This window comes from Hordeum vulgare, chromosome 2H (assembly GCF_904849725.1).
Source record: "Hordeum vulgare subsp. vulgare chromosome 2H, MorexV3_pseudomolecules_assembly, whole genome shotgun sequence".
Taxonomy (NCBI): domain Eukaryota; kingdom Viridiplantae; phylum Streptophyta; class Magnoliopsida; order Poales; family Poaceae; genus Hordeum; species Hordeum vulgare.
The window spans coordinates 545,680,435-545,824,613 of NC_058519.1; the positions used below are offsets into that span (position 1 = coordinate 545,680,435).

Consider the following 144,179-nt stretch of genomic DNA (forward strand, 5'->3'; position numbering starts at 1 on the left):
TCTCTTATTCCTAGGTTGTGGTTTATCAAGATCGACAAAAGGGTCAATCTCCACATCATTGTCATTACTAGGTTGAGCATCGACATGAACATCATCATTAATATTATCACTAGGTTCATGTTCATTACCACATTATGTCTCAGCATTAGAAATAGAGATATCATTTGGGTTTTTATGTGACTCTACAACAGGTTCACTAGCAGCATGCAAAGCCCTATCGTCATTCTTTTACTTTTTATTAGAAGGACAGGTACGTCAATATTAACTCTCTGAGAATCTTGCTCAACTCTCTTAGGATGGCCCTCGGGATACAAAGGTTCGTCAGTCCTTCTACCACCTCTAGTCACAACTCTAACAACATTATCATTGTTCTTACTAATCATATCATTGAGCAAATCATTTTGTGCCTTAAGTACCTGTTCTACTTGAGTAGTTACCATGAAAGCATGTTTACTAATAAGCCTAAGGCCATTAACATTTCTACTCATATAATCACCCAAGCGATCAAGCATGTAAGCATTATGCTTCAATTGTCTACGAACATAAGCATTGAAATTTTCTTGTTTAACAAAAAGTTATCAAATTCATCCAAGCATTCCCTAGCAGACTTATTATAAGGAATATCACCTTCATCAAATCTATGAAGAGAATTTACCTCTACTACCTTTGTCGGGTTATCAAGACCATGTATTTCTTCAATAGGTGGTAGATTCTTGACATCTTTAGATTTAATACCTTTTTCTTTCATAGATTTCTTTGCCTCTTGCATATCTTCAGGACTGAGGAATAGAATACCTCTTTTCTTCGGAGTTGGTTTTGGAGGTGGTTCAGGAATAGTCCAATCATTATAATTGCTCAATATATTATTCAATAGTAGTTCAGCTTGTTCAAGAGTTCGTTCCCTGAAAACACAACCAGCACAACTATCTAGGTGGTCCCTAGAAGCATCGGTTAGTCCATTATAAACGATATCAAGTATTTCATTTTTCTTGAGAGGTTGATCAGGCAAGGCATTAAGTAACTGGAGAAGCCTCCCCCAAGCTTGTGGGAAACTCTCTTCTTCAATTTGCACAAAGTTAAATATTTCCTGCAAGGCGGCTTGTTTCTTATGGGCAGGGAAATATTTTTCAGACAAGTAGTAAATCATATCCTGGGGACTACGCACACAACTGGGAGCAAGAGAATTAAACCATATCTTAGCATCACCCTTTAATGAGAATGGAAAAAGCTTGAGAATATAGTAATAAGAATTTTTTTTCCTCATGAGTAAATAGGGTGGCTATATCATTCAATTTAGTAAGGTGTGCCACAACAGTTTCAGATTCATAACCATGAAAAGGATCAGATTCTACCAAAATAATAATCTCAGGTTCGACAAAGAATTCATAATCCTTATCAGTAACACATATAGGTGAAGTAGCAAACTACGGTCATATTGCATTCTAATATTCAAAGATTTTTTTCCTTCCACTTGCATAGCAATTTCTAAAGATCATCTCTATCCTTACAAGCAATAAAGCCCTTAGCTACTTCTCCTTCCATAGCATAACCCTCGGGTATATTAGGCAATTTGTATCTAGGAGAGCTAGGTCTACTAGGTGCATCATGATGTTCAGTTTCAATAATTTCATCAGATTCAGAAATATTATCAGTTTCAGCATTCACTCTAGCAATTTGTTCATCAAGAAATTCACCAAGTGGCACAATAGTATCAATCAAAGTATCATCATAAGCATCATGCATAGCAGAAGTAGCATCATCAATTACTTGCGACATATTAGATTCAGTAGCAGGTGGTGGTGTCACAAATTTACTCACAATAGACAGCGAATCAAGTGCAGAGCTAGATGACAGTTCCTTACTTTCCCTCGTAGTTGAGGGGTAGATCTCGGTTTTAGCGTCTTTCAGATTCTTCATAGTGATCAACAGATATAAATTCCAAGTGACTCAGAGAAAAAACTATGCTCCTCGGCAATGCCGCCAGAAAAAGGTCTGGATAACCCACAAGTATAGGAGATCGCAACAGTTTTCGAGGGTAGAGTATTCAACCCAAATTTATTGATTCGACACAAGGGGAGCCAAAGAATATTCTCGAGTATTAGCAGCTGAGTTGTCAATTCAACCACAGTTGAAAGACTTAATATGTGCAGCAAAATAGTATGGAAGTAACGGTAACGGTGACAAACGTAACAGTAGCAATTTTGTAGTGATCGTAACAATAGCAATGGAAAATTAAGTTAGCAAAGATCAATATGTGGAAAGCTCGTAGGCAATGGATCAGTGATGGATAATTATGATGGATGGCATCTATCATGCAACATTCGTAACATAGAGTGATACAAAACTAGCTCCAACTCATCAATGTAATGTAGGCATGTATTCCATATATAGTCATGTGTGCTTATGGAAAAGAACTTGCATGACATCTTTTGTCCTACCCTCCCGTGGCAGCGGGGTCCTAATGGAAACTAAGGGATATTACCGGACCAAAGCATTACGACTTAGTGAATACATGAACTCCTCAAACTACGGTAATCACCGGAAAGAATCCCAGTTATTGTCACCCTAGGGGTGCAGATCATAACTCGTAATAGGTGTCTATAACTTGCAAGATAGATCAAGAACACACATATATTCATGAAACCATAATAGGTTCAGATCTGAAATCATGGCACTCGGGCCCTAGTGACAAGCATTAAGAATAGCAGAGTCATAGCAACATCAATCTCAGAACATAATGGATACTAGGGATCAAACCCTAACAAAACTAACTCGATTACATGATAGATCTCATCCAACCCATCACCATCCAGCAAGCCTACGATGGAATTACTCACGAACGATGGAGACCATCATGAAATTGGTGATGAAGGATGTTTGGTGATGACGACGGAGTCGATTTCCCCTCTCCGGAGCCCAAATCAGACTCCAGATCTGCTCTTTCGAGGAAGAACAGGAGGTGGCGGCAGCTCCGTATCATAAAACGCGATGAACTCTTCTCTCCGATTTTTTCCTCCTCAGATAGGAATATATAGGAGTGGAAACGAGGTCGCTGGAGCCACAGGGGGCCCACAAGCCAGGGGCGCACCCTAGGGGGAGTCGTGCCATGTAGGCTTATGGCCTCGTGGTGGCCCCTCTCCGATTGATTCTTTCGCAAATTTTTTTTATTAATTCCAGACACGTTCTCCGTAAATTTTCAGGTCAATCCGAGAACTTTTATTTCTGCACAAAAATAACACCAGGGCAATTGTGCTGAACACAGCGTCAGTCCGAGTTAGTTCCATTCATATCATGCAAATTAGAGTCCAAAAGAGTTTGGAAAAGTAGATACGTTGAAGATGTATCAGTGACCAACTCGTTAACACTGAAGTCATAAACTCGGTGATACCGACTTGCACAAAAGGCACCAACTTTTGAATCTTGGTGAGACCGATATACACAACTCGGTGGAACCGAAAAGGTGGCCAATGGTCAGATGTCCCAACTCGGTGACACCGATACCAAAACTTGAAAATTCTGATTTTGTGTACAAAGTCAATAGAAAGTTGGTCACCTGAACTCGGTAGCACCGATGCGGAATCGGTTGTACCGAAATGGTAGGTTTCGCTAGGGTTCTACATGGGTTGAAAATTGGCAGGGTCGAATCTGAAAACTTGGTGGCACCAATTTTGGGTATGTGGCTCTGGACAGAAGTGTTATGTGGGAAAATGACTCGGTAATTTTGGTGGCTATCTCTTAGCACTTGAGCAACCAGTTCATTTTAATACCTCACCCCCTTTTAATAGTATTGGCTTTCCAATGAACTCAATACATAGAATCCATCTTTGTAGTTAGTTTTGTCATTTTAACAAGTTTGTGTGTATGCTATTTTGTGGAGATGCCCTTTTGTATTTTTGTGTAATTTAATCTATGCATCAAAATTAAACAAACTTAATATTAAAAATGTTTAGAATTTTGTGTAGATTCACAATATCCAACTTTCATGCATGTGTAAAATATTTAAACTTGTTGTTTGTTTAAATTTGCATAATTGTCATGTTAAAATGATTTATTTCATAACTAAATAACCATAGCTCTGGTTTAAATAAACCTTATATGTAAAATATTGTGCTTGATGTGTGCTCTACATGATTGTGGCATCTGCATGCATAATTAGTTGCATCTAAATGCTCGAATATCTATTGCAAGTGCATCATGAATACGTCTAAACTGTTATTTTGTTCAATAATGTGTGGATGTTTGCATCTAGTTTGTAGGTATTTTGCATATGGTTTCTTCATGAGAATTGTTATAGGATATGTCTACTTTGATGCCATGCCTCTGGTTGCCATGTAGATTAACATTAACATGCTCATTTGTTGCTCCCAAGGTGATATCACATTGAAAACTGCAATCTATTTCGTAAAGTTCCATTTTGCGAAGCTCGAACTAAGCAGACCATGTCTCTTTTGATTATGCGGAATGGAGTGATTCGTGGTAGGCTATGAATAGTTGTTGTTAGTAGGTTTCGCATGCCATGTATGTCGTGCTTAGTTGTAGTTTTCATCATGTGAACATGCTAATGTGATGCTGCTATTTGGTAGGGTCAAATATTATAAGTCTGAAAATATGATTATTTTAGAATGCCATGTTGTGTTGATGCTAGCTATGATTGTGTCATATTTAGAACTTGTTAGCGTGGAATAAAATGAAGTGCATCATGCCTGATACCATGCGGTAAATTTTCATGCCATTATATGCCATGTAGCATGTGTTTTTCTTGCTGCCAATATGCCTTCATGATAAAAACTGCACTGTTAAAACTAATAATTTCACTAAGTCTAAAACCGTGTTCAAATTGCCATTTTGTGAGCTCTTTTCCTAGTGATCCATGCTTCTATTCAATTTGTTGTTAGGAGATGGTTGTTGTGCATCTTGTCCACTATTGCCTCATGTCTTGTTTGAGCATTTTAGATTCCTCTAGCTTCTTGTTTTTGTGTGTATCAAATGCCATGTTGCTGTTTTTGGGCAGATTATATCTATTTCTTGTATTGGTTGTATTGGTTGTATTTGTTGAACCATTGCTCTGATTTGAATATGCCATATATGAAACTTGCTTAAAATCCCATGTAGTTTCATAATATCTTGTTGCATCCATGATTTAACATGCTTGTGGTTGTCATTTGGATACATTTTGCATTCATGTCATATTATCTTGTGATGACCATATCTTTTAGGCCGTAACTCCGTTCTAGATGATCTATATATGTAAATCGTCTAGAATGACGTGTAGAATCAACTGGTCCACTTTATTTTGCTTTGTAACAAATATAAAATATGTTTAGTTCAGATCTGGACCAATTTCTAAATTCACATATGGGGTCGTTTTGGAAATGTTATATGTTGTTTCCGACCTTGTTTAAAATGCCTAGATAGTGTAGTTTATTTATGCTTCACCCCTTGCCATGTTTAACAACATTTAAAATTGTCGTGTACCTAAACGGGAATGAACTAAATAATTTTGTCAACAGAAGATCAACTGGGACGACACCGCCCGGGACAAGGCCCTCGCGAGGGGCCAAGCCTCGCGAGGAAGGGCGACATCAAGGCCCACAGGAGGCCTCCTCATGACCCCTCCGGAGCGGCGGATATTTTGAGGCAAGGCCGGGCCTCAGGAGTCAAGGGTGACGCCAAGGAAGGACGGGCGAGCAACAGATGGCAGGACGGAACAGTTTCCCCTTTAGTGCAAAGGAGGTAGGAACATACAGGGGTTGGAAAGGTGTCTTCCAAAGGTTTCCCTTCTAGCGCAGTGAAGTCGCGGCCGCCCACCAGTAGGGCAAATGTCACCTCCAGGCCCGTCCCTGCAGCGTTGGTAGTTACTTTGCAGGTGAAGACCACTTTTGGGCAGGGGAGCATGTTCCCCTGTCCCCCTTCAAAATTGGCTGTTGTGGGATCCCTTCCCATGGAAGCTATGAGGGAAGAGGATCCGGGCCTCCGCTATAAATAGAAAGAGGAGAACACTTGGGAGGGGGTTCATTCCATCAGTAGGACCATACACCTAGCAACATGGCCCCTGGAGGCTCGATAACACTGTACAAGTTCATCCACCACCTCCGCGAGAGGCAATCCACCAAAGGCAGGAGTCAGATTTTACGCTTCGCAGCGGCCCAAACCTGGGTAAACTGTTGTGTTCTGCGTCACCCTCGCCATCGTGTGAGTCCTTCGTCGTTTCCATCGAGCAGTGGGCTAGGTGATACCAAGCAGGGAAAGATCTTCGTGCGTGCCCTAGGGTTCAAATCCTTAGGGTTTTGTCGAGCCCGAAATCCGACATTTGGCGCGCCAGGTAGGGGCGTGTCGAGGTCTCTCCCAAGATTCGGCTCACTAAAACTAAGCACGCCCATGGCGGGGAAACGACGAGTACGCGCGGAGAGGCGGGCAGCCCGCATGGCGCAGACGACGCGGGCAGGCCACGATGCCTAGCTGCGTCCCGCCACCTCGACGGCTGACATCCATGTTGGACAAGTTTCTGGCGGGCGTCGGGGGTCGCCATCTTCGCCAACCATGCAGCATCCCGGCGCCGCGCTGGCCCTTCCGCGTGTCCCGCTGGCCCCTTCCCTCGTCCGAGCTTGTCAGCACCCGACGCACAGGCATGTCGCGCTGCTGGTGGCATACGAGCTCAGGCGCCAGCGCACCGGACATCACCGCCGTGTCGGAGGTCGCACGTGCCACCTCAGGCTCCCCGCCACCGGCGAAGCCCATCCTTGTTTCCGCGTGAGCCGTGTCCGTCAGGCCGCTCCACCAGGACTTGCAACGGAAGAACTGTGCGAGCGCGCCCCAAACTTCCACTTGGGTTCACCCCCACTGGAGATCCGATGGGAGCAGATGGGCGTGCAAGACTCGACCCCGGTGGGAGGGTGCCACCCAGCATTCCTCAGCATACGTCAAGAAGCGGGAAAGGAGTACCAGAGGCTCGACTACACCAACCCCTGGGGGATCACACTGCCCGGTGACAACCATATCGGCGTACCTACGGGCCATGGAGAAAACCCCGCGGACCGTCACCACTACAAGAGACACGAGCACGACCCCATGGACAGCACCCGCGCGAACAGGTATGAACAACGCCATGGGGGTGATTCGAGGGGGTGGCTTCGCGAGGATGCCCAGTGCGGGTGTACTCGCGGGGCACACCTGCTGGTCAGGATCTGCCTAAGGCAGACGTCTGGGTCTGGGGACCGGCGACCTCTCACCTTAGACAGGGTGGACACACCCTCATGTCCAGGTCGAGGGGCCCCGGCCTGGGGACTGAGGCTGGAACATACGCCCATGTTCCCGGGCCAGACGATCCCAACCTGGGGGCCGGAGTGGTATACCCACCCCCGCCCCCAGGGCGCACGATGCCCACTTGGGGACGGAGGGTGCAACACACGCCCATGTCACCAGTGCAAGCCTCGTTCGGTCACCAGCACGTGTTCGGGTACCCGTCGCTGCCCTTAGGCTGGGCTAGCCCGGCCTGGGGGCGCGGCCGAGGGTACGAGTGAGGGTACCCCGGGGGCTCCAACGAGGCACGCTGGGGCATCTCTCCGGGGATTCCGCACCCACCACCTGGGCAAGCCTTCCGGTCGGTAGGCGCGGGGGGCTCCCCCTCGCTCGAGGGCTCACTCAGGGCGGGCCAAGCCACGCCGCTAGAAGCCTGGGTATTACAAGTAGGGCACACGCCCAAGGGGCACGGAGCCCTCGAAGCATCACCAGGACCCGCATCAACCCGCGACGCCCCGACGCTACCTCTGCATCGTCCTTCAATCCTTCCGAAACCTACTTCATCCCGTGACACTCTCACGTAATAACAATCCGAGGATGTATACGCCCAGAGCCCCCCGAGGACGCGGAAGGGGTTCACATCACGCCTAGTGGAGAAGACGGAGGAATCAACACAGTCCCCCAATGACTTCCGGATTCAGGCGCCTAATGCCTCTGGGGTAGGGATACTCGCAAGGCCAAAGAGTCCTCGCGACCTCCCATATACACCTCCACCGTGACACTCACGTAATAACGAGTCGAGGTTGTATACGCACAGGGACCCCCGAGGACGCGGAAGGGGTCCACCCCACGCCTAGTGGAAGCCCTATGCTCAACGCTGGGGGAGACGGAGGCGGTGAATAGCTAGGATGACGAACGCGGCTTTTTTCTCGTTTCTTTATTGTGTTTTAAGTTGAGGCCCACCAGGGCCTTTCCCTTTCTGCTGTATCCTGGGTTGTTGAGGGCTCGCTGGTTTCTCTACTTGATATTTTGAAAAGAAAAGAAGGGTGGGGATTTCGCTTCTATGTTCTCTCGCTTCGCCGAACTCGTGTCCTCTTTCCCCCTTTTGCTCCGATTGGTGTTTTGCGGGAACCTTGGGTGGTCTCTGGTCCTCCCGAGGCAACCACAAAAAGGGTCGGAGTGCAAAATCGCTCGAGCGCGAGAAAGGGGAGATTCCTGGGCTCCACCTCACGAGCCTTACCGGTCATAATGCCACTCGCCACTGTTGGCGACGTCCGGTAGGTCCGGTCGGCGCCAGGAGTGGCGGGGCCCCGTCCTGTGAAGCGCTAGCTCCACGGCAGCAGGTAAATGTGCGGGACTGGGACCTGACGACGTAGAGCGGCTTGGGTGTCAAAGGGGGCTTCTGAGAAACATGCCTCAGGGGCCTCACTGGTCACAATGCCACTCGGCCCTCCAGGGCGCCGGAGCTTTGTCCCGTGAGGAGCAACCTTGGTAACGGGTTGCACCGCACGGTGACACGAAAATGTGCGGAACCAGGACCTGCAGACACAGAGTGCCGAAAGGGTCCTCAAACCGCCCCAAAAGCAGGTAGGAGGTGCCATGAACGAGCCCACACTAGCAAGACAAATCATTAGCATGGCGACATCACAGGTTGGCAACGCTCGCGACCAGTATGGGAGCGTCGCGCACATTTCCCTATCAAGGAACACGATTAAAGGTACCCACCAGACACGACCTAGCTCCTGTTAAACTTAACACATGAACCTATCAGGAGGGCGAGGCCGTGGATCATAAGGACGCGTCGTCATCGGAGCCTGTGCCACGGCCCCCTGGAGCAAGCCTTGTCACCAGGTCTTCCACGTGAACCTCGACCCATTCGACCAGGACAGCGCAGGTCGTCTCCGGCACCGGATCCAGCACCGGAGCAAAGTCAAAGTAGGGGTCGAGGCGAAGGAGGTGGTTGAAGATGTTTGAGGCGGCCTAACCCAACAGGTCGCGACTCTTCTCCTCCGCAAGCGCAAGGGCCTTCTCGGCGCCCGCCTTGAGATGCTCCACGATGTGGTAGAAAAAGCCCAAGTACCCGGAGTCGTCGGGGATCAGGGGACCAGAGACGCCTTCTCAACATATGTCACCTAGAGCACGGGAAGCCCCCCGCTCGAGGGGCCGGAACATCCTGGAGCGCTCGAGTTGAAGGTTGTGGGCGCAGGCTGCCTCTTCAGAAGCCTCTCCAACCAAGGAAGTCGCGCCTTTCACTTGTTTGCAGATATTAGACAGCTTGCCCTCGGCAGCGGCCTGTGCGTCCAGCACGGCCTATCGACTTTCCACTTCCTGATCCAGCCTCCTCTAGAGGGCACTGACCTCATTTTGCAGGCAACCATGGCACTTGAGGAAGCGGGACTCCTGGAGCCTCAACTTTGCACGGTAATCGAGAAGAAGGGAACGTCGAGCCTCCGCCACCCCCTTGCCTATCTCCTCCTGAAGCTTCACTTCATGAGAGGCAAGGGATTCCTCAGCAAGCGACAACTGGCGCTCCCGCGTCTCCAGACGCTCCTGCTCCAGGCTCTGCTCCACCTCTACAAGCACCAGTGAATCGGCGGATGCTCGAGGACCAGTGAGGAAGGACTCCGCTAGCGGGCCCCCAGGGAAGCCCTCAGCGAAGCTTTCTCTTCAAGACGGGCCATGAGGGTGCAAATCTCCTTGTGGAGATCTTCATAGGCCCTGTGCCGACAATCAGCCTCATGAGCTTCAGCGAGGGCGCACTCGCGGGATTGTACCACCACAGCAAGGGATGCCTCTGCCTCTGCCTCTGCGCAAGTGCACTCCCGGTGCAGACGACCGAGGTTCACGGCGACCTCAAGCTGGCGCCACCCCGATGCAAGGTACCGGCGCTCATCTTCCCGGCGGGCTTCATGATTAGCAAGCCCCGTCCCCAGACGTTGGAGGGCGTCCGCAGCGGTGCGAAACAAGCCCCATGGTGTGGCGGGCGAACCCGCGACGGGATCTAAAGGCTGGCAGGAGTCATCGCCTCTCGTACAGCGAACGGGAGAAGCGCGCAAGGGATCACCCGGCCCAAGTCCATGCCCGAGGGCTGGGGGCTCCCGTGCGGCCGTTTCGTCAACATTGGGTGCCCCATGAGGCCCCTCATCACCATGCTGAAGGGGTCCAAGGAGAAGGCACGGCATGGCCCAGGAGGGGCCACAGGCGAAGGGAAAGGCACCCCCCCCCCCCGAAGTACTGGAGGCCTCCACCGAAGAAGACCGCGGGGGGTTCACCTGCTTGAGGCTCAGGAGACCGGGGCCTGCGGAGTGCAAGACGAGAGGCTGTGGGACGCCCGGCGACCTCCGGAGCAAGCGGCGCTGATCCGCTTCCATGGTCGTCAAAAGGGAACCTGAAGAACAAGGATTTAGAAGACAGACGCATAAAAGAGGACGAGGGGGAACACGAGCGCTTACTCGTCTATGACCATCCACTTCTTCCTCACCGGAGCCCCTCAAGACGGGGGCGGACGCCCTCGGACAACCTCCTCTTCCGGTCGGCAGGGGCACCCTGGCGGGGGGACTCGACGGCCCTTGAGTGAGGCTCAGAAGTGGGGGCAGCGTTTTCCATCATTGACCGATCGCCACCACCAACCCTGGCTTGACGCGGAACCAGAGCCGGACAGATGGGCGGCGGCGCACCGCCCGCCATTGTCACGGAGGTGACCGCACAACCAGGGTCTTCGCCGGGATGAACCCCGGGAAGCGCGGCCTTCGAGAAACGCCTTCCCCCCTCAAGAAGGAACCCCCACATATCAAAAGCGGCATCTCCGCGACGAGAGCTCCCGGGGCCTTGAAGATGTACAGCGGCGGGCCGTTCGGGGGGAGCTCATCAGGGTAGATGCCGGTCAGCCATCGGAGCACCTCACGCAGGACATCAAGGGAGAAGGGGACGACTTGGGTCCTCATCGGGTCGCTGGGCCCTATGTAGGCCCACATGGGGTGGGAGTGGTGCTGAAGGGGAGCAATCTTCCGACAGATGAACTCACGCACCACCATTGCCATCAACACCCCCGCGCGCCTCAAATTTCCAGTCGGATCCAGACCGGCGTGAGACGGGGGGTCGCTGAGCTCTTCGCGCTCCCACTCCCGGTTCGGTATTGTGGGGGTTGACGGAGGTTGGAACAGAGCTCCGGCCTCGTCAGCCTCAACATGCACCCATTGCCGCCGGAACCCTTTCGCTTCGGGGAGGAGCTCGGCATATAGGGCCACGGGGGCTGTCGCATCGACAACTCTCAAGGACGCGCACCCAGAGCACTGCAGCTCGGAGATATCTCCAGGGAGAAGAACTGGCAAAGCAATGTCATGGAAGGAGTTACGCCGATAAAGGCCTCGCACAGGAACACGAAGGCAGAGAGGAGGACCAAAGAACGGGGGTCAAGATGGAGCGCATGGATCTGGTAATGCAAAAGCACTGCGTTGAGGAAGCCCGAAAATGGTGGTAGTACCCCAGAGAGGAGGGCGTGGAAATGGAGAGCAACCGCAGGGGACACCCTCTCCCCCCGAGGCCATGAGCCCGGCCAGATCTGGGTGGCCCCCCACTCATTGGAGCCGGCGGCAACTACCAGCCGAACCTTCTTCAACCCTTCGAGGTTCACCACCGTCGACCGTTCCAGCACGGGCCAGGGCGCGGCCGAGACGGTTGGGCCCCGCGAGCCTCCACATTTCCCCACTTTCTGAGGCATGATGGAGAGAGCCAGGCAAAGACGACGTGACGCGCGTGGGTTAGAGGGAAGACCGGTTGTCGGATCGACAGAAGGAAGGGCTGGCGGCGGAATGGATAGGGGGCGGAGACGGTTGGCAGACGCAGGACGCGCGAATGTTGCGCGAAGAGGACAGAATTGCTGTTTCAAAGGCCCGGCAAACAGGCGTTTGGGGCCCGTGACGTTTCTGGCCGCCCTCAAGGCTTCGCTGAGAAGCCAACCTAGGCGCGCCTTGGACTCGGGGGCTAGTGTCGGTGTTCTAGGAATGGGGGTACCCAGACCTGCCTGCATGTGGCCCCGGGCTGACCCACTTCATCAACAGAAGATCGACTGGGACGACACCGCCCGAGACAAGGCCCTCGCGAGGGGCCAAGCCTCGTGAGGAAGAGCGACATCAAGGCCCACAGGAGGCCTCCTCATGACCCCTCCGCAGCGGCGGATATTCCGAGGCAAGGCCGGGCCTCAGGAGTCAAGGGCAACGCCAAGGAAGGACGGGCGAGCAATAGATGGGAGGACGGAACAGTTTCCCCTTTAGTGCAAAGGAGGTACGAATGTACATGGGTTAGAAAGGCATCTTCCAAAGGATTCCCTTCTAGCGCAGCAAAGTCACGGCCGCCCGCCAGTAGGGCAAACGTCGCTCCCGGGCCCGTCCCTGCAGCGCGGGCAGTTACTTTGCAAGCGAAGACCACTTTTGGGCAGGCGAGCATGTTCCCCTATCCCCCTTCAAAATTGGCCACTGTGGGATCCCTTCCCCGGAAGCTAAGAGAGACGAGGACCCGGGCCTCCGCTATAAATAGAAAGAGGAGAACACTTGGGAGGGGGTTCATTCCATCGGTAGGACGATACACCTAGCCACTTGGCCTCCGGAGGCTCAAGAGCACTGTACTAGTTCATCCACCACCTCCGCGAGACGCAATCCACCAAAGGCAGGAGTAGGGTTTTACGCTTCACAGCGTCCCGAACCTAGGTAAACTGTTGTGTTCTGTGTCACCCTCGCCATCGTGTGAGTCATTCGTCGTTTCCATCGAGCACTGGGTTAGGTGATACCGAGCAGGGAGAGATCTTCGTGCGCGCCCCAGGGTTCGAATACTTAGGGTTTTGCGGAGCCCGAAATAGGACAAATTCAAATATGGAGTTTCGTCAATATGCAACTCATTACATATTGAGCTTCACTGAATGTGCAGAAGTTGATTGTTGTGCTTGGTCGTGTCTTGCATAATTAAATGGGCATGCATCATATGTGTTTGTGCATCATGTTATGCATATGTTGTGGTGTTTATTGTGTGTTGATTGTTCTTTCTGGATAGTTTCTTCTTGATAGAGTTTCGAACTGCTTCGTGGTGTGAGGATTCGTTCGACTACGTTGGTTCGTCTACTTCATGGATTCGTTCTTCTTCCAAGAGGGGTCTCAGGCAAGATGATCATTTCCCTAGATACCACTAATATCATTGTTATGCTAGTTGTATTGTTTCTAACGCTATGTCTCGCTGCCTATCACATGTTAATGTCAGCCTCCCAACATTGTCATAAAAGGACTCTAACCGCCTCCACATCCAAGCAAACCTTTGTTTGTCTATGTTACCGCTTGCTCAGCCTTCTTAAGCGTTGCTAGTTGCAGGTGCAGATGCTTCCATGTGACAACATGGATATTCTTTTGAATATCGCTATATTATTGCTATTTAATTTAATGCACCTATATACTTGGTAAGAGGTGGAAGGCTTGGCCTTCTAGCTCGGGGTTTTGTTCCACCTTTGTCACCCTAGTTACTTGTGTACCGGTATTATGTTCCATACTGAGTGCTCCCAACATGTTTGGGGATGTTACGGGGACCCCCTTGATTTTCGTTTTGGGATAAAACTCTTCCGGCAAGGCCCAACATTTGTACTATTTCCTTAACAACAACTAATAAAATTTGCATAGGGCACTGCTTGTTGGAATTATGCCCTAGAGGCAATGATAAATAAGTTATTATTATAATTCTTGTATCAAGATAATCGTTTATTATCCATGCTATGATTGTGTTGAATGAAGACTTAGATACATGTGTGGATACATAGACAAAACACTGTCCCTAGCAAGCCTCTAGTTGGCTAGCCAGTTGATCAAGGATAGTCAAGGTCTTCTCACTATGTACAAGGTGTTGTTGCTTGATAACTGGATCACATCATTAGGAGAACCATGTGATAGACTAGACCCAAACTAATGAACGTAGCATGTTGATCGTGTCATTTTGTTGCTACTGTTTTCTGCGTGTCAAGTATTTATTCCTATGACCATGAGATCATATAACTCACTGGCACCGGAGGAATGCCTTGTGTGTATCAAACGTCACAACGTGACTGGGTAACTGTAAAGATGCTCTACAGGTATCTCCGAAGGTGTCCGTCGAGTTAGTATGGATCAAGACTGGGATTTGTCACTCCGTGTGACGGAGAGGTATCTCGGGGCCCACTCGGTAATACAACATCACACACAAGCCTTGCAAGCAATGTGACTTAGTGTAAGTCATGGTATCTTGTATTACGGAACGAGTAAAGGGACTTGTCCGTAAACGAGATTGAAATAGGTATGCGGATACTGACGATCGAATCTCGGGCAAGTAACATACCGAAGGACAAAGGGAATGACATACGGGATTATATGAATCCTTGGCACTGAGGTTCAATCGATAAGATCTTCGTAGAATATGTAGGATCCAATATGGGCATCCAGGTCCCGCTATTGGATATTGACCGAGGAGTCCCTCGGTTCATGTCTACATAGTTCTCGAACCCGCAGGGTTTGCACACTTAAGGTTCGGCGTTGTTTTATGCGTATTTGAGTTATATGGTTGGTTACTGAATGTTGTTCGGTGTCCCGGATGAGATCATGGACATCACGAGGGTTTCTGGAATGGTCCAGAAACGAAGATTGATATATAGGATGACCTCATTTGATTACCGAAAAGTTTTCGGCATTACCGGGAATGTACCGGGAGTGACGAATGGGTTCCGGATGTTCACCGGGGGGGCCAGCCACCCGGGGGAAGCCCATAGGCCTTAGGGGTGCCGCACCAGCCCTTAGTGGGCTGGTGGGACAGCCCAAGAGGCCCTATGCGCAGGAATCAAAGGAAACAGAAAAAAAGGGGAAGTGGGAAAGTGGAGAAGGACTCCACCTTCCAATCCTAGTTGGACTAGGATTTGAAGGGGAGGACTTCCCCCCTTGCTTCGGCCGACCCCTTGGGGCTCTCTTGAGCCTCAAGGCAGGTCTTTCCCCCTCCCTCCTATATATACTGAGGTATTAGGGCTGATTTGAGACAACTTTGCCACGGCAGCCCGACCACATACCTCCACGGTTTTTCCTCTAGATCGTATTTCTGCGGAGCTCGGGCGGAGCCCTGCTGAGATAGATCACCACCAACCTCTGGAGCGCCGTCACACTGTCGGAGAACTCATCTACCTCTCCATCTCTCTTGCTGGATCAAGAAGGCCGAGATCATCGTCGAGCTGTACGTGTGTTGAACGCAGAGGTGTCGTTCGTTCGGCACTAGATCGGAGCAGATCGTGGGACGGATCGCGGACGGATCATGGGACAGTTCGCGGGGTGGATCGAGGGACGTGAGGATTTTCCACTACATCAACCGCGGTTCTTAACGCTTCCTGTTGTGTGATCTACAAGGGTACGTAGATTAGAAATCCCCTCTCGTAGATGGACATCACCATGATAGGTCTTCGTGCATGTAGGAAAATTTTTGTTTCCCATGCGACGTTCCCCATCAGTGGCATCATGAGCTAGGTTCATGCATAGATGTCATCTCGAGTAGAACACCAAAGTTTTTGTGGGCGGTGATGTGTGAGTTGCTGCCCTCCTTAGTCTTTTCTTGATTCCGCGGTATTGTTGGATCGAAGCGGCTCGGACCGACATTACTCATACGCTTACGAGAGATTGGTTTCATCGCTACGAGCAACCCCGTTGCTCAAAGATGACTGGCGAGTGTTGGTTTCTCCAACTTTAGTTGAATCGGATTTGACCGAGGAGGTCCTTGGAGAGAGGTTAAATAGCAATCCATACATCCCCGTTGTGGTGTTTGCGTAAGTAAGATGCGGTCCTACTAGATACCCATGGCAACCACGTAAAACATGCAACAATGATTAGAGGACGTCTAACTTGTTTTTGCAAGGTATGCTTGTGATGTGATATGGCCAACGATGTGATGTGATATATTCGATGTATAAGATGATCATGTTGTAATAGTTAATATGGACTTGCACGTCGATGGCACGGCAACCGGCAGGAGCCATAGGGTTGTCTTTAAACTAATGTTTGTGCTTGCAGATGCGTTTACTATATTGCTAGGACGTAGCTTTAGTAGTAATAGCATGAGTAGCACGACAACCCCAATGGCGACACGTTGATGGAGATCATGGTGTGGCGCCGGTGACAAGAAGATAATACCGGTGCTTTGGTGATGGAGATCAAGGAGCACTTGATGATGGCCATATCATGTCACTTATGAATTGCATGTGATGTTAATCCTTTTATGCACCTTATTTTGCTTAGAACGACGGTAGCATTATGAGGTGATCTCTCACTAAAATTTCAAGACGAAACTGTGTTCTCCCCAACTATGCACCGTTGCTACAGTTCGTCGTTTCGAGACACCACGTGATGATCGGGTGTGATAGACTCAACGTTCACATACAGCGGGTGCAAAACAGTTGCACACGCATAACACTCGGGTTAAGCTTTACGAGCCTAGCATGTGCAGACATGGCCTCGGAACACATGAGACCGAAAGGTCGATCATGAATCATATAGTTGATATGATTAGCATAGGGATGCTTACCACTGAAACTATCCTCAACTCACGTGATGATCGGACTTGAGCTAGTGGAATTGGATCATGAATCACTCAAATGACTACAGAGATGTACTTTTTGAGTGGGAGTTTAGCAAGTAATTTGATTAGTTAAACTCTAATTATCTTGAACATAGTCTAAATCCACTTTGAAAATATTTGTGTTGTAGATCAATGGCTTACGCGACAGTCACCCTGAATTTTAATACGTTCCTAGAGAAAGCTAAGTTGAAAGATGATGGAAGCAACTTTGTAGACTGGGCTCGTAATCTTAAGTTGCTCCTGCAAGCTGGGAAGAAGGATTATGTCCTTAATGATGCGCTAGGAGATGAACCACCCGTCGCGGCTGACCAAGATGCTAAGAACGCTTGGTTAGTACGCAAGGAGGACTACTCAGTAGTTCAATGTGAAGTCTTGTATGGATTAGACCTGGGACTTCAACGTCTCTTTGAGCATCATGGAGCATATGAGATGTTCCAGGAGTTGAAGTTTATCTTTCATAAGAACGCACAGATCGAGAGGTATGAGACCTCCGATAAATTCTATGCTTGCAAGATGGAGGAGAATTCGTCTCTCAGTGAACATGTGCTCAAAATGTCTGGGTACTCAAACCGTCTAGCTGAGCTGGGGATTGAACTCCCGCAAGAGGCTATCACTGACAGAATTCTTCAATCACTGCCACCAAGCTATAAGGGCTTTGTGTTGAACTATAACATGCAAGGGATGAACAAGTCACCCGGCGAGTTATTCGCGATGCTGAAAGTCACAGAGTCGGAACTCCGTAAAGAGCATCAAGTGTTGATGGTGCATAAGACCACTAGTATCAAGAGAAACGGCAAAGGAAAGAAGGGTAATTCAAAGAAGAGCGGCAAGCCTGTTCCCAATCCGACAAAGAAACCCAAAGCTGGACCTAAGCCTGAAACAGAGTGCTATTATTGCAAGAGTATGGGTCACTAGAAGCGCAACTGCCCCAAGTATCTGGCTGATAAGAAGGCGGCCAAGGAAAAATCAGGTATATTCTATATATATGTTATTGATGTGTACTTAACCAGCTCTCATAGTAGTGCCTGGTATTCGATACCGGTTATGTTGCTCACATTTGCAACTCGAAACAGGAACTGCGGAATAAGCGAAGGCTGGCGCAGGATGAAGTGACGATGCGCGTGGGAAATGGTTCCAAGGTTGATGGAATCGCCGTCGGCACAGTTTCACTTCACTTACCATCAGGATTAGTTATGAACTTAAATAAATGTTATTTAGTGCCTGTGTTAAGCATGAACATTATATCTGGATCTTGTTTATTGCGAGACGGTTACTCGTTTAAGTCAGAGAATAATGGTTGTTCTATTTCTATGAGTAATATCTTTTATGGTCATGCACCCAATGTGAGAGGATTGTTCATATTGAATCTTGATAGTGATAATACACGTATAAATAACATTGAGACCAAAAGAGTTAGAGTTAACAATGATAGCGCCATGTTTTTATGGCACTGCCGCTTAGGTCATATTGTGTAAAGCGCATGAAGAAACTCCATACTGATGGACTTTTGGAGTCACTTGAATTTGATTCACTTGACACGTGCGGACCATGCCTCATGGGCAAGATGACTAAAACTCCATTCTCCGGAACAATGGAGCGTGCAAGTGACTTGTTGGAAATCATACATACTGATGTATGTGGTCCGATGAGTGTGGAGGCACGCGGCGGATATCATTATTTTCTCATCTTCACTGACGATTTGAGTAGATATGGTTATGTCTACTTGATGAAGCACAAGTCTGAAACATTTGAAAAGTTCAAGAAATTTCAGAGTGAAGTTGAAAATCATCGTAACAAGAAGATCAGGTTCCTACGGTCTCATCATGGGGGTGAATATCTAGGTTTCGAGTTTGGTGCTCACTTAAGACAATGTGGAATTGTTTCACAGTTGACACCGCCTAGAACACCACAGCGTAATGGTGTGTCTAAACGTCATAATCGTGCTTTATTAGAGATGGTGCGATCTATGATGTCTCTCACCGATTTGCCGTTATCGTTTTGGGGTTATGCATTAGAAACAGCTGCATTCACTTTAAATAGGGCACCATCAAAATCCGTTGAGACGACACCATATCAGCTGTGGTATGGTAAAAGACCAAAATTGTTGTTTCTTAAAGTTTGGGGATGTGATGCTTATGTAAAAAAGCTTCAGCCTGAAAAGCTAGAACCCAAAGCGGAAAAGTGTGTCTTCATAGGTTACCCAAAAGAGACAGTTGGGTATACCTTCTATCTCAAATCCGAGGGCAAAGTGTTTGTTGCTAAGAACGGAGCTTTTCTCGAGAAGGAGTTTCTCTCAAGAGAATTGAGTGGGAGGAAGATAGAACTTGATGAGGTTGTTGAACCTCTCATCCCTCTGGATGGTGGCGCGGGGCAAGGGGAAACCCCTGTCGTTGCAACGCCGGTTGTGGAGGAAGTTAATGATGATGATCATGAAACTCTGGATCAAGTTTCTGTCGGACCTCGCAGGTCGACGAGACCGTGTACTACTCCAGAGTGGTACGGTAATCCCGTCTTATAAATTATGTTGTTGGACAACAATGAGCCTGCGAATTATGAAGAAGCAATGTTGGGCCCAGATTCCAACAAATGGCTGGAGGCCATGAAGTCTGAGACAGGATCTATGTATGAAAACAAAGTGTGGACTTTGGAAGTACTACCTGAAGGCCGCAGGCTATTCAGAACAAATGGATCTTTAAGAAGAAGAAGGACGCTGACGGTAATGTGACCGTTTATAAAGCTCGACTTGTGGCAAAGGGTTTTTCACAAGTTCAAGGAATTGACTACGATGAGACATTCTCACCCGTAGCGATGCTTAAGTCCGTCCGAATCATGTTAGCAATAGCTGCATTTTTCAATTATGAAATCTGGCAGATGGATGTCAAAACGGCGTTCCTTAACGGTTTCCTTAAGGAAGAGTTGTATATGATGCAACCCGAAGGTTTTGGCGATCCTAAAAATGCTAACAAAGTGTGCAAGCTCCAGCGATCCATTTATGGACTGGTGCAAGCATCTCGGAGTTGGAATAAACGCTTTGATGAGGTGATCAAAGCATTTGGGTTTATACAAGTGGTTGGAGAATCTTGTATTTACAAGAAAGTGAGTGGGAGCTCTGTGGCGTTTCTAATATTATATGTGGATGACATATTGCTGATTGGAAACAACATGGAGCTTTTGGAGAGCATAAAAGGTTACTTGAATAAAAGTTTCTCTATGAAGGACCTAGGAGAAGTTGCTTACATTCTAGGCATTAAGATCTATAGGGATAGATCGAAACGCCTGATAGGACTTTCACAAAGCACATACCTTGATAAAGTTTTGAAGAAGTTCAAAATGGATCAGTCCAAGAAAGGGTTCTTGCCAGTATTACAAGGTATAAAATTGAGTAAGACTCAGTACCCAGCAACTGAGGAAGATAGAAAGACAATGAGTTTCGTCCCCTATGCTTCAGCCATAGGTTCTATCATGTATGCAATGTTGTGCACTAGACCGGACGTTAGCCTGGCCATAAGTATGGTAGGCAGGTTCCAGAGTAATCCAGGAGTGGATCACTGGACGGTGTTCAAGAATATCCTGAAGTACCTGAAAAGGACTAAGGAGATGTTTCTCGTATATGGAGGTGACAAAGATCTTGCCGTAAAAGGTTACGTCGATGCAAGCTTTGACACAGATCCGGATGACTCTAAGTCGCAGACCGAATACGTATTTATTCTTAATGGGGGTGCGGTAAGCTGGTGCAGTTCCAAGCAAAGCGTTGTAGCTGATTCTACATGTGAAGCGGAGTACATGGCTGCCTCGGAGGCAGCTAAGGAGGGTGTCTGGATGAAGCAGTGCATGAAGGATCTTGGAGTGGTGCCGAGCGCACTGAATCCAATAACCCTATTTTGTGACAACACGGGTGCCATTGCCTTAGCAAAGGAACCACTGTTTCACAAAAAGACCAGACACATCAAACAACGCTTCAACCTCATCCGCGACTACGTCGAGGAGGAGGACGTGAATATCTGCAAAGTGCACACGGATCTGAATGTGGTAGACCCACTGACTAAACCTCTTCCACGGGCAAAGCATGATCAACACCAGGACTGTATGGGTGTTAGATTTATTACAATGTAATTCGCATGACGATGTGAGGACTAGATTATTGACTCTACTACAAGTGGGAGACTGTTGGAATTATGCCCTAGAGGCAATGATAAATAAGTTATTATTATAATTCCTACATCAAGATAATCGTTTATTATCCATGCTATGATTGTGTTGAATGAAGACTTACATACATGTGTGGATACATAGACAAAACACTGTCCCTAGCAAGCCTCTAGTTGGCTAGCCAGTTGATCAAGGATAGTCAAGGTCTTCTCACTATGTACTAGGTGTTGTTGCTTGATAACTGGATCACATCATTGGGAGAATCATGTGATGGACTAGACCCAAACTAATGAACATAGCATGTTGATCGTGTCATTTTGTTGCTACTGTTTTCTGCGTGTCAAGTATTTATTCCTATGACCATGAGATCATATAACTTACTGGCGTCGTAGGAATTCCTTCTGTGTATCAAACGTCACAATGTGACTGGGTGATTATAAAGATGCTCTACAGGTATCTTCGAAGGTGTCCGTTGAGTTAGTATGGATCAAGACTGGGATTTGTCACTCCGTGTGACGGAGAGGTATCTCGAGGCCCACTCGGTAATACAACATCACACACAAGCCTTGCAAGCAATGTGACTTAGTGTAAGTCACGGGATCTTGTATTACGGAACAAGTAAAGAGACTTTTCGGTAAACGAGATTAAAATAGGTATGCGGATACTGACGATCGAATCTCAGGCAAGTAACATACCGAAGGACAAAGGGAATGACATACGGGATTATATGAATCATTGGCACTGAGGTTCAATCGATAAGATCTTCGTAGAATATGTAGGATCCAATATGGGCATCCAAGTCCCGCTATTGGATATTGACCGAGGAGTCCATCGGGTCATGTCTACATAGTTCTCGAACCCGCAGAGTCTGCACACTTAAGGTTCGGTGTTGTTTTATGCGTATTTGAGTTATATGGTTGGTTACTGAATGTTGTTCGGAGTCCCGGATGAGATCACGGATGTCACGAGGGTTTCCAGAATGGTTCGGAAACGAAGATTGATGTATAGGATGACCTCATTTGATTACCGGAAAGTTTTCGGCATTACCGGGAATGTACCGGGAGTGACGAATGGGTTCCGGATGTTCACCGGGGGGGCCAACCCACCCGGGGGAAGCCCATTGGCCTTAGGGGTGCCGCGCCAGCCCTTTGTGGGCTGGTGGGACAGCCCAAGAGGCCCTATGCGCAGGAATCAAAGGAAACAGAAAAAAAGGGGAAGTGGGAAAGTGGAGAAGGACTCCACCTTCCAATCCTAGTTGGACTAGGATTGGAAGGGGAGGACTTCCCCCCTTGCTTCGGCCGACCCCTTGGGGCTCTCTTGAGCCCCAAGGAAGGTCCCTCCCCCTCCCTCCTATATATACTGAGGTATTAGGTCTGATTTGAGACAACTTTGCCACGGCAGCCCGACCACATACCTCCACGGTTTTTCCTCTAGATCGTATTTCTGCAGAGCTCGGGCGGAGCCCCGCTGAGATAGATCACCACCAACCTCCGAAGCACCGTCACGCTGTCGGAGAACTCATCTACCTATCCGTCTCTCTTGCTGGATCAAGAAGGCCGAGATCATCATCAAGCTGTACGTGTGCTGAACGCGGAGGTGCCGTCCGTTCGGCACTAGATCGGAGCGGATCGTGGGACGGATCGCGGGACGGTTCGTGGGACGGATCGCGGGACGGTTCGTGGGACGGTTCACGGGGCGTATCGAGGGACATGAGGACGTTCCACTACATCAACCGCGTTTCTTAACGCTTCCTGCTGTGCGATCTACAAGGGTACGTAGATCGGAAATCCCCTCTCGTAGATGGACGTCACCATGATAGGTCTTCGTGCGCGTAGGAAAATTTTTGTTTCCCATGCGACGTTCCCCATCACTGCTCACCCCGTGGATAATTAATTAACTCCCCGAGCCAGTGCTCCTCATGAGTATTGGTCCAACCCAGAGCACTGTGCGGGGCCAACCCAGGTCAACTTTGGTGATTTCTATTAGGCCTCCGTGCGCGTAGCTTATCTAACATGTCCTGAGAACAAGATACATGGCTCTTATCAGGACCGTCGCCACATCAAGCGGTCTTGCTGGATTTGTTTTACCCTTCTCGAACATCTAGTGTGCAGAATTCCGAGGATACTTTGGGCTATCTCAAGGTTGAGGTTTTCCACCAGGAATCCGAGGAGATCACAGGTTTTCCATGGTTGAGATTTCCTACGAAGCTTGTGGTAGTTTGTGATGGACTAGTTCGAGAACCCCTACAGGATTAAATCTTTCTGAGAGTCGTGCCCGTGGTTATTTGGCAACTTGAGAACTTTGTTTAACACCTGGTCATAGCAAACTTCAAGTGAACTCAATTAAAATATGCCAATTGTGTGCGTAACCATGACTGTCTCTACTCATGAGTTCTCAATCCAAGAGAGGACACGGTTGGGTTATGTTTGACTCGTAAGTAGGTGTTCAGGATCATTTCTTGATCATTATTAGTTCACGTCCGTTTATGTGTAGACCATCCCCTCTCTTTCTTATACTCTAAGTTAGCCACGCAAATAAATGCTTAGTGTTGTTGCAGCCTCACCACTTAACCATACCTCACCCATTAAGGTTTGCTAGTCTTGATATCTTTGGAAATGAGATTCATGAGTCCCTGTGACTCACAGATTACTACAACAACAGTTATAGGTACAGGTAAAGTGATACTTTGATGTGAGCGTGATGATTGTTCTATTTGGAGTTTCTTCTTCTTCATCATCATCGATCATAGGATGGGTTCTAGGCCGGTAGCCTGGGATATTAAGGATGGACGTCGTTTTATCGTTTGATGTCGTCCGTAGTCGGGCCCTTCTTTTCTACATGGTGATTGAATGTATCGTTATATTGAAATGTCATGTTGTAACTTGTGGCAAGTGTAAGCCAGTTCCATATAGTCATCTCTTCTATACATGTACTTGTAACGATATCCATTCTTGCAAAACGACGAGATGCACTTCTATCCGTGTTGAGGCCCTCAAGCCAAAATAAGGATAGGTCGCATCTTGGGCGTTAGAAAACTCAAGCAATATGAATAAACCACATCATTTTATCATTACTTGCATCAACACAAAGACGCATCGTATCCCCTTCTATCTCTGGGATATAGAAATTTGCCATGTTGAACATTCCACAATGCACCTCTCTCACCAAAGAAATATCAATCTAGTTGGCCAAACTATTTCAATAGATCAGATAGAATTACAAAGCTATCATAATCATGCACATAAGAATCATATAAGTATTCGGAGGTGACTCAAATATTTATCATGAATAATTTGAACATAAACCCACAATTCATCGGTTACCAACAAACGCACCTCACAAAAGGATTACATCATATGGATCAAAGCAAAGATGCGATAATCATTGTATTGAAGATCAAAGAGAGAGGGAGAGAGAGATTGCCATCTAGGTACTTAATATGGATCCGTAGGTCTGTGGTGAACTACTCACACATCATTGTGAGCAAAGTTGTCAGAATCGCGACTCAAGTCTTAGAATCTTACAACTTTACGGTCCAAACTAACCCCTCCGATTCTACAATTTTGCTCATAAAATCTAAGTTTCTACGATCCTGGTAGTTATGATTCTACGATTCACGATGCTACTAACGGAGCTCCGATCCGATTCAGAATCACGATTCTGACAACCTTGATCATGAGGGCAACAAGGTTGATGAAGAGGCCCTCTGTGATCGATCCCCGGAAAGGTGCCAAAATCAATCTCCAGATGGCCTCGTGTCGGAACAGAGACTTGCGGCGGCATAAAAAGTCTTTCAGAACTCCCTTTGGTGTTTTTAGGGTAGATGAGAATTTATAAGCCAAAGAACCGAGTCGGGACGGCCACGAGGAAGGCACAAGCCATCAGGGAGCCCCCCCCCCCCAGGCTGCACCCTGTTGCCTTGTGGGCCCCTTTTGAGACCTCCAACCATCTTTCAATGCTCGTTGGTATTCTTTTGGTGTAGAAAAATCACCAAAAAGTTTCAGAGCAATTGGACTTCATTTGGTATGGAAAACCTCAAAAGTGGAAAACAAGCAGAAAAAAAACTAGCACTGGGCACTGGCTCAATAGGTTAGTGCTCAAAAATAATATAAAATGGTAAATAAATACCCCAAAAGTATTCTATAATGATAATATATCAACATGGAACAATAGAAAATTATAGATACGTTGGAGACGTATCAGGCTCCAAGCCACTCCATGTCCTTGAGCGCTTCTTGTACCTTTAGGGGTTCAATGCAAGAAACAAATGCATGATGTGTACTAACGTTTGTTAATTGTCTACAAGTGGTTATCCCTCTCTGCATGCTACCGTAGACATTCTCCAACACATGTTGTCTCTTTTGAAGCTTGGCAGCATTCTTGGTAGCATATCTTTCTCGAATCTCCTCCATGGAAAGTTGACAGGAACACTTTTGTGACCTTGATCTCCATCATGAGCTTGCTCTTGATCTTGAGCTTTCTCTTCATATTGAGATTGCTCTTAATCTTTAGCTTGGTCTTATTCTTGAGCTTGGTCTTGATCTGGAGCTTGCTCGGAGGTGTGAGCTTGATCAAGGACATCACTTGGTGAACCACCATCATGAGGTTGATCTTATCCTTGATCTTGATCACAGGGTTGAGGGCCTTCACTTTGTTCTTCGGAAGCATGTGCATCTTGCGTCGGTGATGGTTCCACTAGAGTGGAACATTGTCCTTCTCCTCCGTCCACAAGGGGTTCCTCAACGGGTAGGAAGTGTCCCACAACCATTCTTCTTATGGCTTGGGGAGGAATTTCATCACCTACATCACAAAGACCACTTTGCTCCACTTGGGAGCCATTATTTTCATCTAACTCCACATTACACGTCTCCTCGGTGAGTTCATTGGACTTGTTGAGGACATGGTAAGCACGAGAGTTTGTAGCATAACCAACAAATATGCCATCTTGAGCTTTAGGTTTAAATCTAGACAAACAAGCACCTTTCTTGAGAATGAAACACTTACAAACAAACACCCAGAAGTACTTGAGGTTGGGCTTGTTACCAATAAGAATTTAATAAGGAGTCTTGTTCAAGCCTTTGCAGAGGTAGAGCCGATTAGATGCATGATATGTGGTGTTGATGGCTTCGGCCCAAAAGTTATACAGAGATTTAAACTCTGCCATCATGGTCATTGTCGCGTCCATCAACGTCCGGTTATTCCTTTCCACTACACCATTTTGTTGAGGGGTATATGGTGTGGAATATTGGTGCTTGATCCCCTCATCACTAAGAAACTCATTCAAGGTGCAGTTCTTGAATTCAATGCCATTGTCACTTCTAGTCATCAATATATTTGCCTCATGTTGACGTTGAGCTTCATTGGCAAAGTCGATGATGGTTTATTGGGTCTCACTCTTCCTCTTGAAGAAGTATACCCAAGTATACCTTGAGTAATCATCCACTATCACCAAGCAATACTTTCTTCCCCCAATAGGCCAAGACTATTGGAAGATGGAGGACCAGAAAGATCCATGTGAAGGAGCTCCAAGGTCCTTTTTTAGTAGATGGTAGTCGTGAGTCGGTGAGCTGTCTCGTGTAGCTTTCCTTCAATACAAGCACTTCAAGCATGTTCTTTGGTCCAAGAACGTGATCCCCTTTGAGGAGACTTTGCAAAGATCTCATATTGACATGGGCTAGCCGGCGATGCCAAAGCCATCCTGCATCAACTTTAGCCATTAAGCAAGTCATGGTCTTAGTGAATCGCTCCAAGAAGTTGACCACATAAATACCGTTCTCGACATGCCCAACAAAAGCTACTTTAATAGTCTTGGTCCACAAAAGGGCCACGGAGTCAACACCAAAGAATGTCATAAAACCCATGAGTGCAAGATGATGAAGGGAAGTAAATTGTATGCAAGGGTCTCAACAAGCATGACATTCTCAATGGAAAGTTCCGGAGAGATTACCACCTTTCCAAGACCAAATACCTTTGAAATTGCATCATCACCAAAGGAAACTTGGGTGGACACGAATGGGTCGGGATGAACGTCCACCAACAAGTCCTTGCTTCCGGTCATATGATTTGTCGCTCCACTATCAAGCAACCATGACACTCCACCGGAAGGAAACTCCTACATAAGATCAATGCTTGGTTTTATGTACCCATTCTTTAATGGGTCCTTTCAAGTTAGTAACAAGGATCCGAGGGACCCAAATAGACCATTCAATGTACTCATAAGAATACCAACTAATTTAGCAAAGACATTTCCATCACTAGCATGACATAAAACATAGGAGGGGTTAAAGTCGTCGGGAATGTTGGAAGGGAGAGTTTTGCCCTTCTTGCCATTACCACCCTTAGCTTTGTTCTTCTTATTCTCATGAGTACCCTCCCTAGATTTAACAAAGGTTTCCTTGAGCGGGAGAGGTTTCTTGGTCTTGATCTTCTTGTTCCTCTTGGACTTGGGTGTAAGCCCAACTCCTTCCTTTGCAACCACTTCGTTTTGATTGCTCAAAATGTCATTAAGATTATTTTTGCCTTGTATGCATGTCATAAGGCCTTTCTCAAGTTGCTCTTTTAACTTGGCATTCTCCTCCATGAGATGCACATGCTCCCAACACGGGTTAGTAGCATGGGCATTATCAATTAATACAAAAGGAGAACATGTGGCTATTTCCTTGGTAAGTTTTACTTGGAGTTTAACATGAGACTCTTTTAGAGAAGCATGAACACTCTTCAAAGCCTTGTGAGCCTTGTCAAGTGTGGCAAACTCTTCCTTGAGTCTTAAAATATCAACCCCAAGAGCAACCTTTTTCGGATTGGGGCACACGAGTAAGAACACGAGCATGATCGTGATCTTTTTGTAATTTAGCAAGGTCATTGTTATGTGACTCCTCAAGAGCCAAATTAAGACCTTGCTCTTCCTCAAGAGCAATGGAAAGATCTGCTATCTCATCAGCATAGTCACGACTATGTCCTTGTAATGTAGAGATAGTTTCTTCATGAGATTTAGTGAGGTCACTAGCCCCTGCTAGTTGTTCCAAGAGAGCAACAAAATGCTTCTTGGTGTTACCCTTGACTTTTCTCATGAATCTATCAAAGAAATTTTCCTCAACATTTACCTCCACTTTTTCATCTCCACTATACTTAGGAGAAGGGGTAGTGCAAATGGTAGTTTTGATGTTGGGGTTACCTTGTTAGATGCCTTGGCCATAAGGCACTTGGCAATGCGGTTCTCGTTGGGGCGTCGAAGAGGGACACCTTGCTTGGATAAGAGTGTGCAAAGTCCACCATGTATATTCCCATTACTTCACCACTTGCATCATTGCCATCATCCTCATCGGGGAGGTACTCTTCTTGAGCCACCAACACCTTGTGGGGCATCTTCTTGGAGAAGTTGCTCCTCTTAGGGAAGGGCTTGGCCTTGTCTTTGCAAATAAGCTTGCCACCATTGTCTTCCCTCTTCTCATAAGGACGGTCTTCCACAAAGTGACTCACATTGCCACAATTGTAGCAAGTCCTCACGCATTTCTTGCCCTTGGACCCACTTGAATTGTTCTTGGAGAAGTTGGGAATTGAGTTTGTCTTGTAGCCCCAAAATTGCCTTGACGCAAGAGCCATGTGCTCGTGGTAAGCATATTTGGTGTCTACAGGACAACTTTCATCTTCTTCTTCTTCATCATCTTCCTCCAAAACAGCCTTGGCCTTCAAAGCAAGGTTGGTGGAGTCTTTTATTGAGTGTTGGACACAAGCTAGAGCAATGTCGATGGTCTTGTTCAATATGTTCATGGATATGAACTCATCCAACACATCGCCTGAGGACAATGAGTGAAAGTCGGGCCTTTGCCGGATTATGGGGGACATGGCTTTGTTGAAAGGTATGATAGCCTTAAAAAACTTCCTCTTGATCCAATTGCCATCCACATCCTTGCTTCCATGATCTTGAAGAGAAATGGCAAGGGTTTTCACTCTCTGGTAGAGCTCATGAGGGTCCTCATCATCAAGCATCACAAATTCATCGACCACATCAAGAATCACTTCATAGTTAAACCGTTGAATACTTGAAATTCCCGTGTACATGGAAATAATGTGTTTCCAACATTCTTTGGAACGAGTGAAGGGACGCAAGTGAGCAAGATCTTCAATGGGAATAGTTTCTTGAAGGATGAACAAGGCAGAGTGATTGAGCTGATTGTCGACCTCTTCTCTTGGAGTGAGGTTGCTTGGATCATATGGGTAGTACCCTTGCTCAATTATTCACCAATTTTTTGTTGATCCATGATTCAAATGAGCCTTGATGCTAAAAAAAACACTTAGCAAAATCATACTTAACAAGTTTAGGAGGAGGACCGAGGTTAATAATATGTGGTGGGTGAACCGGTCCTCCATAGACCGCGTGAGGAGGAATCGAGGCATAGGTATCCGTCCCACTTGTTCCTTGAGGCAACTCATTCTTATCACTACTAGCCTTCTCCTTCTCGGAGTTGGCATCCGACTCCGAAGATGTGGGATTAACCACACGCAATAGATCAATGGGAAGTCCGAGGCCTTCAAGGAAATCTTTAAGCATAGATTTGTCCTCGATAGCCACTGAGGATCTAAGAGCAGAAATAGCCTCATTTAGATCCTCTCGAATGACTGAGTTCACAACCTCGGCCTCGGGAAACTCCACAACACGATCCCCTTCGTCAACCATACTCTTTGGATGATGAAACCCTTAACAAAGAGACGTAGCTCTGATACCAATTGAAAGGGTCGATATGTTTGACTGGAGGGGGTGGGTGAATAGGCAACTACCAATTTTGAGATTTTCTTTAACAAATTAAGTTTAGAAACAAATAGGTTGTCTAGATATGCAACTAAGTGAGCAACCTATATGATGCTAGCAACAACAACAACAACAACAACAACAACAACAACAACAACAACAACAAACAAGTAACAAATACAAGTAAAGGTAATAAGTAACCACAAGTGGAACCAATGAAGACGAAGATGTGTTTCTGAAGTTCCTTCACTTTGAGGGGAAGTACGTCTCCGTTAGAGCGGTGTGGAGGCACAATGCTCCCCAATATGCCACTAAGGCCACCGTATTCTCCTCACGCCCTCACACAATGTGAGATGTCGTGATTCCACTAGTGGTGTCCTTGAAGGCGGCGACCGAACCTTTACAAACAAGGTTGAGGCAATCTCCACAACTAAATTAGAGGCTCCCAGCGAAACCATGAAGCTTCACCATAGTGGACTATGGCTTAAAGGTGACCTCTTCCATATAGGGTGCTCAAACACCCGAGAGTAACAAGATCCACAAGGGATTAATGGGGGAACAACTTTTTCTTGGTGGAAGTGTAGATCGAGGCCTTCTCCTCCAAACCCTAGAGCATCAACAAGAATTGATGGGTAGGAAGAGAGATCAGTCAAGAATGAGCTTAGGAGCAACAATGGAGCTTTTTGTCGAAGAAAGGTAAGGTCTCTTGCAGGGAGAAGACCTATATATAGAGGGAATAGTTTGACCATTTTTTTCCCTCAAGTCGCACATAAGTGGTAGTACCTCTCGGGGCAGCGGTACTTCTGCTTGCACGGAAGTACCGGGCACCATAGGCAAAAGGACACAACCAGGGAGGCGGTAGTTTCGCTAGAGAGGTACTACCGCCCTACTCCTAGAGGTACTTCCTCTCAAATTGGACACTCTGTACCGAGGGCACCACAGAGAAAAACTAAGCCGAAGAGGGCCTGGAAGGGGAGGGCAGCAGTACCGCTAGAGCCGTACTACCGATCCGCCCCAAGCGGTACTTCCGCTCAAAATGGGAAAAGGCACCAAAGATGCTAGAGATGAAATACAAGCGGAAGTGAGGCCGGACCTGGAGGGCGGCAGTACCGCTCGGGCAGTACTACTGCTCTTCAGAGAAGTACTTCCACTTATATAACTTTGAGGGCCTTAGGGGCGCAACAGAAGCTCCATTGTGCCGGGAACTGGATGGGGTGTAAATGTGTACGTGTTTGTTCCTCCCAACCATTCCAAACGCGGATCCCCTTTTGATAGTATGGGTTTACCTATGACTCAAGTCCACCAACACTAAATCGATAGAAAAACACTTTCTTCTCTTTCAACCACTGAGGGGAAAATAATTGTCTCGTGCCACCTCATAATTTCTGAAAGCTTAATTCACACGATTAGTCTGCAAGGGGCATCGTCATCAATCACCAAAACTACTTAGGATAAATTAAGCTCTTACATCTAATAAAGAGAAATAAAACTATATTGTGGGTATAAAGAGGATAGCTTTGCATGATATTGGAGAACTAAAATATGAAAACAGTTGTTGCACTAAATAGAGTTAGAATATATTATAATATTACAAATATCGAGTGTGTAATAATTATGGTATGGTGTGCGGAATCATCCTAGGCAATTGATAACAAGATCGGTAATCATTCTTACAAATTTTATATGAGGGATAGGCATGAGCTAACGTACTTTCCATACTTGGATCATATGAACTTATGATTGGATCTCTAGCAAGCATCCGCAATTGCTAGAAATCATTAAGGTAAACCCAACCATAGCATTAAACATCAAGTCGCCTTTACTCCCACACGTAAACAACCTAAAGGACAACATAAATCTACTCAAACATCATAGGATGGCAACACATCATTGATTAATAATATGTGGCATGAAACACCATGTTCAAGTAGGGCATTACAGCGGGGTGCGGGAGAGTGGGCCACTGAAAAGAGATGAGGAAGGTGACGAAGACGGTGATGGTGATAAAGACGATCACCGCGGCGATAGCTCCCCCGGCGGCACTCTGGCACCGCCGGGAGAGAGGGGGAGAGAGTCTCCTCCCTTAGGCTTCCTCCTCCATGGCCTCTCAACATCTAGGAAGAGATTACCCCTCTATTCCTTGGTCTCCATGGATTCCAGAGGGGCGAGAGCCCCTCCGAGATTGGATCTCTCTCTTTGTTTCTCTCATGTTTTCGCTTCTGTTTTCTAGCCCTTCATGTTTTATTAAATATCTGGAGATCCGTAACTCCGATCAGGCTGAAATTTTGAGGGGGTTTTATCGGGAAAATATGTTTCTTGCGGCGAAAATGGTCCCCAACAGACTTAAGGGGTGGCCACAAGCCATGAGGGCGTGGCCACCCCCCTAGCTGCACCCTGTTGGCTTGTGAGAGCCTCGAGCATCATGCAGTGTTGATTCTTCTTCTCAAAATTCACATATATCCCCCGCAAATATATCTGTAAATGTTTATCGCGTTTGGGGTCCATTTCATATGGATTTTTAGCGAAACAAAAAACACTCAAAAAATAGGAACTGTCACTGCGCATTGGATAAGTAAGTTTGTCCCGAAAATAATATAAAATGTTTCCAAAGGTATATGAAATTTGTAGAATATTGGCATGAATACTTCATAAATTATCGATACAATGAAGAGGTATCAGCATCCCCAAGCTTAATTCCTGCTCGTCCTCAAGTTGGTAAATGATAAAAGAAATAATTTATGAAGTGTGAAAACTAGCATAGTGTATAAGTTTTACCAAAGTTACTTCCAATCACTTTTTCTAGCATCATAAAACAACAACTCTTTTCTCATAGAACTTCTCATGATCAAGTAACAAGCTATTCACATGTTAAAGTATAGACCATAAACTTTCTTGAAAACTAGCAAACTATGTTTTCAGTCATCAAACAATTACAATTCATCTTATTTTCATGAAGGGACTATGTAAGAGCTTTGATTTAGCAAATTCCACATACTCAACTATCATTTAGTCTTCCATGATTGCTGACACTCAAGACATATTTTTAGAACAAGCAGTTTCAATCAAACACATAGGAAGATAGGGCTTAATGTTCCGCCTCCCAACTTATTTATCTCAGGGATAATGTCAACAATAATGAATCATGATCACCTATATCGAACTGGATATATGTGCCTCGATCTTTCCACGCCACATGATGCTTGCCAACTAAAGAATTAATAGATTGGAATAGGGATGAACATTATTGACTCTTGCATAAAATTAAATATAGAAAAGTAAAAGATGGGCCATTCGCAGAGGGAAGCAGAGGTTGTCATGCGCTTTTTATTTATGGATGTGCAATCTCTTAATGAAAATAAATGTCACTTTATATTGCCCCTTGTGATAGCAAACTTTATTATGCAGTTCATTGCTTTTATTTCTTTGCCATCACAAGATCGTACAAAGCTTATTTTCCCTTACAATAAAAGTTCATACATGTTCAGGAGCAATTTTTATTGATTTGTACTCTGACGACAACTTACTTGAAGGATCTTATTCAATCCATAGGTAGGTATGGTGGACTCTCATGGCAAAAAACTGGGTTTAACGGTTATGGATGCACAAGTAGTATCTATACTTAGTGCGAATTTTTGGGCTAGCAAAAGATCATAAGAAAACACCACATGTTAGAGGATCCATGACAATATAACTACTATGTGAATATATGCAAACATAACCATTACGTTGTCTTCCTTGTCCAACGTCAACTACTTGATCAAGTTTGAAAATAATTAACGGGGGTTCACAATCATAGAAGATGTCCAAGATAGTATATTTATATGTGAAATATCTCTTCCTTCAATAATATTTTACGAATTTTTGAAGTGACAAATGTTATGTTTGCTAACCTCCAATAAATTATATTGCTTATACTCTTAGTATGTGAAGTCACTACTCCCCAAGGGACAAGCATATGAAGCTTATATAATTTCACATTTTATGACATTCAATTCATTCAACACTTTATATTAGAATATAAGTGAATCATAAGAGTGATCATCAAACTATTCTCAAAATATATAAGTGAAGTTCATAGAGCATTCTTCAATGAATATAGAGAGATCAATATCCAGGCTCAAAATATATACGTGAAGCACACGAAGCATTCTATAAAGCCATACTCAAAAGATTTAAGTGAACCACGTGAAGCATTCTATAAATCAATCAAGTATTATCTCATATTAGCATGGTGCATAAAATAAAAGGAAATAGTAAACACAAAATATGCTCCAAGAATAGCACATGTGAACGAATGAAAACTTAGGATCAACATCGGCTAACCGAGAATTGTTGACGGAGAGAGGTGGGATGCGTAGCATCTCCAAGGTTAGATACTTGAAACTTCTTGTAATACTTAATTGGGGTGCCTTGATAATACCTAGGCTTGAGATTTTGTATCACGTTCAATCCTCTCATATCCCGGTTTCACCTAAGTCTCAAAAAATTCATCCACACAAAACTTGAAAATAACTCATGAGATAGGTTAGTACACATAAGAGTAAATCTATACTTCATGTACTGCCAAGACAAGTTTCATAATAATTTTAAAACATTAGGTATTGTATACTATCATTTTCAAAATTTATATCTACCAATATAAGCCATGAAAACTCTAGGATAAGTAGATAACAAAACTATGACAACAATCTGTCCAAACAGAATAGTCTGTAGTAATGAATTTAAATAGTGTAATTTGTATCTCCAACAATTCTGAAAATTTAGGAAAAGATACATAGTTTGTATGACAGTACTGTATAATTTGTTTTGAAAGTTTTCACGTTCCAGGAAAATCTCATAATTCAAATACTAGAGCAAAAGTTTCTATTTTTATACAGCACACCTCACACATGCAATCCAAGCATTCTAAAGGCAATTCTTGGAACTTTTTATTGAAAAACAAGATTATAAATAACATAAAGCAAATACTAACAAAATAAAATGACTCTCCAAGCAAAACACATATTATGTGGTGAATAAAAATATAGCTCTAAGTAAGATATACGATAGTGTTCAAGGCGAAAGAGGGGATGTCATCCGTGGCATCCCCAAACTTAGACGCTTGAGTCTTCATTGTATATTTCCTTGGGTATGCCTTGGGCATCCCCAAGCTTAGGGTCTCGACGTTCCTTATTCTCCTCATATCTGTATCTCACCCAAAACTTGAAATTTTTAATCACACAAAACTTAACATAAACCTTGTGAGATTCGTTAGTATAATAGGCAAATCATAAACTTTGGGTACTGTTATAAATTGATTCATATTTAATTATTGCATAAAGTACTGTATTCTAAATTCTACATGGCTTATACCCTGCCACCATACAATCCATAGCATCATCAAAACAAGCGAACTATGCAAGCAAAAAACAGAAGGTGTCTAAAATAGAACAGTCTGTAATGATCAGAAAAAACACCATACTTAGGTAACTCAAAAACTTTTGAAAATTTAGGAATACCTGGGGAATTTCTATATTTATGGTTTGTAAAAAAATCAGATCTAAACGCCATTCCAGTAAAATCACAAAAATTCTGCACTGGACGTCAAAGTTTCTGTTTTTGCACCGCATCAATTCTACTTATCATCCAAATCATCCCAAAGGCTTTACTTGGCACCTTATTGAAATAAAAGACACAAGACATGATTACTACAGTATCTTAATCATGTTAATAGACAAAAACAAAAAGGATAAGTGTTGGGTTGTCTTCCAACAAGCGCTTTTCTTTAAAGCATTTTAGCTAGGCATGATAATTTCAATGAATCTCACATAAGGATAGTTGATGAAACATGCAAAAGAGCATCATGAATATTATGACAATAACATTATTTTTATAGTACAATGATATATACAAGGGGATACTTATTTTTATGAGAAACTTCCATGAAAAAATCTACATTGTTTCCATGAGCATGAACACAAGTGTTCAAAGTCGACCCTCACTTCTCCCATGCATAACTTTCCAATCGCTTCTCTTATGAAAGGCAAGTAATTATTTTTTGTGTGTTTCTAATTTTTCAAGTGTTTTTTGTTTGTTTCACCCACAACTAAATAAATAAAACAAGAAAACAGAAACAAAATAAAAATAAAATCTACTTAGTGACAGAAGCAAACTAGCATACACGAAAATATTAACCCCGTGCTATTGCTCCCCGGCAACGACGCCAGAAAAGAGCTTGTTAATCCCCAAGTGCAAGGAATGATCATAGCACCTTCCAAAGATGGAAGTGGTAAGTATGGAGTGTCAAACCCACAAGGGTCTAAAGGTACGATCAATATTCTCTCAAGTCCTATCTGTCACCGATACGACTCTACATACACCGAACATTTGCTTCTATCTAGTAACAAGAAATAAAACTACATTGTGGGTATAAAGAGAATAGCTTTGCATGATATTGAAGAACTAAAATATGAAAATAGTTTTTGCACTAAATAGAGCTAGAATATATTACAATATATTTCAAATAGTGAGTGTGGAATAATGATGGTATGGTGTGCTGAACAATCCTAGGCAATTGATAAAAAGATCGGTAATCATTCTTGCAAATTTTATATGAGGGATAGGCATGATCTAACATACTTTCCGTACTTGGATCATATGAACTTATAATTGGATCTCTAGAAAGCATCTGCAACTACTAGAAATCATTAAGTAAACCCAACCATAGCATTAAACATCAAGTCCCCTTTACTCTCATACGTAAACAACCTCCTTACTCGGGTGTAAGCTTCTGTCACTCTAGCCACCCACTATAAGTGAACCATGATCATATTGCAACACCCTCCAGCATGAATCATTCATGTGTGTGCCTCATGGAAGGCACCTTAGGACAACACCAAAATAAAACGTACACTCAAACCAATCAAGATCATAAATCAACCTAATTAAAGGACAACATATATCTACTCAAACATCACAGAATGGCAAGACATCATTGATTAATAATATGTGGCATGAAACACCATGTACAAGTAGGGGATTACAGTGGGGTGCGGGAGAGTGGACCACTAAAAAGAGATGAGGAAGGTGATGAAGACAGTGATGTTGATGAAGACGATCACCGCAACGATGGCTCCCCCGTCGACACTCCGGCGGCGCCGAAAGAGAGGGGGAGAGTATCCCCCCTTAGGCTTCCTCATCCATGGCCTTTCAAAATCTAGGGAGAGGTTGTCCCTCTAGTCCTTGGACGCCATGGCTCCCGAAGGGGCAAGAGCCCCTTCAAGATTGGATCTCTCTCTTTATTTCTCTCCTGTTTTCGCTTCTGTTTTCTAGCCCTTCACCGTTTCTTAAATGTCCGGAGATCCGTAACTCTGACCGGGCTGAAATTTTGAGGGGGGTTTTATCAGGAAAATATCTTTCTTATGGAGAAAGAAGGGCCCCAACCGACTTAAGGGGTGGCCACAAGCCATCTGGGCGCAGCCACCCCCTGGTCGCACCACGTTGGCTTGTGAGAGCCTCGGGCATCATGCGGCGTTGATTCTTCTTTCCCAAATTCACATATATTCCAAAAAATCTCCGTAAATTTTTATTGCGTTTGGAGTCTGTTTGATATGGATTTTCTATGAAACAAAACACACACAAAAAACAGGAACTGGCACTCGGCAGTGGATAAGTAAGTTAGTCCCAAAAAATAATATAAAATGTTGCCAAAAGTATATGAAAGTTGTAGAATATTGGCATGAATACTTGATAAATTATTGATACGTTGAAGACGTATCAATTCTCGAAGAAACCTTCCTACCCCTGTTTGGCAATCCTCATATTCTACATATGCTCGCTGCATCTACCGGAATGTCCCGTGTCTGGTATAACAATTTGGGACATCTCAGGGTCATAGTGCTTTATGATCCATTGGTTTAGATATGCATCCACGGTAGTGGCTCTGAGGTCCAAGAAACCAGCGAACTCTTTGCTAATAATATGACACCCATCTAGACATGAATAAGCTATTTGTTTAGTTTGTACAGCCTTGCAGGCGATCCCGTGTTCCTAAAAACCTGAAGAAACAAAACAAAATCACCAAAAAAAACCTATTAAACAATATGATAATTTTGTATACAATTATGTTGGTTGGAAACTCACAAACAATTAATTGGGCAAATGTAACAGAGAAAAGTGGCAAATATTGTATTACCTCATTTCCTACAGTCTTCTATCGCTTTGTTTTTCTGGGACAATCTTCAACATCTTTGTGAGGCTCCGGGGTTTCTTCGTCAATTTCCTGGTCATTATCAACGTCTTCATGTAAGTCCACGTTACTATAAATGTACCCAATCATGGGCAACCCATGACTTGCAGTCAGATTCGAGCCTCTCTGACGATGCTTGTGCCCAATCATGGGCGGATCAATTTTAATACCCTTACTGCTCTCCGCCATTAATTCTTGCATGCACTGGTGCACAATTAACTACTTCACGGGCAAGTGCTTCATCTATATTAGGCAGAAACATTGACAATAATAGGCAACTAAATAAAAACAACTATCACAAAAAACATCACTAAAACCCATCACAAACAACGCGGGAGATGACATCCATGTACTAGGAAAAAACATTAACAAAAACAAGCAACTAAAAACAAAACAAGTTAACAGCTAAAACACAAAACACTAATACACAAGCAAGTTTACATATATGTATTAGACAGAACAATGAAAAATAACACGCAACTACTAAACAACTATTACAACATCACCCAAAAAATGCAACAAAATGCACATGCAGGTTGACATCCTTTGGTTAAGAAAAAAACCATCAAGCAATAGGCAACTAACAAAACAATTGTTAGGCAAATTTCACAGAAAATTGCATACAATAATCAGTGTCATGTACCATGGAAAACAAGGACAACAATGTCACTAAACTATAAACATGGCTCAAATGCCATGTCACATATCTGTTATACATATCTCATAGAACCCCTAAAAAAGCTCTCCGAAACGAGCAATAGCTACTACAAAATCCCCTAATCCAAGCAATAGCTAGTGCCCCTCCACCACCTCGATGGCCGCCCCTACTACTTCGACCACGATGTGAGGAATTTCACCCCGGATCTCACAAAACATCAAACTCCTCCTCAAACTGAAGATGAAACTAGAACCTAAAATCCTAACTCCCCCAATCTCAACCTACATGTGCACCACCGCAACGATAATCTACAAAGCAAATGAAACTACCAGGACCGCATGCAAGCAAGCACACTATGCGACCCCTCCACTGCGCAGATAAAGGAAAATGACAGGGGGTGCTCCAAGCTCATGGAGAAGAAAATTACCGAGGTTCCAGCGTCGATTTTGACCTCCTCCATCAATCACCGCACCACCGCTCCTTCCTACACCTTGCTAGCCGTTGTTCCTCTCCCTCATTGATAGATCTGGTCCCTGCGTGGCCTAGAGCATCACCACTGCACCAAATGCTCCGACTCTCAGTGGAACACGGATCCTACGGCCGGAATCGTCGCGCGCTAGAATAGAGGAAGAAGGGATGGCAAGGAATCGCCGGATTCATCGCCGAAGAAGGGAGAGAGGAGCAGCAGTTCGAATGCGGGGAGCCGTTTCTCTCTCTGAGCGAGTGGTGGGGGAGGGTGGTGAAAGTGAATGGTGAGGACGGGGGACGGGGGACAGGGTTGGACTATTCGACTGGGCCGACCATGCATCACATGCCTTAAATGGGTCGTACTGGCTATCGCCCCGACCGAGCGGCACCTACGCTACCGATCGATCAATCGGACGGCACGTGGGTGTGCGCTCGGGACAACCAACGAGCATGCAAGCACTTTTTAGAATTTGGGTTGAAATTAATCCTAGCGCCCGGCTGTAGCGTCCGCTTTGGAGATGCCTTTAGGACATCTACAGTCGGGTGGCTCAAACCACCCTCATACGTTTCGACGGAAGGCCTGATCAGAAAAACCCAACCAAGACGGACGCCTTAAACTAACCTCAAATCTCTAGTCTGGCCAACACCTCTCATATCTAGTCTAAATATGAGGCGGATATGGAGAGACTCGAATGCGACCAAGCGCGTCCACGTTAGACCCGACCCACGCTGGCCTATCCGATCCCACATATATCCGTCCCCGTCCCTTCCTCGCACCAAACCCTAGCTGCTCCGCTTCACTCCACTCCAGCACCTAAACTCCCGTCTGGCGATCTCCAAACTTCTTTGGCATGTCGGGCAGCGAATCTGAGTCCTACATCTCCAGATTCGTTCTCCGAGCTTATCCCACGCAACCCCAATGAGGAGATTATCATCCGGCTTGCGCTCTATCACTCACGTGAGGAGGAGGCCCGACGGCAGTGCTCGAACTCCTTTCATCGGGAATCCGTTGTGTCCATCCAAATGGTGCATGGATGCCCTGCTAGGTGTGTCGTCGCTACCTCATCGAAGGCGGTGCGGTATGTGTGGCGTCCGAACGCAGTGACAGATGTGGAACCCCTTCATTGAGGCGCCAAGGCAGAGGACCCACCATGGACGTCGTCTGACGAAAACATGGCACAGGATGCATGTCGTGTGCAACAGCGGGCACGGGAGGAGGCGACAGCCCTCGCCGTGGTGGACGTTGGCGAGGCGGAGTTGTATTTTCCGGTGCCCCGTATGGTGCACCAGTCTCTACGCCGCAACCGCGTTGTGGTGGATGTCGCCATCTCATCCCAGGATGGGTCCATCATCGATCTGACGTCCATCGACACCGTTAGGGATTCTGGCTCCGACAAGGAAGAGTGGGGCATGGAAGACCATGTCGCCTCGAGTCTCATGAGCTGGCTCGTGTTTCATGTCCTACTCTACCTCGCAAGAGATCGGAACAACACTCTGGGGAGCGTAGCCGGCCGTCGGACATGAGCGCGGCGAAGTTAGACGAGCTCCGCCTAAAGGATCAATTCAAGTTGCATGTAATAATATGGATTTGAGATTTTTAATTTGAGATATCCAATTGTATAATAGATTATTTGGTACTTGAATGGTTATTAGGCAATACCAATCTTAATGCCCCGTATGAGGTGGTTTAGAGCTCTTCTTAGAAAAAAGAAAGGTGATTTAGTAATATCCATTTTAATAATCAAAGCAAAGCAATAGCCAAGAATGTGACATCACGCGTGATCCCTTTTCCTGGATCATCCGTTGATAGCGAGGAAAAGAATGCCCTCCAATATCACCGTCGCTCACCGCCGGCAAATCAAATCAGAAAATTCACCACGGCCTTTCCCTTCCTCTCCCTCTCGTAGATTCCCATTGTCTGATGAACTCCGGCGACCGTGCCTGTCTGCACAACGCCCTGATTTTTCGTCTTCTCGCTCGTGTAGAAACAAGTTGCGAGTCCAAGTCAAACCAAACACCGCGAACTCGCACTTCGCCTCGTGCTCAGCTACTGCCTACTGCTAGGTGCTAGCCAGTCAGCTCACCAAGAAAATATACGCCGCATCTCGCGCTCGTCGGCCTCTCCCGGCGGCCAACCGCCCGGTCGCCGCAGCTCGCATTCCTGCCGCGCGGTTTCCCGTGGCTTCGCCGCAGATCCCCAAGAGGCCTCGGAAGAAACTGTTCCTCGCGGGCTACTGCTATGATGGATCCCGACGCCAAGGAGGGCGGGCCACTCGAAGAAGCTGGCGGCGCCGGCGCCGAGAGCGGTCCCCGCGACGGCAGCGTCGAATGCGGCGCAGCCTCCCCCTTCCGCTGGCTGCGGCGGCTCTCCCGCGAGCTGCACTGGAGCTTCGTGCTCGCCGTCTTCGCCGTCTACGGGGCCTGCCAGGGCGTGGGCAACGCCGTCGGGGTGGTCGCCGCCTCGTACTACAGCAAGGACGTGCTGCGCCTCCAGCCGTCCGCGGCGCAGTTCTACCAGGGCATCGTCGACTCGCCGTGGGTCGTCAAGCCCGTCTGGGGCCTGCTCACCGACGTCGTGCCCGTCGCCGGGTACCGCCGCCGCCCCTACTTCCTTCTCGCAGGTGAGAAGATTTGGGGATCTCTTCTTGATTCCAGACACACACACACACACACACTGACACACACACTGACACACACACACACACACAGAGACAAATAGGCAAACTCGACATCATTTTCATGGTTGGTATCCCCTGATGCTCTGTGTTCTGACTTCTGAGGTTAATGCAGGCGTAATTGGCGCCACATCCATGCTTATCATTTCCCTGCAAAGCAATCTGGGGCTCATACCGGCGGTCCTGGCCCTCACGGCGCAGAGCGCAGGCGCGGCAATAGCCGACGTGACGCTCGACGCCCTGGTTGCACAGAACAGCATAACACACCCACCGCTTGCCGCCGACATGCAGAGCTTGTGTGGGTTTTGCTCCTCATTTGGGTCACTGATCGGGTACTCCATCAGTGGCCTTCTTGTGCACTCCATGGGTGCCCAGGTTCGTGAGTCTCCTGTTATGTTAAGCTAATATGCTATCAATTCTTGTTCCTCACATGCCTTGGCATGCGAATTCCATGTTCTCGGCGAATGATATGTCTTGTGCTTGCTGTTTGAAGGGGGCTATTGGCTTGTTGAGCATCCCCTCTGCACTGGTGTTCTCAGCTGGGATTCTCCTGAAGGAGAGCAGAGTGACAAACTTCGATTACAAGCAGGTCAGACAGCACACTCGACTTTTTTGTTGGGTCGAATTACTGAATCATGTCTTTGCACACTAATGCCATTTAAGGCCTTTGCTGAATCAGGTTCATAAGAAGTTCTACAAAGCAATTCAGTCAATGGGGACAACACTGAAGTGCCCTGAAGTCTGGCGGCCGTGTTTGTACATATATGTTTCGCTCAATCTAAGCCTAGATATCCAAGGAGGAATGTTCTACTGGTACACAGATCGACTAACTGGACCAGGATTTTCTGAGGTGTGCACATATCATCATCACAGACTAGGAATCTAAAAGAGAAAACTATGGCATTAATGGTTAAATCTCTATAGGCAGGTGGTGTTTCAAACAGATGCCTGGCCACTTTGATGCAACATAATTTATTCATGTAGCTTCCATAAGTAGATGAACATGGTATTTGTGTACTGTCTTAATATAGCTAAACAATGTAAACTCAAATTCGACTAATAAGCTTCTGAAGATGGCCTGCCAATTTGCTCAAATATTCCAGAATAGCAGTCTCAATCAGATCCTAACCCTTTATCGTGTAGCATATGGTAAAAATTTGGATGGATGTGCAATAGGTTCACTGAGATTTATGATACTCATTTGTTGCCAAAGAAACTTACGGAACATTTGCATTGTAACAGGAATTTATCGGTGTCATCTATGCAGTCGGTGCCGTGGGCTCACTACTAGGAGTTGTGCTATACCAAAGTGCTCTAAAGGACTACGATTTCCGCAGCATGCTTTTATGGGGTCAAGTGCTGTCAAGCCTGACAGGAATGCTTGATCTAGCGCTAGTGACCCGAGTAAACACGAAGATGGGCATACCGGACTACGTTTTCGCGGTGATCGACTGCGGCGTTTCTGTGATGGTCGGCAAGCTTCAGTGGATGCCAGTTCTCGTGCTTTGCTCCAAGCTTTGTCCTCCGGGCATCGAAGGAACCTTCTATGCGCTGCTCATGTCTATACAAAATGTGGGGCTGCTTATGTCTGCCTGGTGGGGTGGCCTGCTGCTGCACACGCTGAATGTGACTCGATCGGAGTTCACTAACCTTTGGGCGGTTGTATTGATCAGAAACGTCTCCAGGCTGCTTCCGCTGACGCTACTGTTTCTTGTCCCTCAAAGCGACCAGAACTCGACGCTCCTTCCTGCGGAGATGCTCCATGATGACGATTCCAAAGAAGCTGTTAAGGATGGATCAGGCAGTGTTCAGTTTTCTGTCCTTGTTGCAGATGATTCAAGTTGTCATCCTTCCATTCAGGATGTTCAAGATGAGAGAATCAAAGTGACTGATGATGTAGGAGGGGATGTAGAGTTGATCCCACTAATGAACAAGAACAGAACAGTTGGGTGATCATCTCATTCGTAAGAGGGTTGATTCATGATGCATTTACGCCCCGACCTTCTGATTATATGTTTCGGTAGCTGTTGCTAGGAATGTACACAATTTCTTACCATCTGTTTATCGGTATTTTGCATAGGTAAAAGCAGCTGAGTAGCAAGTGAAGCATACATTTTCTTCTTTCTTTTCTTAATGTAAAACAAGATAGAATAATACAAATATCAGTCCATTCAATCATTGTATTGAGCAGTTTTTTCCCTGTTCGTTGTTTCTTTCCTGCTCTCTTGAGTTGAGTTAAAACAGTGATTTCACTTCCTTCTTTATCAGATAATCGTCCCTTGTTAGGAGTCTTTTCCTGTAACTTTTAACCAAGGTTATGGTTGAGATTGAGATGTTTGCATTTTTAGAAGGCTGTTCTGTGGGTTTGAAGTGCGCTAGTATTTCAGTACACGTGATGCTCTGCATGTTCTACACTCTCCACTCCCCAAGGCCTGTGTATTTACCAACCCTGTATATCACAGGCACTAGAAGAATTTGGTGGTGAAAACCGTCTTATTTCTTTACCTCATTTTTTGGATGGTAGGTTGGCAGTGAAAAAACTAACTACAGATCTACAGCAGCGTATATTATGTGGAAGAATTGACATTGCATAAGAGCCTCTCTTGACACATCAAGTTCCTGCCCCAAGTTCACTGAATAACTAAAATTTGAATGAGGACAAAGTGTTGACAGAGATCGATTTATTATCATACTAATCGCTCATCCGTTCATGGTCAGACACACACAGGCAAAGCCTTCCATTTATACTACGGTGTCGCATCAGAAATGGAAGATGGCAAAGCAAATCGATCATCTTCTCTCTTACAATTAGCACATGAACCCTAGATCTCTCACACCAGCCCGAAACTACAGACAACAGACAGATACCACCTTGTACACTTGCTTTTGTTAATCAGAACCAGCGGCTGGCTACTGCCTTGCCTGGTTCTTGAGGTGCTGGAACATCTTCTGTTTTATCCACTGCCGGTCGTACGGCAGAAAAGCTTGAAGTTGATGATCATACCTGCAGGGGCAGACCACAGTATGGTTAGTTGTTTTGCTTTTGTGATTCAACGCTTCGAAAGTTTATCGTGAAGTTGTACTCACACTAGCGCGCTGATGTCCGCTAGGCCATCGATGAAATTGTACAGGTCGGTGATGTCATAAGTGAAGTTCCTGGCCAGCGGGTTGATATCCATGATTTTCTTTTCATAACGGGCACAGATTCCTGTCATTTAGAAAAAGCGCCCTGTTAGCCATGTTAAGATCTACAATGACGGTAGCTGAAGAAATGAACGCAAATACGCAGGACTTGCTTCAATCAAAGAAAAGCAACTGGTCGTCCATATGAAGATCTACAATGACGGTAGCTAAAGAAATGAACGCAAATAAGTGCAGTTGCAGTGCAGATACAGTTTTGCTGTCCCTACTGGCTACTGCATTCCAGGAATCCACCAGTTTGTGTGGTGCTTAGCTCATGGGTGATCCGGCGAGGATCCTAACTGCAGTTAATGATGATCTTTTTGAAGTAGGTAACATTTCAAAGGGGAGATATTTCCTTAACATATTACTGTTCCAAAGGGATACCCTGAGGCGCTTGGTATCGGTGTGGTTTAATACGGAGGTACTAAATTTATAGGTGTATCTTACCGGACACAAGTGTTTTCCGGCTGGAAACAAAACCGGTGGGTGGAGATGCGTATTTTTTACAGGTATATTTAAAAGAAAAAAGGGTAATCCAAACAAGGCCTGAAGAAAATCGGAGCTAATTGTGGTGTATGGTCCTGCTGATTACTTATGCTGATTAGTTTGTAGAGGGGCTTGAAAATAAATCAGAAGTTCCAATGTGCCCATTGTTATTGGGGGGAGGGGTGGGGATTTCAATCTTATTAGGGGGGCTTATGAAAAAACTCAGACAATATCAATCAGAGATTGATTGATCTTTTAATTATTGTATTGCTAATTTGAATCTGATAGTTATCTAGGGGAGAAGCTAGATTTACATGGACTAACAAGCAATTAGATTATGTTGATGTGTGTTGGATACAGTCCTGATATCTTGTGATTAGGAGCCACGTTTACCCTTTGTAACTTGCAAGCTGTGACCGGAATTGGTTCCCTTTACCTCTATCTTCTGAGTTAGATGGTCACAACGGTGACAAAAGGTTCTTTGAAAAACAATGGCTACTAGAGGAGGGATTTAAAGATCGGGTTATTAGTGCTAAACATATCTATGACTTCTACAAGAGACAGTTTGGGGCTGAACCTAGAGGTGGCATGTCGTTGGCTGCCGGTGCATGGGGAGAAAATATGAGTCTCTGAATCAGAAAATCTAGAACTGTGTAGACCTTTTACTGAAGATGAAGTGGAGTTTGCAATTAAGCTGATGAACATCAATTCTGCACCCAGCCCTGACGGGTTCTCTATCCTGTTTTTTGGAAATATTTAGGGGAACATAACACCTCTGGTGATGCACATTTTTCATGATCTGCATAGGGGGACTCTACAGGTTCACAGGATAAAGTTTGGGGTGCTTACTTTAATTCCTAAAATTCCAAGCAATTTAGGCCTATCACACTTCCGAATGTTATCACTGAGATCTTGACTAGGCTTGTACTATTAGAGTGACACCCATTGCAATAGAATTATTGACCCTTGCCAGACAGCCTTTATAAAGGGGAGAAATAATTTTTATGGAGTGATCATGCTCCATGAAATTATCCATGAAGTCCACATCAAGAAGCTATCAAGGGTGATCTTGAAACTTGACTTCAAGAAGGCCTATGACAGGGTAAGTTGGGAGTTTCTCAGAAGTGCTTGACAGGAAATGCTTTGGACCCAGCGATGCAATTCTTGATGGGCGGTAAAACAGCTATTAACATTAACGAGGAGCAAGGAACCTTTTTTGGTAATGGAATAGAGAGATCCCTTGTCACCTACTCTTTTCAATTGTGTGGTAGATAGTCTCTCCACTATGCTCAATGCTGCTAAGTAAGCTGGCCACATCCATTAGCTTGTTGACCATCTTATACCCGGGAGAGTCTCTCACTTACAGTATGATAATGACAGGTCGTTGCTGTTTCAGAAGACTTATCTTGTTATAATCAACATTAAGTTTCTCCTGTACAGTTTTGAGGGGATGCCGAGGATGAAGATAAATTACCATGATAGTTAAGTTTTTTGTGTTGGGACATGATATCTAGGAACAGCGAAGGGTAGTAAACTTGATTAACTGTGCTATGGGTTCCTCGCCCATGACTTATCTGGGGATTACTATTTCTGACCATAACTATATGTTGCTGATCTGCAAGGGGTGGTTGATAGAATGGCTCATAAGGTAGAGACTTGGCAAAGGAAATTTCTTGCCTCAGGGGGAGATTTGTCTTGATCAACTCTTGCTTATCAGCCTCTCCAATGTTCTTGATGGGCTTATATTTGTCACAGGATGGGGGGCACGGTAAGATGGACGGTCTAGATTTTCCTGGCAGGGGCCTGGGGAGATCTTCAAACACCATACGGTTGATTGGGAGAAAATTGTACTCCCAAAAGAGTCTGTGAGCTTGGGGTTTTGCTTATGTTTTTGCAGTTTTTCCACTTTGGCAAAAATAGCTAAAGAAACTCCTAAATAGGTGCTTTTTGCTTAGGCTTTTGGCTTATACCATCATATAACAATATGGATTCATAAGCCAAAAGGCGAAGCAAAAAGGCCCTATTTAGGAGCTTTTGTGGCTTTTTACCAAAGTGAAAAATCTGCAGAAGCAGAAGCAAAAGCCCAAACAAACAGGGCCTTAACACCAAGATCATGAATGTAGCTTTGAGTTTGAAGTGGTTTGGAAAATTCAGCAAGAGGTGAGTCCTTTATGGATGCCTCTTACCAATGGTAAATATCTGAAGGGGAGGAATATTGTTAGTTGTGGGGCTGCTAGTAATAACTCTTTTCAATTTGGGGAAAGTGTGAGCAAAGTTAAACATCTTCCAAACATGGGAACTACACATCATGTAAGAAATGGGGAGAGAACTTCCTTTTGGAATGATCTGTGGTTAGAAAATGACCCCTACTGCAAACGTTTTCCAGCTCTTTTCAGCAAATGATGTGACCCAGATCTCAGGGTATCTGAAGCTCGAGCCTCAGGGAAATGGTTTGTCCCCTTTAGGACGAACTTGGATGAGGTGAACTCAAATAAGTGGCTTACTTTGTTAGCTGAGATTGCTGGTACTGATTTCAGAGAAGAGGATGAGGTTAGCTGGCGTCTTACACAAAAAGGAGTTTTAGGGGAGTGAAACTTCCTATGAAAAGGGGTACATTAATTTGCACAAATCTGGAACTTATTCAACTAGTTCTATGCACAAAAAGCTTATCCTGCAGGAAAAGAGGTACATTAATTTGAAAAGGAGTTTTGGGGAAATTAAACTTTCTACGAAAATCTGATGTGAAAACTCTGTTGGATAAACTTCCTTCGAGGATCCAATTGCAAAAATTGAGATGCCCAGGAAATGGGATGTGTGGGCTTTGTGGATGTTATGACCGGTACAACGTACCAACGGAGGAGGCCCAATGGGCAGGGTTAATTACGGGCTTAGCCCAAGGTATACCTATCTTAGAGTCCAAGTTATATTAGAGTCCAAGTTAGAGTCCAAGTTATCTAGGATTTAGTGGAGGCTGTCCTCCTATATAAACACATGTACCCCTTCGATATTAAGCAGACAATAAACAGTATATTCTGTTGTCGTCTCCCTCAGGAGACGGGAGCCCCAAACCCTAGCCGCCTCTCTCTCTCTCTCTTTCTCACGCCGCGACGGCGCCCAACCGCCGGCGCCGGCGTCCCCAACCTCGCAGCCCGCACTTCCACCCCTACAACCTACGTCCGAGACCTGGTAGAACCCTAGCCTCTACCAGTGGAGCACCTGCAGACGCGGACCACATGTTTTCCAGTGCATTACTGCTAGGTTTGTGTGGAGTTGTTTGAATGAGATGTTTAACACGTGGTGGCCTGGTAATAGAGGAGAGCTTATTAGCTTCACTGAGGGGAGGGGATAGTTTTAGGATTATCTGGATAGTTCTTTCTGTCCAATTTTGGGCGCTTCGGAAAATAAGAAATAAGATGATCTTTGGGAGGAAGTTTACTATTCATCCTTCTGACTACTTGTTTGCTTCGATAATTCACCTGTAGAAGTGGATGCCATTGTGGAAGGGGACGACACAGGAGGAGATCAAGAAGACAGTGTTGTGTATTCAGGCGCAGATTACCAGGCTGAAGCAGGAATCAGCACCTCACCAGGACCCAAGCGGCGCATGATAGATGTGATCTGAAGTGGTTTTCAAGCCCTGTTCTAATGCTTCTGCTAGTGTTTTTGTCTCCATAAGCTGGTAACCCCAGCCCTTTACCTTTTCTGTTGGATTGTAAGATTTTGAACCTTTGGTCTTCTATAGACCAGGCATCATAATTGAGATGTCTTTTGTCTAAAAAGAAACTGCCATCCAGGTCACTGCATGCACAAATAGCCGAATAGGTACACAACCCCACAATGGCCTGCGTCTATCATGGGCCAGGGCAATAACTACAGTACACATTCTCTTTCCTCCCACGCATGATTTAGTTTCCTTGTATACCAACAACGGTCAAAGCAGTGCTTCTCTTCTTCCTCACAGCGGCATGGCGACCTATGCAGCATCTGAGCAGGGACATGGCGGATGAGGCTTTGGATCATGTGTGCCCTCCTGACAATGGGTACAGTGTGGGACGTTTGCTGCTTCCCAAGACACTGGTGAAAAATGCAGGTGCACAATTTGTACATATATCTAAAAGGACCAGCAAAATCCTGTGATTTGTAGTTATGTCACTCCCAAACCATGTGATAATTTACATACATCGGTGGTCATTTCAACTATTATTGAACATTTTGAACACTGAGATCTTGTTTTATTAAACAGTTAAGCATACTAATGATCTGGCTTGCCTAAACATAAGACAGATATCACTTCAGTTTTAAACATTTGGCACAGGGCACACTGTAAAAAGCCAGCCACGAAAGTTACTCGTACCAAAAAATTAAGACAGTAAACAATATTATAACTTAAATTCCTGAACGTTCAGTCCAAGTTCTACTAGATGATGATGGCTGATGAGTATTTCTATAGAGCTGAAGCAAGGAATAGATGAACTGATGACATATGCAAAACAGTAGCATATCTTCAGAATCCCATGATAAATACATATTCAACAACACGTGCACAATCAGACAGCAAAGTAAAAATTATTCATATAATTGTATTTCAAGCAGCATGCATGAGGGAACACTAACCATCCAGGGCTTGGTTGAGTGAACTGAAGTCCATAAAAGTTCTGGACGCTTTGTTTGGAGATGGCTGCATGAGAACAATGGTGTGCCTTCCAGCCTGCGATAATGTCACAAATAAGATCTTTTATTTTCGATGAAGGGAGATTTTGTTGACTCAAAACGCCTCATCATCCAGGCAATAAAGCAGAAAGAGTTCACAGCTGGACTCTGCGTCGTCAAGTGCACACAGCCCATACATAAGATCTGGGAGGCTAAACTTTGTATAGAAAAATAATGGTAGTCAGTTTTGAAACGGCCTAAGCATAATTGTTGTCCAGGCACTCAGAACAGCTGGGAACGGATGTACACTAACAAGGGTTTATAGACTGAACATCATGGCAGGTGCCACTTCATTATTTATCTTCCGCCAGTTGTCAGATAGAAGTTATTTCCAGATTATCATTGTCGCACTACTTTGAAAGAGCACTGTTAATTGCTTCCAAGTAACATATATGCACCTTTGGGCCTTGCGACCGGCAAAGCCACCCAGAGTCCTCCTAATCAAACTGAACAAAAATTGCCAAGCACCACGGCGAGCACACTGAGGTTCGACAAAGATATGGGAGACCAGAATACTAGATAACCATTCAGCAAGGTACCAAACTCTCCAAAAGAAAAAAATATGAACTGCGACAGAGGGCGCGCTACGACTGACATCTCACATGCAAATCGAAGCTACTCCGAGTTTACAGACCGAACATCATGGCAGGTGCCACTTTATCATTTGTATATCTCCCACCAGTTGTCAGATAGAAGTTATTTCCATATTATCATTGCCCCACTGCTTTGAAAGAAAGAGTGAGCCCTAAAGAATTGCTTACAAGTAACATATATGCGCCTTGGGGCCTTGCGGCCGGCAAAGCCACCCAGAGCCTTCCTAATCGAATTGAACAAAAGTTGCCAAGCACACTCAGATAGTCAGGTTCAACCACAGGACACAGGACACTAGAATACTTAGATAACCATCCAATAAGGTATCATGCACACCAAACAGAGATGAGATGAATCGAAGTTCCTACAAAAGCAAGCAAGCAAGCCACGGTTGACATCTCACATCACATGCAAATCCAAGCTACTCAGAGCGTATATACATACAGAAGACACTTCGGGGTGGAATGGATGCGCGCTAAACAGGGGTCCACAGAACGAACACCAACGCCCATTAATTAGGCCAATACCACATCACCGGTTAGCCTCCACATGTTCGCCAAAGGCAGTTTTTACTTCCAGGATCAATCGGTTTTCACATCTCAATTTGCAGCGACATTGGAAAGAGTAAGCACCGCTGATCGCTTCTAAAAAGGACATAAACGAGCCATTGGACTTTGCCCAAATGCCAAAACCAACACGAGCGCTTCTAGCCAGGGGAATTAATCAACGCCCCCAAAGGCAGGAGGAGGAAATGGAGAAGAAAATTCCCCACAAGAGCTAGCGAGCCGCGACGCGAGGCAGAGGACGCCAACAGAGGAAACCGGAATAATGTAGCAGTCGGTGGGTTAGATCGCCGTACCATACTCTCGGCGCAGAAGCAGAAGCAGATGCAGAAGCAGGGGTCCCCCGCGCAGGCGAGCGTCGGGCCGAAGAACCCTAGAAGAAGAGACCAGCGGCCGCGCCTTTCCTGTGAGAAACGAGAGAGGAGCGGGGTGGAGCCGAGGAGAAATACCGCTCGCCGGTAGAATGGAATACAGTGAAGACGAGACCGAAAGAAAGAAAAAATGTTACCGGAACGGCGGAGGCGGAGGCCGATGGTGTGGAGGCTTGCCAAAAAAAATTGCAGGTCCAGAGAGTGAGAGGTCCTTTGGAACAAAAAATGAAATCCTTTCACAAACGAAAACGTTTCGTCTAAATTGTTGCCACCCGCCGCACACGACCGCTGCGACCCGCTGAATAGTCATGCATCATTTTTTCGTCTAAATTGTTGCCACCAACGTCATATTTGTTATAACTGTTTTTTTTACATTTGTTCAGTAAAAAAGTTGCATATACGTTTGGTTGCAACTCCAGATCGTCGGATTTTTCGTTACAATCGGTGTTTTTTACTTTTGTTATAACCGTGTTAATTTTTGCTACAACCGGCATCATTTTTTGCTGCAAACGTTTACTAAAAAAGTTACATACACGTTCACGTAGATATTTGTTACAACCGGCGTTTGACTTTTGCTACCATGCACCATCAGCTTTGTTTTTTGCTACGATCGCATAGATATTATTATTTTTGCTAAAAAATTTGTTTTTATTGCAACCGTTGAAAAAATTGCTACATCGCGTCGAAATTTTGCTGCATCAGAGAAAAAATGTTGCATGAAGATCTAACGGTGCGGACACACGGCAGTTGGCGGATCAGACGCGCCGGCGCAGAGCACTGACCTTTCAAAAACATAGGGGAAGCCCGATCGAAATAAATCCTTCCAAACTACCCCAAAAAGGAAGAGATCCATTTTCGCCGGGTACCATCTCAAAATGCCAAAATGTCTCATATATTTAGAAAACAGAGGGTGTGCTTTTTCTCAACTAGATTTTTGAATTCATGTCATCTTTAAGATTCAATGGTCAAACCTTCATCATGCTTAACGTTAAATTCACCTTAATTATCAGCAACCAGCAAAACGAATCAATTCGCATGTGCTTGGCCATCAAACAGGTTCAATTTACGAGCAACAGACGTGTGGTTAATCTAGGAAATGTATTATAAACACAGAAACAACAACTGGACTAATTTCACAATCAAACTCACACACATTCAACTTGGAAACATATTCAAAATATCTTCAAAGGGCATTCAAAAACACATATTCAAAGAGCATCTAATGACCAATTACCAACACAAAAGAAAAACAAAATCAAACCATCAGAACCGAGAAATGAGGCTGACAGTAATAAGCCAAAATAATCTTAGATTCAGTTTTCGACTCCTACAATGCTGACACGATATATTGTAACCGACAGAATACTCCAAAACCACAGTACATTGTTACAAATTGTGTAAGAACTGAAAAGAAATAATAACATTGGAGGAGACACAAAAACATCCCATTTGACAGAAGAAGAAAAAAAAAAGCCTTGTTCATTCCCAGGCTCCAGCAAGAGTTAGGCCGCCGTCGCCGAGAGACCAAAATCCATGGCTTCTTCCTTTCCTCCAAACAATAATCAACACTCATGTAACCTCGCAAAAATATACAGCTCAAAACTGGCTGTTGCTCACATCCCAGTTCCTCTGCGGTGAAACACCTAAGCTATAGAGAATACACCATACGCTGCCTTTCACTAGACACAGCACCTGAGAAGTTGAGCTGGCCAAGAGCTGTTATATCAAGAGGCTGTTGCACGCTTCGACTACGGCAGCATGTGAGCTCAATATGGCCTGACCTGCTGGGTTTGCTTCTAGGGTTTTCGTCACGGAGTTGAATATTGCTTTGCGGAAGAAGGTGTCCTCCATTGCCTTTAGAATCCCCTCTAAAGCTTCAAATCTCAGGCCACACGACAGAATCAGATGAGCAACCACTTCACCAAACTGCGTTGGAGCTTTAGGAAGGTCAATACCAATATCTTCCAACAACGACCCATATAGCAAGCAACCATTTTCTAGATCTTCAGTTTTGAAAGTTTTCTTGGTGTACAGATGCTCCAGAAGCTTAACAAGAGGGTCAACAAAACTGGCACCTTTATCCAGAGCAAGATTGATAGCTTCTTTAACAATCTCAGGGTGGTAATCAGGACTCTGCAACTCCTCGATACATTGTTGTGCTTCATCCAAAATACGAATACCAAAATACTCCTCAAGAAGAGATGCTGTCTTCTTCTGAAGACCAGCAGGGACCACCTTGGCAGAACTGGCTGCTTTGTCAGGAACAGGTACAGAAGCTGGAGTTGCACTTGATGGTTTTGGTGATAATGTAGTTTGAGCTGCTAAAGGAGTGGGGCTAGCAGTAAGGGTGGAAGGGCGGGATGGTGGACCACCGGTTCCCAAGAGCGCACTCTTGCCAATCAGTGCTCCAGTGCCTTGAGGAAGAAGCCTCGGGTTGATGGGTGATGGCTTGTTAATAGATGATGGAATCTTATTAATCAACGGACCCTGATTGCGAAGCGGATCGCCTCTTGGCATTGATCTAGAACGCTGAACTTCCCAGTTATCATTATCTAACCCAGGCATCCCAGGCATTTTTCTAGCTCCAGGCATCCCAGGCATCATACCTCCTGTTCCTGGCCGGTTCACTGAAAAACCTCCAGGCGAAAGAGGCCCACCTGGTGCATTACGGCCATTCCTCATGTTTGCTGTGGCCCCTGGACGTAATCCAAGGTTCTTTTCAGCCTCTGTGTGGATTTCGCTGATTGTCTTCGCCTTAATCTGAAAGTTATAAGCACAAAATAATTACAATGGATGGATTCACAAATCCAGCTGGACTCAGTTGCTATAAGAACAGTCATAGAAGTGGGAGAAACTGTTTGAAGGCTCAAGTGCCATTCTAGTTTTGAGAACATACTATACACATTCAATATAATAATCAAGTAATGCAGTGGTTTTAACTGACTGACCATAAGCATGTGCATGTTGAGTGTATAAGGCTGGTCGTAATGGGAGTATCATAGCTAGTACTAGTATTCCCTCTGTACCACAATATTTATAGCTGGCGATACTTGTATTAGTGTTCCCTAACAACAAGTATTTAGGTAGAGGGAGTATCATGCATGCGAACTAAGCAATTTTGATGAGGTCGCATAGAATTAAATAACGAAAGAGGAGGTTGAGTATCATATCATAATACCGTATCAAATAAATGTTATGCTACTATGTCTCATGCATGGCAATAAATAAAGTACTACATGATACTGTGCATTAGGAAGATAGTATCATATGCATGATACTAGTATATGATACTCCCCATTACGACCAGCCTAAAACAAGTGCACGCCTGACCGATTTCCAAGGAATGTGTTCTTCTACTACGTTAACCTTTAGGATACTAGAGCTTTCAGTTTTCCTATGAAGTTGATATGCCTCTTCTGGCAATATGCAAGAAAACTACTCAAGTGAGATGAGCCGATATGCCTCTTCTGGCAATATGCAAGAAAACTACTTAAGTGAGATGAGCCAGTACCCAACAGCAGCCGTTGACTGGTTATACATAAAAAGGTAATATAGTTCAACATAATAGCAGCAAAGCAATAACGTCAATCCATTAAAACACTATGAAAGCAACCATGCACTTAGGGTGATTTTATTTACCTCTGCACGTCGAGGCACCCAGTTGTTAGAACGGAGATCAATCAAATCCCGGACCATGAACTTAGAACGTGGGGTCAACTGAGGGTTCGCTACTAGCTCCCTAATCTGGACGAAGTAGGTATCATTGATTCGGCGAGACTTTGGGCTCTCATCAAGCTGTTTACCAATCGTATTGAAGAACTGACAAATGGCTTCGACATGTTCCTCGTCAGGACAAGCCTTTTTATCAGACCCCAGTAGCTCCTACATAGCACATACAACAAACGGATTAGGCACGTTTTCATGGAATAATAACTGTACCATCAATTTCCCAAGGTGTACCTTGACAATGTGATGAACTATCTTCTCAGGAACCATCTTTTGCTTGAGTAGCTCACCAATTAGACGAATATTTCCAAGTGTTCTAAGTTTGAAGATCCTTTCTTTGTCCCTTTTCTCCATCTCTTGGTCAGGGCCAGTCAAACTTGCAATCTCAACCCTCAGGCTGTCAGCACCTTCAAAAGCTTCCTGACAATTGTTCAATAGCACACGTTTGAATGTGATCTCTTTACCGCCTGGTTCTTCAGAAGGGAATGTCGGGAGGTTGTCATTGAGTTCAGAACAAAGTTGGGCATACATCGGACAGAATGTCGGTTCAAAAACAGCCTTCTCAAATATGAGAGAGATAACATCCTGAATGAAAAGCAAAAGAAGGATGAATCACCAGGAACAGTCAACAGGACATGGGATTATAATACACAGCTACAAACAAATCAAACCTTCAAAATATCAGCAGTAGTAATTCCAGAATCTAGCAGTTGGCCCTTGAGTAGATCAAATTTCTCTGGCGTCAGTTTGTTTAGTATACTGCACAAACAAGAGCAGATAAACAGCATGCAGATGCCAAATACAAACTAGGTAATATATGCTTAGCAAACAAGGAAGAAAAAGTCACTTTAACAGGAACAAACAAGGAAGAAAAAGTCACTTCAACAGGAACAAACAAGAAGAAAAATATAATATTACCCTTTCACTGTTTTCAGGACTCTGTCTTTCTCTGAGAGATTGCCTCTTCGGGCTGACCAAGGTACGTCAGCCTTGATAAGAGCAGGAGGGGGGCCAGCCTGAGATTTGGAGAACAAAATAAGGAGGGATATAATGATCAACTAATATACACATGGCCAAACACTACCTTGGTAGGAAAAAATAAGTAAAGAAAAAATAGAACAAAGCATACCAACACATGAAATCAATCACCACCGAATATATATACTTGCTTCTATTCAAACACACAACTTCTGCACGTAGTTTCCTACTGAATACTAGTTGCCAGAAAGGTATGTTCATAGTTGCATAGAATGATATTTAATTAAGCAAATTATATGATAGCTCAACAGAACCATGATCAAACTACACTGTTGAATTGGATCAACAATCCCAACATTGACTGTATGGCAGGTCAGCAGAAAAAAGCAACTGTACTGAGATGTGATGAATGGAGTCGCATCACATCAACGTTGATTAGCCGATGCAAATCGGCAATCAATCCAAATAAGTAGCAACCGGCAAACAAAACAGATGATTGGTAACAGGAGTTTATTCAAAATTTACTACAAAAAGGTGAAAGGGAGCAAAAGAGTAAACTACTGATGCTCATCTTGGAAGGTACCTGAGCTTTCTGGGAGCTCGATTGATCTTGCCTGTTAAACTGCTCTTGCTGCCTGCCACTTGCATTGTACTGTTCTTTTACCTCACGAATGTTGTCCCAAGACTTCTCTTCCTGAACTGCTGGTGCTGGAGGTTTCTCTGTGCGTGCACGCCAGTCACGGTTATCTGTCTCAGTAAACCGGTTTTGAGCTTGTACTTGTGTCTGTGTCTGTGTCTGCAACTGCACCTGCATAACAAAAATGACTAACATAAGGATTCCATCTTCCACATGTGCAAATCAGCATAGAACTACAATAAATATAGCACCATGGTAGCATGAAGATCATTTGATGAGAATGCAAAACATTACAGTAGTGCAGAACTGCAAATTGTAAAAATAGGTAAACTACATACAATGCACATGGAAATGAATAACTCACATTCGAATCGTTGCGAACCCAGCTCTGATCGTCACCATGAAGCTCTGCTTCAATTTCCTGCTGAAGCCTCAAGATTTGCTCGGATATATCGGTAATCTGCAAGGATATTATATCAGTGCATGCAAATAATGTGTCTGCGTTGCCAGGAAGAACATATTAGATATTTCATTCAACATAATGTGTGTCCCATCGGATGGTTAGGTTGTGCAGATAGAACACATAGTTACTGGAGTTCGGTGGACAAAAGATGAAAGCACAATTAGGTCTACAAAGAAAAATAGCCCAGCCCTATCTAGAACTATTTTTACCACACCATAGCTGGCATGTTGCTTATCAGTTTCCAGCTTTATAAAAGAGAACCATCCTAATAGGGAAGAAAGTTGGCTTCCAATACAGCCTTTTTTCCCGCAGGTTCAAAATAAAACATGACTAATCAAACTGCTACCAATCAGGGAGAAGTTAAGCACACTGCAGAGTATTCTGCCTCCTCAAATTGACATCAACAGGCGCACTTCCACCTCTGTTTCATGGGAATGCCTCTAGTATTTACAACCATCCTTGAGCCATACTCACCAAGTTCATGATGTTACTTACAAAAATAGCACTGCATTTCTAGATATAACTTTAGCAGTGACAGCCTGATTCCAATAATATACTAGCAGAAACGTTCAAACATACAAAACGGGAGTCTTCAATTGACAATCTACACAATTCATTATTGGTTAAAGTTTGACTGTACACCTACAGCAACAGCATACATCAGTGAACTAAGTGGGTGGGTGGGTGCGTGGAGGTACTTCACAGCCTATGCGCTATTCATGGCTTGGCAAAAAGTAGCCAGGATTACTCAAACTTGACAGTTCTCCTCCGATACATCTCAAACCTGTCGAACCACACACTACTGGCATCTTTCAGCAAAACCAGATAACAAGGTATACTAACCAAAGGAAGATATTTACAACAAAAATTAAATGAAGAAACTGACTTTGTGTGAAGTGTCAAGAGATGTACCTTTCGCAGGTCAAGAAGTTGATCTCTTGAATAACGAATACGCTCACGTGTCTCAAAATGCAAGTCACCAATCTGCACCAAAGTAGCATCCATGTCAGCATAGCAAAAATAGGTCCATAAATTAAATCAAACATACCCCAAAACTGCCAATGTATAACAGCTTATTTGGTCTGGCTAGGCATGTAAGTATTGTGTTGAGAATCAAACATGGCATTTGCGCAGGCAGCGGTAAACCCAGGAATCTGCTTCGGTTTCACTGGTTATGCCACAGCCGACCTCATCCCTACACAAAAGCTCAGCCATGACAGCTGAAACACGCCGAGAGCGCACACCTCACCCCTTCCCCAGAGATGTGAATACTCTGAAATCTAAATTGTACCAGCATACAGGAGCAACCAACGTCAATCCGCACGCACCTAAACACATCCCTCTTGCGCATTATCGCAAGCCTAAAACGTCATTAAGCAGCGTACTGACCAGTAAATCCCCGCGTATATCGATTAATTAGATAGAAGACAGCGTGCCCGACCAATAAACGCTCCATCCAGACCGGCGCGGGGCCTAGAGCCAAGATCCGATATTTCCCCGCTGGATCTCCCCCACCTAGACCAATCGAGTCCGCATCGAACAGTAACACATCCCCCTCCAGATCGGACGGCAGGAGCTCTCACCCTGGAGACGCCGGAGGCGCCGCCGCCGTGCGGGCGGAGGAAGTCGCCGGAGCCGGAGGCGGCGACGGCGAAGGCGGGGGCAAAGAGGCGACCGCCGCGTGGCCCGCCGCCGCCGCCGCCGGGGCGCAGGCTGATCACTGGCTGGTCTGTCGTCATGGCTGAGGGTCCCGAACCCGACCAAGGCACCGCGGCAGCTCGATCGACAGGGAATCGGCGGGGCGCCGGGGAGGAAATCGCGGAGGAATCCGAGCTTTTTTTTTCCTTCTTCTCTTGGGGGAGGGTTGGGTTCCGTCTGCGACCTCTCTCCTAGTGGAGGCGCGGTGACGGGAGGAGGTGGGGTTTTATCCCGGGAGCATTAGGGCTGTGGGGGCAAACCCTCGTTGTTTCTGCTGCCACCGGGGGTAGCTTGGTACTTTCGGGCGCGGAGGCCGGGCTGGAGCCGGGGGCTCGGGGCCCACACGTCGGTGCGCCCTGCGGCCTGACGGGGGTGGCTAGTTTACGGTTTTGGGCAGCGGAGGCTGGAGGATTCACGGATGCGGTGCCCGGGGTCCTGCTAGAGTGCGGTGCTGTCTCGGCGCTCGCAGGCTGTAATGGAGTGGACACCCAGGGCATGTGACTTTGGATGGGTATTTCATTTGTATTTTTCAATACGTCTAATATTTTTGTCTAATCTAATATTTGCTTTGTAAAGAAATATAAAAACAACTTCAATGCGCCGAGGTCACCCGTCCATCTGTCCATGTCCGTTCTTATGAATGGGTCAATCGATGGACGGGAAGCAAATGGACGACAACACTGTGATAGTAAAATAATAAAAAAAATGTGAATGGGGATGGACCAGCGAATTAAATAAGTACGAAAATGTGGATGGGTGGGTGGGTGGGCGGGTGGATGGCAAGTGGGTCACGCCGGACACAAGCGGACGACACACACACAGAAAACGTTCATTTTGTGTCCGTCTGCGACTCAACACCCGTAGGTCTCTCGTGAACTACTCACACATCATCATGAGGGCAGCAAGGTTGATGAAGAAGCCATACGTGATCAATACCCCCTCCGACAGAGTGCCGGAACGGAGCTCTAGATGGCCTCCCGTCGGAAACAGAGACTTGCGGCGGCGTAAAAAAGTGTTTCGGGACCTCCCTTGATGTTTTTAGGGTGGATGAGAATTTACAAGCCATAGAACGGAGTCGGGAGAGACACGAAGGGACACAAGCCATCGTGGCGCCCCCCAAGTCGTGCTCTGTTGGCTTGTGGGGCCCTCGTGCACCTCCTGGCCTCCTTCCAATGCTCCACGGTCTTGTTTTGGTCCAAAAATATCACAAAAAGTTTCAGCTCAATTTGGCCTCGTTTGGTACTCGAACGTGAAAAGTGGAAAAACATACAGAAAACAGCAACTGGCATTGGGCACTCGGTCAATAGGTTAGTGCTCAGAAATAATATAAATTGGTAGATAAGTTCATAAAAAGTGCTCTAAAATGATAACATGGTAGCATGGAACAATCAAAAATTATAGATACATTAGAGACGTATCAAGCATCGCCAAGCTTAGTTCGTGCTCGTCCTCGTGTGGGTAAATGATAAAAACAGATTATTATTTTTGATGTGACATGCTATCCATGATGTAATATTATGCACGTATGCTCATTGAAAAACAATGAATTAACAAATATTAACACATCAATATTTATATGTATAAGCAGCAAAACAATTTATTTTTAAAAGTGTACGATCCTTAAAGATTGTTTCACCCTATCCATCTTTATTATATGAGCAAGGCATACATCCCTCTTCACCACATAACTATAAATGTCTAGCACCACGGTGCCCAAGTCAGACAATTGGATCGTACTTTTTTAATATGCATCATCTTTTTATTCTTCACGCATTACATGAGCGTGAACCATTAGGTATAGCATATAGGTCGAATAGAGTAAGGTGGTAGGTTTCAAAGGGGTTGAAAAGTGGAGAAGATAGTCTCGTATCAACTAGGTGTACCAATGAGTTATGGAGATACCCATCGATGGATATTGACACAAGGAGTAGGGATTGTCATGCAAATGATGCACTAGAGCTATAAGTGTATGAAAACTCTACTGAAGCTAGGTGGGGTGTGCATCAACTTGCTTGCTCATGAAGACCTCGGGCATTTGAGGAAGCCCGTTGTCGGAATATACAAGCCAAGTTTATAATTTATTTTTATTCCCACTAGCATATGAATGATATAACATGAGACTCTCTACATGCTGAACATGGTACCACTTTGAGGCACAAGTGTGGTAAAGGATAATAGCAAAGTCCCTTCTCTCTTTTTCTCTTGTTTATTTTTTTATTATGGTGGGCCCATTTGGCCTCCCTCATCTTTATTTCCTCACTCGGACAATGCTCTAATAATGATGATCATCACACTTTTATTTACTTACAACTCATGGATTGCTCAATATGATGAACTTATGAAGCAACATGGCTCAAATATGAATGCCTCTCGCAGTTTACCAGGATGTGCAATGATCTAGAGTGACATGTATTCAACGTATGATAATTGGTGGCTTTGCCACAAATGCTATTATGAACGGTGGCTTTGCCACAAATGCTATTATGAACGGTGGCTTTGCCACAAATACTATGCCAGTTGTATATGATCATTCAAAGCAATATGATGATGAGCGAACTAGTCACGCAAAGTGACGATGGAATTTGCATGGCAATATATCTCAGAATGGCTATAGAAATGCCATAATAGGTAGGTATGGTGGCTGTTATGAGGAGTGTATAATGTGGCTTAAGTGCAACAGAGTGTATCATTGTTGGGGAACTTTGTTTCCACGATTCTCTCCAAACTCTTCTGATTTTGCAGAATCTTCGATATGTTCTTCTCCATTCCTTGGACAGAGCTTACTAGAAAAGCCATTTGCTTGGCTTGAGTTCTGAGCTGTGGAACTAATGGTGGCACATTTCTAGCAGCCTCAGCTTCTGCTGCCTCTTCTGCCAGTCTAGCTGCAGCTGAGCTGGGATCATTGTCATCCATCACCACTTCATTGTCTTCCAATTCTGGCTAAAGGGATAAATGGGGACGATCAAGTAGATATGCATGCTTTCCTAGCTTGGCATTGATAAGCATCTGAATGTATGGGGCATATCCACAGGATCTTTTCTGATCAGCAGTAGTCCTTCTGATAGTCTCTACTATCAAGTCCATCACTCTAAATCTAGTGTGAGTGCCCAAATGGTGCAGCAAGTTGATGGAGTGACCTCTAATCATTTTCTCATCACCTGATTTAGGCATCAAGGTGTGTCTCACAATGGTATTGGTTGTAGGTATTTGTGCTTGCAAGAAGTACATTGAGCCAAACTTGTGAGTTGCCAAAAACTTGCGAGGAATTGACTTGTACATGTTGGACATGGAGTTGGTACTCATCTTCTGCTCAGAGTATACATAAGCATCAATCTCTTTCTGCTTAGGGGCACCAATGATAGTGGCCCACTCATCAACTATGGATTCATACTTGTGACCATCAGTCATCCAGACAATAGAGCCATCACCATAGAAATGAACAGTTGAATAGAATTGCATAATCAGTTCATCATTCCATGGGGTCATCTCTCTCCCAACAAACTCTTCAGTGTCCACAGACTTTAAATTATCTTGCACATGGGGAAAGAAAATTTCATTGGCTTTGATGTAAGCCAATCACCATATCTCATATCAATAACAGTTGGACTTTTGTCATACAAAACAGTCTCATAGAAATCTTTTTGTTCCTTGGTATGAAACCTTGGATCAACAACAGTTCTTCTCCTTATGGCATATGGATCTGCAACTCTCCATTTTTTCAATCTTGCATCTTTCCTCTTCTTCATATCTTCAACTACTAGATGAGCGGCATTGTGCAGTGGGAGATTAGGTCTGAGCTTTCTGAGGATAGGTGCATTCTCTTCTTCTTCCTATGCAGCAAAGGTACTGGAAGCATGACCTTCGTTCTTGGCAACTACAGGAATATCCTTTATAGTCCTTTTGGAAGCTACAACCTTTTTAGCCTTAGAAGCAGGCTTAGGAGCAGATTTCCTGGGCATGGCATCAACATGACCTTCTTCTTCTTCTAAAGAGGAGGAGGGGCATTAGCTGGGATCTCATCTTCTCCAGCAGCATCTTGTGGGTCCTCATACATGGAAGTGGGTCTTGCAGTGACATGGATCACCCTCTTCCTTGATATTTTCGCACCAGCCATCTTAGGAGGATTGCCAAGGGAAAGTGTCTTCCCTTGCCTTGCAGTTTGAGGGGCTCTAAGATCAGCAGGCTTAGCATACTCTGTCCTGACAGTCTTCTTGGCAAGAGCTTTCAGTTTCTAAGGTGCTGAAGTTTCCTCTGGCACAAAATTTGAGTCCTCTTCATCTGAGTCAAGCTTCTTTCTCTGCCTGGTGGCTGCCTTGGGCAAGCCATGGGAGCTGTAAGAACCAGGGTTAGAGTATGTCTTCTCAGGACTTGTGTGTGAGTCCATCTCAACACTGTCCTCAGTGAAGTTGTTTTGGCTACCGTCAGATCCTGACATCCTGACATACAAACCAGACAAGCAACCAATAGACCAGCAGACAAGCAGCCCCGTGAAATAGATATAGAAGAGCAGAAGGATTGAGCATCACAGAATACATAAGGTTTTCAAAAAAATTAACAAAGAAATACTTAGTGTTAGCTTTTTGCAAAGCAAAATTTGGTAGCACCGAGTCTAAACCTTTGGAGTCGCCGAGACAGATGAACTTCTTCACAAAGACTTGGCAATCACTACGGTGGAACCGAAAGTGATCACTTGGTCTCACCGAGTTCATTCTCGGGAACCCTAGACTCAAAATCGGTGGAACCGGTTTGCGCAATTCGGTGTCACCGAGATGTGTTCTGCAGACGGCTAACCCTAAAAATATTCCGTTCGCTGATCTACGAGAACTTCTGGTGGAGAGGAGGGTTTTCACATGGTGTCTTGTACAGAAATTTTTCTAACGCGCATGAATTAGAGCAATAGAGCGCAAGAGAAAGATGGAGTTGTACCCTAGCTTGGTGATGGTCCGACTAGGGCGGCGACGGCCGTGAAGAATCCGTCGACGACGGCGAATCCCAACGGCGGAGGTGCTCGGGGATGCAAAGGCGACGACAAGGGGTCCAAGTGTGGCAGATGAGGGTTTGGGTCAAGGTGTTTGAAGAGGTATTTTCAAAACGCTCGGTCCGCCAGATTATATACTCGTCACTGTCGTTGTCACCGAGATGACAAAATCAGTGTCAACGAGTTCCTCTACTGTCAGCTGACAGGGAAACTCGGTGTAACCGAGTTAGTGATTTTGGTGGTACCGAGATGAAAAAATCTGATCAGCTTTGGGAATTCGATGGAACCGATTTTGTGGTATTGGTTTCACCGAGATTCACAAAGAGGTTTTGGAAGGCAGCCTTTGACGATACGGAACTCCAATTGCTCCTTCACACAGAGGGATCGAGAAGTGCTTGTTCACGTTCTGTGATGAAGCATGAATAGAACTTGAGATGAGAAAGCATAAATGGCTAGAGGAGGGTCCTAGGCATTCTCGTCCATCCAATTGGCAAAAGGTAAATACAAAACCAAATAACAACAATTGGATGTCCTCGAATGAACAAAAATATGCAGACCAACATGCTCACACAATAAGATGATAGATAAAACATGGTTAACATGCACAAACATTCTAGCATCTATCAAGCACTTTGGAGATGAGAAGGTCATCTATATATGAGTATATTGACCTAGGATCCAAGTAATAATACATGATCATAGGCCATACTCATCGTTTAAGCACAAGTGGGGTTACCACTTTTACATAAAGCATTAATGTGTTCATATCCTTAGGAGATGCTTATACTCAAAGTTTAGAGTAAAGCTCCCCCTTGATATGACATCCCCCCTAAGAGGGATAAACTAACCTTGGGTTTTATCGTAGAAGACTTCAAGTAGGTGAAGTAGTGTTGGATGCTCTATGTTGATGAAGATCATCTTGAGTTGGGATCAATCCTTGTTGTTTCTTACTATTCTCACCTACATGGGTTTGTCCCAAAGCATAAGGAACATATGCAAGAATATCTATGGACATGGAGTGAAATACATATGGTATGATGTCCAAAGATACATTAATTACCTTGTCCCTTGCTTACCTTTGAGGGAATATGTGACTCCTTTAACTAATGCATATGGTTGAGGTTGATTGCATATAGTTCTTGCCAAAATGAATAAGAGTGAATTTCATTGGCGGAGTCACCCCTCAAGAACTTTCTAGTTCTTCCTCTTGGGTATCCACATCGTCTTGATGGGAATCCTAGGAGTTGTGGTAGCACTATATGACGTAGTGCTAGTAGTGTCCTTGGGAATCCACTTAACTTTGACTTGGGGTTCCTCTTCAAATAAGTCAGTGTCCTCTTGAAGCTTTCCCTTGCCCTTGTGGTCTTGTGGTAGAAGGCTATCTTGTGAGCTTGTTCCTTTGGGAGGAGTAGGATCATACTTCTCCTCTTGGGGAACAAACTTAGGAATGGGATATGGACCTTCTTCCCAATCATCTCCGTTGACGTTGAAGTAGCCAACACCTTGTTTCTTCCGATGTTCTCCTTGCTTGCGCACAATTTCCTCAAATTGCTTACTTTCGGCAAGACTCTTGAAGACACCTCTCTCTATAATCCCTTTCAATACATCATTTTCTTGCTCAAGTGTAACCTGGCTAAGAGAATCTTTAGTGTAATCAAGAGAGCTACTAGCAACAACATCATTAGTTTTAACTTTAGCATTGTTGTTACTAGAAGAAGAAACTTTCTTGCCTTTGTTACTGGTGTTCTTAGGTTTAACTTGTGGAAAAAAGTAGACAAGAGTAATCGTCTGGCTAGATAAGAATAACTCTTCTTTTGAAGATCATCATTGATTGCTTTTAGTAACTCATGCTCTTGCTCCAAATTGAGCTTCTCGAAGCGTAGCTTCTCATGAGTTCTTGCAAGCTCTCTATGATCTTCTAGAGTAGTTTCATGAGCTAACTTAAGAGTGTTTAATTCTTTAGTTAGTCGTTCAATCTCTTTCTTATCATCATCACATGATTTCTCTTGACTAGTATGATAATTAGCAAGTTCATTTTCACTGCCATCACCAGCTTTATCAAAGAGCAAGTATCTTCTCCTAACAAGCCATCCTCATCACTATTAAAATCAAGATACTCGGGGTGTGACACCTTGGGGCCTTTAGCCATGAAGCAGTTTCCGAACCCCTCATTTGGTGAACAAATAAGTAATAGGATTTGGAGGAAACAAGTGCAATGCCGGCAACACCTTCATCTTGACTATAGTCGGAGTTGGAGTGATAGATTCTCTCGAATTGGTTGTCAGACTAGGAGCCAGAAACCCATTCACTAACATGAGCTTGATGTCTTCTTCTAGAGTTGCTCTTGGTGTATTTTTCCTTCTTCTCCGATTCCTTGCTTCTTCCGTGAGTGTCTTCGTTCATAACGATCTTCTCTACTCCTCATCTCTCTGCGAGGTGACTCATCCCTTGAGCTTCGTCTTTGAGGTGACTCTTCTCTTTGTTTGTAGGGAGCCCAGCACTCATTGGAGTAGTGTCCGGGCTTCCCATAGTCATAGCAGTTTCGATCACTACCGGACGAACGTTTCTCATCATGTCTTGAGCTTGAGCTTCTCTCTTTGCCTCTAGTCTTGTAGAACTTGTTGAATTTTCTGACCATGAGGCTTATCTCTTCATCAGTGACAAGATTGTCCTTTGAAGTAGCGGGAGCATCGCTTGAAGCTTTGTAAGTACCGCTTGACTTGTTATGCGGATCATCTTTGTCCTTGAGTGACATCTCATGAGCAACAATCCTACAAGTGACTTCAGTTGGCTTGAGATCTTTGTAGTTTGGCATCATTTGGATCAATGTTCACACGGTGTCATACTTTCCATCAAGAGCTCTAAGTATCTTCTTGATGATGAATTTGTCGGTCATCTCTTCACTTCCTAAGTCGGCACTCTCATTTGTGATGAGAGCTAGCCTAGAGTACATTTCAGTGACACCTTCACCATCCTTCATCTTGAACTTGTCAAGCTGACTTTGGAGCACATCCAACTTAGATTCTGTGAAATAATTAGTACACTTGTGCATATCAATCAAAGTATCCCAAATTCTTTTGCCTTCTCAAGGCGGCTGATTTTTTTAATTCTTCGGGGCATAGACAGTTGAAGATAATGTCGCAGGCTTGTGCGTTGAGTTGCAACATCTTCAGTTCATCTGCTGTCGCATCACCATCCGGTTCACGACCTTCTCCGAAGAAATCACCTTGCACACCAACACGAATAACAACCCATATGGAAGGATTAAAACCAAGAATATGCATTTCATCTTATGCTTCCAACTAGCAAAATTGGTTCCATCGAATTATGGACCTCTACGGTGATAACTTCCCTCACTAGACGCCATACACTCCTAGGTTGTGAAACCAATGCAATGGAGACCAAAGATCTGATACCACTTGTAGGATCGAAAGTATGTCTAGAGGGGGGGGATTAGACTACTTGACAAGATAAAAACTTAGCCTTTTCCCAATTTTAGTTGTGGGACGGTTTTATCAATTATAGAAAGTCAAGTACAGCCTACACATGCAGTTTTAAGAGTATAGCAGCGGAATGTAAAACATGCAAGTGTAAAGTAAAGGAGTAAGGTAGGGAGATCAAACGCATGAGGTTGACACGTCGATTTTTGGCATGGTTCTGATAGGTGGCGCTATCGTACGTCCATGTTAGTGGAGACTTCAACCCAGGAAGGGTAACGACTGCGAGAGTCCATGGAGGGCTCCACCCACAAGGGGTCCACGAAGAAGTGGCCTTGTCTATTCCACCACGGCTTCCGTCCATGAAGGACTAGCCTTACTCATGGTAGATCTTCACATAGTAGGCGATCTCCTTGCCCTTACAAACATCTTGGTTCAACTCCACAACACAAAGTAGGAGGCTCCCAAGAAACACATAACCAATCTAGGAGGCACCACCCTCCAAAAGGTAATGGATGTGGTAGAACGATGAACTCCTTGCTCTTGTGCTTCTAATGATAGTCTCCTCAACACACAATCAATCTCTCACATAATAGGCATGGGTAGGAGAGATTGATTTGGTGGAAACCAACTCGGGGAGGCTAGAGATCAAGTTTCAAATGATTGGATCGAAATATCTTGGTCTCAACACATGAGTAGGTGGCTCTCTCTCTCAAAAATGGATCTGGCAATGAAGTGGTGTTCCGAGTGCTTCTCTCTCGAATGAGAGATGGGTCGAGGGGTATATATAGGCTGTCCCCAAAATCCCACCGTTACACCTAAAGTGGCTAACTCGGTGACACCAAAGTCATGAACTCGGTGCTACCGACTTGCACAAAAGGCATCAACTTTTGAATCTCGGTGGAACCGATATACACAATTGGGTGACACCTAAAAGGTGGCTAATGGTCAGATGACACAACTCGGTGACACCGACACCCAAACTTAGAAATCCCGATTTTGTGTACCGAGGCAACAGAAAGTTGGTCACCTCAACTCGGTAGCACCGACATGGTTTCGGTTGCACCGATTTGGTGGCTTTGACTAGGGTCCTGTATGAGATGAAAATCGGTAGGGCCGAATTGAGAAACTTGGTGGCACCGGCTTTGTGTATGAGGCTTTAGACAAAAAGGTTATGTGGGAGAAATGATTGAGTATTTTTGGTGGCTATCTCTGAGCACTTGATCAACCAGTTCATTTTAATACCTCACCCTCTTTTAATAGTATCTGCTTTCATATGGACTCAAAAGTGATTTCTCATAAATATAAAACGAAGAGTCTTCTAGCTTGAAGCTTGCGCCAATCTTATTCCTTTCTTGCATCAAGGGGCATCTCCACATAAGCCTTTAGCCAATGCATCTTTTGAACTTTTCTGAAATATACTTGGATAAACATATTAGTCCAATGATGCATATGTTGTGATCAATTATCAAATCACCCTAGGTAAAAATTGTGCTTTCAGCTTCCCAAGCCCACCAGGGGCTTGTGCATCACCTCATAGGCTCACGTGGCCCACGGGGTGGGTGGGGCCCTCCCAGTGGACCCCCAAAACCCTTTCGGCACTCCTCGTACAATACCGAAAACCTCGAAACTATTCCGGAACCCTAATACCAGTTACCTATATATAAATCTTTACCCACCGACCATTTCGGAGTTCCTCGTGACGTCCAGATCTCACCCAAGATTCCGAACAACCTTAGGTAACCAACACACATAACTCAATAATATCAAAATGTCACCGAACATTAAGTGTGCAAACCTTATGGGTTCGAGAACTATGCAAACATGACCGAGACACTCTCCGGTTAATAACCAATAGCAGGACCTGGATGCCCATATTGGTTCCTACATACTCTATTTAGATCTTTATCGGTTGAACCTCTATGTCAAGGATTCAATTAATCTCGTATGGTCTTCCCTTTGTCCATCGGTATGTTACTTGCCCGAGAATCGATCGTCGGTATCTACATACCTAGTTCAATCTCGTTACGGGAAAGTCTCTTCACTCGTTCCATAATACAAGATCACGTGGTTAACTCTTTAGTCACATTTGTTGCAAGCTTGTTGTGATGTTGTATTACCGAGTGGGCCCTGAGATACCTCTCCGACACAAGGAGTGACAAATCCCAGTCTTGATCCATGCCAGCCCAAAAGACACCCTCGGAGATACCTGTACAACACTGATACGTCTCCAATGTATCTATAATTTTTGCTTGTTCCATGCTGTTATATTATCATTCTTGGATGTTTTGCAATCATTTTACTACAACTTTATATTTTTTGGGACTAACCTATTAATGGTTGCAAAATTGCACAAGTTCTTGTTTCACACTTTGATTTGTAGGAATTAATTAGAAATTCTCGAAAAAATGCAAAAGAAACCTTGTTGGAGGAGGACTCCGACTCTGTTGAAATCTGTCCACAAACAGTTTTTAGAGATCGTCAGTTTTACCCCCGAAGACGATGTCAAATGGAAAAAGCTAGAACTAGGAAAGCGTGGAGAAGTTTGTGGCAATGATTCTGGACTACAAATTCGTCCAAAATATACGATCCGTACACCCGTTTTACTGAAGGAAAATATCTAATTACGGGATCACGAGAATTGTTCACATGGTTGAGTTCAACTATTAACATATCTGATATATTCGGTCAAGCCACGACTTTGGAGACTCATGAAGGCTATGAGGAGCCCCTAAGAAGGTTCCAGAGGTGTCCGAGAGCCATTGGATCAAGGGTCCATCCAAGGGAGGGCCATAGAGCACCACAGAGACACGTATAAGGAGAGAAAAAACCTAATTTTGGTAGAGCCACATAGAGCCACGAATTTGCCTCTCCTTTGGCAGCCTCCAATAATTGGATAGGCTCCTCCATTGTAGCACCAAGACCAAGGAAGAAGGAGGGGTAAGGGGCTGCCACCCGTCACCACCACCGCCGCCCGTCTCCGGTGTCGTGGCCACCATCGCCTCCATCTCTTCGGGGTTGCACCTCTCCATCAACAAATCTATCTTTCTCACCATGATAATGTGTGAGTAATCCTCCTCGGGGCTGAGAGTATGTACTAATAGCCATGTGTTCAATATCTCTCTCTCTCGTGTTCTTGAGATGGTACGATCTTGATGTATCGCGAGCTTTATTAATATAGATGATGTTGGGGAACGTTGCATGGGAAACAAAAAAATTCCTACGTACATGAAGACCTATCATGGTGATGTTCATCTACGAGAGGGAGATTGGATCCACATACCCTTGTAGATCGCTAAGGGAGAAGCATTAAGAAACGCAGTTGATGTAGTGGTACGGCTTCGTGATTCAAATCACCGTCGTCCCATGATCCGTCCCACGACCCGTTCCGATCTAGCGCCAAACGGATGACACCTCCGCGTTCATCACACGTACAACTCGATGACGATCTCTGCCTTCTTGAGTTCTCCGGTAGCATGACGGTGCGCCGGTGTTGATGGTGATCTACTCCTGCAGGGCTCCGCCTGAGCTCCGCAGAATTCCGATCTAGAGGAAGAACTACGTGGTATAGGTCTGAGTTGCACGTGGCAAAGTTGTGTCTCAAAAGCCCCCTAAAACCACCAATATATATAGGAGGAGGGTAGGGGCTAGCCTTGGGGCTCAAGGGAGCCCCAAGGGCGTCGGCCGATTGGGAGGAGGTGGACTCCCACCCCAATTCGGTTTGGGGGAGGAGTCCACTCCTTCCTTCCCACCTCCCTCTTTCCTTGTTTTTTCTTTCCCTTTGGTATTTTCTCCTTGTGGCGCCATAGCCCTATTGGACTGGCCTCACCAGCCCACTAAGGGCCGGTGCACCACCCTAGGGTTACTGGGCTCACTCCCGGGTGGGTGGGCCCCTCTCGGTGAATACCCGAAACCCATTCATCACTCCCAGTACACTGCTGGTAATGCCCGAAAACTTTCGGGTGACCAAATGAAACCATCCTATATATCAATCTTCATTTCCGAACCATTTCGGAAACCCTCATGACGCCTGTGATATCATCCGGGACTCCGAACAACCTTCGGTCACCAACACATATAACTCAACTATACTAAAACGTCATCGAACCTTAAGTGTGTGCACACCCAGCGGGTTCGAGAACTATGTAGACATGACCCGAGGCACTCCCCGGTCAATATCCAATAGCGGGACCTGGATGTCCATATTGGATCCTACATATTCTATGAAGATCTTACCGGTTGAACCTTTGTGCCAATGATTCATATAATCCCGTATAACATTCCCTTTGTCCTTCGGTATGTTACTTGCCCGAGATTTGATCGTCGGTATCCCTATACCTATTTCAATCTCGTTACCCGCAAGTCTCTTTACTCGTTCCGTAATACAAGATCCCGTGACTTACACTTGAGTCACATTGCTTGCAAGGCTTGTATGTGATGTTGTACTACCGAGTGGGCCCTGAGATACCTCTCCGTCACACAGAGTGACAAATCCCAGTCTTGATCCATGCTAACTCAACGGACACCTTCAGTGATACATGTAGAGCACCTTTATAGTCACCGAGTAACATTGTGACGTTTGATACACACAAGGTATTCCTCCGGTGTCAGTGAGTTACATGATCTCATGGTCATAGGAATGAATACTTGACACGCAGAAAACAATAGCAATAAAATAACATGATCACATGCTACGTTCATAGTTTGGGTCTTGTCCATCACATCATTCTCCTAATGATGTGATCTAGTTATCAAGTGACAACACTTGCATATGATCAGAAAACCTTAACCATCCTTGATCAACTGGCTAGCCAACTAGAGGCTTGCTAGGGACATTGTTTTGTGTATATATCCACACATGTATCTATGCTTTCATTCAATACAATTATAGCATGGATAATAAACGATTATCTTGAAATAGGAAATATAATAATAACTATTTTATCATTGCCTCTAGGGCATATTTCCAATAGTCTCCCACTTGAACTAGAGTCAATAATCTAGTCTCACATCGCTATGCGATTTACATTGGAATGAATCTAACACCCATACAGTTCTGGTGTTGATCATGCTTCGCTCGTGGAAGAGGTTTAGTCAACATATCTGCTACATTTAGATCCATGTGCACTTTGCAAATATTTACGTCCTCTCCTTAGACGTAGTCGCGGATGAGGTTGAAGCGTCGTTTGATGTGTCTGGTCTTCTTGTGAAACCTTGGTTCCTTTGCTAAAGCAATGGCACCAGTGTTGTCACGGAACAGAGTTATTGGATTTAGTGCGCTCGGCACAACTCCAAGATCCGTCATGAACTGCTTCATTCAGACACCCTCCTTAGCTGCCTCCGAGGCAGCCATGTACTCCGCCTCACATGTAGAATCTGCTACGACGCTTTGCTTGGAACTGCACCAGCTTACCGCACCCTCATTAAGAATAAATATGTATCCGGTTTGAGACTTAGAGTCATCCAGATCAGTGTCAAAGCTTGCGTTGACGTAACCCTTTACGACGAGCTCTTCGTCACCTCCATAAACGAGAAACATTTCCTTAGTCCTTTTCAGGTACTTCAGGATATTCTTGACCACCGTCAAGTGATCCACTCCTGGACTACTTTGAAACCTGCCTGCCATGCTTATGGCCAGGCTGACGTCCGGTCTAGTGTGCAACATCGCATAGATGATAGACCCTATGGATGAAGCATAGGGGATGGTACTCATCTTTTCTCTATCTTCCGCAGTTACTGGACACTGAGTCTTACTCAACTTTATACCTTGTAATACTGGCAAGAACCCTTTTTTGGACTATTCCATTTTGAACTTCTTCAAAACTTTATCAAGGTATGTGCTTTGTGAAAGTCCTATCAGTCGCCTCGATCTATCCCTATAGATCTTAATGCCTAGAATGTAAGAAGCTTCTCCTAGGTCCTTCATTGAAAAACATTTGTTCAAGTAATCTTTTACGCTCTCTAAAAATTCCACATTGTTTTCAATCAGTAATATGTCATCCACATATAATATTAGAAACGCCACAGAGCTCCCACTCACTTTCTTGTAAATACAAGATTCTCAAACAACTTGTATAAACCCAAATGCTTTGATCACCTCATCAAAGCGCTTATTCCAACTCCGAGATGCTTGCACCAGTCCATAAATGGATCGCTGGAGCTTGCATACTTTGTTAGCATTCTTTGGATCGACAAAACCTTCGGGTTGCATCAGATACAACTCTTCCTTAAGAAAATCGTTAAGGAACGCCGTTTTGACATCCATTTGCCAGATTTCATAATCGAAAAATGCAGCTATTGCTAACATGATCCGGACGGACTTAAGCATCGCTACCGATGAGAACGTCTCATCGTAGTCAACTCCTTGAACTTGTGAAAAACCCTTTGTCACAAGTCGAGCTTTATAAACGGTCACATTACCGTCCGTGTCCGTCTTCTTCTTAAAGATCCATTTGTTCTGAATAGCCTTGCGACCTTCAGGTAATACTTCCAAAGTCCATACTTTGTTTTCATACATAGATCCTATCTCGGACTTCATGGCCTCCAACCATTTGTTGGAATCCGGGCCACCATTATTTCTTCATAATTCGCAGGTTCATTGTTGTTTAAAAAAATGATTGATAAGATAGGATTACCGTACCACTCAAGAGCAGCGTGTCATCTTGTCAACCTGCGAGGTCCGATAGCAACTTGATCCGAAGCTTCATGATCATCATCGTTAGCTTCCTCCTCATCCAGTGTCGCTTCGACAGAGGTTTCCCCTGCCCTGCACCACCATCTAGAGGGAGTAGAAGTTCTACAACCTCATCAAGTTCTATCTTCCTCCCACTCAATTATTTAGAGAGAAACTCCTTCTCAAGAAAAGCTCCGTTCTTGGAAACAAACACTTTGCCCTCGGATCTGAGATTGAAGGTGTACCCAACTGTCTCCTTTGGGTAACCTATGAAGACGCATTTTTCTGCTTTGGGTTCCAGCTTTTCAGGCCGAAGCTTTTTGACATAAGCATCACATCCCCAAACTTTAAGAAATGACAACTTTGGCCTCTTGCCATACCATAGCTCATATGGTGTCGTCTCAACAGATTTTGACGGTGCCCTATTTAAAGTGAATGCAACTGTCTCTAATGCATAACCCCAAAAACATTAACGACAAATCGGTAAGAGACATCATAGATCACACCATATCTAACAAAGTACGATTACGACATTCGGACACACCATTACGCTGTGGTGTTCCAGGCGGTGTCAACTGTGAAATAATTCCACATTGCCTTAAGTGAGCACCAAACTCAAAACTCAGATATTCGCCCCCTCGATCAGAACGCAGGAACTTGATCTTCTTGTTACGATGATTTTTGACTTCACTCTGAAATTGCTTGAACTTCTCAAACGTTTCAGACTTGTGTTTCATCAAGTAGATATATCCTTACCTACTCAAATCATCAGTGAAGGTGAGAAAATAACGATATCCGCCGCACGCCTCCACACTCATTGGACCGCACACATTGGTATGTATGATTGATACGTCTCTGTCGTATCTACTTTTCCAAACTCTTTTGCCCTTGTTTTGGACTCTAATTTGCATGATTTGAATGGAACTAACCCGGACTGATGCTGTTTTTAGCAGAATTGCCATGGTGTTGTTTTTGTGCAGAAATAAAAGTTCTCGGAATGTCCTGAAAATTTACGGAGAATTTTTCTGGAATAAAAGAAAAATACCTGCGCAAAGATCCCTCGGAGGGGGCGTGCCAGTGGGCCACAAGCCCACATGTCGCGACCACCCCCCTAGGCCGTGCCTTGAGGGCTTGTGGGGCCCACGTGGCACCACCGCCCCCAAACTCAGCTCTATATCTTCAGTCTCGCCCGGAAAAAATCAGAGAGAAGGTTTCATCGTGTTTTACGATACGGAGGCGCCGCCACCTCCTGTTCTTCATCTAGAGGGCAGATCCGGAGTCCGTTTCGGGCTCTGGAGAGGGGAAATCGTCGCCATCGTCATCATCAACCTTCCTCCATCGACAATTCCATGATGCTCTTCATCGTTCGTGAGTAATCTCATCGTAGGCTTGCTGGACGGTGATGAGTTGGATGAGATCTATCATGTAATCGAGTTAGTTTTGACGGGGATTGATCCCTAGTATCCACTATGTTCTAGATTGATGTTGCTACTACTTGGCTATGCTTAATGCTTGTCACTAGGGCCCGAGTGCCATGATTTCAGATCTGAACCTATTATGTTGTCGCCAATATATGTGTGTTTTAGATCCTATCTTGCAAGTTGTAGTCACCTACTATGTGTTATGACTCGGCAACACGGGAGTGACAATAGCTAGAACCACTCCCGGAGATGACCATAGTATGAGGAGTTCATGTATTCACCGTGTGTTAATGCGTTGATCCGGTTCTTTATTAAAAGGAGAACCTTAATATCTCGTAGTTTCCATTAGGACCCCGCTGCCACGGGAGGGATGGACAATATATGTCATGCAAGTTCTTTTCCCTAAGCACGTATGACTACATACGGAATACATGCCTACATTAGATTGACGAATGGGAGCTAGTTACATATCTCTCCGTGTTATAGCTGTTACATGATGAATCACATCCGTCATACTCATCCATCACCGATCCACTGCCTACGAGTCTTTTACTACTGGTCCTTGCTACGTTACTTTGTCTAGGCTTGTCCCTTGCTACAGAAGGGATTGGGCCACTTTGCTACTATTGTTGCTACTGCTGTTACTCTGCTGCTGCTGTTCCTTGCTACTTCGCTCTTACTTGTTGCAAGATCTTTTCCGACACTGTTGTCGGGGAAGAATAGTTACCCGCTCACGTGCAACTTACTGGCGCCACTGATACAACAATTAGGAATAGTCTGCCGTCAACAGATCTGTTTTTCGCATCGTTGCTATCATACTACTTTGCTATTGATACTTTGCTTGCAGACACTAATCTTTCAGGTGTGGTTGAATCTGACAAACTCAGCTGCTAATACTTGGTAATATTCTTTCACTTCCCCTTTGGCGAACCAACAAATTTGGGTTGAATACTCTACCCTCAAAAACTGTTGCGATCCCCTACACTTGTGGGTTATCAAGACCTTTTTCTGGCGCCGTTGCCGGGGAAGCACATCTATATTCTGTGAGTCACTTGGGATTTACGTCTGCTGATCACTATGAAGAATATGAAAGATCCAAGAACTAAAGTCTTGCCTTCCACTACGAGACAAGTAATGAACTGCCATCTAGCTCGGCACTTGATTCACCTTGAGTTATGAGTAAGTTTGAGACATCGCCTCCTGCTAGAATTCTTGATATGTTGCCTGTGCTTGATGATGCTACCTATGTTGCCCATGATGCTCATGATGATGATATGCTTGATACTATGCCTGATGATGCTTGATGTTTGTTGTGTATCCCCGGCAACGGCGCCAGAAATACTTCTGCTACTGCAACAAAACACCTTCCAATGGTGCCAGAAATAGGCACGTCGACGGGAGAATACTTGGCTTGATCCTTTGGAGTCTTGCGTGAGTGTTCCCTCGAAGCGGAAAGGGTGATGTAGCATAGCGGTGGTAAGTATTTCCCTCAGTTTGAGAACCAAGGTATCAATCCAGTGGAGGAGTATCTCAAGATCCTGCACAAACAAAAAAAATTGCTCCCAATGCTATGAAGGGGTTGTCAATCCCTTATAGATTGTTTGCCAAGTGAGAACTGAAAGCAACAAAGTAACAAAGGAAAGTAAAAGCGGAGGTGTAAACGATGGATGTGAATAGACCCGGGGGCCGTAGTGTTTACTAGTGGCTTCTCTCATGAAAGCAAGTAGACGGTGGGTGAAAAAATTACTGGCGAGCAATTGATAGAATCGTTCAAAGTCGTGACGATATCTATGCAATGATTATTTCTATATGCATCACGTCCGAAACAAGTAGACCGATACTTTCTGCATCTACTACTATTACTCCACACGGCGACCGCTATCCAGCATGCATCTAGTGTATTAAGTCCATAAGAACAGAGTAACGCCTTAAGAAAGATGACATGATGTAGAGGGATAATCTCAAACCAATGATAAAAACCCCATCTTTTTACCCTTGATGGCTACTAATTGATGTGTGCCTTGTTGCCCCTACTGTCACTGGGAAAGGTCACCACATGGTAGAACCCGAAACCAAGAACTTCTCCCATTGCAAGAATCATAGATATAGCTGGCCAAATAAAACCCAAGACTCGGAGAGACTTACAAGGATATCAAATCATGCATATAAGAAATCAGCAAAGACTCAAATATATATCATAGATAATCTGATCACAAATCCACAATTCATCGGATCTCGACAAACACACCGCCAAAGAAGATAACATCGGATAGATATCCATGAAGATCATGGAGAACTTTGTATTGAAGATCCAAGAGAGAGAAGAAGCCATCTACTCCCTCCGTTCCTAAATATAAGTCTTTTAAGCGATTTCACTATGTGTCTACATACAGAGCAAAATAATTGAATGTACACTCTAAAGTATGTCTATATACATCCGTCTGTAGTCCATTAGTGAAATCTCTACAAAGACTTATATTTAGGAACGGAGGGAGTAGCTACTAACTACGGACCCGTAGGTCTGAGGTGAACTACTCACGAGTCATTGGAGGGGCGATGATGATGATGAAGAAGCCCTCCAATTCCAAAGTCCCCTCCGGCAGGGTGCCGGGAAGGGTCTCCAGATGAGATCTCGCGGAAACGGAAGCTTGCGGCGGCGGAAAAGTATTTTCGAGGCTCCCCTGATTTTTTGCGGAATATTTGGGAATTTATAGGCCAAAGACCTAGGTCAGGGGGCGGCCAGGGAGGCCACAAGCCTACCCACCACCGCCTCCCCCCTGGTGGCAGAGTGGGGGCTTGTGGGCTCCCTGGAGCCCACCTGACTTGGCCCAAAAGCTCCCTGGTCTTCTTCCGTTCGGGAAAAAATCATTTCGGGGTTTTTCTTCCGTTTGGACTCCGTTCCAAAATCAGATCTAAAAAGAGTCAAAAACACGGAAAAAACAGGAACTGGCACTTGGCACTGAATTAATAAGTTAGTCCCAAAAAAGATATAAAAGGTACATAAAACAACCAAAGAAGACAAGATAACAGCGTGAAACCATCAAAAATTATAGATACGTTTGAGACGTATCAATGCTATGCTTGATACTATGCCTGATGGTGCTATGCTTGATACTATGCCTGATGATGCTATGCTTGATACTGCTTTGCCACTTGGTGCATTCCTTGATGCACATATTGCTAGAGTTGCTGCTAGATGTGATGATACTTCTGAAACTGCTGATACTATTGAAGTAGAAACTGCTATTATGCCTGAATTGCCTGATATGCGTTATGTTATGAAGGGAGAGATAGCTGGGGACTTTCTTGCGTGTAAGGATAGCTATGATGTTGAGAAATTACTGTGCAAGTGGAAAGAAAAATCTCTCAACGCTAGGATGAAATATGACCCGAAGTTTGCTACTTCGCCTATCTTTGTGACCGATAAGGATTATGAATTCTCTGTCGACCCTGAGTTAATCACTCTGGTCGAATCTGATCCTTTTCACGGTTATGAGTCTGAAGCAGTTGTAGCCCATCTTACCAAACTGCACGATATAGCCACCCTATTCACTAGTGAGGAAAAGATCCGCCACTACTGCATGCTCAAGCTGTTTCCTTTCTTGCTAAAGGATGATGCTAAGACCTGGTTCACTTCTCTTGCTCCTGGTTGTGTGCGTAGCCCCCAGGATATGGTCTACTACTGCTCTGAAAAATATTTCCCTGCCCATAAGAAGCAAGCTGCCTTGCAGGAAATATACAACTTTGCTCAAGCTGAAGAAGAGAGTCTCCCACAAGCTTGGGGGAGGCTCATCCAGCTACCGAATGCTTTGCCTGATCACCCTCTTGAGAAGAACGAAATACTTGATATCTTCTATAATGGACTTACTGATGCTTCCAAAGACCACCTAGATAGTTGTGCTGGTAGCGTTTTTAGGGAACGAACTGTAGAACAAGTTGAGATCCTATTGAATAACATCTTGTGCAATGAGAATGCTTGGACTATTCCCGAACCACCTCCTAAGCTAACTCCGAAGAAAGGAGGTATTCTATTCCTCAATTGTGAAGATATGCAAGAAGCCAAGAAATCTATGCGAGAGAAAGGCATTAAATCTGAAGATGTCAAAAATCTACCACCTACCAAAGAGATCCATGGTATTGATAATCCGATACAGGTAGTAGAAGTAAATTCTGTGCGTAGGTTTGATGAGAGTGATATTCCTTTTGATAAACCTGCTAGTTTATGCTTGGATGAATTTCATAACTTTGTTGCCAAACAACAAAGTTTCAATGATTATGTTAGCAGACAATTGGAAAAGAATGCTCGTATGCTTAGTCATTTAAGTGCTTGTGTGGACAGAAACATCAATGATCTTAAGCTTCTGAGTAAACATGCCTCTATGGTTACTACTCAAGTAGAACAAGTACTTAAAGCTCAAAATGACTTGCTCAATGAGTTGAATGACAATTCTGTCAGAGTCGTCACTAGAGGCGGTAGAATGACCCAGGAACCTTTGTATCCTGAGGGTCATCCGAAGAGAATTGAACAAGATTCTCAAGGAGTTAGCACTGATGCACCTAGTCATCCTAGAAAGAAGAAGAAAGATGATAGGAACTTGCACGCTAGCAACCCAGATGCTGCTACACCTGAGAGTCCAAACGATGTCTTTGTCTCTAATACTGAAACACAATCTGGTGATGAACATGAGCCTAATTATAATATCAATAGTGATGTTCATGAAGATGCTCAACCTAGCAATGAAAAGATGTGGAGATTGAACTTGATCTTGATAACCCACAGCCTAACAATAGAAAATACGATAAGAATGACTTCGCTGCTAGGAAGCACGGTAAAGAAAAGGAACCATGGGTTCAGAAACCTATTCCCTTTCCTCCCAAACCATCCAAGAAAAAGGATGATGAGGATTTTGAGCGATTCGTTGAGATGATCAGACCTGTCTTTCTGCAAATGCGTTTGACGGATATGCTCAAGATGTCTCAGTATGCTAAGTACATGAAAGATATTGTGACTAATAAGAGGAGGATACCTGAGGTTGAGATTTCCACCATGATCGTTAATTATACCTTCAAGGGTGGAACTCCTAAGAAACTAGGTGATCCCGGTGTGCCCACTATAACTTCCTCCATTAAAGGCAACTACGTTAGAACTGCGTTATGCGACCTTGGAGACGGTGTTAGTGTTATGACTCTCTCTCTCTTTATCATAGGCTTGAACTGGATAAGTTGACACCCACTGAAATCTCTGTGCAAATGGCCGACAAATCAACTGCTTTCCCTATCGGCATTTGTGAGGATGTGCGTGTTGTGGATGCTAACGTCACTATCTTAACAGACTTTGTTATCTTGGATATTCCCGAGGACGATGCCATGGCTGTCATCCTCGGAAGACCCTTTTTAAACACCGCAGGGGCTGTTATAGATTGCAACAAAGGCAATGTCACTTTCCATGTCAACGGTAATGAGCATACGGTGCACTTTCCGAAGAAACAATATCGAGTACATTGCATCAATGCTATCGAAAAGACTTCATCGATTCTTATTGGGAGCTTTGAATGCCCTATTCGTCGTGTGAAGATGAAGTATGATTTGCTTGTTGGGGAAATACACATCCCCATTGAGGTGACCTAGTGACTATTCGAAAATTCTCCGTTCTCTTTTGCGATTCGAAAAGTTTTGTCGAGGGGATTTGATCAACACCATTGACGGATTTCTTTCGATGACCATGAGATGGATGAATCGAGGAGTCACGAAGCTCCGTTTTAAGCTTTCACTTTAGGTTGCTTAGAAGAAAAATGATAGATTTAGATTAGTTTTCCCTATTTTCTGTTTTAGTGTCCGGTAGAAAAGTACCCCGAAAATAAAAGTTCTCCGAACGTCCTGAAAATCAAGTATGATTTTTTCTGGAATTTTTGAAAAATACTGAGACGAAGAGCTTGTCTGGGGGCTGTACCAGTGGGCCACAAGCCCTGACGGCGCGGGCACCCCCTGGCTGCGCCACCCAGGCTTGTGGGCCCCACATGCACCCCCTCCACTCATTCTTGCTCTCATCTGGCTCTCCTACCTCCATAAAAATTGTTTCGCCGCTCAAACCCGTGTTCTTGCTCCTCTTGCTGGGATTTTCGATCTGTTTGCTCAAATCACCGTTCTCCGAACTGTTTTGGGGAAATTACTCCTTGGTAAGTGACTCCTCCATTGGTCCAATTAGTTTTTGCTCTAGTGCCTTATACTCTGCGTATTTTTGCTGCCTTGGTGACCCTGTTCTTGAGCTTTGCATGCTAATTCTAGCCGGTCCCAAGTAGTTTTGATGCGTAATATGGCCTCTAGGCACTTGTTGGAGTAGTTGCTACGAGTTTAGTTGAGCCTTGTTCACTTTTCCTTAGAATCACTAAAAAATTATGAAATTTTCAGAGATAGAAAAGGGAAAATATGAGGAGGTTCTTAAGAGGATCTTCAAGCCTTGACCCCAAGGATGATGGGAGTGAGAAGAAGCCCAAGTATTTGGTCCCTCGAGTCGCAGAAGTTCGAGCGTGAGAGTGGCCAAGCGACGTGTTCTTACGCGCCGCTGAAATTTATGAGGACTTTTATCACTTGGTGGAGAACGGAGGCCTTACCGCCTTCGTTGAAGATAAGTGTCCGCAATACCTCCTCCTCACTAATATCTTTGTACAAAGCTTTAACTTCTATCCGAGGAAGAATCCTCCTATGGTTGAGTTTGAACTTTATGATATCCCCCACCGCATGTCACTTTAGGATTTTTGCAATGTTTGCAAATTGCCTTTTGTTGGGGATATTCATGAACCTCGTCCATGGGACTTGGAAACTTTCATCGATACAATTGTCGTAGGAGAGGAGAGAGGAGTGTCTTGCGCTAGAGCTACTAGCATTCATTTTTTCGTGCTTCGGTACTTCTCATTATTTGTGGGAAAATGTTTGATTGGCCGTGGGAAAGCTGGGTCACTTGGTTCCCCAGATCTTGTGGTCTTGCGCGAAGCCCTTTATAACGATAAAACTTATAGCTTGGGCGCTATAGTAGCTCAACGGTTGAACCTGAACCGTTCTAAAGGTGTTGTCTATGGAGGTATCTATGCTACTCGTCTTGCTAGACACTTTGAGATACCTATTAGACTGGAGGAGGAAGAAGAGGTTCTTCTTCCCGAGAGATATCTGGATTACGATAGCATGGTTCGCCATGACTTTCTTGATAGAGATATAAATAGAAGGATGATTTATAACCTGGTATTTAGTCAGGGTACTCGTGAGCCTATTACATTGCCTGCTCCTTCTTTGTTCAATCTTCATGCATACAGGTACACTATTATGCCCTCGGACATCTACGCATATTGGGGCCTAGCCCAACCACAGGGGCCCGTGTTCGAGCCACTAGTCGAGTACCAGGCGCCAGTTTATCAATGGGAGCCAGAGGAGCTCACACAGCAGTGGCATCCTTAGTCCACTCCGGAGTACCCCAGAGCTAGTTATTTCCCTCCTTGGGAGTAGACCAACTTAGGCCAAAAGCCTAAGCTTGGGGGAGTACGTGTTCTCACCGACTTTACATTCTTGCTTATGCTTTCACTTTGTTAGCCGGTGTTCACACTTTGCCACTTTATCATCCATGCTAGTTTATTTTCTTTTTCTTGTTTTCTTTTCGTGTGTCTGTCTAGTTTGAGAAAACCCAATTTTTTTTCTTTTTTCTTCTTCTTTTGCTTGTTGGGAGCTTTCCCGTGTAGATAGTTTTCTTTTTTTTTTGGGTCAAGGTAGAAGATATTGGTTACAATGTTTAGTGGCTCTTGCATGCATACCTGTTTAGCTTTCGTAGAGCCATATTACTTTGTCTTCTCCTTTGTGTTTTCCTGCAGATTCCAGCTTTAGTCCAATGCACGAGCATTCTTATTATTGTGCACATCGTTCGGTCGTGCAAGTGAAAGGCAGTAATGACGATATATGATGAAGTGACTGAGCCTGGAAAAGCTGGTATGAACTCAATCTATTTTGTTTTTGTAAATATGACTAGCTCATCTTGCCTGATTTAGCTTTGTTGTGAGAGAAACATGTTTGCAATGACAACTTAGAGATCATAGTTGCTTATGACATGCTTATTTAGCTAGGAGCTTATAATGGTTTGTCTTGGTTGCCAACATGAATGTTGAGATGACTATGATGTAGTATGATAGGATGGTATCCTCCTTTGAATGTTTCAAGTGGCTTGACTTGGCGCATGTTCACGCATGTAGTTGAAACAAAATAAACATAGCCTCTATGATGTTCATGTTCATGGTGATTTATGTCCTACTCATGCTTGCACTCAATGTTAGTTACTCTCAATGCATTTTGATGACTGTTGTCGCTCTCTAGCTGGTCGCTTCCGAGTCTTTTGCTCGCCTTCACTTGTACTAAGCAGGAATACTGCTTGTGCATCCACTTCCATAAACCCAAAGTTGTGCCATATGAGTCCACCATACCTACCTATGTTCGGTATCTACCTGCCGTTCTAAGTAAATTTGCATGTGCCACTCTCCAAATCTTCAAGATAATCTGTTTTGCATGCCCGAACTGCTCATGTGGTGACACAGGGCTATTGGTATCTTCCATTCTAGGCGTGTTATCCTCGATATGTGTTTATTCACTATCATTCACGAGAAAGGGGCCGGTAATTGGAATTCCCAGTTCCATGCTCAAATCGAAAAGATAATTGCAAACAAAACTCCCCCAGGATTGATGTTGGTACGGACGGCACCATAGGATTCAGCTAGCCGTGGAGTGTGATTGATTTGTGGTGGGGGAGTCAAAACTTTACTTTTCTGTTTGGGAACCGCCTATAGCATGTGTAGCGTGGAAGATGTTGAGAACTCTTAGTCATTGCGTTGACAATGAAAGCATGCCACCAAAATTATTATCTCTGTTTTCAAAGCTTGAGCTCTGGCACCTCTGCAAATCAATGCTTCCCTCTGCGAAGGGCCTGTCTATTTATGTTCCTGTTGAGTCATCCTCCTCTTACAAAAGCACCAATTAGAGAGCACCTTGATACGTCTCCAACGTATCTATAATTTTTGATGGTTTCATGCTATTATCTTCTCAAACTTGTGATGTTTTGTATGCCTTTTATATATTTTTTGGGAAAACTTATTAACTAAGTGCCAAGCGCCAGTTCCTGTTTTTTTCCATGTTTTTTACCCCTTTCAGAGGAGATTTTGAAACGGAGTCCAAATGGAAGAAAATCCCCGAAAAGATTTTTTTTGGAACGGAAGAAGATCGGAGAACTTGGGAGCCAAGGCAGGGGAGCCCCAGGGCCCCCACAAGCCCCCACCCCGCGGCCAGGGGGGTCGCGCCATCCAGGCTTGTGGGCCCCCTGGAGGTCCCCTGACCTAGGTCTTTCGCCTATATAAACCCAAAAATTCCAGAAAAAAATCAAGAGATCATCGCAATCGCTTTTCCGTCGCCGCAAGCTTCTGTCTCCGCAAGATCCCATCTCGGGCACGTCCTGCTGCCCTGCCGGAGGGGGGGTTCGGACACGGAGGGCTTCTCCATCAACACCATGACCTCTCCGATGATGCGTGAGTAGTTCACCATAGACCTATGGGTCCATAGCTAGTAACTAGATGGCTTCTTCTCTCTCTTGGATCTTCAATTCAAAGTTCTCCATGATCTTCATGGAGATCTATCCGATGTAATCTTATTTTGCGGTGTGTTTATCGAGATCCGATGAATTGTGGATTTATGATCAGATTATCTACGAATCTTATTTGAGTTTCTTCTTATCTCTCTTATGCATGATTTCATATCCTTGTAATTCTCTTCGAGTTGTGGGTTTTGTCTCGCCAACTAGATCTATGATTCTTGCAATGGGAGAAGTGCTTGGTTTTGGGTTCATACCATGTGGTGACCTCACCCAGTGACAGAAGGGGTAGCGAGGCACGCATCATGTGTTGGAAATATGCCCTAGAGGCAATAATAAATTAGTTATTATTATATTTCTTAGTTCATGATAATCGTTTATTATCCATGCTATAATTGTATTGATTGGAAACACAATACTTGTGTGGATACATAGACAAAACACTGTCCCTAGTAAGCCTCTAGTTGACTAGCTCGTTGATCAAAGATGGTCAAGGTTTCCTGGCCATAGGCAAGGGTTGTCACTTGATAACGGGATCACATCATTGGGAGAATCATGTGATGGACTAGACCCAAACTAATAGACGTAGCATGTTGATCGTGTCATTTTGTTGCTACTGTTTTCTGCGTGTCAAGTATTTGTTCCTATGACCATGAGATCATATAACTCACGGACACCGGAGGAATACTTTGTGTGTATCAAACGTCGCAACATAACCGGGTGACTATAAAGATGCTCTACACGTATCTCCGAAGGTGTTCGTTGAGTTAGTATGGATCGAGACTGGGATTTGTCACTCCGTGTGACGGAGAGGTATCTCGGGGCCCACTCGGTAATACAACATCACACACAAGCCTTGCAAGCAATGTGACTTAGTGTAAGTTGCGGGATCTTGTATTACGGAACGGGTAAAGAGACTTGACAGTAAACGAGATTGAAATAGGTATGCGGATACTAACGATCGAATCTCGGGCAAGTAACATACCGAAGGACAAAGGGAATAACATACGGGATTATATAAATCCTTGGCACTGAGGTTCAAACGATAAGTTCTTTGTAGAATATGTAGGATCCAATATGGGCATCCAGGTCCCGCTATTGGATATTGACCGAGGAGTCTCTCGGGTCATGTCTACATAGTTCTCGAACCCGCAGGGTCTGCACATTTAAGGTTCGACGTTGTTTTATGCGTATTTGAGTTATATGGTTGGTTACCGAATGTTGTTCGGAGTCCCGGATGAGATCACGGACGTCACGAGGGTTTCCGGAATGGTCCAGAAACGAAGATTGATATATAGTATGATCTCATTTGATTACCGGAAGGTTTTCAGAGTTACTGGGAATGTACCGGGAATGACGAATGGGTTCCAGGAGTTCACGGGGGGGGGGGGGGGGGGGGCACCCACCCCGGGGAAGCCCATAGGTGTCGGGGGTGCCGCACCAGCCCTTAGTGGGCTGGTGGGACAGCCCAAAAAGGGCCTATGCGCATTGGGAAGAAAATCAAAGAGAAAAAGGAAAAAAAGGAGGAGGTGGGAAAGGGAAGAAGGACTCCACCTTCCAAACCAAGTAGGACTCAGTTTGGGAGGGGAATCCTTCCCCCCCTTGGCTCGACCGACCCCTTGGGGGTTCTTGGACCCCAAGGCACGGCTCCCCCTCTCTCTCCTATATATAGTGGGGTCTTAGGGCTGATTTGAGACAACTTTTGCCACGGTAGCCCGACCACATATCTCCACAGTCTTACCTCTAGATCGCGTTTCTGCGGAGCTCGGGCAGAGCCCTGCTGAAATAAGATCACCACCAACCTTCGGAGCGCCGTCACGCTGCCGGAGAACTATTCGACCTCTCCGTCTCTCTTGCTGGATCAAGAAGGCCGAGATCATCGTCGAGTTGTACGTGTGCTGAACGCGGAGGTGCCGTCCGTTCGGCACTAGATCGTGGGACTGATCGCGGGATAGTTCGCGGGGCCGATCGAGGGACGTGAGGACGTTCCACTACATCAACCGCGTTCACTAACGCTTCTGCTGTACGGTCTACAAGGGTACATAGATCACACATCCCCTCTCGTAGATGGACATCACCATGATAGGTCTTCGTGCGCGTAGGAGATTTTTTGTTTCCCATGCGACGTTCCCCAACAGTGGCATCATGAGCTAGGTTCATGCGTAGATGTCTTCTCGAGTAGAACACAAAAGTTTTTGTGGGCGGTGATGTGCGTTTTGCTGCCCTCCTTAGTCTTTTCTTGATTCCGCGGTATTGTTGGATCGGAGCGGCTCGGACCGACATTACTCGTACGCTTACGAGAGACTGGTTTCATCGCTACGAGTAACTCCGTTGCTCAAAGATGACTGGCGGGTGTTAGTTTCTCCAACTTTACTTGAATCGGATTTGACCGAGGAGGTCCTTGGATGAGGTTAAATAGCAACTCATATATCTCTGTTGTGGTGTTTGCGTAAGTAAGATGCGATCCTACTAGATACCCATGGTCACCACGTAAAACATGGAACAACAAAATTAGAGGACGTCTAACTTGTTTTTGCAGGGTATGCTTGTGATGTGATATGGCCAACGATGTGATGTGATATATTGGATGTATGAGATGATCATGTTGTAATAGTTAATATCGACTTGCACGTCGATGGTACGAAAACCGGCAGGAGCCATAGGGTTGTCTTTAAACTAACGTTTGTGCTTGCAGATGCGTTTACTATTTTGCTAGGATGTAGCTTTAGTAGTAATAGCATGAGTAGCACGACAACCCCGATGGCGACACGTTGATGGAGATCATGATGATGGAGATCATGGTGTGACGTCGGTGACAAGAAGATCGTGTCGGTGTTTTGGTGATGGAGATCAAGAAGCACATGATGATGGCCATATCATGTCACTTATGAATTGCATGTGATGTTAATCCTTTTATGCACCTTATTTTGCTTAGAACGACGGTAGCTTTATGAGGTGATCTCTCACTAAAATTTCAAGACGAAATTGTGTTCTCCCGGACTGTGCACCGTTGCTACAGTTCGTCGTTTCGAGACACCACGTGATGATCGGGTGTGATAGACTCAACGTTCACATACAACGGGTGCAAAACAGTTGCGCATGCGGAACTCTCGGGTTAAGCTTGACGAGCCTAGCATGTGCAGACATGGCCTCGGAACACATGAGACTGAAAGGTCGAGCATGAATCGTATAGTTGATATGATTAGCATAGAGATGCTTACCACTGAAACTATTCTCGACTCACGTGATGATCGGACTTGAGATAGTGGATTTGGATCATGTACCACTCAAATGACTAGAGAGATGTACTTTTTGAGTGGTAGTTCTTAAGTAATATGACTAATTGAACTAATTGTCATGAACATAGTCTAATGGTCTTTGCAAATTACGATGTAGCTTGCGCTATAGTTCTACTGTTTTTTATATGTTCCTAGAGAAAATTTAGTTGAAAGTTGACAGTAGCAAACTCTGCAGACTAAGTCTGTAAAACCGAGGATTGTCCTCGTTGCTACGCAGAAGGCTTATGTCCTTAATGCACCACTCGGTGTGCTGCACCTCGAGCGTCGTCTGTGGATGCTGTGAACATCCGACATACACGTTTCTGATGACTACACGATAGTTCAGTGCAAAATACTTAATGGCTTAGAAGCAAGGCGCCGAAAACGTTTTAAAACGTCACGGAACATAAGTGATGTTCTAAAGAGATGAAATTGTGATTTCATGCTTGTGCCCTTGTTAAGAGGTACGAGACCTCCAACAAGATTCTTTGTCCACAAAGTAAAGGAGAAAAGCTCAATCGTTGAGCGTGTGCTTAGATTGTCTGAGTACGACAATCACTTGAATCGAGTGGGAGTTAATCTTCCAGATCAGATAGTGATGGTTCTCCAAAGTCACTGCCACCAAGCTGTGAGAGCTTCGTGATGAACTATAACATATCAAGGATAGATACAATGATCCTTGAGCGATTCGCGATGTTTGACACTGCGAAAGTAGAAATCAAGAAGGAGCATCAATAGTTGATGGTTTGTAAAACCACTAAGTTTCAAGAAAGGCAAGGGCTAGAAGGGATACTTCTTGAAACGGCAAAACAGTTGCTGCACTAATGAAGAGACCCAAGATTAAACCCAAACCCGAGACTAAGTGCTTCTGTAATGAGGGGAACAGTCACTGAGGCGGAGCAACTCTAGATACTTGGTAGATAAGAAGGCTGGCAAAAGTCAAAAGAAGTATATTTGATATACATGATGTTGATGTGTACTTTACTAGTACTCCTAGTAGCATGAGGGTATTGGATACCTGTTCGGTTGCTAAGTGATTAGTAACACGAAATGAAAGCTACGGCATAAATGTAGACTAGCTAAAGGCGAGGTGACGATACGTGTTGGAAGTGTTTCCAAGGTTGATATGATCAAACGTCGCACGCTCCCTCTACCATCGGGATTGGTGTTAAACCTAAATAATTGTTATTTGGTGCTTCCGTTAAGCATGAACATGATTGGATCGTGTTTATTGCAATACGATTATTCATTTAAAGAGAATAATGGTTACTCTATTTTCTTGAATAATCACCTTCAATGGTTTATTGAATCTCGATCGTAGTGTTACACATGTTCATGATATTGGTGCCAAAAGACACGAGGTAATGATGATAGTACCACTTACTTGTGGCACTGCCGCTTGAGTCATGTTGGTATAAATTGCATGAAGAGGCTCCATGCTGATGGATCTTTATACTCACTTGTTTTTGAATCACTAGTGACATGCAAATCATACCACATGAGCAAGGCCTTGTTTTCATTGAGATGAAACAAGATAGTAACTTGTTGGAAGTGATACATTTTGATGTATGCAGTCCAATGGGTGCTGAGGCACGCAGTGGATATCATTATGTTCTTACTTCACTGACGATTTTAGTAGATACAGGAGTATTTACTTAATGAATCACAAGTCTGAAATATTGAAAAGTTCAATTCCGTTTCAGAGTGAAGTTCGTCGTAACAAGAGGATAAACTGTCTACGATATGATCATAGAAATGAATATCTGAGTTACGAGTTTTGGTACACAGTTAAGACAATGTGGAAATTGTTTCGCAGTTCATGCCACCCGGAACATCATAGTGTGATGATGTGTCTGAACGTCATAGCCACGCACTATTTGGTATGGTGCATACTATGATGTCTCTTATCGAATTACCACTATCGTTAATGGGTTATGCATTAGAGACAACCGCATTCACTTTAAATAGGGCACCGCGTATTTCCGTTGAGATGACACAACATAGACTGAGGTTTAGAGAAATCTAAACTGTCGTTTCTTGAAAGTTTGGGGCTTCGACACTTCTGTGAAAAAGTTTCAGTCTGATAAGCTCGAACCCAAAGCGGATAAATGCATCTTCATAGGATATCCAAAACAGTTGGGTACATCTCCTATCTCAGATCCGAAAGCAAAGTGTTTGTTTCTAGAAACGGATCCTTTCTCGAGGAAAGGTTTCTCTCGAAAGAATTGAGTGGGAGGGTGGTAGAACTTGATAAGGTTATTGAACCATGACTTCAACCAGTGTGTAGCAGGGAGCAGGAAGTTGTTCCTGTGGCGCCTACACCAATTGAAGTGAAAGCTGATGATGGTGATCATCGAGCATCGAATCAAGTTACTACAAATCTCGTAAGTTGACAAGGTCGCGTACTACTGCAGAGTGGTACGGTAACCCTGTCTTGGAGGTCATGTTGTTGAGAAACAATGAACCTACGAGTTATGGAGAAAGCAATGGTGGGCCCGGATTCCGACAAATGGCTGGAGGCCATGAAATCCGAGAGAGGATCCATGTATGGAAACAAAGTGTAGACTTTGGAAGAATTACTTGATGGTCATAGGACTATTGAGTAAAAATGGATCTTTAAAAGAAGACAGACGATGATGGTGATAAGTCACTATTAAGAAAAGCTCGACTTGTCGCAAAGATGTTTTCGACAAGATCAAATAGTTGACTATGATGAGACTTTCTCACTCGTAGAGATGCTGAAGGTCTGTTAGAATTATGTTAGTTGTTGATGCATTATTTATGAAATATTGCACGTAGGATGTCAAAACATTGTTTCCTCGACGGGTTCCTTGAGCAAACATTGTATGTGATACAACCAGAAGGTTTTGTCGATCCTAAAGATACTAGCAAGTATGCAAGCTCCAGTGATCCTTCAATGGACTGGTGCAAGCATCTCGGAGTTGGAATATACACTTTGATGAGATGATCAAAGATTTTGGGTTTGTACAAGGTTTATGAGAAACTTGTATTTCCAAAGAAGTGAGTGGGAGCACTATAGAATTTCTGATAAGTGTATGTGGTAGACATATTGTTGATCGGAAGTAATGTAGAATTTCTGTAAAGCATATAAGGTTGTTTGAAAGGAGTTTTCAAAGGAATACCTGGATTGCGCTACTTGAACGTTGAGCATCAAGGATCTATGAAGATAGATCAAAAGCGCTTAATGAAAGTATCAATAAGATGCATGCCTTGACAAGTTTTTGAAGGAGTTCAAAATAGATCAGCAAAGAAGGAGTTCTTGGTTGCGTTGTAAGGTGTAAATTTGAGTAAGACTCAAAACCCGACCACGGAAGAATAAAGAGAATAGACGAAGGTCGTCTTCTATGCCTTAGCCGTAGAATCTAAAGAATGCCATGCTGTGTACCGCACCTCATGTGTGCCTTGACTCAAAGTCTGTTGAGAGGTACAGAGAGTGATCCATGATTGAATCACTAGCAGCGTTCGAAATTTATCCTTAGTAACTAATGGACTAAGGAATTTTTCTCGATTATGGAGGTGGTTAAAGAGTTCGTCGTAAAGGGTTACGTCGATGCAAGCTTTGACACTAATCCGAATAACTATGAGTAGTGAAACAAATTCGTATAGTAGAGTAGATATTTGGAGCATTTCCGAATAGCACGTAGTAGCAGCATCTATAAGATGACATAAAGATTTGTAAAGAACGCACGGATATGAAAGTTTCAGAATCGTTGACTAAAACCTCTCTCACGAGCAAGACGTGATCAGACCCCATAACTATATGGGTGTTGGATTCGTTGGAATCACATGGTGATGTGAACTAGATTATTGACTCTAGTGCAAGTGGGAGACTGTTGGAAATATGCCCTAGAGGCAATAATAAATTAGTTATTATTATATTTCTTAGTTCATGATAATCGTTTATTATCTATGCTATAAGTGTATTGATTGGAAACACAATACTTGTGTGGATACATAGACAAAACACTGTCCCTAGTAAGCCTCTAGTTGACTAGCTCGTTGATCAAACATGGTCAAGGTTTCCTGGCCATAGGCAAGGGTTGTCACTTGATAACGGGATCACATCATTGGGAGAATCATGTGATGGACTAGACCCAAACTAATAGACGCAGCATGTTGATCGTGTCATTTTGTTGCTACTGTTTTCTGCGTGTCAAGTATTTGTTCCTATGACCATGAGATCATATAACTCACGGACACCAGAGGAATACTTTGTGTGTATCAAACGTCGCAACATAACTGGGTGACTATAAAGATGCTCTACACGTATCTCCGAAGGTGTTCGTTGAGTTAGTATGGATCGAGACTGGGATTTGTCATTCCGTGTGACGGAGAGGTATCTCGGGGCCCACTCGGTAATACAACATCACACACAAGCCTTGCAAGCAATGTGACTTAGTGTAAGTTGCGGGATCTTGTATTACGGAACGAGTAAAGAGACTTGCCGGTAAACGAGATTGAAATAGGTATGCGGATACCGACGATCGAATCTCGGGCAAGTAACATACCGAAGGACAAAGGGAATAACATACGGGATTATATAAATCCTTGGCACTGAGGTTCAAACGATAAGATCTTCATAGAATATGTAGGATCCAATATGGGCATCCAGGTCCTGCTATTGGATATTGACCGAGGAGTCTCTCGGGTCATGTCTACATAGTTCTCGAACCCGTAGGGTCTGCACACTTAAGGTTCGACGTTGTTTTATGCGTATTTGAGTTATATGGTTGGTTACCGAATGTTGTTCAGAGTCTCGGATGAGATCACGGATGTCACGAGGGTTTCCGGAATGGTTCGGAAACGAATATTGATATATAGGATGACCTCATTTGATTACCGGAAGGTTTTCGGAGTTACCGAGAATGTACCGGGAATGACGAATGGGTTCCGGGAGTTCACCGGGGGGGAGGGGGCACCCACCCCGGGGAAGCCCATAGGTGTTGGGGGTTCTGCACCAGCCCTTAGTGGGCTGGTGGGACAGCCCAAAAAGGGCCTATGCGCATTGGGAAGAAAATCAAAGAGAAAAAGGATAAAAAAGGAGGAGGTGGGAAAGGGAAGAAGGACTCCACCTTCCAAACCAAGTAGGACTCGGTTTGGGAGGGGAATCCTTCCCCCCCTTGGCTCGACCGACCCCTTGGGGGTTCTTGGACCCCAAGGCAAGGCTCCCCCCTCTCTCTCCTATATATAGTGGGGTTTTAGGGCTGATTTGAGACAACTTTTGCCACGGCAGCCCGACCACATATCTCCACGGTTTTACGTCTAGATCACGTTTCTGCGGAGCTCGGACGGAGCCCTGCGGAAATAAGATCACCACCAACCTCCGGAGCGCCGTCACGCTGCCGGAGAACTCTTCTACCTCTCCGTCTCTCTTGCTGGATCAAGAAGGCCGAGATCATCGTCGAGCTGTACGTGTGCTGAACGCGGAGGTGCCGTCCGTTCGGCACTAGATCATGGGACTGATCGCGGGGCGGATCGAGGGACGTGAGGACGTTCCACTACATCAACCGCGTTCACTAACGCTTCTGCTGTACAATCTACAAGGGTACGTAGATCACACATCCCCTCTCGTAGATGGACATCACCATGATAGGTCTTCGTGCGCGTAGGAATTTTTTTGTTTCCCATGCGACGTTCCCCAACATCATGTTGTTGCCGTCAAGGGTAAAAAGATGGGGTTTTCATCATTGGTTTGAGATTATCCCTCTACATCATGTCATCTTGCTTAAAGCGTTACTCTGTTTGTCATGAACTCAATACACTAGATGCATGTTGGATAGCGGTCGATGTGTGGGGTAATAGTAGTAGATGCAGAAAGTATCGGTCTACTTGTCTCGGATGTGATGCCTATATGCATGATCATTGCCTTAGATATCGTCATGACTTTGCTCGGTTCTATCAATTGCTCGACAGTAATTTGTTCACCCACCGTAATACTTGCTTTTTGAGAGAAGCCTCTAGTGAACACTATGGCCCCCAGGGTCTACTCCACACCATATTTTCAGCCTTACACTTTTTACTTCGTTGCACTTTCCGCCTTCAGATCTCACTTTGCAAACAATCTTGAAGGGATTGACAACCCCTTTGAACCGTTGGGTGCAAGCTTGTTTGTGTTTGCGCACGTACTCTGGACTTGACGAGACCCTCCTTCTGGATCGATACCTTGGTTCTCAAACTGAGGGAAATACTTACTGCTCCTGTGCTGTAGCACCCTTTCCTCTTCAAGGGAAGAACCAACGCAAGCCCAGCCTCTGTCAACGTGTCAACTTCTGGCGCTGTTGTCTGTGGGATAGCACACGTCTGTCATTTTTATGCTTTGCTTTTAACTATGTTGAGTATGAGTGTGACTGGATCTTCATTGCCATGAATTACAATGTTTAGTCTGCCCTTGGTCTTTGAAGGTGCTCTGCATTTATGTTTTGTGGTCACAGAAAGAGCTAGCGAGATAACATCTATTCGTACTGCTTCATGTTGTTTTGATTGAAGTGTTGACGTTTGAGACTTATTATTATTTGCTCGCTAGTTGATTATGCCATTGATATGAGTTTACCGTGGGACCTAGATGTCATTTGCTTATGTGGCTTGCTTGTGATCTTGCTGAAATTCTGGTTATGTGTTAGATATAGTTGCAACAACAAGATCAAACAGAGTTCGTCAAAGTTTTTCTTTTGTTTCTTTCAGTTTGTCAACTGAATTGCTTGAGGACAAGCAAGGCTTTAAGCTTGGGGGAGTTGATACGTCTCCGTCGTATCTACTTGTCCGAACTCTTTTGCCCCTATTTTGGACTCTAATTTGCATGATTTGAATGGAACTAACCCGGACTAATGCTGTTTTCAGCAGAATTGCCATGGTGCTGCTTTTGTGCAGAAATAAAAGTTATCGGAATGTCCTGAAAATATACGGAGAATTTTTCTGGAATAAAAGAAAAATACCTGCGCAAAGATCCATCGGAGGGGGCGTGCCAGTGGGCCACAAGCCCACAGGCCGCAACCACCCCCCTAGGCCGTGTCGTGAGGGCTTGTGGGGCCCACGTGGCACCACCGCCCCCAAACTCAGCTCTATATCTTCCGTCTCGCCCGGAAAAAAATCAGAGAGAAGGTTTCATCGCGTTTTACGATACGGAGGCACTGTCACCTCGTGTTCTTCATGTGGAGGGCAGATTTGGAGTCCGTTTCAGGCTCCGGAGAGGGGAAATCGTCGCCATCGTCATCATCAACCTTCCTCCATCGACAATTCCATGATGCTCTTCATCGTTCGTGAGTAATCTCATCGTAGGCTTGCTGGACGGTGATGAGTTGGATGAGATCTATCTTGTAATCGAGTTAGTTTTGACGGGGATTGATCCCTAGTATCCACTATGTTCTAGATTGATGTTACTACTACTTGGCTATGCGCAATGCTTGTCACTAGGGCCCGAGTGCCATGATTTCAGATCTGAACCTATTATGTTGTCGCCAATATATGTGTGTTTTAGATCCTATCTTGCAAGTTGTAGTCACCTACTATGTGTTATGACCCGGCAACCCCGGAGTGACAATAGCCGGAACCACTCCCGGAGATGACCATAGTATGAGGAGTTCATGTATTCAACGCGTGTTAATGCGTTGGTCCGGTTCTTTATTAAAAGGAGAACCTTAATATCCTGTAGTTTCCATTAGGACCCTGCTGCCACAAGAGGGATGGACAATAGATGTCATGCAAGTTCTTTTCCCTAAGCACGTATGACTACATACAGAATACATGCCTACATTAGATTGACGAACGGGAGCTAGTTACATATCTCTCCGTGTTATAGCTGTTACATGATGAATCACATCCGTCATACTCATCCATCACTGATCCACTGCCTATGAGTCTTTTACTACTGGTCCTCGCTATGTTACTTTGTCTAGGCTTGTCCCTTGCTACAGAAGGGATTGGGCCACTTTGCTACTACTGTTGCTACTTCTGTTACTCTGCTGCTGCTGCTACTGCTGTTCCTTGCTACTTCACTCTTACTTGTTGCAAGATCTTTTTCGACACTGTTGTCGGGGAAGAATAGTTACCCGCTCACGTGCAACTTACTGGCGCCACTGATACAACAGTTAGGAATAGTCTGCCGTCAACACATCTGTTTCTGGCACCGTTGCTAGCATACTACTTTGCTATTGATACTTTGCTTGCAGACACTAATCTTTCAGGTGTGGTTGAATCTGACAAACTTAGCTGCTAATACTTGGGAATATTCTTTCGCTTCCCCTTTGGCGAACCAACAAATTTGGGTTGAATACTCTACCCTCGAAAACTGTTGCGATCCCCTACACTTGTGGGTTATCAATGATCTCCAACAAGTCACTTGCACGCTCGATTGTTCCGGAGAACAGAGTCCTAGTCATCTTGCCCAGGAGGCATGGTTCGCACGTGTCAAGTGATTCAAAATCAAGTGACTCCAAAAGCCCATCGGAATGGAGTTTCTTCATGTGCTTTACTCCAATATGACCTAAGCGGCAATGCCACAAAAACATGGCGCTATCATTGTTAACTCTACATCTTTTGGTCTCAATGTTATGTATATGTGTATCATCACAATCAAGATTCAATATGAACAAAACTCTCACATTGGGTGCATGGCCATAAAATATATTACTCATAGAAATAGAACAACCATTATTCTCTGACTTAAATGAGTATCCATCTCGCAATAAACAAGATCCAGATATAATGTTCATGCTTAACGCAGGCACTAAATAACAATTATTTAAGTTCATAGCTAATCCTGATGGTAACTGAGGTGAGAGTGTGCCGACGGCGATTGCATCAACCTTGGAACCATTTCCCACGCGCATCGTCACTTCATCCTTCGCCAGCCTTCGTTTATTCCGCAGTTCCTTCTTCGAGTTGCAAATATGAGCAACAGAATCGATATCAAATATCCAGGCACTAATACGAGAGTTGGTTAAGTACACATCAATAACATGTATATCACATATACCTGATTTTTCTTTCGCCGCCTTCTTATCAACCAAATACTTGGGGCAGTTGCACTTCGAGTGACCCATCCCCTTGCAATAATAACACTCTGTTTCTGGCTTAGGTCCACCCTTGGGTTTCTTCGTCGGATTAGCAACAGGTTTTCCGCTCTTCTTGGAGTTACCCTTCTTGCCTTTGTCGTTTCTCTTGAAACCAGTGGTCTTATTGACCATCAACACTTGATGCTCTTTCCAGAGTTCTGACTCTGCGACTTTCAGCATCGCGAATAACTCGTCGGGTGACTTGTTCATCCCTTGCATGTTATAGTTCAACACAAAGCTCTTATAGCTAGGTGGCAGTGATTGAAGAATTCTGTCAGCGATAGCTTCTTGCGGGAGTTCAATCCCCAGCTCAACTAGATGGTTTGAGTACCCAGACATTTTGAGCACATGTTCACTGATAGACGAATTCTCCTCCATCTTGCAAACATAGAATTTATTGGAGGTCTCATACCTCTCGATCCGGGTGTTCTTCTGAAAGATAAACTTCAACTCCTGGAACATTTCATATGCTCCATGACGCTCAAAGCGCTGTTGAAGTCCCGGTTCCAAGCCGTACAAGACTACACATTGAACTACTGAGTAGTCCTCCTTACACGATTGCCAAGGTTCAAAACATCTTGGTCAGACGTAGTGGGTGGTTCATCTCCTAGCGCAACATCAAGGACATAATTCTTTTTCCCAGCTTGTAGGAGGAGCCTAAGATTACGTGCCCAGTCTACAAAGTTGCTTCCATCATCTTTCAACTTAGCTTTCTCTAGGAACGTATTGAAATTTAGGGTTGCTACTGCGTGAGCCATTGATCTACAACATAAAATATTGCAAAGTGGACTTAGACTATGTTCAATACAATTAGAGTTTAATTAATCAAATTACCAACAAACTCCCACTCAAAAAAATACATGCCTCTAGTCATTTGAGTGGTGCATGATTCAAAACCACTAACTCAAGTCCGATCATCACGTGAGTTGAGTATAGTTTCATTGGTAAACATCTGTATGCTAATCATATCAACTATACAATTCATGCTCGACCTTTCGGTCTCTTGTGCTCCGAGGCCATGTCTGCACATGCTAGGCTCGTCAAGTTTAACCCGAGTGTTCTGTGTGTGCAACTGTTTTGCACCCGTTGTATGTGAATGTTGAGTCTATCACACCCGATCATCACGTGGTGTCTCCAAACGACGAACTGTCGCAATGGTTCACAGTCAGGGAGAACACAATTTCATCTTGAAATTTTAGTGAGGGATCACCTTATAATGCTACCGTTGTTCTAAGCAAGATAAGGTGCATAAAAGGATTAACATCACATGCAATTCATAAGTGACATGATATGGCCATGATCTTATGCTTCTTGATCTCCATCACCAAAGCACCGACATGATCTTCTTGTCATTGGCGCCACACCATGATCTCCATCATTGTGCGGCCATCGAGGTTGTCGTGCTATCTTATGCTATTACTACTAAAGCTACAACCTAGCAATATAGTAAACGAATCTGCAAACACAAACGTTAGTTTAAAGACAACCCTATGGCTCCTGCCGGTTGCCGTAGCATCGACGTGGAAGTCGATATTAACTATTACAACATGATCATCTCATACATCTAATATATCACATCATGTCCTTGGCCATATCATATCACAAGCATACCCTGCAAAAACAAGTTAGACGTCCTCTAATTTGTTGTTGCATGTTTTACGTGGTTGCTATGGGTATCTAGTATGATCGCATCTTACTTACGCAAAAACCACAACGGAGATGTGCAAATTGCTATTTAACCTCTCTCTAAGGATCGCCTCGGTCAAATCCAGTTCAAATAAAGTTGAAGAAACTGACACCCGCCAGTCATCTTTATGTAACGAGTTGCATGTTGGTCTATGAAACCAGTCTCTCGTAAGCGTACGAGTAATGTCGGTCTGGGCCGCTTCAATCCAAAAATACCGCTGAATCGAGAAAAGACTAAGGAGGGTAGCAAATCGAACATCAATGCCCACAAAAACTTTGTGTTCTACTCGAGATAAAATCTACGCTTTAACCTAGCTTTGATACCACTACTAGGGAACGTTGCATGGGAAACAAAAAATTTCCTACGCACACGAAGACCTATCATGGTGATGTTCATCTACGAGAGGGAGATTGGATCCACATACCCTTGTATATTGCTAAGCGGAAAGCATTAAAAAACGCGGTTGATGTAGTGGTACAACTTCATGATTCAAATCATCGTCGTCCCACGATCCGTCTCATGATCCGTTCCGATCTAGCACCGAACGGACGACTCCTCCGCGTTCAGCACACATACAACTTGATGACGATCTCCGCCTTCTTGATCCAGCAAGAGAGACGGGGAAGTAGATGAGTTCTCCGGCAGCGTGACGATGCGCCGGTGTTGGTGGTGATCTACTCCTGCAGGGCTCCGCTTGAGCTCCGCAGAAATCCGATCTAGAGGAAGAACCACGTGGTATACGTTTGAGTTGCACGTGGCAAAGTTGTGTCTCAAAAGCCCTAAAACTACCAATATATATAGGAGGAGGGGAGGGGCTAGCCTTAGGGCTCAAGGGAGCCCCAAGGGCGCCGACCGATTGGGAGGAGGTGGACTCCCACCCCAATTCGGTTTGGGGGAAGGAGTCCACTCCTTCCTTCCCACCTCCCCGTTTCCTTGTTTTTTCTTTTCCTTTAGTATTTTCTCCTTGTGGAGCCATAGCCCTCTTAGGCTGGTCTCACCAACCCACTAACGGCTGGTGTGCCACCCTAGGGTTACTGGGCTCACTCCCGGGTGGGTGGGCCCCTCCCGGTGAATACCCGGAACCCATTCGTCACTCCAGGTACACTGCCGATAATGTCCGAAAACTTTCCGGTGACCAAATGAAACCATCCTATATATCAATCTTTGTTTCCGGACCATTCCGGAAACCCTTGCGATGTCCATGATCTCATCCGTGACTCCGAACAACCTTCGGTCACCAACACATATAACTCAACTATACTAAAACGTCATCGAACCTTAAGTGTGCAGACCCTGCGGGTTCGAGAACTATGTATACATGACCCGAGGCACTCCCCGGTCAATATCCACTAGCGGGACCTGGATGTCCATATTGTATCCTACATATTCTACTAAGATCTTATCGGTTGAACCTCTGTGCCAAGGATTCATATAATCCCGTATAGCATTCCTTTTGTCCTTCGGTATGTTACTTGCGTGAGATTTGATCGTCGATATCCCCATACCTATTTCAGTCTCGTTACCGGCAAGTATCTTTACTCGTTCCGTAATACAAGATCCCTTGACTTACACTTGAGTCACATTGCTTGCAAGGCTTGTATGTGATGTTGTACTACCGAGTGGGCCGTGAGATACCTCTTCGTCACACGGAGTGACAAATCCCAGTCTTGATCCATGCTAACTCAATGGACACCTTCGGAGATACATGTAGAGCACCTTTATAGTCACCCAGTAACGTTGTGACATTTGATACACACAAGGTATTCCTCCCGTGTCAGTGAGTTACATGATCTCATGGTCATAGGAATGAATACTTGACACGCAGAAAACAATAGCAATAAAATAACACGATCACATGCTACGTTCACAATTTGGGTCTAGTCCATCACATGATTCTCCTAATGATGTGATCCAGTTATCAAGTGACAACACTTGCATATGATCAGAAAACCTTAACCATCATTGATCAACTGTCTAGCCAACTAGAGGCTTGCTAGGGACATTGTTTTGTCTATATATCCACACATGTATCTATGCTTTCATTCAACACAATTATAACATGGATAATAAACGATTATCTTGAAATAGGAAATATAATAATAACTATTTTATCATTGCCTCTATGGCATATTTGCAACAGATGAATCCTATGAAGTTTCCCCCTCTCTATATTCTTGTGATGAATTAAGTTTTTCCTTTGAAGTTTTCTTATCGGATTGAGTATTTAAGAATTTGAAAACACTTGATATATGTCTTGCGGAGGGATATCTGTGGTGAAAATGAGTGTTCTATTGATCCACTTGATGTATGTTTTGGTGATTAACTTGCGGGTTCCGTGACCTTGGGAATCTATGCATAGGGGTTGGCACATGTTTTCATCTTGACTTTCCGGTAGAAACTTTGGGCACTCTTTGAAGTTCTTTGTGTTGGATTGAACATGATGAATATGAAATTATGTGATGCATATCGTATAATCATGCCCATGGGTACTTGTGGTGACATTGGAGTATCTAGGTAACATTAGAGTTTTGGTTGATGTGTATCTTAATGTGTTATTTTAGTACGAACTCTAGGGATGTTCGTGACACTTATAGGGATGGCTCATAAGATTGATCAGAAAAGATAACTTTGAGGTGGTTTCGTACCCTACAATAATTTCTTCATTTGTTCTCCACTATTTGGGACTTTGGAGTGAACTTTTTGTCGCACGTGAGGGATTTATATATGATTGAACTATGTTAGTATTGTTGAGAGAACTTGCACTAGTGAAAGTATGAACCCTAGGCCTTGTTTCTAAGCATCGTAATACCGTTTGTGCTCACATTTATCCTGATTTACCTTGCTGTTTTTATATTTTTCAGATTACAAAAACCTATATCTACCATCCATATTACACTTGTATCACCATCTCTTAGCCGAACTAGTGCACCTATACAATTTACCATTGTATTGGGTGTGTTGGGGACACAAGAGACTCTTTGTTATTTGATTGCAGGGTTGCTTGAGAGAGACCATCTTCATCCTACGCCTCCCACGGATTGATAAACCTTAGGTCATCCACTTGAGGGAAATTTGCTACTTTCGTACAAAGCTCTGCGTTTGGAGGCCCAACACGAGTCTACAAGAAGAAGGTTGTGTAGTAGACATCAAACACCTTCATAGTCACCCAGTTACGTTGCGACATTTATTACACACAAGGTATTACTCTAGTGTCGATGAGTTGCATAATCTTATGGTCATAGGAACAGATACTTGACATGCAAAAAACAATAGCAATAAACTGACATGATCATATGTTATGTTCATAGTTTGGGTCTTGTCCATTACATCATTCTCCTAATGATGTGACCCCGTTATCAAATGACAACTCATGTCTATGGCCAGGAAACCTTGACCATCTTCGTTCAACGAGCTAGTCCTTTAGAAGCTCACTAGGGACAGTGTGTTGTGTATGCATCCACACATGTATTTGAGTTTCCAATCAATACAATTCTAGCATGGATAATAAACGACCATCATGAACAAAGTATAATAATAAACATTTTATTATTGCCTCTAGGGCATATTTCCAACACTCTCCCACTTGCACTAGAGTCAATAATCTAGCTCACATCACTGTTTTTAGAGCCAGGAAAGTATGGTTACACTACAGATCTTCACACACTGTTTTGTTTTTGCTAGATTGTGTTTTGCATGCATAGTTTGCTTGTTTTAGTGTTACCATAGCTTATATTGAGTGATATGAATTAGGGGAATATTATAATACAGTATGTATCATGTGGGAACAATTATGAATCTTGTCTTGACAATACCTAAGTGAATGATCATTATTTATTATACTAACCCATCTCACGAAGTTTCGTTAAGTTTTGTGTGATTGAGGTTTTCAAGTTTTGGGTGAGATGCGGATATGAGGAGAATAAAGAGTGACAAGAACTTAAGCTCGGGGATTCCCAAGGCACCCCCAAGGTAATATCCAAGGAAGACTCAAGCGCCTAAGCTTGGGGATGCCCCAGAAGGCATCCCCTCTTTCGTCTTCAACATTATCGGTATATCTTACTTGGAGCTATATTTTTATTCATCACTTAATATGAGTTTTGCTTGGAGAGTCATTTTATTTTGTTGTTATACGTTAGGTGTTATTTATAATCTTGTTTTTCAATAAAAAGTTCCAAGAATTGCATTAGGATGCTTGCATTGCATGCTTTGATTGGTGTTGTGTAAAAACAGAAACTGGTGCTGTAGTGTTTGAATTTTATTATTTTACTGGAATGTGGGAAGTTTCTGAAATTTTTACACAGGGTTTTCATATAAATTTTATGGCATGTCCTAATTTTTCACAATTGTTTGAGTTACAGAAGTACATTGTTTTCATAAATTATACAGACTGTTATGTTTGGACAGATTGCTCTCATAGTTTTGTTATCTACTTATCCTACAGTTTCCATAGCCTATATTGATAGATATAAATTGTGGAAATAAAAGTAAACAACAGATGATGTTTGCAATTATTATGAACTTGTCTTGACAGTACATAAAGAATTGATTTATTATTATGTGCAGTAACCTATCTTACGAGTTCTTTTAAAGTTTTGTGTGGATGAAGTTTTTGAGAATAGGTGAAACCGGGATACGAGAGCATTGAAAAATATACAAAAGCTCAAGCTTGGGGATGCCCAAGGCACCCCAAGTAAATATTTCAAGAACTCTCAAGCATCTAAGCTTGGGGATGCTACGCATCCCACCTCTCTTCGTCAACTATCGGTTAGCCTATGTTGAGCCTAAATTTTTATTCTTTCACATGATGCGTCCTATTCTTGGAGTGCTATTTTTTTGCTGTTTAAATAAAATACCCAGATCTGAATATTTTTTTAAGGGAGAGAGAGAGAGAGTCCTCACATAGCTCCTTAGTTGTTTGACTACTCATTGATCTTCACTTATATCTTTTGTGAGTAGCTTGTCATTTCCTCTAATGCTTCACTTATAACTTTTTGAGGGATGAAATTTTTATGCTCTTGTGCTTCCTTTAAATTGGTTTGAGCATGTTGAAAGGGAAATATAAATATATGAAACTAGTCCCAAAGTAATAGATATCCAAGAGGGATATAATAAAAACTTTCATGAAGATCATGGGACAAATTAAACTTGATTCTTTGTAATAGTTTTGAACACATGATGATAGTAATATGTGAGTCATGTTAGTGAGTAATTATGCTTTAAATATGAATATTCGTGTTAAGGTTTGTGATTCCCGATGCATGCACGAAACTCAATAGTTATGCAATGAAGTTACATCCTACCGTGGTGCATTATTCAGTGTTAGTTATGACTCGATGCTCACTGATGTGAATTTTCGTTTCTTGGTTTGGTTGCTTCCCAATCTATTTGCTAGCCTTCATTTGTACTAAGTAGAAATACTACTTGTGCATCCAAAATCCTTAAACCAAGTTTTTGCCTCATGAGTCCACCATACCTACCTATATGCGGTATTTCCATGTCGTTCCAAGCAAATTTGTATGTGCCATCTCTAAATTTTCAAAATAATTTTTCTCTTTTGTGTGCCCGTACCACTCATGAACCAGTGGGGAGTATACAATATTTTCCATGCTAGGTGGGTTATTCTCACAAGATGTGTTGATTCACTATCATTCACGAGAAAGTGGCTGGTATTCGGGATGCCCAGTTCCATGCTCAAAAATCAAATCAAATATGATGAAACAAAACTCCCCCGGGAATGTTGTTGGTATGGACGGTACCCATGGATTCGTCTCGTCGTGGAGTGTGATTGATTGGTGGAGGGGGAGTAAGAACTTTACCATTCTGTTTGAGAACCGCCTATAATATATCTAGCATGGGAAGTATTGTGAGCTACTTTGTCGTTTTCGTTGACAGGAAAAGCATGCTACTCAAAATATATTTTCTCTCTCAATTTAAACTTGACCTCTGGCACTGTTGGAAATATGCCCTAGAGGCAATAATAATTAGTTATTATTATATTTCTTTGTTCATGATAATCGTTTATTATCCATGCTATAATTGTATTGATTGGAAACACAATACTTGTGTGGATACATAGACAAAACACTGTCCCTAGTAAGCCTCTAGTTGACTAGCTCGTTGATCAAAGATGGTCAAGGTTTCCTGACCATAGGCACGTGTTGTCACTTGATAACGGGATCACATCATTAGGAGAATCATGTGATGGACTAGACCCAAACTAATAGACGTAGCATGTTGATCGTGTCATTTTGTTGCTACTGTTTTCTGCGTGTCAAGTATTTGTTCCTATGACCATGAGATCATATAACTCACGGACACCGGAGGAATGCTTTGTGTGTATCAAACGTCGCAACGTAACTGGGTGACTATAAAGATGCTCTACAGGTATCTCCAAAGGTGTTCGTTGAGTTAGTATGGATCGAGACTGGGATTTGTCACTCCGTGTGACGGAGAGGTATCTCGGGGCCCACTCGGTAATACAACATCACACACAAGCCTTGCAAGCAATGTGACTTAGTGTAAGTTACGGGATCTTGTATTACGGAACGAGTAAAGAAACTTGCCGGTAAACGAGATTGAAATAGGTATGCGGATACTGACGATCGAATCTCGGGCAAGTAACATACCGAAGGACAAAGGGAATGACATACGGGATTATATGAATCCTTGGCACTGAGGTTAAAACGATAAGATCTTCATAGAATATGTAGGATCCAATATGGGCATCCAGGTCCCGCTATTGGATATTGACCGAGGAGTCTCTCGGGTCATGTCTACATAGTTCTCGAACCCGCAGGGTCTGCACACTTAAGGTTCGACGTTGTTTTATGCGTATTTGAGTTATATGGTTGGTTACCGAATGTTGTTCAGAGTCCCGGATGAGATCACGGACATCACGAGGGTTTCCGGAATGGTCCGGAAACGAATATTGATATATAGGATGACCTCATTTGATTACCGGAAGGTTTTCGGAGTTACCGGGAATGTACCGGGAATGACGAATGGGTTCCGGGTGTTCACCGGGGGGGGGCAACCCACCCCGGGGAAGCCCATAGGCCTTGGGGGTGGCGCACCAACCCTTAGTGGGATGGTGGGACAGCCCAAAAGAGCCCTATGCGCATGGGAAGAAAAATCAAAGAGAAAAGGAAAAAAAGAAGGAGGTGGGAAAGGGAAGAAGGACTCCACCTTCCAAACCAAGTAGATTTCGGTTTGGGAGGGGGAGACCTTCCCCCTTAGGCTCGGCCGACCCCTTGGGAGTCCTTGGACCCCAAGGCAAGGCTCCCCCTCTCTCTCCTATATATAGTGGGGTTTTAGGGCTGATTTGAGACAACTTTGCCACGGCAGCCCGACCACATATCTCCACGGTATTACCTCTAGATCCCGTTTCTGCGGAGCTCGGGCGGAGCCCTGCTGAGACGAGATCATCACCAACCTCCGGAGCGCCGTCACGCTGCTGGAGAACTCTTCTACCTCTCCGTCTCTCGTGCTGGATCAAGAAGGCCGAGATCATCGTCGAGCTGTACGTGTGCTGAACGCGGAGGTGCCGTCCGTTCGGCACTAGATCGTGGGACTGATCGCGGGACGGTTCGCGGGGCGGATCGAGGGACATGAGGACGTTCCACTACATCAACCGCGTTCACTAACGCTTCTGCTGTATGGTCTACAAGGGTACGTAGATCACACATCCCCTCTCGTAGATGGACATCACCATGATAGGTCTTCGTGCGCGTAGGAAATTTTTTGTTTCCCATGCGACGTTCCCCAACAGTGGCATCATGAGCTAGGTTCATGCATAGATGTAATCACGAGTAGAACACAAAAGTTTTTGTGGGAGGTGATGTGCGTCTTGCTGCCCTCCTTAGTCTTTTCTTGATTCCGCGGTATTGTTGGATCGAAGCGGCTTGGACCGATATTACTCGTACGCTTACGAGAGACTGGTTTCATCGCTACGAGTAACTCCGTTGCTCAAAGATGACTAGCGGATGTCAGTTACCCCAACTTTAGTTGAATCGGAATTGACTGAGGAGGTCCTTGGATGAGGTTAAAATAGCAACTCATATATCTCCGTTTCTGATGACATACACGTTTCTGATGACTACACGATAGTTCAGTGCAAAATACTTAATGGCTTAGAAGCAAGGCGCCGAAGACGTTTTGAAACGTCGCGGAACATAAGTGATGTTCTAAAGAGATGAAATTGTGATTTCATGCTTGTGCCCTTGTTAAGAGGTACAAGACCTCCGACAAGATTCTTTGTCCACAAAGTAAAGGAGAAAAGCTCAATCGTTGAGCGTGTGCTCAGATTGTCTGAGTACGACAATCGCTTGAATCAAGTCAGAGTTAATCTTCCAGATGAGATAGTGATGGTTCTCCAAAGTCACTGCCACCAAGCTGTGAGAGCTTCGTGATAAACTATAACATATCAAGGATAGATACTATGATCTTTGTGTGATTCGCGATGTTTGACACTGCGAAAGTAGAAATCAAGAAGGAGCATCAATAGTTGATGGTTTGTAAAACCACTAAGTTTCAAGAAAGGCAAGGGCTAGAAGGGATACTTCGTGAAACGGCAAAACAGTTGCTGTACTAATGAAAAGACCCAAGATTAAACCCAAACCCGAGACTAAGTGCTTCTGTAATGAGGGGAACAGTCACTGAGGTGGAGCAACTCTAGATACTTGGTAGATAAGAAGGCTGGCAAAAGCCGAAAGAAGTATATTTGATATACATGATGTTGATGTGTACTTTACTAGTACTCCTAGTAGCATGAGGGTATTGGATACCGGTTCGGTTGCTAAGTGATTAGTAACACAAAATGAAAGCTACGACATAAATGGAGACTAGCTAAAGGCGAGGTGACAATACGTGTTGGAAGTCTTTCCAAGGTAGATATGATCAAACGTCGCACGCTCCCTCTACCATCAAGATTGGTGTTAAACCTAAATAATTGTTATTTGGTGCTTGTGTTAAGCATGAACATGATTGGATCGTGTTTATTGCAATACGATTATTCATTTAAAGAGAATAATGGTTACTCTATTTTCTTGAATAATCACCTTCAATGGTTTATTGAATCTCGATCATAGTGTTACACATGTTCATGATATTGGTGCCAAAAGATACGAGTTAATGATGATAGTACCACTTACTTGTGGCACTGCCGCTTGAGTCATGTTGGTATAAATTGCATGAAGAGGCTCCATGCTGATGGATCCTTGTACTCACCTGATTTCGAATCACTAGTGACATGCAAATCATACCACATGAGCAAGGCCTTGTTTTCATTGAGATAAAATAAGATAGTAACTTGTTGGAAGTGATACATTTTGATGTATGCAGTCCAATGGGTGGTGAGGCACGCAGTGGATATCATTATGTTCCTACTTCACTGACGATTTGAGTAGATACAGGAGTATTTACTTAATGAATCACAAAGTCTGAAATATTGAAAAGTTCAATTCTGTTTCAGAGTGAAGTTCATCGTAACAAGAGGATAAACTGTCTACGATATGATCATAGAAATGAATATCTGAGTTACGAGTTTTGGTAGGCAGTTAAGACAATGTGGAAATTGTTTCGCAGTTCATGCCACCTGGAACATCATAGTGTGATGATGTGTCTGAACGTCATAGCCACACACTATTTAGTATGGTGCATACTATGATGTCTCTTATCGAATTACCACTATCGTTTATGGGTTATGCATTAGAGACAACCACATTCACTTTAAATAGGGCACCGCGTATTTCCGTTGAGATGACACAGTATAGACTGAGGTTTAGAGAAATCTAAACTGTCGTTTCTTGAAAGTTTGGGGCTTCGACACTTATGTGAAAAAGTTTCAGTCTGATAAGCTCGAACCCAAAGCGGATAAATGCATCTTCATAGGATATCCAAAACAGTTGGGTACATCTCCTATCTCAGATCCGAAAGCAAAGTGTTTGTTTCTAGAAACGGATCCTTTCTCGAGGAAAGGTTTCTCTCGAAAGAATTGAGTGGGAGGGTAGTAGAACTTGATGAGGTTATTGAACCATTACTTCAACCAGTGTGTAGCAGGGCGCAGGAAGTTGTTCCTGTGGCGCCTACACCAATTGAAGTAGAAGCTGATGATGGTGATCATCAAGCATCGGATCAAGTTACTACAAGCCTCGTAGGTTGACAAGGTTGCGTACTACTACAGAGTGGTACGGTTACCCTGTCTTGGAGGTCATGTTGTTGAGCAACATGAACCTACGAGTTATGGAGAAAGCGATGGCGGGCCCAGATTCTGACAAATGGCTGGAAGCCATGAAATCCGAGAGAGGATCCATGTATGAAAACAAAGTGTAGACTTTGAAAGAACTACTTGATGGTCATAGGACTATTGAGTAAAAATGGATCTTTAAAAGAAGACAGACGATGATGGTGATAAGTCACTATTAAGAAAAGCTCGACTTGTCGCAAAGATGTTTTCGACAAGATCAAACAGTTGACTATGATGAGACTTTCTCACTCGTAGCGATGCTAAAGGTCTGTTAGAATTATGTTAGTTGTTGATGCATTATTTATTAAATATTGCACGTAGGATGTCAAAACATTGTTTTCTCGACGGTTTCCTTGAGCAAACATTGTATGTGATACAACCAGAAGGTTTTGTCGATCCTAAAGATACTAGCAAGTATGCAAGCTCCAGTGATCCTTCAATGGACTGGTGCAAGCATCTCGGAGTTGGAATATACACTTTGATGAGATGATCAAAGATTTTGGGTTTGTACAAGGTTTATGAGAAACTTGTATTTCCAAAGAAGTGAGTGGGAGCACTATAGAATTTCTGATAAGTATATGTGGTGGACATATTATGGATCAGAAGTAATGTAGAATTTCTGTAAAGCATACAAGGTTGTTTGAAAGGAGTTTTCAAAGGAATACCTCGATTGTGCTACTTGAACGTTGAGCATCAAAGATCTATGGAGATAGATCAAAAGCGCTTGATGAAAGTTTCAATAAGATGCATGCCTTGACAAGTTTTTGAAGGAGTTCAAAATAGATCAGCAAAGAAGGAGTTCTTGGTTGCGTTATAAGGTGTAAATTTGAGTAAGAATCAAAACCCGACCACGGCAGAATAAAGAGAATAGACGAAGGTCGTCTTCTATGCCTTAGCCGTAGACTCTGAAGTATGCCATGCTGTGTACCGCACCTGATGTGTGCCTTGACTCAAAGTCTGTTGAGAGGTACAGAGAGTGATCCATGATTGAATCACTAGCAGCGGTCAAAATTTATCCTTTGTAACTAATGGACTAAGGAATTTTTCTCGATTATGGAGGTGGTTGAAGAGTTCGTCGTAAAGGGTTACGTCGATGCAAGCTTTGACACTAATCCGAATAACTATGAGTAGTGAAACGGATTCGTATAGTAGAGTAGATATTTGGAGCATTTCCGAATAGCACGTAGTAGAAGCATCTATAAGATGACATAAAGATTTGTAAAGAACACACGGATCTGAAAGTTTCAGAACCGTTGACTAAAACCTCTCTCACGAGCAAGACGTGATCAGACCCCATAACTATATGGGTGTTGGATTCGTTGGAATCACATGGTGATGTGAACTAGATTATTGACTCTAGTGCAAGTGGGAGACTGTTGGAAATATGCCCTAGAGGCAATAATAATTAGTTATTATTATATTTCTTTGTTCATGATAATCATTTATTATCCATGCTATAATTGTATTGATTGGAAACACAATACTTGTGTGGATACATAGACAAAACACTGTCCCTAGTAAGCCTCTAGTTGACTAGCTCGTTGATCAAAGATGGTCAAGGTTTCCTGACCATAGGCAAGTGTTGTCACTTGATAACGGGATCACATCATTAGGAGAATCATGTGATGGACTAGACCCAAACTAATAGACGTAGCATGTTGATCATGTCATTTTGTTGCTACTGTTTTCTACGTGTCAAGTATTTGTTCCTATGACCATGAGATCATATAACTCACGAACACCGGAGGAATGCTTTGTGTGTATCAAACGTCGCAACGTAACTGGGTGACTATAAAGATGCTCTACAGGTATCTCCAAAGGTGTTCGTTGAGTTAGTATGGATCGAGACTGGGATTTGTCACTCCGTGTGACGGAGAGGTATCTCGGGGCCCACTCGGTAATACAACATCACACACAAGCCTTGCAAGCAATGTGACTTAGTGTAAGTTACGGGATCTTGTATTACGGAACGAGTAAAGAGACTTGCCGGTAAACGAGATTGAAATAGGTATGCGGATACTGACGATCGAATCTCGGGCAAGTAACATACCGAAGGACAAAGGGAATGACATACGAGATTATATGAATCCTTGGCACTGAGGTTCAAACGATAAGATCTTCGTAGAATATGTAGGATCCAATATGGGCATTCAGGTCCCACTATTGGATATTGACCGAGGAGTCTCTCGGGTCATGTCTACATAGTTCTCGAACCCGCAGGGTCTGCACACTTAAGGTTCGACGTTGTTTTATGCGTATTTGAGTTATATGGTTGGTTACCTAATGTTGTTCGGAGTCCCGGATGAGATCACGGACGTCACGAGGGTTTCCGGAATGGTCCGGAAACGAAGATTGATATATAGGATGACCTCATTTGATTACCGGAAGGTTTTCGGAGTTACCGGGAATGTACCGGGAATGACTTATGGGTTCCGGGTGTTCACCGGGGGGGGGGGGGACAACCCACCCTGGGGAAGCCCATAGGCCTTGGGGGTGGCGCACCAACCCTTAGTGGGCTGGTGGGACAGCCCAAAAGAGCCCTATGCGCATTGGAAGAAAAATCAAAGAGAAAAGGAAAAAAAAGGAGGTGGGAAAGGGAAGAAGGACTCCACCTTCCAAACCAAGTAGATTTCGGTTTGGGAGGGGGAGACCTTCCCCCTTAGGCTCGGCTGACCCCTTGGGAGTCCTTGAACCCCAAGGCAAGGCTCCCCCCTCTCTCTCCTATATATACGGAGGTTTTAGGGCTGATTTGAGACAACTTTGCCACGGCAGCCCGACCACATATCTCCACGGTTTTACCTCTAGATCGTGTTTCTGCGGAGCTCGGGCGGAGCCCTACTGAGACGAGATCATCACCAACCTCCGGAGCGCCGCACGCTGCCGGAGAACTCTTCTACCTCTCCGTCTCTCTTGCTGGATCAAGAAGGCCGAGATCATCGTCGAGCTGTACGTGTGCTGAACGCGGAGGTGCCGTCCGTTCGGCACTAGATCGTGGGACTGATCGCGGGACGGTTCGTGGGGCGGATCGAGGGACGTGAGGACGTTCCACTACATCAACCGCGTTCACTAACGCTTCTGCTGTACGATCTACAAGGGTACATAGATCACACATCCCCTCTCGTAGATGGACATCACCATGATAGGTCTTCGTGCGCGTAGGAAATTTTTTGTTTCCCATGCGACATTCCCCAACAGTGGCATCATGAGCTAGGTTCATGCGTAGATGTCTTCTCGAGTAGAACACAAAAGTTTTTGTGGGCGGTGATGTGCGTTTTGCTGCCCTCCTTAGTCTTTTCTTGATTCTGCGGTATTGTTGGATTGAAGCGGCTTGGACCGACATTACTCGTACGCTTACGAGAGACTGTTTCATCGTTACGAGTAACTCCGTTGCTCAAAGATGACTGGCAAGTGTCGGTTTCTCCAACTTTAGTTGAATCGGATTTGACCGAGGAGGTCCTTGGATGAGGTTAAATAGCAACTCATATATCTCCGTTGTGGTGTTTGCGTAAGTAAGATGCGATCCTACTAGATACCCATGGTCACCACGTAAAACATGCAACAACAAAATTAGAGGACGTCTAACTTGTTTTTGCAGGGTATGCTTGTGATGTGATATGGCCAATGATGTGATGTGATATATTGGATGTATGAGATGATCATGTTGTAATAGAAATATCGACTTGCACGTCGATGGTACAACAACCGGCAGGAGCCATAGGGTTGTCTTTATACTAACGTGTGTGCTTGCAGATGCGTTTACTATTTTGCTAGGATGTAGCTTTAGTAGTAATAGCATGAGTAGCACGACAACCCCGATGGCAACACGTTGATGGAGATCATGGTGTGGCGCCGGTGACAAGAAGATCGTGCCGGTGCTTTGGTGATGGAGATCAAGAAGCACGTGATGATGGCCATATCATGTCACTTATGAATTGCATGTGATGTTAATCCTTTTATGCACCTTATTTTGCTTAGAACGACGGTAGCATTATGAGGTGATCTCTCACTAAAATTTCAAGACGAAATTGTGTTCTCCCCGACTGTGCACCGTTGCTACAGTTCGTCGTTTCGAGACACCACGTGATGATCGGGTGTGATAGACTCAACGTTCACATACAACGGGTGCAAAACAGTTGCGCACGTGGAACACTCGGGTTAAGCTTGACGAGCCTAGCATGTGCAGACATGGCCTCGGAACACATGAGACCGAAAGGTCGATCATGAATCATATAGATGATATGATTAGCATAGGGATGCTTACCACTGAAACTATACTCAACTCACGTGATGATCGGACTTGAGCTAGTGTAAGTGGATCATGAACCACTCAAATGACTAGAGAGATGTACTTTTTGAGTGGGAGTTTAGCGAATAATTTGATTAAGTTAAACTCTAATTATCTTGAACATAGTCTAAGTCCACTGTGAATATATTTGTGTTGTAGATCATGGCTCACACGACAGTCATCCTGAATTTTAATACGTTCCTAGAGAAAGCTAAGTTGAAAGATGATGGAAGCAACTTTGTAGACTGGGCTCGTAATCTTAAGCTGATCTTACAAGCTGGGAAGAAGGATTATGTCCTTAATGCTGCGTTAGGAGATGAACCACCCGCTACGGCTGATCATGATGTTAAGAACGCTTGGTTAGCACGTAAGGAGGACTACTCAATAGTTCAATGTGCAGTCTTGTATGGCTTAGAACCGGGACTTCAACGTCGCTTTGAGCGTCATGGAGCATTTGAGATGTTCCAGGAGTTGGAGTTTATCTTTCAGAAGAACGCCCGGATCGAGAGGTATGAGACCTCCGATAAATTCTATGCTTGCAAGATGGAGGAAAACTCATCTGTCAGTGAACATGTGCTCAAAATGTCTGGGTACTCAAACCGTCTAGCTGAGCTGGGGATTGAACTCCCGCAAGAAGCTATCACTGACAGAATCCTTCAATCACTGCCGCCAAGCTATAAAGGCTTTGTGTTGAACTACAACATGCAAGGGATGAACAAGTCTCCCGGCGAGTTGTTTGCGATGCTGAAAGTCGCAGAGTCTGAACTCCGTAAAGAGCATCAAGTGTTGATGGTGAATAAGACCACTAGTTTCAAGAGAAACGGCAAAGGCAAGAAGGGCAATTCGAAGAAGAGCGGCAAGCCTGTTGCCAATCCGACGAAGAAACCCAAAGCTGGACCTAAGCCGGAAACGGAGTGTTACTATTGCAAGGGTATGGGTCACTGGAAGCGCAATTGCCCCAAGTATCTGGCAGATAAGAAGGCGGGCAAAGAAAAATCAGGAACTGCGGAATAGGCGAAGGCTGGCGAAAGATGAAGTGACGATGCGCGTAGGAAATGGTTCCAAGGTTGATGCAATCGCCGTCGGCACAGTGTCACTTCAGTTACCGTCAGGATTAGTGATGAACTTAAATCATTGTTATTTAGTGCCTGCGTTGAGCATGAACATTATATCTGGATCTTGTTTATTGCGAGACGGTTACTCTTTTAAGTCAGAGAATAATGGTTGTTCTATTTCTATGAGTAACATCTTTTATGGTCATGCACCGAATGTGAGAGGATTGTTCATATTGAATCTTGATAGCGATACGCATATACATAACATTGAGACCAAAAGAGTTAGAGTTAACAATGATAGCGCCATATTTTTGTGGCACTGCCGCTTAGGTCATATTGGTGTAAAGCGCATGAACAAACTCCATGCTGATGGACTTTTGGAGTCACTTGACTTTGATTCACTTGACACGTGCGAACCATGCCTCATGGGCAAGATGACTAAGACTCCGTTCTCAGGAACAATGGAGCGTGCAAGTGACTTGTTGGAAATCGTACATACCGATGTGTGTGGTCCGATGAGCGTGGAGGCACGCGGCGGATATCGTTATTTTCTCACCTTCACTGACGATTTAAGTAGATATGGTTATGTCTACTTGATGAAGCACAAGTCTGAAACATTTGAAAAGTTCAAGCAATTTTAGAGTGAAGTGGAAAATCATCGTAACAAGAAGATCAAGTTCCTGCGGTCTGATCGTGGGGGTGAATATCTGAGTTTCGAGTTTGGTGCTCACTTAAGACAATGTGGAATTGTTTCACAGTTAACACTGCCTGGAACACCACAGCGTAATGGTGTGTCCGAACGTCGTAATCGTACTCTATTAGAGATGGTGCGATCTATGATGTCTCTTACTGATTTGCCGTTATCATTTTGGGGCTATGCATTAGAAACAGCTGCATTCACTTTAAATAGGGCACCATCAAAATCCGTTGAGACGACACCATACGAACTGTGGTATGGCAAAAGGCCAAAGTTGTCGTTTCTTAAAGTTTGGGGATGTGATGCTTATGTCAAAAAGCTTCAGCCTGAAAAGCCGGAACCCAAAGCGTAAAAGTGCGTCTTCATAGGTTACCCAAAAGAGACAGTTGGGTACACCTTCTATCTCAAATCCGAGGGCAAAGTGTTTGTTGCTAAAAACGGAGCTTTTCTCGAGAAGGAGTTTTTCTTGAGAGAATTGAGTGGGAGGAAGATAGAACTTGACGAGATTGTCGAACCTCTCATCCCTCTGGATGGTGGCGCAGGACAAGGGGAAACCTTTGTCATTGCAACGCCGGTTGAGGAGGAAGTTAATGATGATGATCATGAAACTCCAGTTCAAGTTTCTGTCGAACCACGCAGGTCGACGAGACCACGTGCTGCTCCAGAGTGGTACGGTAATCCCGTCTTATCAATCATGTTGTTAGACAACAATGAACCTGCGAATTATGAAGAAGCAATGGTGGGCCCAGATTCCAACAAATGGCTGGAAGCCATGAAGTCCGAGATAGGATCCATGTATGAGAACAAAGTGTGGACTTTGGAGGTACTGCCTGAGGGCCACAAGGCCATTCACAACAAATGGATCTTTAAGAGGAAGACGGACGCTGACGGTAATGTGACCGTTTATAAAGCTCGACTTGTGGCAAAGAGTTTTTTACAAGTTCAAGGAGTTGACTATGATGAGACTTTCTCACCCGTAGCGATGCTTAAGTCCGTCAGAATCATGTTAGCAATAGCTGCATTTTTCGATTATGAAATCTGGCAGATGGATGTCAAAACGGCGTTCCTTAACGGTTTCCTTAAGGAAGAGTTGTATATGATACAACCCGAAGGTTTTGTCGATCCTAAGAATGCTAACAAGGTGTGCAAGCTCCAGCGATCCATTTATGGACTGGTGCAAGCATCTCGGAGTTGGAACAAACGCTTTGATGAGGTGATCAAAGCATTTGGGTTTATACAAGTGGTTGGAGAATCTTGTATTTACAAGAAAGTGAGTGGGAGCTCTGTGGCATTTCTAATATTATATGTGGATGACATATTACTGATTGGAAACAACATAGAGTTTTTAGAGAGCATAAAGGATTACTTGAATAAAAGTTTCTCTATGAAGGACCTAGGAGAAGCTGCTTACATTCTAGGCATTAAGATCTATAGGGATAGATCAAAACGCCTGATAGGACTTTCACAAAGCACATACCTTGATAAAGTTTTGAAGAGGTTCAAAATGGAACAGTCCAAGAAAGGGTTCTTGCCAGTTCTACAAGGTACGAGATTAAGTAAGACTCAGTGCCCAGCAACTGATGAAGATAGAGAGCATATGCGCTCCATCCCCTATGCTTCAGCCATAGGTTCTATCATGTATGCAATGTTGTGCACTAGACCGGATGTTAGCCTGGCCATAAGTATGGCAGGTAGGTTCCAGAGTAATCCAGGAGTGGATCACTGGACAGCGGTCAAGAATATCCTGAAGTACCTAAAAAGGACTAAGGAGATGTTTCTCGTGTATGGAGGTGACGAAGAGCTCGCCGTAAAAGGTTACGTCGATGCAAGCTTTGACACAGATCCGGACGACTCTAAGTCGCAAACCGGATACGTATTTATTCTTAATGGGGGTGCAGTAAGCTGGTGCAGTTCCAAGCAAAGTGTCGTAGAAGATTCTACATGTGAAGCGGAGTACATGGCTGCCTCGGAGGCGACTAAGGAGGGTGTCTGGATGAAGCAGTTCATGACGGATCTTGGAGTGGTGCCAAGCGCACTGAATCCAATAACCTTGTTTTGTGACAACACTGGTGCCATTGCCTTAGCAAAGGAACCGCGGTTTCACAAGAAGACCAGACACATCAAACGACGCTTCAACCTCATCCGCGACTACGTCGAGGGAGAGGACGTGAATATATGCAAAGTGCACACGGATCTGAATGTAGCAGACCCGCTGACAAAACCTCTTCCACGGCCAAAACATGATCAACACGAGAACTGTATGGGTGTTAGATTTATTACAATGTAATTCACATGGTGATGTGAGGGCTAGATTATTGACTCTAGTGCAAGTGGGAGACTGTTGGAATGATGCCCTAGAGGCAATAATAAATATAGTTATTACTATAATTCCTGTATCAAGATAATCGTTTATTATCCATGCTATAATTGTATCGAATGAAGACTCATTTACATGTGTGGATACATAGACAAAACACCGTCCCTAGCAAGCCTCTAGTTGGCTAGCCAGTTGATCAAAGATAGTCAGTGTCTTCTGATTATGAACAAGGTGTTGTTGCTTGATAACTGGATCACGTCATTAGGAGAATCACGTGATGGACTAGACCCAAACTAATAGACGTAGCATGTTGATCGTGTCATTTTGTTGCTACTATTTTCTGCGTGTCAAGTATTTATTCCTATGACCATGAGATCATATAACTCACTGACACCGGAGGAATGCTTTGTGTGTATCAAACGTTGCAACGTAACTGGGTGACTATAAATATGCTCTACAGGTATCTCTGAAGGTATTAGTTGAGTTAGTATGGATCAAGACTGGGATTTGTCACTCCGTGTGAACGGAGAGGTATCTCGGGGCCCACTCGGTAATACAACATCGCACACAAGCCTTGCAAGCAATGTAACTTAGTGTAAGTTGCGGGATCTTGTATTACGGAACGAGTAAAGAGACTTACCGGTAAACGAGATTGAAATAGGTATACGGATACTAACGATCGGATCTCGGGCAAGTAACATACCGAAGGACAAAGGGAATGACATACGGGATTATATGAATCCTTGGCACTGAGGTTCAAACGATAAGATCTTCGTAGAATATGTAGGATCCAATTTGGGCATCCAGGTCCCGCTATTGGATATTGACCGAGGAGTCTCTCGGGTCATGTCTACATAGTTCTCGAACCCTCAGGGTCTGCACACTTAAGGTTCGACGTTGTTTTATGCGTATTTGAGTTATATGGTTGGTTACGGAATGTTGTTCGGAGTCCCGGATGAGATCACGGACGTCACGAGGATTTCCGGAATAGTCCGGAAACGAAGATTGATATATGGGATGACCTCATTTGATTACCGGAAGGTTTTCAGAGTTACCGGGAATGTACCGGGAATGACGAATGGGTTCCGGGAGTTCACCGGGGGGGGGGGGGGGCAACCCACCCCGGGGAAGCCCATAGGCCTTGAGGGTGGCACACCAGCCCTTAGTGGGCTGGTGGGACAGCCCAAAAGGGCTCTATGCGCCAAGAAGAGAAAATCAAGAGAAAAGAAAAAAAAGGGAGGAGGTGGGAAGGAAGGGGGACTCCCTCCCACCAAACCAAGTCCAACTCGGTTTGGGGGGGGGGAGTCCTCCCCGCTTGGACTCGGCCGACCCCCTTGGGGCTCCTTGAGCCCCAAGGCAAGGTCCCCTCCCTCCCACCTATATATACGGAGGTTTTAGGGCTGATTTGAGACGACTTTTCCACGGCAGCCCGACCACATACCTCCACGGTTTTTCCTCTAGATCGCGTTTCTGCGGAGCTCGGGCGGAGCCCTGCTGAGACAAGGTTATCACCAACCTCCGGAGCACCGTCATGCTGCCGGAGAACTCTTCTACCTCTCCGTATCTCTTGCTGGATCAAGAAGGCCGAGATCATCGTCGAGCTGTACGTGTGCTGAACGCGGAGGTGCCGTCCGTTCGGTACTAGATCGTGGGACTGATCGCAGGATTGTTCGCGGGGCGGATCGAGGGACGTGAGGACGTTCCACTACATCAACCGCGTTCACTAACGCTTCTGCTGTACAATCTACAAGGGTACGTAGATCACTCATCCCCTCTCGTAGATGGACATCACCATGATAGGTCTTCGTGCGCGTAGGAAATTTTTTGTTTCCCATGCGACGTTCCCCAACAACCGCTCCCCCACTGAGAATAAATACGTATCCGGTTTGAGACTTAGAGTCACCCGGACGAGTGTCAAGGCTTGCATCGACGTAACCCTTTACGACGAGCTCTTGATCACCTCATAAATGAGAAACATTTCCTTAGTCCTTTTCAGGTACCTCAGAATATTCTTGACCGCTGTCCAGTGTTCAATTCCTGGATCACTTTGAAACCTTCCCGCCATACTTATGGCAAGGCTGACATCAGGTCTTGTGCACAGCATTGCATACATGATAGAGCCTATGGCTGAAGCATAGGGGACGACACTCATGTTTTCTCTATATTCTGGAGTCACTGGGCATTGAGTCTTACTCAACTTAACACCTTGCAATACACGCAAGATCCCTTTCTTGGAATGTTCCATTTTTAACTTCTTCAAAACTTTGTCAAGGTATGTGCTCTATGAAAGTCCTATCAAGCGTCTCGATCTATCTCTATAGATCTTGATGCCTAATACGAAAGCAACTTCTCCTAGGTCATTCATTGAAAAACTCTTATCCAAATATTCTTATATGCTTCCCAAAAATTATATATTGTTTCCAATCAGCAATATGTTATCCACATATAATATTAGACATGATATAGACCTCCCACTTACTTTCTTGTAAATACAATCTTCTCCATAAACTTGTATAAACCCAAACGCCTTGATCACCTCATCAAAGCGTTGATTCCAACTCCGAGATGCTTACCCCATCCCATAAATGGATCATTGGAGTTTGCATACTTTGTTAGCATTCTCTGGATCCACAAAACCTTCCGGTTGCATAATATACAATTCTTCCTTAAGGAAACCATTAAGGAACGTTGTTTTGACATCCATCTGCCAAATTTCATAATCAAAAAATGCAACTATTGCTAACATGATTCTGACGAACTTAAGCATCGCTACGGGTGAGAAAGTCTCATCGTAGTCAACTCCTTGAACTTGTGAAAAACCCTTTGCCACGAGTCGAGCTTTATAGATGGTGATATTACCGTCCGCGTTCGTCTTCTTCTTAAAGATCCATTTATACTGAATGGCCTTTCGCCCTTCATGTAATACTTCCAAAGTCCATACTTTGTTTTCATACATGGATTCTATCTCTGATTTCATGGCCTCTAACCATTTGTTGGAATTCGGGCCCACCATCGCTTCTCCATAGCTCGTAGGTTCATTGTTGTCCAACAACATGACTGTTAAGACATGGTTACCGTAGCACTAAGGAGCAGTACGTGCCCTCATCGACCTACGTGGTTCGATAACAACTTGATCTGAAGCTCCATGATCATCATCATCAGCTTCCTCTTCAATTGACGTAGGCTCCATAGAAACATCTTTCTGCGTCGCGCTACTCTGTGGATGAAGCAAAGGTTCAATAACCTCATCAAGTTCTATCTTCCTCCCACTCAATTCTTTTGAGAGAAACTCTTTCTCAAGAAATGTTCCATTCTTAGCAACAAACACTTTGCCTTTGGATCTAAGATAGAAGGTGTACCCAACTGTCTCTTTTGGGTATCCTATGAAGACGCATTTCTCCGCTTTTGGGTTCCAGCTTTTTTGGCTGAAGCTTTTTGACATAATCATCACATCACCCAACTTTAAGAAACGACAACTTTGGTTTCTTGCCAAACCACAGTTCATATGGCGTCGTCTCAACGGATTTTGATGGTGCCCTATTTAAAGCGAATGCATCTATGTCTAATGCATAACCCCAAAATGATAACGAAAAATCGGCAAGATACATCATAGAACGCACCATATCCAATAAAGTACGACTACGATGTTCGGACACACCATTACGATGTGGTGTTTCAGGTGGCGTCAACCGTGAAACAACTCCACATTGTCTTAAGTGAGTGCCGAACTCATAACCCAGATATTCTCCTCCTCGATGAGATTGTAGGAATTTAATCTTCTTGTTACGATGATTCTCAACTTCACTCTAAAATTGCTTGAACTTTTCAAATGTTTTAGACTTGTGTTTCATTAAGTAAATATACCCATATCTACTTAAGTCATTAGTGAAGGTGAGAAAATAACGATATCCACCGCGTGCCTCAATGCTCATCGGACCGCATATGTCAGTATGTATGATTTCCAACAAGTCACTTGCCCGCTCCATTATTCTGGAAAATGAAGTCTTAGTCATATTTCCCACGAGGCATGGTTGACATGTGTCAAGTGATTCAAAATGAAGTGACTCCAAAAGTCTATCAACATGGAGTTTCTCCATGTGTTTTACACCAATATGACATAAGTGGCAGTGCCACAAGAAAGTGGTACTATCACTATTAACTTTATATCTTTTGGCATTAATGTTATGAACATGTCTGTTATCACTATCGAGATTCAATAAGAATAAACCCCTCACATTGGGTGCATGAACATAAAAGATATTACTCATATAAATAGAACAACCATTATTCTCTCATTTAAATGAATAACCGTCTTGCAATAAACAAGATCCAGATATAATGTTCATGCTCAATGCAGGCACTAAATTACAATTATTCAGGTTCATCACTAATCCCGATGGTAATTGAAGTGAGAGCGTGCCAACGGCGAGCACATCAACCTTGGACCCATTTCCCATGTGCATCGACACTTCGTCCTTCACCAACCTCCATCTATTCCATAGTTCCTGCTTTGAGTTGCAAATGTGAGCAACGAAACTGGTATCAAATACCCAAACACTACAATGAGAGTTTGTGAGGTACACATCAATAACATGTATATCATATATACCTTGTTTGGTGTTGGTCACCTTCTTGCCGGCGAGATACTTGGGGCAGCTCCGCTTCCACCAACCAGTCCCCTTGCATTGAAAGCACTTAGTTTCTGGCTTGGGTCCAACCTTGGGTTTCTTCACGGGAGGGGCAACTACTTTGCCACTCTTCTTGGAGTTACCCTTCTTGCCCTTGCCATTTTTCTTGAAACTAGTGGTTTTATTGACCGTCAACACTTGATGTTCCTTCTGAATTTCTAACTCAGTGACTTTCAGCATCACAAACAACTCAGCGGCTGATTTATTCATCCCTTGCATGTTATAGTTCAACACAAAGCCTTTATAGCTAGGTGGCAGACATTGAAGAACTCTCTCAGTGATTGCCTCTAGCGGGAGAATGATTGCAATCTCTGGCGATGGCTAGACGAATGCTGATGACAACAAACCTTCCCCTGCAACTGCACCAGAAGAATGCTGCTAGCACTCCCCGGCAACGAAACTAGAAAAATGTTGTTGATGGCCCACCAGCGCGTGGGTTCACAGCAGTTTTCGAGGGTAGAGTCTTCGACCCAAATTTGTTGATTCGCCTATAGGAGGTGAGAGGATACTCTCAAGTATTAGCAACTGAATATGTCAGATTCAACCACACCTGAAAGATTAGTATCTACAAGCAAAGTATCAGTAGCAAAGTAGTATGATAACAACGATGTCAGAAACGATCTGTTGACGGTAGACTATTCCTAACGATTGTATCAATGGCGCCAAGTTGCCTCGTTGACGGAAATTGTCAGTTCCCGTCAACGATCAGCGAATCAAGATTGTAGCAGGTAGCAACAGTGTAACGAACAATAGCAGCGGCAAGGAACAACAGTAGTGACAGTAGTAGCAAGTAGCAACAGTAGCAAGCGACAGTAATAGCAACAGTAGCAGCAGCAGCAGAGCAACAGCAACAGTAGTAGCAACAGCAACAAGAGAGCAAGACAAGTAACAATAGTAGGACTAACTTGTAGGCAATGGGTTGGTGATTTCTTTGGATGATATTCATCATGCAACAGCTATAACACGGAGAGATATGTGGCTAGCTCCCGTTCGTCAATGTGATGTAGGCATGCATTCCGTGTGTCGTCATACGTGCTTAGGGAAAAGAACTTGCATGACATCTATTGTCCATCCCTCCCGTGGCAGCGGGGTTCAAAAGGAAACTACGGGATATTAAGGTTCTCCTTTTAATAAAGAACCAGACCAACGCATTAGCACTTGGTGAACACATGAACTCCTCAAACTGTGGTTATCACCGGGAGTGGTTCCGGTTATTGTCACTCCGGGGTTGCCGGATCATAACACATAGTAGATAACTAGAACTTGCAAGATCGGATCTAAAACACACATATATTGGTGACAACATAATAATTTCAGATCTGAAATCATGGCACTCGGGCCCTAGTGACAAGCATTAAGCATGGCAAAGCACTAGCAACATCAATGTCAGAACATAGTGGATACCAGGGATCAATCCCCATCAAAACTAACTCGATTACATGATAGATCTCATCCTACTCATCACCGCCTAGCGAGCCTACGAATAGATTACTCATGAACGAGAAGAGCTTCATGGAATTGGAGAGGGAAGAAGGTTGATGATGATGATGGCAACGATTTCGCCTCTCCGGAGCCCAAGACGGACTCCAGATCTGCCCTCTAGATGAAGAACAGGTGGTGGCAGCGCCTCCGTATCGAAAACGCGACGAAAACTTCTATTTTTATTTTTTCTGGGACGAAAGGGGACTTATAGACCTGAGGTTGGGGGCGGCAGAGCCATGTGGGCCCCACAAGCCCGCCCACCGCCACCAGGGGGGTGGTGGCGGAGCCAGGGCTTGCGGCCCACTGGCCCACCCCCTGAGGTGGAACTTGGCGCAGATATTTTTCTTATTTTCCAAAACTGCTCCCTGTAAATTTTCAGGACGTTTGGAGAACTTTGATTTCTGCACAAAAATAACACCAAGGCAATTCTGCTAAAAACAACGTCAGTCCAGGTTAGTGCCATTCAAATCATGCAAATTAGAGTCCAAAACAAGGGCAAAAGAGTTTGGAAAAGTAGATACGATGGAGACGTATCAACTCCCCCAAGCTTAAAACCTTGCTTGTCCTCAAGCAACTCAGTTGACAAACTGAGAGAGAAAGAAAAACTTTGACAAACTCTGTTTGATCTTGTTGTTGCAACTATGTCTAACTCATAACCACAATTTCAGCAAGATCACAAGTTAACCACATAAGCAAATGACACAAAGGTCTCACGGTAAACTAATATCAATGGCATAATCAGCTAACGAGCAAATAATAATGAGTTTCAAATACCAACACTTTAATAAAAACAAGCATTAAGCAATATGAATAGGTGGTATCTCGCTAGCTCTTTTTGAGATCGCAAAACATAAATGCAGAGCACGTTCAAAGATCAAGGGGTGACTAAACATTGTAATTCATAGCAACAAAGATCCAGTCATAGTCATACTCAATATCAATCAAAAGCAAAGCATAAAAATGACAGAGGTGCTCTCTAATTGGTGCTTATATAAGAGGAGGATGACTCAACAGGAAAATAAATAGACAGGCCCTTCGCAGAGGGAAGCATTGATTTGCAGAGGTGCCAGAGCTCAAGCTTTGAAAACAGAGATAATAATTTTGGGTGGCATGCTTTCATTGTCAACGCAATTACCAAGAGTTCTCAATATCTTCCATGCTACTCATGCTATAGGAGGTTCCCAAACAGAAAAGTGAAGTTTTAACTCCCACACCACCAATCAATCACACTCCACGGCTAGCCGAATCCTCGGGTACCGTCCATACTAACATCAATCCGGGGGGAGTCTTGTTTTACAGTTATGTTTTCGATTTAAGCATGGAACTGGGCATTCCAATTACCTTCCCCTTTCTCGTGAATGACTGTGAATAAACACATGTCGAGGATAACACTCCTAGCATGGAAGATACGAATAGCCCTCTGTCACCACATGAGCAGTTTGGGCATGCAAAACAGATTATTTCTTGAACGTTTAGAGAATGGCACATGCAAATTTAGTTGGAACGACAGGTAGATGATGACCCACAAGTATAGGGGATCAATCGTATTCCTTTAGATAAGTAAGAGTGTCGAACCCAATGAGGAGCAGAAGGCTGTGATAAATGGATTTCAGAAAGGTAATAACTGCAAGCACTCCAAGTAGCGGTAACAAGTGATTGTGTAGCGAGGTGAAACGTCGCAAGCAAAGAGTAACAAGTAACAAGTAGTAGCAACAGTGCAACAAGTGGCCCAATCCCTTTTGTAGCAAGGGACAAGCCTTAACAAAGTCTTATAGGAGGAAAAATGCTCCCGAGGACACACGAGAATTTCTGTCATGCTAGTTTCATCATGTTCATATGATTCGTGTTCGTTACTTTGATAGTTTGATATGTGGGTGGACCGGCGCTTGGGTACTGCCCTTACTTGGACAAGCATCCCACTTATGATTAACCTCTCTCGCAAGCATCCGCAACTACAAAAGAAGAATTAAGACAAAGTCTAACCATAGCATTAAACTAGTGGATCCAAATCAGCCCCTCACGAAGCAACGCATAGACTGGGGTTTAAGCTTCTGTCACTCCAGCAACCCATCATCTACTTACTACTTCCCAATGCCTTCCTCTAGGCCCAAATATGGTGAAGTGTTATGTAGTCGACGTTCACATAACACCACTAGAGGAAAAGACACCATACAATATATCAAAATACCGAACGAATATCAAATTCACATGACTATTATTAACATGACTTATGCCATGTCCCCAGGAACAAAAGTAACTACTCACAAGACATAATCATAATCATGATCAGAGGTGTAATGAATAGCATCAAGGATCTGAACATAAACACTTCCACCAAGTAATCCAACTAGCATCAACTACAAAGAGTAATCAACACTACTAGTAACCTTACAAGTACCAACCGGAGTCGTGAGACGAAGATTGGTTACAAGAGATGAACTAGGGATTGGAGAAGAGATGGTGATGATGAACATGTTGATGAAGATGCCTCCCCTCCGATGGGAGGAGTGTTGGTGATGACGATGGCGACGATTTCCCCCTCCGGGAGGGAAGTTTCCCCGACAGGATCGTCCTACCGGAGCTCTAGATTGGATCTGCTCGAGTTCCGCCTCGTGGCGGCGGCAAAACCACGAAAAAGTTCCCTCCTTGATTTTTTCTGGACCAGGACGCTTCATATAGCAAAAGAGGGGGGCTAGTGGGCCGTCAAGGAGCCCACAAGCCCCCACTCCGCCACCAGGGGGTGGTGGTGTCACGGCTTGTGGCACCCTGGCAGCCCCCCTCCGGTAGTTCTTTCGGCCAATATTGTTTATATAATCCCAAAAAAACCACGTAACTTTTCAGGGCATTTGGAGATGTACAGAATAGTGGACTAGGATTTGCTCCTTTTCTAGTCCAGAATTCCAGCTGCCTGAATTCTCCCTCTTCAAATAAACCTTGCAAAATAAGAGAGAAAAGGCATAAATATGGTACCACAAGTAATATAACAACCCAAAAAGCAATAAATATCAACATGAAAGCATGATGCAAAATGGACGTATGTACTCCCCCAAGCTTAGACCTCGCTTGTCCTCAAGCGAAAACCAAGTTCCATAAAGATGTCCACATGTTGAGGGACGAAGGTGTTGATAAAACATAATACGTACATGAGGGCATCATGATCACACATAGGACAGCAATACATCATAAAGATTCTTATGGGAAAGTAACAATTCCTTCACAAAGCAAAGCATGAATTAAAAACCTTACCGAGAAGTAACCAACAATAGTCCATAGTCATTGAAGCTATTGCAATTTATCACAACATCACAAAGAGTCAAATAAGAGCTTGTAAGGCAAACCCACATACTCAATCATCTCTTTTGTTTTCCACAATTGTTACAACTCACGTGGTACTCATGGTGTCAAAGTTTCAGCTGGATACAGAGGAAGATAGGGGCTTATAGTTTTGCCTCCCAACCATTTACCTCAAGGGTAAAGTCAACAACAATAAATCATAAGTACTCAACTCCAAGTTGATATATGAATATAGATCTTTCTCAAACATGTGACGGTAACCAAGACAAAGGCAAAAATAGGGAATTGGTGATGATCACCATGACTCTTACAAGGGCAAAAAGTAAAGGTACAAGATAGGCCCTTCGCAGAGGGAAGTAGAGGTTGTCATGCGCTTTTGAGGTTTGAATGCGTGTCCTCTTAGTGCGGAGGAACGTCACTTTATATTGCCTCCTGTGATAAAGAACTTTATTATGCAGTCTGTCGCTTTTATGTCTTCCTCATCACAGGTTCGTACAAAGCTTATTTTCCACACACTAATAGATCATAAATATTAGAGAGCAATTTTTATTGCTTGCACCGATGACAACTTACTTGAAGGATCTTATTCAATCCATAGGTAGGTATGGTGGACTCTCATGGCAAAACTGGGTTGGAGGTTTATGGATGCACAAGTAGTATCTCTACTTGGTGCGGGAATTTTGGCTAATATGAGGTGGAAGCAATCGTCACATGCTAAGGGATCTCTAATCATATAACATTGTTTGGAACCAAGCAAACACAATTCATTATGTTGTCTTCCTTGTCCAACATCTACTCCTAGGCATGTAATAGTTTGGTGAGTGCTCACAATTGTAAAAAGGGTCTAAGATGATATATTTATATGTGAACCTCTCTTTCCTTATTACTTCTTATTAATTGAAACAATGACTGAGGTCTATGTTGATTTATTCTCAACAAGTTTCAATCATCATATGTGTCATAAGTGAAGTTATCACTTTCCATAAGATCGTCTCATGATCTTTCATGCTATCGTTCTTTTCATACTTTTGATCATGGCACAAAGCAAAGCCCTTGACTAAGAAACTCTTTATTATATAGCTCGTAAGCTCGAATACATCGGGGGAGAGACAAAAGCAAAAGACTCAAACTAAAAACTAAAGACTTCTTCCTCTAGAGAAGAAATAAAAAATGAAAAGGAAAGAACTAAAACAAAGGTAAAAACAAAAGATATAAAGGTGATACGATACCGGGGAAACTCCCCCAAGCTTGGCAGAAGCCAAGGGGATTGCCCATACCAATGCTTAGTTGTCTTCCTTTGGTGGTGGTGGTGCTGTTGTTGTCGCCTTTGATTCCAAGAGAGCTATCAATCTTTGATTTATACCTTTGAGATCTGTGACATGGTTTTCCAGCAAAACAACTTCACGAGAAAGAGAAATATTGCGAGCACGAGTTGTTTCGCAAAACCTCAAGAGTTCAATCAAGGGTGGAGACAACACGTGGAGGAAGGGTTGGAGAAAATCTACTCCTTCAACGTCTTTAATGTTGAACTTCCTTCCTAGCTTGGGTTTTCTCCTTAGCTTGGTCCCTGGCTTCCGTGACTTCTACTCTTTTCAGATCAGCATCTACTTCCTCATGAACTTGGTGAAGATCATTCTCCCCAGCAGATTCCTGAGACATCTTTGCTCTAAATCTGCGGCACACAACAAGCTCGAAATGAAAACAGAGGAAAACTACGCGATAGGAGATCAAAACCTTCGAGCGACTATATATTGATTTTTTGTGGGCTAGAAGGAGTCCTCCGCAAGAAAACAGAGTCCGGGAGGCACACGAGGTGCCCACAAGCTTGCCCTCCACCACCAAGGGGGTAGGGGGCGGTGGCAGGGCTTGTGGCCGCCTCATTCGCTCTCCGGACTGCTTTTTATTTTTCTAATTTTCCAAAAATTCCAAAACGGAAGAAATTTCCTATTGGAAAAGTATCGGAGTCCAATTTCTTACCAAACAGATACATCTTCGTTTTCAAGGTCTGAAACAGGCTGATAAACATCCCTTATGTACTCCTCTGGAGTTATGACATTGATCATATTGGTCTCAACATTTATGGGAGTACCAGAGATGTAATGCTTGATTCTTTGCCCATTTACCACTCTAGGAAAATTTCCTTCCGTGTTATTGATTTTGATGGCACTGGAACGATATACTTCCTCAACAACATAGGGACCTTCCCATTTAGAGAGAAGCTTGCCTGCGAAGAATCTCAAACGAGAATTGTATAGCAAGACATAATCACCTACATTGAACTCTCGTTTCTGTATTCGTTTGTCGTGCCATCTCTTAACCTTTTCCTTGAACAACTTGGCATTCTCATATGCCTGGGCTCTCCATTCATCTAATGAGTTGATATCAAACAACCGCTTCTCACCGGCAAGTTTGAAATCAAAGTTGAGCTCTTTGATTGCCCAATAAGCTTTGTGTTCCAGCTCAAGAGGTAAATGACAGGCCTTACCGTAAACCATTTTATACGGTGACATGCCCATGGGATTCTTATAAGCAGTCCTATAAGCCCATAGTGCATCGTCAAGTTTGCTAGACCAGTTCTTTCGAGATCTATTGACGGTCTTTTGTAAGATCAACTTGATCTCCCTATTACTCAACTCAACTTGACCACTAGACTGAGGATGATAAGGAGATGCAACTCTATGGTTGACATCATACTTAGCTAGCATCTTGCGGAAAACACCATGAATGAAGTGTGAACCGCCATCAGTCATCAAGTATCTAGGGACTCCAAATCTTGGGAATATGACTTCTTTAAGCATCTTAATAGAGGTGTGGTGATCAACATTTTTAGTGGGGATAGCTTCTACCTACTTAGTAACGTAATCCACAGCAACTAAGATGTGAGTGTACCCATTGGAACTTGGGAAGGGTCCCATGTAATCAAAGCCCCAGACATCAAATGGTTCAATGACAAGTGAATAGTTCATAGGCATCTCTTGACGCTTACTGATGTTCCCTATCTTTTGGCATTGTCACAAGACAAGACAAACTTACGGGCATCCTTGAAGAGAGTGGGCCAATAGAAACCTGATTGAAATACCTTATGGGCAGTTCTATCTCCAGCATGGTGTCCTTCGTAGGCTTCAGAATGACACTTCTGCAAGATCTGTCCTTGTTCATGTTCAGGCACACAACGTCTAATAACACCGTCTACTCATTCCTTATAAAGGTGAGGATCATCCCAAAAGTAGTGTCTCAAATCAAAGAAGAATTTCTTCTTTTGTTGATAGGTGAAACTGGGTGGTATGTATTTGGCTACGATATAGTTTGCATAATCGGCATACCACGATGCACTAAGTGAAGTGCGGATGACACTTAATTGCTCATCAGGAAAGCTGTCATCAATATCAAGGACATTCTCTAGCCTAGACAAGTTATCTGCTACACGGTTATCAGCACCCTTTCGGTCAACGACGTGCAAATCAAATTCCTGTAGCAGGAGAACCCATCTGATCAGCCTAGGCTTAGCGTCCTTCTTCTCCATGAGGTACTTAATAGTAGCATGATCATAGTGAATAGTGACTTTAGAGTCAACTATGTAAGATCTGAACTTTTCACATGCAAACACGACTGCTAAAAATTCCTTCTCCGTAGTGGCTTAGTTTCTTTGGGCAGTGTCTAGAGTTTTACTGGCGTAGTGAATGACATTCAACTTCTTGTAAACTCTTTGTCCTAGAATAGCACCAACAGCATAATCACTAGCATCACACATGATTTCAAAGGGAAAGTTCCAGTCAGGTGGTTGAACAATAGGTGCGGTTATCAAAGCCTTCTTAAGTATTTCGAAATCTTCCTCACAATCCTCATCAAAAACAAAGGAACATCCTTGTGCAAGAGGTTGGTAAGAGGCCTAGAAATCTTAGAGAAGTCTTTAATGAACCTTCTATAGAAACCAGCATGACCTAGGAAACTTCGTATACCTCTGATATCTGTGGGGCAAGGCATTTTCTCAATTGCATCAACCTTAGCCTTATGAACTTCAATGCCTCTCTCAGAAATTTTGTGTCCTAAGACGATACCTTCATTAACCATAAAGTGGCACTTCTCCCAATTCAAGACGAGGTTGGTTTCTTTGCATCTCTGTAAGACTGGATCAAGGTTGCTGAGGCAATCATCAAAGGAAGACCCGTAAACGGAGAAGTCATCCATGAAAACCTCGACGATCTTTTCACAAAAGTCAGAGAATATAGCCATCATACATCTTTGGAAGGTGGCAGGTGCATTACATAAGCCAAAAGGCATACATCTATAGGCAAAGGTACCGAAAGGGCAGGTGAAAGTGGTTTTCTCTTCATCAGATTGTGCAACAGGTATTTGCGAGAAACCTGAATAACCGTCTAGAAAGCAGAGGTGTGTGTGCTTTGATAACCTTTCTAGCATTTGGTCGATAAACGACGAAGGATAATGATCTTTCCTAGTTGCCTAGTTCAGTTTTCGGAAGTCTATCACCATTCTATAGCCGGTAATAATCCTTTGTGGGATTAGTTCATCCTTATCATTAGGAACGACGGTGATACCTCCCTTCTTAGGTACGCAATGTACTAGAATTACCCAATCACTATGAGCAACATGATAAATGATTCCTGCTTCCAGAAGCTTTAATATTTCTTTTCTAACGACCTCTTTCATCTTAGGATTTAATCTTCTTTGATGACCAGCAACTGGTTTAAAGTCAGGATCGGTTTTAATCTTGTGCTGACATAGAGTAGGACTAATACCCTTAAGATCATCAAGAGTATATCCAATAGCAGCGCGGTGCTTCCTTAGAGTTTTTAGTAACTTCTTCTCTTCGCGCTCTGAGAGGAGAGCACTAATAATGACAGGATATATCTCCTTCTCATCAAGATAGGCATACTTAAGAGTATCAGGCAACTGTTTAAGCTTGAACACAGGATCACCCTTTGGTGGGGGAGGATCCCCAAGCAGTTCAACATGCAGATTATTCTTGAGAATAGTATATTGTTCTAAGACAATTTTATCTATCTCATCTCTCTCCTCCATATGCATATCATTTTCATGCTCAAGCATATATTGCTCTAAAGGATTCGTAGGAGGTACGACAATAGAGGCAAGATCAATGACTTCATCCCTACCAGACGACTCTCTTTCATGGGGTTGTCTTCCAAACTTGGAGAAGTTAAATTCATGAGACACACCCTCGAAACTTACTGTGACAATCTGCTTAATGCAATCAATGTGAGCATTGACAGTGTTGAGAAAGGGTCTACCAAATATGATGGGACAAAAGCTATCTTGTGCAGTACCAAGGACGAGGAAATCAGTAGGATACTTCGTCTTACCACACAGGACTTCTACGTCTCTCACAATTCCCAGAGGGCGGATAGTGTCTCTATTAGCTAGCGTAATAGTGACATCAATGGGTTCTAACTCAGCAGGTGCAATCTCATCTTTGATTTCATCATATAGAGAACATGGTATTGCACTAACACTAGCTCCCATATCACATAAACCATGGTAACAGTGATCTCCTATCTTAACAGAAACAACGGGCAAGCCAACTACATGTCCTTGTTTGTCTTTCGCGCGAGGTTTGCAATTCTAGCGGAGTCCTCATAGAATTTGATAACATGCCCATCTATGTCTTCGGCTAAGAGATCTTTGATAATAGCAACACTAGGTTCAACTCTAATCTCCTCAGGGGTGCAAGTGGTCTAATGTAACCCCTACGTATCACACTGGGAGCTTTAGAGTAATCCTTTTCCTAGCAGGGTATGGTGGTTTCTCAGTGTAAGCACAAGGAACAACAGGATCACTAAAAGCAATGACTTTCTCCTCAACTAGATTGGTTTTGGCTATGTTGCTTTCTACAGGAGGATGATATTTAAACCACTTCTCTTTGGGAAGATCAACATGAGCAACAAAAGGTTCACATAGAGAAGCTACTATCTCAGAGTCAGGTCCATACTTAGAGCTAAAATCTCTAGAAGTGTTTGTCTCAACAAAATATTTAACGCAATCAAACTGGAAATTCATACCTGACTCCTTACCTTCCTCCAGCTCCCAATCTTCAGAGTTGCCTTTGATTCTCTCCAATAAATTCCACTTGTGTTCAATATACTTCTTCATAAAAGAACCGACACAAGAAGTGTCAAGCATGGTACGATCTTCATGAGAAAGCCGAGCATAAAAGTTTTGAGTGATGATTTCTCTTGAGAGCTCATGATTGGGGCATGAATATAGCATTGATTTAAGCCTCCCCCAAGCTTGAGCTATGCTTTCCCTGTCACGAGGCCAAAAGTTATAAATAAAGTTCCGATCACGATGTACTAAATGCATAGGATAGAACTTTTGATGAAATTCCAATTTCAACCGATTGTAGCCCCATGATCCAGTATCATCACATAGCCTATACCATGTCAACGCCTTATCCTTCGAAGACAAAGGAAATACTTTCTTATTTACCACATCCTCGGGCAAACCCGCAAGCTTAAATAAACCATAAACTTCATCTACATAGTTTAGATGCAAGTCTGGATGTGAAGATCCATCTCCTATGAATGGATTAGCCAGCAGTTTCTCAAGAATACCCGAAGGAATTTCATAAAAGATATTTTCAGTAGGTACCTCAGGTTGAGGAGAAACTCCTCGTGTTTCCGTTCGTGGTGAAGATACCCCGAACAAACTCCTCAAAGGAACAGTTTCCATAGTGACAAGTGATAATAAATTTCAGCACAGTAAATAAATGTTTCCTTACCAATTTCCACTTACCAAAGGCGCTTCACTCCCCGGCAAGGGCGCCAGAAAAGAGTCTTGATGACCCACAAGTATAGGGGATCAATCGTAGTTCTTTCTATAAGTAAGAGTGTCGAACCCAACGAGGAGCAGAAGGCTCTGATAAACGGATTTCAACAAGGTAATAACTGCAAGCACTGAAAGTAGCGGTAACAAGTGATGGTGTAGCGAGGTGAAACGTAACAAGTGAAAAGTAACAAGTAGTAGCAACGGTGCAGCAAGTGGCCCAATCCCTTTTGTAGCAAGGGACAAGCCTGAACAAAGTCTTATAGGAGGAAAAATGCTCCCGAGGACACACGGGAATTTCTGTCATGCTAGTTTCGTCATGTTCATATGATTCGCGTTTGTTACTTCGATAGTTTGATATGTGGGTGGACCGGCGCTTGGGTACTGCCCTTACTTGGACAAGAATCCCACTTATAATTAACCTCTCTCGCAAGCATCTGCAACTACAAAAGAAGAATTAAGACAAAGTCTAACCATAGCATTAAACTAGTGGATCCAAATCAACCCCTCATGAAGCAACGCATAGACTGGGGTTTAAGCTTCTGTCACTCCAGCAACCCATCATCTACTTACTACTTCCCAATGCCTTCCTCTAGGCCCAAATATGGTGAATTGTTATGCAGTCAACGTTCACATAACACCACTAGAGAAAAAGACAACATACAACATATCAAAATACCGAACGAATATCAAATTCACATGACTATTATTAACATGACTTATCCCATGTCCTCAGGAACAAAAGTAACTACTCACAAGACATAATCATAATCATGATCAGAGGTGTAATGAATAGCATCAAGGATCTGAACATAAACTCTTCCACCAAGTAATCCAACTAGCATCAACTACAAAGAGTAATCAACACTACTAGTAACCTTACAAGTACCAACCGGAGTCGTGAGACGAAGATTGGTTACAAGAGATGAACTAGGGATTGGAGAAGAGATGGTGCTGATGAAGATGTTGATGAAGATGCCTCCCCTCTGATGAGAGGAGTGTTGGTGATGACGATGGCGATGATTTCCCCCTTCGGGAGGGAAGTTTCCCCGGCAGGATCGTCCTGCTGGAGCTCTAGATTGGATCTGCTCAAGTTCCGCCTCACGGCGGCGGCAAAACCACGAAAAAGCTCCCTCCTTGATTTTTTCTGGACCAGGACGCTTCATATAGCAAAAGAGGGGGGCTAGTGGGCCGTCAGGGAGCCTACAAGCCCCCACTCCGCCACGAGGGGGGGTGGCGGTGTTAGGGCTTGTGGCGCCCTGGCACCCCCCCTCCGGTAGTTCTTTCGCCCAGTATTTTTTATATAATCCCAAAAAAATCCACGTAACTTTTTAGGGCATTTGGAGATGTGCAGAATAGTGGACTAGGATTTTCTCCTTTTCTAGTCGAGAATTCCAGCTGCCTGAATTCTCCCTCTTCAAATAAACCTTGCAAAATAAGAGAGAAAAGGCATAAATATGGTACCACAAGTAATATAACAGCCCAAAAAGCAATAAATATCAACGTGAAAGCATGATGCAAAATGGACGTATCAGTAGATACCGCAAATAGGTAGGTATGGTGGACTCTCATGGAAAAACTTTTGGGTTTATGGAAGTGGATGCACAAGCAGTATTCCGCTTAGTACAAGTGAAGGCTAGCAAAAGACTGGGAAGCGACCAACTAGAGAGCGACAACAGTCATCAAGATGCAATGAGTTTGACTAACATTAAATGCAAGCATGAACAAGATATAAATCACCATGAACACGAACATCAGAGGCTATGTTGATTTTGTTTCAACTACATGCATGAACATGCGCCAAGTCAAGCCACATGAAACATTCAAAGGAGAATACCGTCCTATCATACTACATCATAGTCCTCTCAAAATCTATGTTGGCATTCAAGACAAACCATTATAAGCTCTCAGCTAAATAAGCATGGCATCAGAAACTATGATCTCTAAGTTGTCATTGCAAACATGGTTCTCTCACAACAAAGCTAAATCTGGGTCGACAAGCTAGTCATATTTACAAAAACAAAATAGATAGAGTTCATACCAGCTTTTCAGTCTCAGTCACTTCATCATATATCATCATTGTTGCCTTTCATTTGCACGATCGAACGATGAAAACGATAATAATCGCATTGGACTAAGCTGAATCTGCAGGCAGACACAAATGAGAAGACAAAATAATATGGCTCTTTGAAAGCTAAACAGGTAAGCATGCAAGAACCAATAAACATTGTAACCAATATCTTCTACCTTGACACAAAGAAAAAGAAAACTATTTACACGGGAAAGCTCCCAACAAGCAAAAGAAGAAAAAAATCTTTTTGGGTTTTCTCAAAAGGACACAAAACAAGAAAACAAGAAAACGAAAAGAAACTAGCATGGATAATACAGTGGCAAAGTGTAAACACCGGCTAACAAAGTGAAAGCATAAGCATGAATGTAAAGTCGGTTAGAACACGTACTCCCCCAAGCTTAGGCTTTTGGCCTAGCTTGGTCTACTCCCAAGGTGGGAAATAACCAGCTCTAGGATACTCCGGACAGACGGTGGATGCCACTGCTGTGTGAGCTCCTCTGGCTCCCACTGATAAACTGGCGTCTGGTACTCGACTGGCGGCTCGGGCACGGGCGCCTGTGGTTGGGCCAAGCCCCAATATGCGTAGATGTCGCGGGCATAATAGTGTACCTGCCTGCATGAAGATCAAACAAAGGAGCAGGCAAAGTAACAGTCTCTCGAGTACCATGACTAAACACCAGGTTATAAATAATCCATCTACTAGCATCTCTATCCAGAAAATCATGGCGAACCATGCTGTCATAATCCAGATACCTCTCAGGGAGAAGCATCTCTCCTTCCTCTCCCAGTCTAATGGGTATCTCAAAGTGTCTGGCAAGACGGGTAGCATAGATACCTCCATAGACAACACCTTTAGAACGGTTCAGGTTCAACCGTTGAGCTACTATAGCGCCCATGCTATAAGTCTTATCGTTATAAAGGCCTTCGCGCAAAACCGCAAGGTCTGGAGAACTAATTGATCCAGCCTCCCCACGGCCAATCAAACATTTTCCCACAAATAGTGAGAAGTACCGAAGCACAGGAAAATGTATGCTAGCAATTCTAGCGCGAGACACTCCTCTCTCCTCTCCAACAGCAATAGAACCAATGAAATCCTCCAAGTCGCGTGGACGAGGGTCACGGATATCCCCAACATAAGGTAATTTGCATACATTGCAAAAGTCCTGCAACGTCATGCACCAGGGGACATCGTAAATCATGAACTCAACCATGGGAGGATTCTTCCTCGTATAAAACTTGAAGCTTTGAACGAAAATATTGGTGAGGAGGAGGTATTGTGGGCACTTATCTTCAACGAACGTAGTAAGACCTGCGTTCTCCAACAAGTAATAAAAGTCTTCATAAAGTCCGGCAGCGCGCAAAAATTCATCACTTGGCCACTCGCACGCTCGAACTTCTGTGACTCGAGGGACTACGTACTTGGGGTGATTCTTCTCATCCTCCTTGGGGTTACGGCTTGAAGAGCCTCTCAAGAACCTCCTCATCTCTTCCCTTTTCTAGATCTAAAAAATACTGAAATTTTTAGAGACTTCGAAAGAAAAGTGAATGAAGATTAACCCAACTTGTAGCAACTACTCCTACTAGTGCCTAGAGACCGTATCACGCGCTAAAACTACTTGGGACCGGCTAAAATCAACCTTTCTAGCTCAAGAACAGGGTCACCAAGGTAGCAAGAATTCGCGAAGGATAAAGCACTTGAGCAAAAACTAATTGGACCAATGGAGGAGTCACTTACCAAGGAGTAATTTCCCCAAAACGGTTCAGAGAATGGTGCTTTGAGCAAGGAGATCGAAAATCACAGCCAAATGAGCAAGAACACGGGTTTGAGCTCGAAACAATTTTTCCTGGAGGTGGAAGAAGAGGCCGGGAGCTGGAATGAGTGGAGGGGGTGCCTATGGGCCCCACAAGCTTGCACCCCGCCACCAGGGGGTAGGTGGCGGTGGCAGGGCTTGTGGCCTAGTGGTCTGGCCCCCAGGCCAGCTCTCAGGCCCAGAAATTTTCAAAATTCCAGAAAAAATCATACTAAATTTTCAGGACCCCCGGAGAACTTTTATTTTTGAGGTATTTTTCTCCGGGACGCTAAAACAGAAAACAGGAAAAACTAAACTAATTCTATCATTTTTCTTCTAAGCAAAAGAAAAGGAAAACTTAAAACAGAGGTATGTGACTCCTTGATTCATCCGTTTCATGGTCATCGAAAGAAATCCGTCAATGGGATTGATCAAGTCCTTATGACAAAACCTTCTCGAATCACAAGAGAGAACGGAGAATTTTCGAATAGCCACTAAGTCACCTCAATGGGGATATGTATTTCCCCAACAAGCAAATCATACTTCATCTTGACACGAGGAATAGGGCATTCAAAGCTCCCAATGAGAATCGACGAAGTCTTTTCTATAACATTGATGCAATGTACTGGATATCGTTTCTTCGGAAAGTGCACTGTGTGCTCATTACCGTTGACATGGAAAGTGACATTGCCTTTGTTGCAATCTATAACAACCCCTGCAGTGTCTAAAAAGGGTCTTCCGAGGATGACAGCCATGGCATCGTCCTCAGGAATATCCAAGATAACAGAGTCTGTTAAGATAGTGGTGTTAGCAACCACAACAGGCACATCCTCGCAAATGCCGATAGGGAAAGCAGTTGATTTGTCGGCCATTTGCAGAGAAATTTCAGTGGGTGTCAACTTATCCAACTCAAGTCTACGATAAAGAGATAGCAACATAACACTAACACCGGCTCCAAGGTCACATAAGGCAGTTCTTACATAGTTTCCTTTAATTGAGCAAGGTATAGTGGGTACTCCGGGGTCACCAAGTTTCTTAGGAGTTCCACCTTTAAAAGTGTAGTTGGCAAGCATGGTGGAGATCTCAAGATCTGGTATCTTCCGTTTATTAGTCACGATATCTTTCATGTACTTGGCATACGGAGACATCTTGAGCATATCAGTTAACCGCATCTGCAGAAAGACGGGTCTTATCATCTTAACGAAGCGCTCAAAATCCTCATCATCCTTTTTCTTGGATGGCTTAGGAGGAAAGGGCATAGGTCTCTGAACCCATGGCTCTCTTTCTTTACCATGCTTCCTAGCAGTGAAGTCATTCTTGTTGTATCTCTTAGGTTGTGGATTATCAGGATTAACCGTAGGTTCAATCTCCACATCCTCATCATTGCTAGGTTGAGCATTATTATGAACATCGTTGTCCACATTGTCACCAGGTTCATGTTCATCACATGATTGTGTTTCTGCATCAGACGCGGAAATATCATTAGGTTCTGCATCAGACGTTGTGACAGTATTTGGTGAACTGGCATGCAGGTTTCTATCGTCCTTCTTCTTCTCCTTAGGATGACTGGGTGTATCAGCATTGATTCCTTGAGAATCTTGATCAATTCTCTTAGGATGATCTTCAGGATACAAAGGTTCCTGAGTCATTTTGCCTCCTCTAGTAATGACTCTGGCAGAGTTGTCATTTAATTCATTGGGCAGGTCATTCTGAGCTTTAAGTACTTGTTCTACCTGAGTAGTAATCATAGAGGCATGTTTACTCAGAAGCTTCAGATCATTGACATTTCTGTCTACACAAGCACTTAAATGGCTAAGCATACCAGTACTTTGTTCCAAATGTCTGCTAACATAATCATTGAAGCTCTGTTGTTTGGCAACAAAGTTGTCAAATTCATCAAAGCATAGGCTAGCAGGTTTATCAAAAGGAATATCACTCTCATCAAACCTACGCAGAGAACTCACTTCCACTACCTGTATATGGTTATCGAGACCATGGATCTCTTCGATAGGTGGTAGATTTTTGACATCTTCAGATCTAATGCCTTTCTCTTGCATAGATTTCATTGCTTCTTGCATATCTTCGGGACTGAGGAATAGAATACCTCTTTTCTTAGGAGTTGGCTTAGGAGGTGGTTCGGGAATAGTCCAAGCATTATCGTTTATCAAGAGGTTATTCAGTAGGGTCTCAGCTTGTTCTATAGTTCGTTCCCTAAAAACACAACCGGCACAACTATCTAGGTGGTCTCGTTATAGAGGATATCAAGTATTTGGTAGCTTGTTCTATAGTTCGTTCCCTAAAAACACAACTGGCACAACTATCTAGGTGGTCTTATTATAGAGGATATCAACTATCTAGGTGGTCTCGTTATAGAGGATAGTTCGTTCCCTAAAAACACAACCGGCACAACTATTCAGTAAGTCCGTTATAGAGGATATCAAGTATCTCGTTCTTCTTAAGAGGGTGATCAGGCAAAGCATTTGGTAGCTGGACGAGCCTCCCCAAGCTTGTGGAAGACTCTCTTCTTGGAGTTGAGCAAAGTTATATATTTTCTGCAAGGCAGCTTGCTTATTATGGGCAGGGAAATATTTCTCACAGAAGTAATAGACCATCTCCTGGGGACTACGCACACATCCAGGAGCAAGAGAGGTGAACCATACTTTAGCGTCATCCTTTAGAGAGAAAGGAAACAACTTAAGGATATAGTAGTGACGGATCTTCTCCTCATTAGTGAAAAGGTTTGCTATTTCGGATAGTTTGGCAAGATGGGCTATGACCGTCTCAGACTCATAACCGTGAAAAGGATCAGATTCGACTAGAGAGATTATCTCAGGGTCGACAGAGAATTCATAATCCTTATCGGTGGCAAAGATAGGCGAATATGCAAACTTTGGGTCATTTTTCATCCTAGCTTCCCGAGATTTTTCCTTCCACTTGAGAAGTAATTTCTCAGCGTCATAGGCATCCTTACACGCAAGAAAATCCTTAGCTATCTCTCCCTCCATAACGTAACCCTCAGGTATATCAGGCAATTCATATCTAGGAGAGCTAGATCTAGCAGGAGCAAAAGCAGGTTCTATCTCAATAGTATCGGCAGTTTCAGAAGCATCACGAGTATTGGCAGTAACTCTAGCAATATGAGCATCAAGGAACACTCCTAGTGGAACATCAGGCAAAGGAGTATCTCTAGTAGTATCAAGCATAGCATCATCAGGCAAAATAGCATCTCTAGCATCATCAGGCAAAGCAGTATCAAGCATAGCATCTCTAGCAGTATCACGCATAGTATCAAGCATAGTATCATCAGGCATAGTATCAAGCATACCATCTCTAGCAGTATCATGCATAGTATCAAGCATAGCATCTCTAGCTGTAGTATCACAAGCATTATCAAGCACAGGCGACATATCAGGATTTCTAGCAGGAGGTGATGTCACAAACTTACTCATAACTGAAGGTGAATCAAGTGCAGAGCTAGATGGCAATTCCTTACCTCCCCTCGTAGTTGAGGGCAAGACTTTGGTCTTCCGATCCTTCAGATTCTTCATAGTGATCAGCAGATATAAATCCCAAGTAACTCAGAGAATATAGCAATACCTGCCCGGCAACGGCGCCAGAAAAATGCTGATTGCAATCTTTGGCGATGGCTAGACGAATGCTGATGACAACAAACCTTCCCCTGCAACGGCACCAGAAGAATGCTGCTAGCACTCCCCGGCAACGAAACTAGAAGAATGTTGTTGATGGCCCACTAGTGCGTGGGTTCGCAATAGTTTTCGAGGGTAGAATATTCGACCCAAATTTGTTGATTCGCCTATAAGACGTGAGAGGATACTCTCAAGTATTAGCAGCTGATTATGTCCGATTCAACCACACCTGAAAGATTAATATCTGCAAGCAAAGTATCCGTAGCAAAGTAGTATGATAACAACGGTGTCAGAAACGATCTGTTGATGGCAGACTGTTCCTAACGATTGTATCAATGGCGCCAAGTTGCCTCGTTGACGGAAATTGTCAGTTCTCGTCAATGATCAGCGAATCAAGATTGTAGCAGGTAGCAGCAGTGTAACGAGCAATAGCAGCGGCAAGGAACAACGGTAGTGACAGTAGTAGCAAGTAGCAATAGTAGCAAGCGACAGTAATAGCAACAGCAGCAGCAGCAGCAGAGCAAAACAAGTAACAGTAGTAGCAACAGTAGTAGCAGCAACAACATAGCAAGACAAGTAACAACAGTAGGACAAACTCGTAGGCAATGGGTCGGTGATTTGTTTGGATGATATTCATCATGCAACAACTATAACACGGAGAGATATGTGGCTAGCTCCCGTTCGTCAATGTGATGTAGGCATGCATTCCGTGTGTCGTCATACATGCTTAGGGAAAAGAACTTGCATGACATCTATTGTCCATCCCTCCCGTGGCAGCGGGGTCCAAAAGGAAACTACGGGATATTAAGGTTCTCCTTTTAATAAAGAACCGAACCAACGCATTAGCACTTGGTGAACACATGAACTCCTCAAACTATGGTCATCACCGGGAGTGGTTCCGGTTATTGTCACTCCGGGGTTGCCGGATCATAACACATAGTAGGTAACTACAACTTGCAAGATCGGATCTAAAACACACATATATTGGTGACAACATAATAATTTCAGATGTGAAATCATGGCACTCGGGCCCTAGTGACAAGCATTAAGCATGGCAAAGTAGTAGCAACATCAATCTCAGAACATAGTGGATACTAGGGATCAATCCCCATCAAAACTAACTCGATTACATGATAAATCTCATCCTACTCATCACCGCCCAGTGAGCCTACGAATAGATTACTCACGAACGACGAAGAGCTTCATGGAATTGGAGAGGGAAGAAGGTTGATGATGACAATGACGACGATTTCCCCTCTCCGGAGCCCAAGACGGACTCCAGATCTGCCCTCCAGATGAAGAACACGTAGTGGCGGCGCCTCCGTATCGAAAACGCGACGAAAACTTCTCTTTTTATTTTTTCTGGGACGAAATGGGATTTATAGACCTGAGGTTGGGGGTGGTAGAGCCATGTGGGCCCCACAAGCCTACCCACCGCCACCAGGGGGGTGGTGGCGGAGCCAGGGCTTGTGGCCCACTGGCCCACCCCCTCAGGTGGAACTTGGCGCAGATATTTTTCTTATTTTCCAAAACTGCTCCCCGTAAATTTTCAGGACGTTTGGAGAACTTTGATTTCTGCACAAAAATAACACCAAGGCAATTGTGCTGAAAACAGCGTCAGTCTAGGTTATTTCCATTCAAATCACACAAATTGGAGTCCAAAACAAGGGCAAAAGAGTTTGGAAAAGTAGATACGATGGAGACGTATCAGAGAACAATTCCCAACTCAGCCACGCGGTTGGAATACCCAGATATTTTGAGTATGTGTTTACTGACAGACCCGTTCTCCTCCATCTTGCAAGCATGGAACTTATCGGAGGTCTCATACCTCTCGATCTAGGCATTCTTATCAAAGAGAAACTTCAACTCCTGGAACATATCGTATGCTCCATGATATTCAAAACATCTTGGGAGTCCCGGTTCTAAGCCATACAAGATTGCACATTGAACTATTGAGTAGTCATCAGACCGCGCCTCCAGACGTTCATAACGTCTTCAATTGCCGGGAGGATTGGTGCATCACCAAGCGGCGCATCAAGGACATAAGGCTTTTGGGAATCGTGAGGACAATCCTTAGATTTGGGGACCAGTCTACAAAGTTACTCCCATCATCTTTCAACTTGGCTTTCTCCAGAAACGCATTAAAATTCAGGGGTGCTACTGCGCGAGCCATTGATCTACAACATAAATTTGCAAAGATTACTTAGACTATTGTTAAAGATAATGAGTTTAGTTAATCATATTACTAAAAAACTCCCACTGAAATTGACATCCCTCTAGTCAATTGAGTGATACATGATCCAAATCCACCAACCCAAGTTTATCATCACGTGAGATGAGGTGGTTTCAATGGTGAACATCTTCATGTTGATCATATCTACTATATGACTCATGTTTGACCTTTTGATCTCTTGTGTTCTAAGTCCATGTATGTACATGCTAGGCTCGTCAAGTTTAAACCGATT

The 144,179-nt window shown here is 44.1% G+C and overlaps 3 protein-coding genes across 3 annotated transcripts; 1 reads left to right on the forward strand and 2 right to left on the reverse strand.

Annotated features, from left to right (window-relative positions):
* The first annotated feature begins 40,951 nt into the window (after positions 1-40,951).
* LOC123427140 (probable folate-biopterin transporter 2) lies at positions 40,952-43,961 on the forward strand. The gene is made up of 5 exons (XM_045111114.1): positions 40,952-41,729; positions 41,899-42,158; positions 42,277-42,372; positions 42,463-42,633; positions 43,026-43,961. Exons 1-5 carry the CDS (start codon positions 41,348-41,350, stop codon positions 43,734-43,736), a joined length of 1,620 nt encoding a protein of 539 aa, XP_044967049.1. The 5' UTR covers positions 40,952-41,347; the 3' UTR covers positions 43,737-43,961.
* A 438-nt stretch (positions 43,962-44,399) lies between these two features.
* Positions 44,400-51,913, reverse strand: LOC123427141 (enhancer of rudimentary homolog). Its single transcript, XM_045111116.1, has 5 exons — positions 51,825-51,913; positions 51,613-51,720; positions 50,067-50,160; positions 44,871-44,991; positions 44,400-44,787 (listed from the first exon to the last, which is right to left on the reverse strand). The coding sequence occupies exons 2-5, from the start codon at positions 51,613-51,615 to the stop codon at positions 44,694-44,696; spliced, it is 312 nt and encodes a 103-aa protein (XP_044967051.1). The 5' UTR covers positions 51,616-51,720; positions 51,825-51,913; the 3' UTR covers positions 44,400-44,693.
* Positions 51,914-52,979: 1,066 nt separating this feature from the next.
* LOC123427142 (eukaryotic translation initiation factor) lies at positions 52,980-59,393 on the reverse strand. Its single transcript, XM_045111117.1, has 9 exons — positions 59,075-59,393; positions 58,404-58,475; positions 57,393-57,488; positions 56,975-57,199; positions 56,332-56,429; positions 56,085-56,172; positions 55,648-55,998; positions 55,327-55,569; positions 52,980-54,447 (listed from the first exon to the last, which is right to left on the reverse strand). The coding sequence occupies exons 1-9, from the start codon at positions 59,228-59,230 to the stop codon at positions 53,407-53,409; spliced, it is 2,370 nt and encodes a 789-aa protein (XP_044967052.1). The 5' UTR covers positions 59,231-59,393; the 3' UTR covers positions 52,980-53,406.
* Between the last annotated feature and the right edge of the window lie 84,786 nt (positions 59,394-144,179).

Bases quoted from the DNA above. Each gene is read 5' to 3' on its own strand.
- LOC123427140 (XM_045111114.1), top strand. From the start codon at position 41,348: ATGATGGATCCCGACGCCAAGGAGGGCGGGCCACTCGAAGAAGCTGGC. The intron at 42,373-42,462 runs GTCAGACAGCAC...TTGCTGAATCAG, and splicing joins CAAACTTCGATTACAAGCAG to GTTCATAAGAAGTTCTACAA. The intron at 42,634-43,025 runs GTGTGCACATAT...GCATTGTAACAG, and splicing joins CTGGACCAGGATTTTCTGAG to GAATTTATCGGTGTCATCTA.
- LOC123427141 (XM_045111116.1), bottom strand. The intron at 44,992-50,066 runs GTTAGTGTTCCC...TCTAAATGACAG, and splicing joins ACTCAACCAAGCCCTGGATG to GAATCTGTGCCCGTTATGAA. The intron at 44,788-44,870 runs GTGAGTACAACT...CTGCCCCTGCAG, and splicing joins GCGGACATCAGCGCGCTAGT to GTATGATCATCAACTTCAAG.
- LOC123427142 (XM_045111117.1), bottom strand. From the start codon at position 59,230: ATGACGACAGACCAGCCAGTGATCAGCCTGCGCCCCGGCGGCGGCGGC. The intron at 57,489-58,403 runs GTACATCTCTTG...ATATCCTTGCAG, and splicing joins AACTTCTTGACCTGCGAAAG to ATTACCGATATATCCGAGCA. The intron at 57,200-57,392 runs GTGAGTTATTCA...TTTGTTATGCAG, and splicing joins GGGTTCGCAACGATTCGAAT to GTGCAGTTGCAGACACAGAC.